Source organism: Spermophilus citellus, assembly GCF_964194105.1.
Source record: "Spermophilus citellus genome assembly, chromosome: 19".
Classification (NCBI taxonomy): domain Eukaryota; kingdom Metazoa; phylum Chordata; class Mammalia; order Rodentia; family Sciuridae; genus Spermophilus; species Spermophilus citellus.
Genome location: NC_138201.1, coordinates 4,553,165 through 4,669,768, shown reverse-complemented (window position 1 = coordinate 4,669,768; position 116,604 = coordinate 4,553,165). Strand labels below are relative to the sequence as shown.

The 116,604-nt window shown below is 51.5% G+C and overlaps 1 protein-coding gene and 1 long non-coding RNA gene across 5 annotated transcripts; one reads left to right on the top strand and one right to left on the bottom strand.

Moving 5' to 3' along the window:
• Positions 1-8,338: 8,338 nt before the first annotated feature.
• Positions 8,339-15,274, bottom strand: LOC308638631. Its single transcript, XR_014019893.1, has 3 exons — positions 15,125-15,274; positions 13,769-13,846; positions 8,339-8,756 (listed from the first exon to the last, which is right to left on the bottom strand). It is a non-coding gene; the product is annotated as an uncharacterized lncRNA (long non-coding RNA).
• A 9-nt stretch (positions 15,275-15,283) lies between these two features.
• On the top strand, positions 15,284-83,001 carry SHQ1 (SHQ1, H/ACA ribonucleoprotein assembly factor). Of its 4 annotated transcripts, none has more exons than XM_081276247.1 (11): positions 15,284-15,523; positions 20,730-20,794; positions 22,207-22,302; positions 22,985-23,136; positions 29,596-29,708; positions 34,902-35,029; positions 43,927-44,081; positions 44,790-44,843; positions 46,767-46,890; positions 61,122-61,242; positions 82,355-83,001. In XM_081276247.1, exons 1-11 carry the CDS (start codon positions 15,381-15,383, stop codon positions 82,866-82,868), a joined length of 1,665 nt encoding a protein of 554 aa, XP_081132373.1. In that variant the 5' UTR covers positions 15,284-15,380; the 3' UTR covers positions 82,869-83,001. The 4 variants fall into 4 exon arrangements, with proteins under 4 accessions (XP_081132373.1, XP_081132372.1, XP_081132375.1 ...); XM_081276246.1 differs by having other exon boundaries at positions 22,180-22,302; positions 82,355-83,000; XM_081276249.1 differs by lacking the exon at positions 20,730-20,794 and having other exon boundaries at positions 15,385-15,523.
• Positions 83,002-116,604: the final 33,603 nt, after the last annotated feature.

Sequence of the window (116,604 nt, the reverse complement as noted above, 5' to 3'; positions counted from 1 at the left end):
CTATACCAATAATCACTTTATACATCAATGATCTAAACATATCAATTACAAGACAGAGATTGTCACCATGGATCTAAAAACAAAAACCAACTATACGTTTTCTATAAGAAACCCATGTTAAATGCAAGGATATATATGTAGATTTAAAGTAAGGAATAGAGAAAACGTCAAGGGATGGATAAAGATAAGCCGTGCTATTACTAACAAAAAGAAAGAGTAGTTACGTTAATTTCAAACAGAAGATTTCAGAGGAAGAAAATTCAGAGACATCGAGAGGCATTAAATAACGATAAAGAGGTCTACAGTATGAGATGGCATAACCATCTGTATGTGTACATGTCCAAGAAAACAACGTAAGAATACCTGATGCAAAAAGTGATAGAAATGCAGGCTGGGGACGTGGCTCAGTGGGTAGAGTGCTTGCCTCGCATGCACAAGACCCTGGGTTCAATCCCCAGCACCACACACACACACACACACACACACACACACACACACACACAAAATCTAAAACAAACAAACAAAACCTGATAGACATTCAAGGAAAATAGACAATCAGTTCATTATTCTAGTTGGAGAGTTTAATACCATGCTATAAGAAATGGGAGGTCTAACAGGTAGAATCTTGGAGGGACATCAACGGCATGTGAATCCACTGGATATGACTGATGTGTATACACTGCTCCATCCAACACAATAACAGACGTTGTCAAGCTCCCATGGAACATTCACTAAGACACACCACATTCTTGGCCATCAAGCACCTCTTCTTCCATATTCAAACATTTTTTTAACATTTATTTTTTAGTTATATATAGTTGGACACAATACCTTTATTTTATTTTTATGTGAGGCTGAGGATTGAACCCAGTGCCTCATGGATGCTAGGCAAGCGCTCTACCACTGAGCCCCAGCCTCAGCCCCTTTTCCACATTTAAAAGAGCAGAAATCATACAATGTATGCTCTCAGGCCACAGTGGAATTCATCTAGAAGTCAATCACAGAAAGCTGAACCCTCTACACTGTCTTCACTGTTTTCTGTTGCTATAACAGAACACCATGGACTGAGCGACTTATAAAGAAGAGAAGTTTACATGGAATTGGAGGGTGAGCCTCAGGGTTATACACAATTACATATAAGAGGAAAGGAGGAGTAGGAGAGAAATTATATAGTGTAAGAAACGATTTACAGTAGAGGGGGTGGAGAGAGAGAAGGGGAGGGGAGGGGAGGGGAGGGGAGGGGGGATAGTGGAGAGTGGGATAGACAGCAGAATACATCAGTCACTGGAAGGGCAATTTGTAAATCAATGGAAATGTAACTGATGTGACACAGCAATCTGTATACGGGGTAAAGGTGGGAGTTCATAGCCCACTTGAATCATTCTGTGAAATATGGTATATTAAGAACTATGTAATGTTTTGAACAACCAACAATAAAATAATAAAAAAAAAAAAGAAGAGAAGTTTATTTGGCTGATGATTCCAGAAGCCAGAAGGCCAAGGGCATGGCCACAGAGTTTGACCCTGATACTTTGATTCTGGTCCAGAACACTTTGGGGCTTCATTACTTCATGGCAGGAAAGCAGAAGGACGAACAGGTGCAGGTGGAAGAGACAGGCCCCAGAGGCAGACCTGCCGGTGACAACGTGCTCTCGCAGCGCCTGGCCCGCTCCCCTGGTAACAGCACTGTGCGCTCCTGAGGCCTCCACCCGTGACCTGAACAGAACACCTCACCCCATGCCTCTCCTCTGGGAAGCAAGCCTCCAAAACATGAATCTGGGGGACACATTTGAGTCACAGCACCTCCAAGTCCTTAGATAATAAGCAACATGCTTCTAAGTAATACATGGGTCGAAGAAGACATATCCAGAGAAATTTAAAAATATTCCAAGTTAAATGAAAATGAAAATACAACTTACAAAATTTGTGGGATGCAACAAAAGCCCAGCAGAGAGGCAAATTTACAGCACTGATTGCATGTATTGGAAAAGAAGAAAGATTTACAATCCAGCACTACAGCTGCCACCTTAGGAAATCAAAAAAGAAGAACAAATTAAGTACAAATAAGCTGAAGAAAGGCAATGCTAAAAATTAATAGAGTTGAAAACAGAACATCAAGAAAACATCAACAGAAATAAAAGTTGGTTCTTGGGAAAGATCAATAGAGTCAATAAACCTCTACCCAGGCTAAGAAATAGAGGATGAAGGAGAAACGGCAAAATCACTGCCATCCAACAGGAAACAGGAGACATCACCACAGAACCCACGGTCATTAAAAGAATCATGAAGGAATACCATGAACTCTGTGACCCCAGGTTTGATATCCTAGATGAAATGGACTAAGTTTTAAGAGATTACAACCTGTCAAAACTCACACAAGAAGAAACAGACAATCTGAATAGGTCTGTACCTGTTAAATATATTGGATCAATAATTAATAATCTTCCAAAACAGCAAACATATGACCCAGATGGGTTCGCCGATGAATTCTACTTAACATTTAAGTTAGAATGTATGAGAATTCTCTACAATCACCCCAGAAGATACATTAGATGAAATACTTTCTAACTTGTTCTAGGATGCAAGGATTACTCTGATATCCAAACCAAAGACAGTACTAGAAAATGAATCTATGGATCAATATGTCTCATGAACACAGATGCAAAAGTCCTCAACAAAACATTAGGAGATCAAACCCGAGAATGTATAAGAAAAGTCATAAATCACAATCAACTGAGATCTAGTTTAGGTATGCAAGATGGTTCAACACTCAAGAATCAACTAATGTAATCCACCACGTCAGCAGACCAAAGAAGAAAACTCACATGATCTTATCCATGGATGTGAAAAGAACTCTTGCTACAATCCAACATCCATTCATAATAATAACTCTCAGTAAACTAGGAATAGAGGGAACTTCTTCTATTTGATAAAGAGCATCTACAATTACCCTACAGTTAAGCTAACTAACATCATACCTAATGGGAGAAACTCAAAGTCTTGTTGCTAAGATCAGAGACAAGGTAGGGAGGTCCTCTCAGTATTTTAGACCTCAAGTTCTAGCTAATGCCATAAAAAGGAAAAGGAAATAAGAGGTATTCAAATTGGGAAGGAAGAAATAAAACAGTCTTTGATGATAGATAACATGGTTATCTGTGTGGAAAATGCAAAAGAACACACACACACACACACGCGCGCAAACACACGCGCGCAAACACACACACACACACACACAATCCTGAGGCTCCTTTGTTTCCTGGCCACGGGGTGAGAGTTTGCTCCACCACGCACCCTGCCCTGGCCCTCTGGCGTGTGCACCAGAAGCACAAAGCAACCGATCTGTCCAGTCTTAAACTCTAAACTGTGAGCCAAACCCTTTTCTCCTTGTCAGTTAACTCTCGTGATAGTTCACGCTGGTGACAGAGAGCCGGCCCACACAGCACTCTCTTCTCCACGCCAACACCGCCCCGTCCGTCTCTGTCTCCCACATTGTTTGAGGTGGGATTGCTGTTCTGATCTGCCTGCCTCTCTCCCACGTGTGAGTGAATCTTGTGTACTTAGCATTCACAACGTTTTTAAATATGTAGTGGGGCAAGCCTCGGCATTCTAGAGCTTTATTTATTCTCCCATAGGAACTCAGAATCGGTTTGTCTCATTCCAAAATTTAAAAAGGTTTTATTGGTACTGAGGCTAATTGATGAATTAACTTATCAAGAGTCAACGTTCTCATGATGTGGAGTTTTCTACCCACATGATTACATGTCCCTGTTAGTTCAGCTCTAATTTGGTGTCCTTAACTGTGCATAAAGTCCTTTTGATATGCATGAATGAGCTGGTGGGAAATGAGGAAGATCATGGAGGCCAAGAAACCACAGAAGGCTGGAAACCAGAGAGGTTACTCAGCACTGAAGCCAAACAAGTCTCTGGACAGGAAATGCCCTAGATTCCAGGTAAGGTATGAGGTTAGGAAGCTTAAATAAGAGCAAGTCCCCCACAGAGTGGCACTGTGGTAGGAACATAGAAAACAAGCCACCTCAGGAAAGGTGGGAGAGAGACCGCCTGTGTCGCAAAAGGAAGCCGAGGATTTGAGGATTCGGAGTTCCTAATGGCCCTCACGTGGGCTTACCTTCGGTGGGGCCAAAAAATCCAAGAAGAAATTTTAGGTTAAAAAAGTAAACTGTAAATGGTTTGAAGAGGGCTCAGTGGAGTGGAGAGGGAGGGCAGGGGGGAAGTGCTGGGGCTGAACTGGAGCAAACTGTGTTCCACGCTTTTGTAAGAATGTCAGAGTGTATCCTGGTGTTGTATATAACTAAAGAGAGCAGACTAAATACATTAAAAAGTGGTACCAAGTTGGTAGTTCCTCTAATTCCAAAGAGCAAAGATCAATTTTCATTGGCCAATCACATTTTAATTCCAGGTGTAATGGACTGAATAGTGTCTGCCTAAAATTCATGTCTACTTAGAACCTCAGAAGTAAGCTCATCTGGAAATAGGGTCTTTGCAGATGTAAGTAGTGAGGGGTCTCAGGGTGAAATCACTCTGGTTGTAATGGGTCCTAAATCCAAGGACTGGTCTCTGTCAGCATCAGAAGAGGACATAGAGGGCACACGTGAGGGAAGGCCACGTGATGGTGGACCCGGAGACTGGATCCTGCTGGGCCAGGAGCTGGAGAGCAGGGAGGAGTCTCCCCTTGGTCCTCCAGAGGAGGCCTGGCCTGCTGGAACTACAGTTCAGACTTCTGGCTTCTGAACTGTGCGAGAGCAAGGTTCTGTGTCTAACCACCTGTGTGGTCACTCACTGTGGCAGACCTAGAAAACTGACACACTAGGTTCAAGGAAGCCACACAGGTAAGACTGCAAGAATCTTCATTTTATACTCCCAAGCCATAAAGCACACGAGAAAACAATCCATGCTAAGCAAGACTCAGAACAACCTTCAGACAGTACAGGCCCTGGGTGGCCGGAGTGGGACACAAATGAGTCCACTCAATAGTTCTAACAAAGTGAGAGAGGCTGAGGAGACTGTGGATATAAGAGACTATCAACAGGACCTGGGAAGATTAAAGACACACACACACACAGAGAGAGAGAGAGAGAGAGAGAGAGAGAGAGAGAGAGAGAGAGAGAGAGGGGGCAAGTGTAACATCTAAAAATTCAAAGTATGTAGTGATTAAAACTAAAAACCCAACCTGTGGGTTAAAGAGTCTGTTAAATCTAGCTGAGGAGAAAACTAAAAAACTGAAAGTTGGATCTAAAGAAATTACTCACATGTAGCACTAAGATAAAAAAAAGAAGGGTAAAAAATTAAAGGTTGGGAGTGTAGCTAAGTGGTAGAGAGCTTGCCCAGCATGTTTGTGACTTCAGGTTGATCCTTAGCACTGCAAAATAGAATGGAGGTGAAGGATGAGGCTAGAATGAGACTTAACGTAACTATAGCGTGTTCCAGAAGGCCGACTGCGGCAACAGACTTCACGAACATGGCTACACAGTCTACAGACGCAAAAGAGATGAACTCATGAGATAGTAAAAGCATAACAAGTTCCACATGGGATAGAGTAGGATTTATTTTACTTTATCCCATGTGGAACTTGTTACCTAGATATTTCAACAAAAATACAGAATATGAATAAAAAAGGAAAACCCTGAAGTTCACAGAGAGAAAATGTTGCACACCATCAAGCAAATATAAACCAGGTTTCTCACCAGCCACGGTAGAGACAAGAGACAAAGGAGTGCTATCCTCAGCGTGGAGGGGAGACGGATCCCACCACCAAGACCTCCTCACCAACGTCATTCAGCTTGGAGGGTGGGAGGGAACGAGTTCCTACAAGTGGGGAGTGGGTCTGAGGATCCATCGGGGACTGAGGTACACCTCAGAAGGGCCCAGTTTTCCAGGAAGGGCCACTGTTGGAAAATGGAGGTTGAAGAGGCTGCTGGAGAGGCTCAGAGGAATCAAGGAGTGTGCCTGAGAAAGCAAGGTTGGCTTAGGCAAGGACCTACATCACCTTAAACAGATGCTCCAAGAAGTCACCAAGGCCACAGAAAGGAGGGTCCAAGGGGGGAGAAGAGAAAAGATGTTGGAAGCAAGAGGTGGGTGTGATTTCAGGTACAAGTCCAGGAGGCAAAGAATGCTGCCAGCCTCCTACAGCTAGGACAGGGGAGGTCAGCCCCCTACAGGCCCAGAGGCGAAGCATTTGGAACCACAGGCTTTAGTTTGCTGAAACTAGCTTCATACCTGCTTCCAGAGCTGTCAGAGAACACACCTGCATTGTTCTGAGCCATTAACCTGGGGCAGCTTGTTATAGCAGACACAGGGCACTCATACAGAGGGTAAGACATGATCTGAAGATATACCATCTAAAAGTTGTCTCATTGACTCTGCGAATGAATAAAAATATACTTCAACAAGAAGCAAACTGAATGCAAGGGGTGCTATGCAAGAAGCAGAGGCAAGTGAAGAAATAGGTGGAACACATTGACAGATGTAGAATCATGAATAGGAATCACCCTGGCGGAGGCTTATAATCAAGGTGTGATTAACATCCATAAACCAAAACAGGGCAACTGGGGGACAGTTCAAGGAAAGATGAAAGGTTATGATCCTCATTTTGTTTAGGAGAATAGAAATACTGGTTATAATTTTTTTAAAAAAAATCTAAAGTTAGAGGTCTTTTTGTTTATTTTTAACAAAATACAAAGCTAATGTTAAACAGAATTTTGAAGAATTTTTTAGGTGAAATACAGTATTCTCAGGATCTGGTGCAAGAACATAAACAAAGGCCCACCTGCGATTCGTTTAAATATTCAGGAGTTCAAAGTCAAACCAACCACTGCTAATAGTGTATGTTCCATAGTCCTGACAGGTGAGCGGTGTGATGACCTCGAGGACCAGGCAGACTTGAAGAGCCCCACAGGTGAACTTGGAGGGTGTGCAGAGACCGTCTCTAGTCTCTGGCCCATCCTCTTTCCCGCCCACCCCTGCCCACATGTCCACCTTTCGTCAGGGCCATTCCAACTGCTGCCCTTGGCCACCTTTCAGGCCTGAATTGGAGACACCAGAGGCATAGTTTGCCTCTAGGAGGGCCCCTTCACAAAGTGGCCTGCACCAGCGGAGGCAATAGATTCGTGAAATTCAGGGGCCTTGCTCTCTGGGGAGTGTTCTAGAAGATGGGGGCTTGGGCAGTGTCTGAAGAGGGCCAGACCAGGAGTTCTGTAAAGTGTGGGGCCAGTAGGGGCCCCTCTAGCTAGGTGTAAGGGCAGCACAGGTCCTGGGGCCAGTCCGGGGATGTCTCAGTGGAAACTGGAACAGGCTGAGGAGCTATTTAGGACTCTGGGTACTTAGTGGAGCCCAGGATGGAAAGAGGACTGTGCCTGAGGACCACACAGGACTGGACGTTCCTGCATGTGTCTGTCTAAAAAGGCACCTGCAATCTAACCCTGGGGACGTGACTGAGGGGCTCAGGGGTACAGCTCTTGTCAGGCAGGCACAAGGCCCTGGTTTTGATCCCCAGCATGCAGAACTAAATAAAAATAGAATCCAGGATGGCATAAAAGGTTGACTGTAAATAAAAAACATAAAGGAAGTGAAATAGAATAACCAGCTTCATGGTTTTTGTTTGTAAATAACCTTCGTAAGCATGGCAATAGTCATTGTTGTTTATAATAACAAATTACCTAAACTGAATTGTCTAATAGTTGGGATTAGATAAGCAAATTATGGTACATTAATTCAATAAAATGTTCCTGGCATAGGCAGATTTTTCATGACGACATTAATTTTAAAATCAACTATCAAAAAGTATGTGCAGTTTCATCTTATAGAAAGCACAGACGCTTACAGTAGAATGGTAACCTTGTGATCATAGCTGAGCGGGACATTTACATTCTTCTTCAAGTTTTCCTGTATTTTTTTATTTTAATAAGCAATCTCCTCAGAAAACTCAAAATTTCTGGGACTCTGCTTACTTAGCAATCCTTACTACTTTTAAAACTTTGTGGAAAAAGCCTTATTCATAAGAGCCAAAAAGTGAAAACGAGCCAAATGTGCTTTAACTGGTAAATGGAGAAACCAAGCACAGCAATCCATATAATGGAGGGCTGTTCATCCAAAAAAAGGTGTGGGCGGGGCAGGGGGTGAACCATTGGTGGACCCCAAACCACGGGGCCACATGGAAGAAGCCAGACGCAAAACCCCGTGCATCGTATGAGAATTTATACAAAATGTGCAGAAAAGACAAATCCAGAGACAGAAAGTAGAAGGGCAGCCTGTGCTTGGGTGGGAGCAGGGTTAAGTGTAAATGGGCCGAGATCTGATCGGGGTAATGGAAATGGGCTGGATTTTGTGGCTGGCTGCGTAACTTGATACTAAAAATCACTTGAGTAGTGCACTTAAAACAGAGGGAATATTATGAAATGCAAATTAAACCTCAGAAAAGTTGCTTTAAAACACTTACTGGAGCACTTGGTGAGAGTTCAGAGGCTGGAAGGTTTCAGGCCTTGGCTTTGCTTTCTCTTTAACATGAGGGGGGAGGATGAAGAGAGATGGAGAGACTTGCGCTCCACAGAAGCAGAGAACTTGGCTTTAAACACGCCCACCCGTGCCTGCACAATACAGGGTGGCACACCAGAGTGTCTCCAACGCCAGGGGAGAAGGCACCGCGCAGAGACCCTGCTGGCCCAGCAGCTGCGGCTCTGGGAGGGAGGAGGCTTCGAGTAACTTGCCAAGTGATCTCATTGTCTGGCTTCCAGTTTCCGAATCTGTAAGAAGAAAACCATTGGGTGCTGCTAGTTGGTTTTTACGGTCCTGTTCCGTTGTGAGACTATTTTCCTTGGCGTTCCCCATCCTCGGTGATTTTGCACTAGACGCCTTTTCCTTCCAATCCTGGGCTTCCGTTCTTGTACCCTGCACATCAGATAAGGTGACCTGGGTCTGCCCCACGGATCTGCCCTTTTTCTCCCCAAGCCCTGGGTCCAGCTCCAGACTTCCTTATCAGAAAGGAGATTTTTCTAATTGTTCCAACCCCGAAGCATTTCTCCATCTCTGGATCTCTCTGATATTAGTTTGTACATTCTTGGGTGAGTGTTTTTTCAAGAACTGCTATTTCATTTATCAGTTGCTGCATTACAAACCTCCTAACTTTAAACAATCACCACTTTGTTGTGCTCACAGCTTTGTGAATTACCCAATAGGAAAGGCGCACTGGGGATGGCCTGCCTCTCCTGGCATAACTGGGACCACTGGCGGCTCAGAGCCTGTAGCCCTTTTCTTTCAGCTGGACTCTGCTGTTCTCCACTTGGCGATTGCTGGGGCTTGAAGGTCCAAGATGTCCTCTTTACTCATGGGAATGGCGGCTGGGCTGGGCCGGCTGAGATGGCTTAGGGTGGCCACTGCCCTTCTGCTTGGTGAGGTGGGCTCCCGCAGCATGGCGGTCTTGGGGGGGGGTTGGATTCCTTACATGCTGGCCGGCTTCCCTCAGAGCCCACGTTCCAGGAGTCCAGGGTGTCAGCAAGACCTCTTGCCACCTGGCTTCAGAGGTCACCTGGCATGGCTTCTGCTGCATTCCACTGGTCAAACAGGGCCAGCCCAGAGCACTGTGGAGGTACCACAGCAGGTGTGATCCCTGGGAGTGCTAGCTCATGGTGGGAGAGAGACTCCTTGGAAATAGTCTTCTGTGTTTTATTTTTGTGACTAATATCTAAATTACGTGACTTTAGGAATCATTTCTTTCATCTTTTATTATCTTCACTCTCTTCTCCCTTTCTCTTCCCAGACCATCAAAAATAGAAACACATATTTTAATGGACAATGGACTGGAAGCAATGGGGTCCCTAGCCTGGCTGTGTCACATACTAGTCATGTGACATGGGACAGATGATACAACAGCACTTTACTTGTAGAACTGATGTGGCATGAAACCGTGATCACTTACCAATCACTTAGAAAAATGGCTTGTACACAATACACATCCAGAAATACCAGCCATTGTTGCTCATTTAATTTATATCATAATTTTCCATGATTTGGGGCTGTATTGCTGAGAGAAAAAGAAGAGACCCTTAACATTATTTTCTGAACTGGAAAAAAAATCCACTCCATAAATGATAGTAATGGAAGCAACTGGCTCTATAAATGTCTCTTCAGGCACTGTCCATTGGCTGGAAACTTCCTGAAGGCGGGAAGACTTAAGTTTAAATTGTCTGGTTTCTTCATGTCTCACCCAGAGAGAAAATATACCTCATTGGCTATGAATCATGATTGAACAAAAAAAAAAAAAAAAAATGACAACTAAAAAGCTATTAAATACTGAAAGAACCATGAAAACCAGTGTAAATAAACCAAACCCATATGGCCAAAACAATCATCAAAACATTGATGTGAAACAAAGAAAATGTCATGCAGGGTGTGGAGTGTGAGGAAATGAAGGACAGATGTGATTCGCAGAGGATATGCAAGCACAGAGTGCAGAGCGTGGCACAGAGACGAGAGGCCGGGAAGGGCCGAAGCTGCGTTTTGATTGTGTACAGTTGACAATAACATAATTACTACCTGCATTTTAAACACTAGTGCAGCTGTTGAAAGGATCTGTCCTTATTCAGGGAAAAGTGACTAATGTGAACTCTTCTGGGGACACAATGCACAACAGCCAGTTATGCTAGCTCCACTTGAGAGAAGTGCCTGCCATGAGTTTATGATATGTGTAATCAACAGAGATGGTTTTGAATTGCAGGAGGGCCTGTATTTCCCCTGCACAGAGCTCCCAGTTTTGTGGCTGCTGTTCTTTTCCATGAGATTGGTTTCTTTTGGGTGGCTGCTGCAATCACAGAGGCATTCAGGAAGATAGTGAACCGTGGCCATGGGTTTTTGAGAGACAAGCCAACTCATGGCTTTAATTCCAGGAAAATCAAGGAGAACAGAGTGAATTTTGGGAATTTCAGCGTGGAGAGGAAAGTCAGCATTCTGGTCTATTTGGAGGGATTCTAGTGTATGGGGCAGATCTGTTTGTTTTTAGGGTGCTGGGCATTGAACCTGGGTCCTCATGCATACTAAGCATGTGCTTTACCACTGAGCTACATCTTCATCCCCAGAGGTTATTAGATAGGACACCTGAAAACAGACCCTACGGAGGGTGGAGAGCAGATGGTATTGAAGGGAGTGTTCTTTGAGAAACACCTGTAAGGTGAAGGTAGGACTGGATGATACAGCTGTAACCAAGACCTCAGCCAAGTCCATGGAGCTCTGACGGCTCCCCCTGCCCCCAATATTTAGCAGTTTCCTCAGAGCTGTCATTGAAACCAGGAGTCAGGCCTTTGTGTACAGTGGCCCACCCAGGGTATAACACTGGACAGGGCTGTGCTCTGCAGCCACAGGCACTGCCCTGTGCAAAACACAGACACGAGGCAGCAGCAGCCTGCCTCTCCAGCACCCAGTCTTGAGAGTCGACCAAACACCCACATTCTTTTTCATTGAGATACACAGTAAAGCACATGAACCTTAAATCCATGGTGTTGTGGATTGTCACCTGGGGATAGACCCACATCACTCCATCCACATCAAGAAAGGGGCTACCTTCTCAGCACCCCAGCAGGCGGTCTCCTGCCATAGAGTCAACTTCCTCTTTGAGAGGCTTTAGTTCCCCACATCAGCCCCACCGTTGGGAGCCTGGGCTGGTGGTGGAGTCACTTCCTGGTGGCTCCCATCAATCTAGAGTAGTTGTTCTCAACCATGGGCAATTTGTCCCCTAGGGACTATTTGACAGTCTGGAGGTATTGTGCTTGTCACATCACGGGGACTGGGACTAGAATGGAGGGATGAGTGGGCAGGGATACTGCTAACCATCCTGCCAATGCACAGGACGGCCTCCAGTGGCAGCATGACCTGCCCACCATACTGAGGTGAGAAACCCTGGGCTTGGGCAATTGGCGCACAAGGGGTCAGTGGTGAGCCACTAGCACCCTTCGTTGCTAATAGTGACGGATGGGTTCCGGGCACCACAAAGAGCATCTGGACAGGACATCAAAACAGTGTCTTCTGGAGATGTCTTTCAGAAATACGACGTCAAACAACAAAGGAAGCTCAAGATGCTGTCTGGTTATTCTCCTAGGACACCTCACATTTTGTCTGCGGGGCTTGGGCTAGCATCTCCACATGTGTGCTGTTCAGCCCTCAGTTCCACTGTGCAGACTAATGTCAACAGATGCAGCGGGGTCAGGGGCTGCCATTCTGCATATTCTTCAGGGCTTTATTGAGCTTTATTGAGCAAGAGCCTGAAAAGTTGTCTATCAAAATGATGACAGTGCATGAGCTGTCACCTGCCAGTTCTGTGTGAGTCACCTCCTCCTAGAAACACCTTAGAGAAGAACTGGAGTGAGACGGTTTTTCAGAAACCACTCTCCAGGTTAAAACTGTTGTTGGAGATCACATTGTCTTAATCACCCTCACAGATGCCACCTTCTGGAAACCAAGGGTACTTCAACATTAAAGGACTTCAAGGAACAGAAGCTGAAATTAAAATTGTTTATAAAATTTATTTTATTTAAATTTGAACCTTATGGACCTCAATCAGTACACCAGGAAAGGACCAGTTTAAAGTAATTGAGGGTGACAGGCTACCTAATTGACCTCAATAAGCTGGCTACAGAAAAAAAAATAAAACAAAAAAGCACAACTATTTTTAAAGTAATGAATGTCTACCCAAAAGTAAGACTCAAGGATATGGAAACATAAAAAATTAATACTGCAAGCTTTGGTTAAGAAATGACAAGATATTTCATTCCTGTTTTCCACCTCTAAATCAGAGTTAATATGAAATGTTTGTCAATAATGTCTTTAGTTTTAAGCATTATGTTTTCACAAAAAGGATTTCAATTTTGATCTATATAGCAATACAGTTATGTCTCAAAAATGTAGGAAAGTAAAAAAACTGCAGCGTTACATTTATAGTGTGATAATGCACCCACATAAAAGAGTCTAAGCACGAAGTCACAAGGGTACAAAGAGATGTCCTGAGAAAAATAAAAGGGTCTGAAGGGTGGCTAGAAAAGTCATCTTTGGGGGAGAGAGAAAAAGCTACATGCAGTCAAAGGGAATTTTGTCTTTTTAAAATGAATTTTAAACTGTGTGTAATTTACCACAATTAGAAATGCAAAATACAGTTAGAACTGTTGCTTTCTAAAACAAAAACCAAAACAGCCAAATCTCCCCCAAACCATAGAACCCCACCAGATGGTTATAACTGTCAGTGTTTTGTGATGAGGCAGCTGTAATTTATATTTCTCATAAATCATAGCAGCACGACCATGTAGTCTGCTGTCATCACTCTGTGTGTGTGAGTGTGTATAGTGAGTGCATTAACCACATAACCAAGCGCCCAGGAAATACACAGCTCTGGTGTGTAAACTGCTTTTAATTAGAGTTTGCTCATAGACAGCATAGCTTGTTCCAGTGAATTTTCTGGCATTAATAATTTAAAAATATGAATGCTGTGACCTACAGGAAGGAGGTCCCATGGTGGATGTAAAGATTTTTTTCCAGAGAAGCTAATTTGGAATGATTTAGCCAAAGGCCTTTCTCAAGAGACCTTTTAAGGGCGGTACTAATTCCAGGTCAGCATCAATTCATTGTTGTATTGAGTGTCTATGATTTGTAGATCTCACTGTGGTCTAAAGCAGGCCGGCTTGGCCTCAGATTGTGAAACAGGGAGGTAAGAGGTCATATGAGAGGGAGTCAACTCAGCAGAAGTTCAGAGCCTGGACCTGGGAGTCATACTTACCTAGGCTTCAATTCCCATGGAACCACTTATGAGCATCCCAAGCAGGCCGAGAGAAAATGGAACGCCTTCTTCACAGAGCTGTTAGGAGGGAAAATGAGATCATATATAGGGTCTGCTGCAGTGCCGGTACATAATAAGTATTCAACTAACACTAATAACTCCTGCTATTATTTTTTCTGAATCCTAATAAGTTTCAAGACTTTCTTTACAAGCATAGAAAACCAGTTGTTGAAAAGACTCTTTTTAAAATTTTTTTTAGATGTTGATGGATCTTTATTTCACTCATTTATTTATATGTGGTGCTGAGAATCGAACCCAGTGCCTCACACAGGCTAGGCAAGCACTCTACCACTGAGCCACAACCCCAGCCCCTGAAAAGACTCTTGAAGTTGTCTTGTTAAGATAATTTTCATCCCTTTCCCACTGACATCTGAAACCTGGGAATGATCACTGGGTTATGCTAGTTACTGGAGAAATAACAGGAAAAAAGTTGAATGAGAGGGAAAGGAGTCCAAGGGAATATATAGAAGAGGGAGACTAGTGGGAGGGGCGATGGGAGACCCAGAGGAACACAGACTAACAGGAGTACATGCAGGGAAGGGAAAAAGACAAAAGCCAGCCAGACAAGTGGGAGGGGAAGAGTTACAAGAAGGAAACGGGGTAAAAATCCAGAGGGACCACGATTCCTCAGCGCAGACATGGGCATGGTTTAAGAGCCAGACGTTCTGGTTTCTCATCATTGCAAAGACTATAAGTCATATTTCGTAACCTCTCTGCGCCCAGTTTTCTTTGGAGTTCATAGCGTGGGCCAGATGTCACAGTGGAGACTCTGCTAATGACAAAATCCTATTCAAATAATAGATTAAATAAAAAGTGGAGAGAAAGGAGAGCCGGGAAGGAAGGGAGGGAGAGTGTGCATGGGGGTTGAAAGACACGTGAGAACTAAGGGAAACCTCAGCTTCTGCGGCACCTGCTGCACCACACTGAGCGCTGACAGCAGGAGCTGGGACGCTGGAGCTCAGCACGCGCCCTGTCACCTTACCCTCACAGCGTTTCCGCGAGGCTAGCTCGTTTTATGATTATTAATACTACTACTGTCACCACTACTAGGTACTGGGGGGTTAACCAGGGGTGCTTAGCCTCTGAGCCACACTCCCAGCCCTTTTCATATTTTATTTTGCGACAGGGCCTCGCTCTGTTGCTGAGCTGGCTTCGGACTTGCATCCTCCAGCCTGGGCCTCCGGAGCCGCGGGGACAGCAGGCGGCACCACCGCGCCCGGCCTAGCCTCGTTTCACAGCAGAGGTTTCCGAGGCACAGCGCCTCCCTGAGGTTTCACACCAGAAACGTCTGTCTACCTGCAACGTCACCAGGACGCCCGGAGAAGTCACGGCGGACCACTCCTCAGGGTCCTCCCAACCCTTCAGCGCTCCGGAGACAGCGCCGCCGCTCCTTTTAAAGGGGCGCGTTTCCAGGGAGCCCGACGAGGGGCGGGACTTCCGGCACCGCGGTGCACACTTCCGCCTCGCGCCGGAAGCGGCGCGGTGCCCGGAGCGCGGGACTTGTCTGAAAGTCCGGCATCCCGATCGCGGCGGCCCGGCGTGCGGCGCGGCCATGCTGACCCCCGCGTTCGAGCTCAGCCAGGACCCCGACTTCCTGACGGTGGCCATCCGCGTGCCCTACGCCCGGGCCTCGGAGTTCGACGTGTACTTCGAGGGGGCGGACTTCAAGTTCTACGCCAAGCCCTACTTCCTGAGGCGAGTGCGCGTGCCGGGCCCGGGAGCGCCCCCCGGCCCCGCCGCCTCCGGGTCCTCCGCCCCGCCCACCTGCCTGCCCTCCCGGGGTGGTGCCCGCATACGCCCGACTCCGAGTCGGCCCGGCGCTCCCGCCTCCGCGGCGCCCGCTCTTGCCCTGTGCGCTGCCCGCGCTGCTAGATGGTGCCCCGGGTCCGGCGCCCGCTCTTGCCCTGTGCGCTGCTGCGCTGCTTGGTGGTGACAGCAGGAGCTGCGATGATGGAGCTCAGCACGCGCGGCGTCACATTACCTTCACAGCGTTTCCGCGAGGCTAGCTCGTTTTATTATTATTAATACCACTACTTCGCTGCTCGGCCCGCTCTCGCTCTTGCCCTGTGCGCCCCGGGCCCAGCGTCCGCTCTTGCCCTGTGCGCTGCTGCGCTGCTTGGTGGTGCTCCGGGACCGGCGCCCGCTCTTGTCCTGTGCGCTGCTGCCCTGCTTGGAGGTGTCCCAGGCCCGGCGCCCGCTCTTGCCCTGTGCTCTGCTGCGCTGCTTGGTGGTGCTCCGGGACCGGCGCCCGCTCTTGTCCTGTGCGCTGCTGCCCTGCTTGGAGGTGTCCCAGGCCCGGCGCCCGCTCTTGCCCTGTGCTCTGCTGCGCTGCTTGGTGGTGACCCGGGCCGGGCGCCCGCTCTTGCCCTGTGCGCTGCTGCCCTGCTTGGTGGTGCCCCGGTCCCGGCGCCCGCTCTTGCCCTGTGCGCTGCTGCCCTGCTTGGAGGTGCCCGGTCCCGGCGCCCGCTCTTGCCCTGTGCGCTGCTGCCCTGCTTGGAGGTGCCCGGGACCGGCACCCGCTCTTGCCCTGCGCGCTGCTGCGCTGCTTGGTGGTGCCCTGGGCCAGGCGCCCGCTCTTGCCCTGTGCGCTGCTGCGCTGCTTGGTGGTGCCCCGGGCCGGCGTCCGCTCTTGCCCTGTGGGCTACTGCGCTTTTTGGTGGTGACAGCAGGAGCTGCGACGCTGGAGCTCAGCACGCATGACGTCACATTACCCTCACAGCGTTTCCGGGAGGCTAGCTCCTTTTATTATTATTAATACTGCTACTTCGCTGCTCAGCTCGCTCTTGCCCTGTGCGACCCGGGCCCAGCGTCCGCTCTTGCCCTGTGTGTTGCTGTGTTGCTTGGTGGTGCCCCGGGCCGGCTTCCTGACGGTGTGGCCATCCGCGTGCCCTACGGAGTTCGATGTGTCCTGTGCGCTGCTGCGCTGCTTGATGGTGCCCGGGGCCAGGCGCTCACTCTTGCCCCGTGTTCCCCTCACTGCTCGGCCGCGTCCCGGGCCAGGCGCTCTATCTTGCCCTGTGCGTTGCTGCGCTGCTTGGTGGTGCCGTTTGGCCAGGCGCTGCCGCCTCTTCGTGCGACCCTCGCTGTTCGGCCGTGCCCCGACCAGGCGCTCCCTCTTGCCCGGTGCCCCCTTCGCTGCTCGGCCTGTGCTCGCTCTTGCCCTGTGCGGCCCTCCCTGCTCGACCGCGTCCGGGGCCAGGCGCTCCTTCTTGCCCTGTGCGCTCCCTCTTGCCCTGTGCGTGGCTGCGCTGCTTGGTGGTGCACCTTGTCCAGGCGCTGCCGCTTCTCCGTGAGCCCCTCGCTGTTCTGCTGTGCCCGGGCCAGGCGCTCACTCTTGCCTTTTGTGCTGCTGCTCTGCTTGGTGGTGTCCCCGGGCCAGGTGCTTCTGCTTCCCCTTCAGCCCCTCTGCTTGGCCTCGCTGCTTGGCGTCACCCTGGACTAAGCGCTCGCTCTAGCCCCCTGTGCCCCTCGCTGCTTGGCCGTTCCTCGGCCAGGCGCTCACTGTTGCCCTGTGTGCCACTCTTGCCCAGTGCCCTGGGCCAGGTGCTAGCGCTTGCCCTGTGTGCTGCTGGGCTGTTTGGTGGTGCCCTTGGGCCAGGTGCTTCCACCTCCCCGTGTGCCCCTCTCTACTCTGGGCCAGGCGCTGGCTCTTTCCCTGTGTGCTGCTCCACTGCTTGGTTGTACCTATGGGCCAGGTCTTCTGTCTCCCCCATCTCCCCATGTTCCACTCGATGCTGGGCTGTGCCCCTTGGCCAGGTGCTTGCTCTCACCCCGGGTACCGTTCCTGCTCAGTCGTGCCCCTTACCAGGCCCCCTGCCTCCCCGTGTGCCCTTTCATTAATTGGTTGTGCCCCTTAATTGTGGTTGTTTGGTGTCTCAGTGAGGATTGCCAGAACTTGCCTGTTAGGGTTGTTCTCCTAGGTTAACATCACTGTCTTGATCTCTTCTGTGTAGCTCCTTGCAGAACTGTGGCAATAGCATCTGCGGTTTGCTCTGCTCATCCTCAGAGAGGTGGTCCAGTAGCACCTGTAGGTGTGATTTGTGCCTCATCTTATTTAACTTTGACAGAAATCCTTGCAGATTAGGCACTGCTATTAGCCCCATGCTACTGGGGACACTGCTGGATTATTCTTCAAAGGGCACTGCCAGTTCCTTGTCCTCCCCCCTTCTAACTAGGTTAACATCATTGTCCTGATCTCTCTTCTGTGTGGCTCCAGCCTGTGTTTCTTGGTCAAGTACTTGTGTAGTACATACCTTCCCCTCCATTCAAGCCAATTCCTTCACAGTGCCTCAAACGCTCTACCTGGATTTCAGTTAGACCCTAACTTATCTACCTGTTGGAATATACAGTCCTCTCCTTGTTGGTGGGTGATGTGTTTCAAAACCCAGTGGATGCCTGCAACCAACCCTGTATATGCTGTATTTTTTCCTGTACCTATATACCTAAAATAAAGTTTAATTTATAGAAATGAACAATAATAATAAAATTGAGATATTATAACAATATACTGTGATAAAAGTTATGTCAATGTGTTCTCTTTCTCAGACTCTCATTTGTACTGTACTGTCATATGTACTGTACTGTATTTTTGGAGCTGGGGTGGGTAATTGAAATCACAGAAAATTAAAGTAGATAAGGAGGACCACCATACTATTACTTATTGAGAGCTCATAGTGCCAGCTATCTGTTGCTAGATAACCAGTCAAACTTCATGGTGTAAAACAGCAGTGGTTATTTTATTATCTACCCTACTTTTGTGGACAAGGAATTTGGTAAGGGTTTGGCTGGGCTGTTCTGGCTTTAAAGGTTTGTTTGTTTGTTTGTTTATTTATTTATTTAATTAGTTAGTTATTGGTACTGGAGATTGAACCCAGAGGCCCTTAACCACTCTGCCACATCCCCAGCTCTTTCTGGTTTTCATTTTGAGACAGGGTCTTGCTAAGTTGCTCAGGGCTTTGTTAAGTTGCCATGGCTGGCCTCAGACTCGTAATCCTCCTGCCTCAGCATTCCAAGTTGCTGGGATTATAAGCATGCCCCAGCGTACCTGGCCTGGCTTTAAAGATTTTAATGCCATTGTGTTTAAATTGTGGCTTGACTTGGAATATAGGTTAGTAAGGGATGTAACAGCTGGAGGCTAGTGGAGTGTCTTTTCTTCAAGTAGTCTCCTAGGACCTCCCCACGTGGTCTCTTTACATGTCTATTTGGTGTTTCCTTGGGAGATTTGGATCTATAACAAGCATCTGAAGTTTTCAAGAACAGTTCCAGCAAGCAGAGCAGAATCTGTATCAACTTTTAAGACCACAGCACTTCAGAAAGGGCAGAGTGTCATGTCACCTCTGCTTTATGGTATTGATCAAAACAGCCCCAGAAGCCTGCTGAATTTTAAGGGGAAAGGATGTTGACCCTGTGGTTGGGAGTAGTGATGTAAGATGGCAGTCTTTGAAAATACAGCTTGCTACAGTGTATCAGAGGTGAATAAAAGTTGTCATTCTCCTTAAGGAATTTCAGGTCTAGCTGGGAAGGCACACCTGCAAACACATGATTTTTATTACTATGAAGTAAGAATATAAGTGTACCTATAAAGGGATTGGGAGAAGGGGTTTAGCAGCAGTGCTTATGTTTTCTGAAAGCTCACCTGCTGTGCCGGCCACTAAGCTCTTTGCATTGTTGCTTCATTCTCATGGTAACCTGCAGATAGGTGCTGTTATGAGGTCTTAGGATTCTGGAACTTAACTAGCTTGTCCAGCCAGGTTCCATAGCTGAAGAGTGGCAGAGCTGAGACTTGAGTCAGCCTCTGCCTCTGTAGAGTTTGTAACCACTATGGCTGATTCATAAACTGATTATTCTGGGCTTTGAAGGGACCTTGGCTCTGAACATGCATAACAATGCATGTAGCTGGAGGAAACCTTGGTGGCAGCTAAGTTGTGAGGTCTGGGCCATTTGGGATCTGTCATGTTGTGTTTTGTTTTTAACTTGAATAAGAGAGTGAGGCATAGAAGGAGAAGAGGCTCCAGCTTCACATTGGGGTGCCAGGAAGGTGTCCCATAGTTTCACTGATGAGATGTAGTTATGGAATCAACATCAGGCAGCCATAAGAGCTTTTTCAAATAGAAGAGACAGTGAGCTTTCTGTTCTAGAAAAATTGTTTTGAGGCTTCAGTAGAAGACTTGTTTGAAGCAGGGAAATCAGTTCATTTCCTCTGATATGAAAGAGGAGGACATCTCCATACAGTAATAATGAGATTTGACAGAAACACTTGTGCTTTCTCTTTTTTTTAAAAAAGTAGTATTTTGCATGATATACACAATTGGTTTTGATGGTTTTTTTATTATTTGTCATTTTTCCATCTTTTTTTCCCCTCTACCCACTCCCTCTAGAACTCAGTATACCTTTATTAAGCTCCTGCTATGTCGGTACCAGATATATAAATAATTCTCATTAAGAAGAGAAGTGCCATTACAGTGGTGATAGCTAATACTTTGGATTTTTTTTTTCAGTGTCTATTTTTTTGGTGACTGGGGACATTCAAAGAGAAAGATGAGTCATCTGTAATTTTACTTTCTTTGTTGGGGAGGAACTAAGTTATTTGGCTTATAAATGTGAAAGAAATGCTTTTACATTTCTTTCAATAGGTCAATAAGGTTTATTTGTTTATTTATTTGTTTTTTGAGATTGAACCCAGGGACATTTTACCACTGAGCTATGTCCCCACTCCTTTTAATTTTGAGACAGGGTCTCCCTAAGTTGCTGGGAGACTCACTAAGTTGCCAAAGGTGGCCTCTCACTTGAGATCCCCCTGCCTCAGCCTCTTGAGTTGCTTTGGTTGATGGGTTTTGGTGGACTGGTGATCTCTGGGTTGTGTTGTACTAAAGGACTTCATGACCCCCGTGTTCCTCTGCAGACTAACCCTTCCTGGAAGAGTTGTGGAGAATGGAAGTGAGCAGGGATCCTACGACGCAGATAAAGGTACCCCTCTGGAATGCGCGAGTTCCTTCCCTTGGTTCTTCCTGTTAGCTTGTCTGTAGGTAGTCTTTCCAGAGTACACCCGGGGACCTAGGTGTCTCGCAGTCGCAGTGGGCTCCTGACACTCTGTACCGCCTGCTGCCTTTATTCGTGATTTTTTGACAGTTAGAATTTTCTCAGTCCTTTAAAGTATTTCACAGTATTTCTTCAAAGCAAAGATGAGTTAAATACTCTGACCCCATTTTCTAGAAGTACTTCTTCTACATTAAGTAGGTGTTTAAAAGTAAAATGAGATGATTGATTATAAAAGGTGTGGATGATTCATAAGCTTTTGAATGGAATCTTTCTTGTACAATTTTCAAAGTTGAATTTTAATAACGGGTAGATGAGAAACTATCCATGGGTGGCATTTAAAGCCTGATTGAATTTCTTCTCATGATTGATAAGTAGCTCATTTTAGCTAACCGTGGAACCATTTATTTTCCTTTTCTAAAAGCCACTGGATCTGTAGTAAGAGTGTCTTGTGTACGCCGTATAATTATGCACCAGGGTAGAGAGAGGAGAGGCAGGAAGTTGTTAAAGCAGAGTTCTCACAGTGCAGCATGAGAACAGTGACCCTGCTGTCCTAGAAGGAAGTCTACCTTTAGTTACAGATCGGTTGCATGTAGAAATGAAGTCACTAAATTGTGAAAGTTCACGGGCGTTTAATAAGGTCAGACACGCGGAAATGTTTGGGTTGAGTTGTATCTGATATGTTGGGATGTAGTTGATGCATTGAAAGAGCTGAGATGTTTGAAATGCAGAGTAGTGACTACAGGATTGTAGGGGCTGGACGAGGTTGATGGACCAGTCAGGAAGGGGGTGTGCATACACTGGAATGTGCTGGCAGAAGACTTCAGGGGTGGAGTCCTGAGATATCAGAGACACTCCTGTGAGCCACAGTTACTTTATTTAGAATATTTTGTATTTTTTAAACTGCTGTTCTCCTTGGATTAGATACCTGATTTTCCCCCAGCCCAGAAATATATTTTACATTTATATATTTTATAAGTAACTCTTAGTTAATTCTAAGCTGTTACCTCCTCAGGCCATTGATGTTCAGAAGTTTTGATTTGGAACTTTAATAGTCTCAGTAGGTTGAGGTGAAACTGGGTGGGATTAAAGCACTCAGGCCCTTGAGCAGTTTGACCTGGAGAAGTAACAGCTCCTGAAAAGCCCTGTCTGAGCCTCTTGCTGTTTTGAGTTGTGTTCGCTAAATCGGTATCAAGGACATATTTTGGAGCCTAGTGAGGTAAAATTGTTTTACCAAGATATATATTTCATAGGTATATTTGCGAAACCTTTGAAAGTTTTAATTTGTCTAAGCATAAAACAAATTTATATTTAAGGAATTTTTACCATTCGATTACCCAAAGAAACTCCTGGCGAGCATTTTGAGGGGCTGAACATGTTGACTGCTCTTCTGGCACCCAGAAAACCCAGGACAGCCAGACCACTTGTGGAAGAAATAGGTAAGTGCTTTGCAGTTGGGGAGAAATGGAGATAATTACAAATATTTAGATTGCTGTGTGTTTCTGGGGGAGAAACGATTTAGTGAGTAGCAAATGGGAGAGAATATCTTAGGTGACAACATAAGCTCATTTTGGTGTTCTGATTAAGAGATGTAAAGAACTCACTGGACCAGCAGATGCTCCACATTTTTGGACCAACTAAAACATTGTCTTGTCTCAGTCAGGATATTAGCGTTTTGTGCTAAGATCAGAGGTGTACGGTGGAAGGAGTTCCCCAGTGTAGACACCAGCAGGGTCTAGAACTGACCCCCACCTGTGTGGCTGCCCTGGCTCCTCTCCAAGGCCCCACTGCCCTCGTTTAGCCTGTGCTTGAGTGGCATGTGTCGTTCTTACGGGCTGTGTGCTCTTTCACTCAACGTACTCTGTCAGCCTCGTCCCTCCTGCAGCCGTGGCCCTCTGCTCTCATTGCTCTGTGGTGTCCACGTTTCTTTATTTGTCCTGCCGCTGATGAGCACTTGGGCTGGCCCCAGTTGCTTGGCTGTTGTGAATAATGGAGCTGTGGCTGTCCTTGTGCACGTCTTTCAGTGCATATCTGCAGGCAGGTTTTTTTACACTTTTTCTTCCTCTAGTTTTACCTAGGAAATCCAATACTTTAAAAATTATTACCTTTTAATACACACAGGTGCTTCTGAAGAAGTAATAGAAGACGACGATGGAGAGTTTGATTGGGAAATTGAGCAGACCCCCTATGAAGAGGTACCAGAAAGCCCACTGAGTCCGCAGTGCAGCTACGGGTTCGGGAACTCCCGGGCAGGAGTGGTTAGGCGGTTGCAGGTACGTGGCCTCTGTGGCAGAGTGGGGACGCAGGGTTCCTCTGTGGGCATTCTATTTCAGTTCTGCTTGTGCTGGGCAGTTTGGATCAAGACGGTGTGTTGAGAGCCCCTGGCACAACTTCTTGCCCATAACTGTCCCCCAGGTGTTTCCCCCCTGTTGGCTGTCTGCCCGCCTCACTGCTGTTGCAGACATCCTTGTGCTGTCTGCCCCTTAATTCAGAGAGGAACTTTCCAAATGCCTCCTGGAAAGCTTTGATTAGTACTTCTGGAAAATGGAGACATACTTCTGATGTGAAATGTTCTTCTGTGCACACGAGATGCTTTCCTAGTGTTTGGATCGGTGGCTCCGTCCTGGTGTAGGATAGGTGCTCTTCGTTTCCTCCGTGTGGAGCTCACGTGGAGACTCTCCTTTGAGTGCTGCTCAGGAGATGTTGGATTTGGGGATTCTAGCTACTGTTGCTCAGTCTGTACTAAGCTGTATTTGGGTTTACCAAGGAAAGGTGAAGGACTTAGCTTGTGCTTCCACATGTGCCTCTGTTTAAATTTGGGATGCTGTGCCAACTACTTGACCACAAATGTTTTGTCTTCTCTTGTAAAATGGGGGGTCTGTGTGCTGTTTAGAAAATTTAAGGAGATGCTGCATTTGAAATCTCTGAAAAGTGTAGAAAGCTCTGACAGTTCCTGTCTTTAGGACACAAAGTACTCTCAAGACTCCTAAAGGAAACAGAACTGGGATTTGTATAGGAGTCATGCTGGTGAGACATCTCCTAAAAGCCTGGGTGTTTTTCTGGTGCATCGTGAATTGCATACTCCTCAGCCTGCTCATGTTCCCTGCTGGGCTCGAAGATAGTCAGACCTGAGCCACTTTGTCAGCTGCAGGAACGGCAGTGAGGGACCTCACCTATTTGCTCAAGAGCTAGCTGGTGGTCAGTCTAGGGGCTGTCCAGTCCAAAGTCATAAAGGGTAGTAAATGTCACACAGTCTAAGTACATATTGTACATCCCTGTTAAAAGTATCTCCCCAGCCAGGGACCTTGGCGCTGGGATTGTTGCTGCTGTGAAGGGAGGAGCCCTGGGGGCTTTCTGACGGGTTCTGAAGGACACAGGCATGCCCCAGCTCAGGCCCTGCGACAGGCATGCCCTAGCTCAGGCCCTGCGAGAGTGCTGGTGTCTATTGAAAATGTTCTCTACGGTTATTAGAATGATTTTAAACACAAGTAATTGTGAAATGTTCTTGATACCCTGATGCCTTCACTCAGGTGTTAAGAGTCTATCACCTGCTTGAAAAGGAAACATTCTCAGTGTCATTGAAGTTTTCCTAACTGCTCTTATTATGTTTCCCCCTCAGAAATGAACCATTGAATTTAACGTTTATAGTTCCCAATCGTTTAGCTCTGTTGTCTAAAATCATCAAACTCTTCTTCAAGTTTTAACTGAAAGAACATTGCTTTTATAAACAATTTGTGTATTTCCTCAGAGTTGGAGGGAGCATGAGCGTTTGTCCTAGGAGCTCAGCTGTGAACCTGCTGTACCGCTGGTGGCACAGGGTTTCACCCCACGTGTGCAATACTGGGACCCCCAAAAGTCCTGAAAACCAAAACATTTAAAAAATATTTAATTTGGTGGCAACACCTTATCTGAAGTAATATAGGTTTTTAAATATATTTTCATATTTTTATTGGTGAGTTACAAATATACATAATAGTGGGATTCATTGTTACATATTTATAACACAATTAATAGTTGTCTTTTAAATATGCAAGTAGTGTGCATATTCTGAATCTTTACTGTAGAAATTAGAGTGATCTATTTGGATGCCAGGGGGTGCATCTGACTTCTTGGAGGAAGTTAAATAAAGTGTGGTGTCTGCACCATATCACCTTCTCCACTCTGATGGGGGCTGCAGCCTGCATCCCACCCGCTTCAGAGGACCTGGAGGGCACGGCCCCGGGCACTCTGCACCGGCCCACATTGCTGCTGGGTCACGGCTCCTTCCTGTGATGGGTGCGCATTTTACCCTGGGACCAACCAGGGGATGTTAGTCTTTACAGAGACTCTTATTTTCTTATTAAATTTGAGGAATATGGTGTTGTTGACAGCTAGGAAACACAGACCAAGGCTGTGCATGAAGGCTGGTCTCTGCAGGGGGCTGGTGTCCCACGGGCTGTTGGCACAGAGCCCTACGTGAGTGGCAGTACTGGAGATTTTCTGTCTTCACAGCTGCCTGTGTGTGACAGTTGAAAACTGAGAGACTACGTAGATGATCAGTGTGGCCCTTTCTACCAGTAAAGCAGGTGGGAAATGCTGAAAACAACTATTGCACAAGGAAGAGATCTTAGAACTTCTCTTCTAAGTTAAAAGAATTCTTAAAACTTCACTGTCTTCTAAAATACAGTGTTTCCTCACAAGTTCAGCCTCTCCAGTTCTGCCTTTGGATGAGAAGGTATCTGTCATTTGTTCATTGCTCAGGTTTTACCTGTATTCTGACAGCTTCTTTTTTCCCCCTTCTAAAATTAAAAATGACTATTTTTTTTTCTATGATGATAAAAGTGATATAGATTCATTATAAAGATATAATACAAGAAGAAATTAAATCTTCTGTAATTCCAACACCTAAGCATCTTGTCTTCATGGAGTAACTTAACCCTTTACAAGTGGTGTAGTCTCTCCTGTTTTTTCCTGCCAGCCTGTTAAGTAGCTCGTGAATGTCTGTGTTTTACACTGATAAATGAGAAGAAAAAGTTTTTGCTGAAACATAATCTCTTCTTCCCCCCCACATCCTTACACACACACACACACCCTTCTTTCTTTCCGTTCTGAAATTACTGCCAGCCACCAGGGCGCCTTTGGAAAATGTCCCTGGCTACTCAGAGTCAGGGTTGTACAACAAGCTTCTGGCACTGGAGGCTGCCAGCAACCACAGTCCCAGAGAGTCTGGGCACCAACCCAGCAGCCCTGGGGGCCCTGCTGCCAGCAGCTGTGGAACACTGAGCTTGCTGGCTCTTTGCTGCCCTTGGCTGCACTGGGGACCTGGCCTTTGTCTCCAGGGGACGGAGTGGCCAGATGTGTGCGCAGGGCTTCGTTCTTGCTCTGGGCTGCTCTGCCTTCCCCGACTGAAACCCTCTCTGAGCTTTCCTTGGCAGTGCTTGTCTTAAATGCTCAGACGGCTGGGGACCAGGGCAGAGGAGGGGAATGCTTACCCTCGTTTCCTTCTGTTGAGTGTGTCTTACATTTTTATATTCCAAGCCAACTTGGCTTTTGCTTTTTAGTTTATTTCAGTTTTTCCTTAGGGTCTGATTTGAGTTTCCCACCATGTCTGTGTGCAGAGCAGGTCTGGGCAGGACCCGTACTGCCGTGAACTCCACGCTGACCATGTGCGTGTCCTGTGACTGCATTTGAAGGCCCTGAGACAGGAGCCTGTGAGAGGAGGGAGAAGGAAAAGAGCCGCCTGCTTATGGGTCAGTCCTCACCCCCAAGAGAGCAGGAAGCTTATCTGTGTGTGTAGTGCTGGGTCTCCAGGCCAGCACCCAGCACGGCACCCGCCCACAGCAGCCCCGTGCCCTCTGCTCATTCATGGTTTTATACCAAACCAGGCACAGTTCCTGGGGCGCAGTGCAGAAGATAGAGCAGGCCCTGCCCTGTGGAACATTCTAGTGGGTGGCACAGTAAGCAGGTAGACAGCAAATAAGTGAGGTCATGACAGGTTGTGCTGGTGAGAGACGGGGCCACTACTTCAGTACAGAGAAGGCCCCTTGAGGACCGTGCTGTGTGGTGCGCTCTGGAGGGTGAGCGGGCACGGTCAGTGCAGAGCCTGGGGTGGGGTTGGTGTGCTGCAGCAGTGGGCTCTGGTTGGCTGGGGCGCGGGAGCCTGGCTGACGGCAAACTGTCGAGCTGCCGTTGGCGTGCGGTGTGCCTGTGGGTGCCTGCGGGGGTCCTCCGCAGCGCAGCAGTGTGTACCGCCATGATCACGTGAAGGATCTTGAGATGGCGAGAGCGCCCTGCGTTATCTAGGTGGGCCCAGTCTGAGCACAGGGTCCTTAAAGACACCAGGGTCAGTCAAAGAGAGAGGGCCTCGTGATGACAGAAGCCTCAGAGGGAGGGTCTCAGGATGTGGGCTGCAGACCAAGGAATGAGGACACCTCTCAGATGGAGAAGGCGAAGAAATGATTCTCCTGTGACCCTGCAGAGCGGCATGCAGCCCAGCCAGTGACTTCAGCCCAATGAGACTCATTTTGAGTTCTGACCGAGAACTGTAGGAGAGTGAATTGGTGGTAATCGCCACAGCAGAGGCAGCAAGGGAACCCAATCCCAGTCCCATGACGGAGGTGCCTCGAGACTCATCTCACACAGCAGGCTGGGGTTCACAGTGGGTGGCACAACTGGAGCTGGGCTGCAGAGCTGGACAGGCCTCACTCCAGGGCTGCCCTTCCCCTTCATCAGACTGTCTTCAGAAGTATCTGGGGAGAGTGGAGTGAGGGTTGGGACCAGGGCACTCCTTGGGGCTGGAAGAAGGGAGGAAAAGGGGTGGCCCTTGGGTGACGGGGAGGGACTTGGCATCCAGGGGTGGGAAGTGGCTCTAGTGTTCTCCAGCCAGTGAGCCCAGATGCACTCTAACACCTCCTCTCCCCAGCCTTCGCCAGCACCCCACCCAGTCTGACTACACATGCTGGTTTCAGGTAGTGAGGAAGTACAGGGAGACAGGAAGGACCCAGATTGCGCTACCCTGGGAGATTTTTCTGGTGGATTCTCTCTCTGCACGTACTTCCCAGGCAGACACTGCTACATGCTCGTTGGGCTGTCCCTGTCGGGGTCCTCTATGTAAGGGTTATTGCACAGGGCACAAACTTGTGGCTTGCCCTGAGAATCTAGCTACTGTTTACTAGTATTTCTTTCTTTTTTCTTTTTTTTTTTTAAGAGAGAGAGAGAGAGAGAATTTTTAATATTTATTTTTTAGTTCTCGGCAGACACAACATCTTTGTTGGTATGTGGCGCTGAGGATCAAACCCAGGCTGCGCGCATGCCAGGCGAGCGCACTACCGCTTGAGCCACATCCCCAGCCCGTTTACTAGTATTTCAATAGAAAAATATATGTTAAGGGCTGGGGCTGGGGCTCAGTGGTAGAGCACTTGCCTAGCCTGGGTGAGGTACTGGGTTCGAGTCTCAGCACCACATATAAACACATAAATAAATAAAAGTATCAACAACTAGTAAAATATTAAACTAAAAGACATGTTAGGTTTCCAAAAAGAAAATTGCAAGGAAACTTTTGGAATGCAAATTTTTTATAAATTTGGGATCGGTCAGAAATCTGGTTTTGCCCAAAATGTTTGTACTCGGAAATATTAAGGTATTCTAGATGTTCCAGTGACTTCCAAAAATGTCTCTGGTCCCTTTGATTGTATTAGAATGTGTTAAGATTAGATATTATTGCTATTATTTGACCAGCTAGGTGTTTCCTTTGGTTTCTTTTCAAGTAATGTCCTTTAGGCTTCTTTCACCTTCTCTACTTCTCAGCGTGGTGGTGGAGATGGGGCGGTTGAAGAAAGGAGAAGCACAGTCATGGGATATTTTACATTGTATAGGTTTCTTTGCTTCACAGTTGTGACCAAAAGAATAAAGACAATATGGTATGCTAGGCAGTTTTCTAATATACATATTTTCAGTAGGATTCCTCTTGGAAAACATGCCATGTATTAACATGTACTCATTTCTGTAATGACGGTTATGGTAGAGTTGATTCTTAGATTCTTAGATTTTTCAGTGGAAAGTCATATACGTCAAAGTAGCCCACAAAAGTTCTTTGATCACTTGGGCATGGTGGTGCGTTCCTTTCATCCCAGTTACTCGGATCACAGGTTCCAGGCCAGCCCTGGCAACTCATAGTGACATCTTGTCTCAAAACAGAAGAGGGCTGGGGATGTAACTCAGTGGTAAAATGACCCTGGGTTCAGTCCCCAGTACTGAAAAACAAAACAAAACAAACTAGTCAAGTCCACCTCCGGAGTAGCACGTGTCGTTTTGTGTGTGCGGCCTCCTGTGAGGACTCTTCTGTGAGACCCACCGAGCTAGACTTAGGAAGCAGCAGGTGGCTGTCTGTACTCAGCCTTCAGACCTGAGGGGCATCTCCATCATTTGGGAGATGATGGAGAACCAAGTGTCCTGTTTGCTTCAGGGGTTGTATTCCACTGTGGCTTCCTGTCAAGCTGTTGGAGCTGTAGTAATGTTGACCGGTTTGCTTGCTGTAAGGATTAGATGGATCACCTCCAGCAGGGCCTAGGGAGTGCTGCACACTTCACAGTCATTTGCCTGATCTGAATCTCTGGGTCATGGGCACCATCATAGTTTACTGATCCATTAAGAATCTTTCTGTGTTTTGCAATTTCTTTTCCTTGAAAAAGTTGAGTTTTTAAATGCTAAAAATAGGAGATAGCAAATTATCTTTCTTTTTCTGCATGCTTTAGGATGAGCTAAGTGACGTCATTGACGTTAAGGATCCAGATTCTACCCCTGCGGATGTGCGAAGGCAGAAGCGCCTGGCTGCTGAGCTGGCTAAATTCGACCCTGATCATTATCTGTGAGTACTGAGCTTTCTGAGGACTAAAGAGTTTATTGACATCCATTTAGGAGTGTCTGACTCTACAGATTGGACACATTTTGGATGCTGGAAATTAGTGGTGGCTGAAAACTTAATTGACCTTGGGGTTAGCTGCAGCTGCCCCCAAGGTGGTGATCTTTGTAAGCTCTCATGTCTTGTCGCTCACCCTAGCAAGAGAGGACTCCCTAACATCCTTTTTTGAGGTTTTTCTCACTACGAGTAAGAAAAGAGTGAATCCATGAGAATCTTACCCTCCTTTTAAGTAGACGTTTGCTGCGTTCGGTGGTATAGGGTGATGAAGGAATGTCTCCGTTTCCTGACGAGGCTGAACCTTAGGTCCTGCATTTCTCGCTGGCTCAGGGTCTTCCCTGTAATGAGCAGTCTGTTCAGGTAACGAGCGTGTGTCCCTGTGGTGGAGCACGAGGTGGCCGCGCTTCTCCCCTGCCTTAGTGGTGTCTGGCCAGAGCGCCATCCTCTCAGGCTCCATTTACACAGCATGCTTACGTGACTCGCCATCACTGGAGAGGTTGTGATGACAGCAGCCCTGTGCGATCCTCGTGGCCCCTTTATGGAGGATGGGCCTGTGAGTCGACTTGGGCCTCCCTCACCTTCCCCGAGGCCGACGGCTCCAACAGCTACACTGCGACTTAATCATCACGGCCCCGCATGTCCATACTGGGCTTTCACTTATCAAGTGCTCTCGTGGGATTATTTAATTTAGTTTTCACAGCAGACGAGGAAAGGAAGTCCAGAGACTTGACCAAGGTCATGCTGCTGCCAAGTGGCCTGGCCAGGACTTGGAGAGAGTCTCTGCCCTGGTCACTGGTATTTCCTTTCTGTGTACACTATTCTGGTTGAACTGCGGTTGCTCTGTGATTAACGTGCTGTCTCCTGTGACACGAGGATGCTGATTGGACTGGCAGAGATCTGTTTGTGATGTGTGACGATGGTGGGTGGACCTCCTCACCACCCTAAGGCAGCCGAGGGAGAGCGGGCTGTGTTGCGTTTTGGAGGGCGTCTGAGAGGTTGAGCTCCACTTAGGTTGCCATTTCTAATTACCTTTGTCTCTCCAGTTCTGGTTTTAAAGGTCCACTGAAGAGTCATCTGAGGAAACCCATTTAAAATCATGCTGGATATTCAAGGTGGCAATTTCATTGTGAGCAGATTTCTCCGGCTAGCATGAAAACAGAATGAGCTTTACAAGACTGAAATTTCAGCTGGCGGGGGGGGGGGGCTTAATTAGAACTGCCTGTCTATTCTGAAGCTGGAAGAACGAGAGTGTGGCCTGAGAGAACTGGGAGATTGAGACCGAGAGTTGGCGGGGTGGTGCCAGAAGCAGCCCTTGTTCTGCACCTCTGTTTCTTGTCTGGAAGCTCACCTTCTTCAGTAACATGTGGGAAGGGTCCTCTCCCTTGCTCACCAAGGACTTCTTACAGGAGGGGCCTCCCCTCCGTGTAGTCCTGGGCTGGGGAGGAAGAGTAGAGTCACAGGGTCCAGGTTCCTGGTGACTTCTGAAGCAGTAGGACTTTGGCTAGTTGTGATTTGTGGGGTCCTTTACTCATTATTCATATTATCTGGCTGACTTGCCCAAATATCATTTATATTTCATGAAACACAAAGTTCTTGTGAATTTTCAATTAAAAAATTTTAGTTCAGTGCTTTTTTTGTTAGTGGTTAATACAATTTAGAAAACCTGTCCCTTTGTGTCCTGTGACCCCGAGGTGGTACACCGCTCTCATGCTCTTACCCCTACCTGCTGCATTGTGCAGAAAGTCCCTGTTTTTAGTCATCTAACCTGTCCTTAGAGGTCATGAGGTCTCAGGATGTCAGGTTTTGGGGGGCATATGATGAAAGCTGATTTCAGCCTAAGCAGAACATAGTGAGGTCCACTGATTATAGAAAGGAATTTATAAATTTCAAAGGCAAAAATAATTGACTTTGGGTTATTATTTCTAAAACCCTATGCTGTACTCTCTGGGTGCTTCTGTGCTGGGAATTCTCTCCTGGTGGGTTTTGTGGCCGCACAGTGCTGGGCATATGACACACTTAAGTTGTCGTCTAATTGTTGACATAGTGTTTGCCTTAACCAATTCATGAGACCGTGCCTCTTTCTTTGGGAGAAAACAGTAGAATTTAATAAAAATCATGAACATCTCTGAGATAAAAATAGGACAAAGTGACCATCCACCATTTGGGACCCTTTACAATTCACGTTATTCAGCGTTTGTTAAGGATGGCAGGCGTTTGTTTGAGTGAGCCACGTGCCAGGCAGTGCCGCGGGCACAAGGGGACCACTGTGGTGGCGAGGATGGTGGTCTGGCTCACGGGGGCCTGTTGCCGTGAGGGCAGTAGGGGACACTTCCGTGGTGATGAGGGCTGTGAAGAAGCCACCTAGGGCTTGGAGCACGACCACACCAGGCACGGACTCCTCTGCTTCAGCTCGTCCCACAGGGGACTCTTCCCGTCCCCTCTGAAGCCTTCGTCCTGCCCCATTTCCCAGCCCAGCCGCCTAGGTTCCCAAGCCAGGACTCCTCTTGGCTGTTCCTTTGTCCCACATCCATCAGTCCCACAGCTGTGCCATTCCTCTCCCTTGTCCTCACCCCCTCTTCTCGCCTTCCATGATTGACCAACGTGTTGCCCGGCTCCCCAGGCCCTTCAGCCCTGTCCACCGAAGGGCTGGGCGGATCCTGTGCTGAGTGAGGTCTCCCGCCTGCACCTGGTGCTCCTGGCTGATAAGGCGAACCCGAGCCTCAAATCTTCTTAGGAAACTCATAATTCACGGACCTAGTGGACAGGGCACCACCCCGTTGGATTACTGGAGTAGGAGTAGTGGATCTTATTCACAGTCACCAGTTAGAGAGTTGGCAGAGGCAGGTAAACAGGGGGTAGGAGAGCCGTCCACCATGCCAGGTGATGGCTTTCCCCAGTAGACTGCCCTGGGGGGCGGGGGGGCGGGCAGCTGGAGGCCCTCGTCCTTGCCTTATACATCCCCAGTACTTCAGGGTCCAAGGCCCTTGTCTCTCACTGTGCCCTTCTTCCTGGGTGGGTCTGTCCTCTTCCTTGCTCCAAATACTCGTAACTCCCATGCCTTCCTCAAGTACCCAACTTACGTGTCTAGCTGCTGTTGGACAGGTCTGTTTTATGTCACATAAGGGCACCGGAACTCAGCCTGTCCCAAGCCTGTGCCCCGTCTCAGTGATATGGTGGGTGTCCACTGGGTTGTTGACTCTTCTAGTTCCTTAACCCCTTGCCCCTCACCCCAGGGTTCTGGGGGTGGTTTCGCTCATGTCCACTGCCACGCTATTCCTGTGGCCACTACTGTTCCTGCTCCTCCTGTTGGCCCCTTCAACATGTCATTCCCATATGTGGGAGTTCAAGTTTTCAGTTCTTACAGATAAACCCCTATATTTTTAAGCATGAATTACAAGGTTGTTGTCACCACAGCATATTATTTTCATCTCCTCTCAGCACTTTTTTCTTCAACGTGTGGCATTATTACCTGGATTTTGACAACTATTCTTCGGCCCAGAATATTCTGTCCAGCCCTCTTAATAATGTAAACTAGTGGCCATTCAGTCTTGCGTTAGCTCTTGCTCCTCCTGGCCCTTGCCTGTCACCTGGGTGCGTTTTGCCCTAGGGCCGTTGCTGTTAAGTGGCAGCAGCGTGTGCTGCTGTGATCGCTTCATTCTCCCTCAGGGCCAGGGCAGTGGCGCCCGGTGCCCCACATGTAGCTTGGAACGTGGCACAGAGTTTTGTGGAATGAACGAGTTCTTGAAGCATTTTAGCCATTTACTCTCTTGTTCATCATTTTTGAAAGTCATTTCTTAGAAAAAGCTCACTTTCTGATTTGAGAATGAGTCTATAGTAGAACTTCAAGTCAAAAGAATTTTTGTTCACTTTAAGGAAAAAGAAATAGCTAATAAGAAAAGAGGATTCGTTTGTAAAGCCACTGTTTTACCCTAGTGCCATATGCTTTGTGCGCCTGGTGAAAATGGATTTGGGAATTCCTGTTTAAGATACTAGCTATTCAGTCTTCACCCATATTTTTTTATTTCCTCATTAAAAAAACAAAAACAGGAAGTTTGTGTTTGTAGGAGCTTGGATTCTGGAGCAAGGCTCAAGTGGGCCCACATCCTGGCCACACTTCCTACCAGCTCACTGTTCTCCAGGCCTCACTTTCCTCCTGTAAAATGGGCGTTTTAACAGCCCCTCCCACACACCCATGGTGATGGTGGGAGGAGGGAAGGTGCCCAGCACTTAGAGCAATGGCTGGAACCAAGGATGGACTCACTTCTTACCTGGTCTTTTTGATTTTCAAAAGATCTCAGTATCTCAGATGAAAGAAAAAAGTGTCTAAAGTCATAAAAATATCACCTAGCAAATTTGATTTATCAAAGCAAGCATTTCCTTGAATTTCTCATTGTCTGAAACATAGACAGAATTTTTCATGAGCTATGCTTTCTCACTCTTTTCCCAAGAATCCCAGTTTCCAACCTTGAATGCAAGATAGCATATTTTCTGAGTAAGTGTCCTCGAGACTGAGACGTATATTTTAAATATAGCTGTGGTTTTTCTAGTTAAAACTGAGGAAGTGGAGTTCAGAAAAATTAGTTTTCTGTTCTTTACAAAGCTGACTTATTTTATCTTTCTCAGTAATTTAAAATCAGGGAACTGTTAGCAAACCCAATAAAATAGCTTGCGTTGTCGTAGAAAGTATCCATGCACATGATAAAAAGTGTGTGTGTGTGTCTGCGCCTCTCTGTGAAGTTGTCCTGAATTTCCTGCTCTGTTTTCCTTTGCTGGTGGTTTGAAAGGTCTTTTCCTTTATTGACACCTTTCCAAAATCTGTGGTGCGTGAAATCCTAGCCCGAGTGCTGGGTCTCAGTGAGTGTGTTCAGATTCACTTCTCCCACGACATTGAAGGGATGTGCCTTGAGGTCAGGATGACCGTCCAGTACTTCTATTGAAAGAGATCACAAATGTCACAAATGTCGGCTTGCACACAGTCTCGTGGGGGGTAGTGAAAGGAGTAAATAAGGGCTCCATCTTTCCTCGAAACAACTCTGGATTAACAGTCCATGTTTGTAGTGGAAATGTGATGAATGAAGATAAAACTGGAGAGATGGAAGCCAGCCAGTCCTGCCTAACGAGCCATTCACTGTTCCTCCTTAGAGCTGACTTCTTTGAAGACGAGGCAGTCGAACAGATTTTGAAATATAATCCTTGGTGGAATGATCCATATTCAGAAATGATGGCCTGTTTGGGGAAGAGTCGGCAGCCAGAAAGTCATGCTGCGTTAGGTAAGAAACTCACAATGAGACTCGTTTGTTAAAACTTTTAAAATCTCATGGTGGAAAGCAGGGTGAGAAATATTCTGGAATTGTCTTCTATTTTTGCAACTATATTCCTGTAAATCTAAAATCAGTTTAAAATAAAAAGTTTTTTTTTTTTTAAAGAGAGAGTGAGAGAGGGAGAGAGAGAATTTTTTAATATTTATTTTTTAGTTATCGGCGGACAAACATCTTTGTTTGTATGTGGTGCTGAGGATCGAACCCGGGCCACAGGCATGCCAGGCGAGCGCGATACGCTTCAGCCACATCCCCAGCCCGAAATAAAAAGTTTTTAAAATAAAAAAAAAATCTCTGCGTACCCAGTTTGCTGCCTTCCCTATTCTTAAGCACATGGTTTTAATTATCTCACAATGTGAAGATATGATCTTGTATTGTTGATTCTAGAAAAGAGATCCTCCTCCTTGAAAATGCCGCTAAATTTACATTTCACTTCTTTGTGTTGGAAAATGCTTTTGAAGTTCAGTTTCCTTTAGAACCATTGGAGTCCTTTTAAATTTTTTTTTTTTTTTTTATTAATTTGTAGTAAACTCGGGAGTATTAACATTCAGGACATTTGTGGTTTTAAAAAAAACTGCTTGAGAGGTACACAGTCCCGTGGGGAGGCATTTAAGTGTTGGTAATGGTGGGAACAGACCCAGTTCTCTGTCTCTCTCTGTTCAATGAATTTGATATGCCCTCCTTGTTTTTTCACACCCAGTTGTATGAGGAGGCCAGTATGGCTGTGCTCATGCCCACCACTTCCAGGGGACGGGTGGGCCAGCATGTCCCCATGGAAGCTGAGCTGGGGTTTTCTGAGCCAGAGGGACGGCTGTGCCATATTTAACACGCAGCCAAACGTGGCCCACAAAGAGTCCTTTCTTAGGAGCGCATGTTATTGCCTGAGTTAAAATAAGAAGTTCCTTCTCTAAGTTCAAGGTTGCATATTAAGTCTGCATGCTCGAGTTGTAACCGTTTCTGATAGATCAAGAACAAGAGTCTGTTTTGGCCAACATACTGATTTGGCTTTGACTTATATATTAAAACTAAAATTTCATTGGGTAAATGAAAGGTTCTCTTTCTCTCTCTCAAGAATATTTAATGAAATATAGACCTTTCCTACCCCAGCTTCCTCTTCCTAAAGTAGTTGCTGGTAATCATTTTATGTATTTTTAAATTCTCTCCCATTGCATTCCCATTCCACCTGCGGTCGCTGCGGGGTCTGTGTGGTGTCTTTTTTTATTCTTGGCCTAGCAGTGCAGTAGTATCTAGTTAAGTGCCTGTTATGCAACAGGTACAAAATAAGTATTTATGGGAAAATAGTTATTATTTTTGTAGTTAAGTTTTGTTAGAGTTTAGGTGATTTCTCGTAGATGAAACAATTGTTGCTTTTACAAAATAGATAATTGGTTCTATTGCATGAGAAAAACTCATTTATAATAACCCTTGATACATTTATTGTCTTCAACAAATCCTGGGTTTATATATAATTTAAGAAGCTTTCAGAGAGTTCCCCCATGTCACCGGCAGATTTTCAGGTGTAGAGTTGCTGACATGATTGGGCAGTTAGCTCTGTGCCTGTGTGTCTTCTCAGAAGGTAGCGCAGGCTGAAATGGCGCAGGATGTCTGCTGGCGGACAGGTGTAGCCCAGCACTTCAGGGAGGTGGGGTGGGAAACCCTGGCAGCCACGTAGTTGAGCTCTCTGTCCACCAGGGAGAGCTAGTTGCCCTTGGATCTAAGGAAGGCTTTACCTAGGGAGGCCTTACCCTTGACTCACATTCTCACTCTTGGGGAAGAGCTCCTTCTCAGTCCAGTGTTGCGTTTGAATCACTGCTCTCTGTGTGACTTAACGGTGGTTAACCCAGAGTCTGTCCTCCCAACCACGGGCTCTCCTGATCCCCCTTTGTCTCCTGACTTGCACTGGGGGTGGGGCTTCAGGCACAGCCAGGGCTGTGATCTAAGGTAGGGGAGCCTGGGCTCTCCTGAGCAGGGGGCATCTCTTCCAGTCTGTCCAGGGAGGTGCCGGGCGAGCTAAACGTGGCTTGAGCTCAGATGTCTAGCGGTGTGGTCTGCTGACTTCTGGTTGCTATGGAAATCCTACACCTGTCTCTGAGTTGTCACGAGGACTGAATGAGGTGTTGTGCATTGTGAACGTTAGAAGTCATCATCAGAGAGTACATCAGTGGTAGGAGAGCCAGCCAGGAATCGAATGGCCCACCTGTGAAATTGCCATTTTTGTGTACTTTATAAAGCTTTAAGGGGAAGTATTTTGTTAATGAGATATCTCCTCCCCCTTTTCTTATTCACATGTTTGATTTTTTTTCCTTTTTTGAGAGGGTGTCTTACAGGGTAGCCCAGGCTGGCCTTGAAATCCTAGGTTTAAGTAGTCCTTCCTCCTCTGCTCCCAGGAAGCTGGGACGACAGTGTGTGCCACTGGGCCTGGCTTCCTACCCAAGTGCTCGGGATACTCAGAATTGGAGGAATAAATTAAAGTGTGCTGAAGCAGAATAAAACGAGGGGGAAAGAAGTAGACCAAGAAGCGACCTTTAAATCTCTGTTTACCCAAGGCACGTGGGCCTGCTCTGCCCCCACTCACCTGTGTCCCTTCTGCCTCTCTGGTCTCTCCCCTGGGTCGTGGCAGTAGGCGCTGCCTCCTGAACACTTCCTCGTGGGGCGTGGTGTTGTGCTAGGGCGCTCCTTTGGTCCATTCTTCACATTGAGAGTTACTCACCTGCTTTGAACTCCATGTGGACCTCGGTGGGAACCTTAGCTGCTGGCCTGGCCGACCTGTGGTTCTTTCCCCATCTTCCTAACACTAAGTTCTGCAGGGGACTTCAGTGCCATCTTCAGTCTCACGATGGCTGGCCTGGCCTGGGCTGTGGTTCTTGACTTAGTGTTCTTGGCTCAGAGTTCCCGCGGGGCCTTTGTACCATCTGCAGTTTCACGATGGCTGGCCTGGCCTGGGCTGTGACTCTTGTCCTGGTCTTCCTGACTCTGTGGTTGGACTCAGTTCCATCCTCAGGCTGCCTCTCTGAGGCCATAGAGGCTGTGGTGAGCACTGTGCCCCTGGAGCTCTGGTTCCTTTTTGTTAATATTTATTTTTTAGTTGTAGTTGGACACAATACCTTTATTTCACTTATTTATTTTTTTGTGGTGCTGAGGATGGAACCCAGGGTCTCGCACGTGCGAGGTGAGCCTCTACCCCTGAGCCCCAGCCCCGGATGCTGGATTCTTGAAGATGGCCCTGCCACATCTCTCCTGGTGCCTTTCAGTGGTCACTCTCAGCCCAAGCATCTTGGCACATACTGGCTCATTGCGACGTTCACGATCAGTGGACTTCCTGGCAGGGACACCCTATTGGCATAAATACTCTAGGCGCCAGCTCTGACATCACAGCACTGAGGGCTGGCCGTCTAGCGGGAGGCCCAAGTGCAGGACGCTTCTCCTTCCCTTGACCTACCCCCAGGGGGCACAATGCTCTGCAGGACCAGGCCATGGTGACTGAGTTGCTGACCCAGACCAGAGATAGGGTGCCTGGGGAGTGTTTAGAGAGCAGGGGAGGACTGGAAACTAACAAAATTTTAAAAAGTCTGGGAGGAAGCTGGGCTCCACTGCGCCTTTCCCTGTTGGTGGGAGTGCCTTGGCAGACCTGCACATGTTGGTGGGCATCTTCTGAACACTGGGAGGTGACCCTGGGCCCTGTGCTTCCCAGACCTGCTGAGCTTTCAGCCGGCTTTGTTCACTGCCGACTATTTTACAAGTACAACTGACTGAAATGTTGTGGACCGTACCGCGGAGCCACTATGTAGTGTGTCTGAATCATACAAGTGCTTGGCAGATGTCACGTGTGGTGGCGATCATCCAAGCCTTGCTGGCTCGGGACTGCAGATATTTCCAGGATGCTGTGTGGTTAGATCTGGCCGTGTGCAAGCCTCCCCGAGTTCCCCCCAGGTGCTAGGATCTACAGTTGTAATAAGAAGGCCTCTGGGAGCCCAGACTCTTGATTTCTCTAGAGACTTCCTGGTTCCTTTAGGTTATTCATCCTCTCTGGTCTCTTGGCATGAATTTCAGTATGTGGGTGTGTTGTGTATCATCAGTGAACTAAGCAGGCTGAAATGGAACTTGAAAAATGTTCAGAAAAGTTGGTGTTTTCAGGAAAGCCTGGGGCACCTGACACCTGAGAACCAGGGGTGCAGTCGGGTCAGCTGTGCGTGTGCTGTGCAGTGGTTGAAAGTGACATGTAACATGGGCATGTCCCTGCAGGTGGGTAGTGTGACGTCTGGGTCAGCCTTTCCAGACAGCTGAAAGACGTGCAGGATGACGGGATAAGTGTAAAGGCAGAGCATGCAGAAGAGCCTGTCGCCACGTGGTTCTGGGCACACTCACTGTGTGATTCAGAGCTGTGAAAGCAGAGGTCTTCACTGGCCAACGAGGGTGTAAAGGCTTTTCTCGAGTGAGTGATAGTGCCCTGAACACCTGGCACTATCCTTTTAGCTAAATTAATGAGTCTAAAAAACTGTGCTTAAGGGAATGCTGTCTTGGGTCTTTTGCTAAATACCTGGGTCTTCAGATAGTCTGTCAGCATACCTTCTTCCTATGTCAGTGTACACCCCTTGGGGAGCTGCCTTAAATCAAATTGCTTAAAGAGAACTGAGTGCTCCTATTTAAGTTAAGGTGTTTTTATATGCGTCAACAGCTGGTTTATTTGTCTTACCAATTTAATTTTTGAACATTGGTCTTTAAAGAATGCTTGACTTGATACCTACCAGTATTTTAACTTGTATTTAGGACATTACTGGCCAGCAAATTAAATACATTTTTAAAATTATTGTTATTTATATAAGCAATGCTATACAAGTACCTGTCTTCCCTTTTTTTTTTAGCATAGGATTGCTAATAGGTTGAAAAATAATTACATAAATATATTTCAAAACCTGTTTCTTGCAGTAAGTATATTTTAGTAAAAGGAGTATTGCTTCCAGTATTTTAATTAAGAATATTTAAGTGTCACCCCCTCACACCCCAACACAAGAACAGGGCGCTAAACCACTGGAAGCATTTAAATAAAAAGAACCCATCTTAAACTTAAGGCTCCTAAGACAGACAGAAGTGAGTTTGGAAAATTATATGTGAAAAGGCTTTTGTTTGCTGGTTTCTATCACTATAACAAAATACCTGAGATAATTGGTTTAAAAGAGGAAAGGTTTTGTTTTGGCTTACACTTAGAGATTTCCATCCATGTTTGGACCTGTTGCTTTTGGCCAGTGATGGGACAGAATGTCAGGGCCAAAATGTCTGGAATACTGTCTCACAGCCGTGCTGCTGCAGACAGACAGGAAGAAGCTGGGCTCCATCCCTCCGTACAGGGCACCCCAGTGATGTAAAACTCCCAGGAAGCCCAGCCCTTACAAGACTGCACAACCAGCAGGCCACTGCATGGAGACCAAGCCTTGAACAGACATGGGCCTTTGGGGACAGTGCAGCCGGCCGGGGCCTGTCCTCTGTGTGTGGTCGTTCCCTTGCCCTGACCAGGCTGGGAAGGGCAGAAAGGCAGTCCAGCTGAGCTGGACTGTGTGGCCAGCTGGCCACCTAGAGCTTGGTTTGGGAATATCAAGAATAATAAGTTCTGGCCTCTGAAGAGGTGGCAAAGAGCCCAGGGGTCTTTTCATTGTCCTTCTCCCCTCTCTCAGCGGGAGGCCTTCTTGATTACAGCTCAGCTGTGACCTCTCACTGATGAGGGTTGTCCTCCTTCAGCTAATGGGGCGTGTGCCTGCTGGTAAGTGAGTGGAGGTGCTGGGTGCGCTTTACGGATGACGTTTCTTGCTTTCTGCTTTCTAGTTGGCCAGGAGATTACTAAAAGCCAGAGTAGTGCTGTCAGGCGGATGGGTGGGGGTTATGTGATAGGAAGCTGGTGTCCAGCCAGCCTGAGTCATGGGCCACAGTGGTAGAGACTTCTGTCTCGTCAGCCCCTGTCTTGGGGTCTCTGTCGGGGCATGTAGCCTGTCTTTACCTGAACTTCATGGACGACTCTAAACCTGGAGAAGAAGACTCGAAAGTCACTTTGACATCATGTTGATATGAAACCCCGGAAGTAGAAGCAGGATGCTCCTCTTGGGGTGAAACACTTAGAGAATTTGAAAGTGATTGAGGGGAACAGAAGGAAAATCACAAATAACTTTGCAAGATGAAAGAGTAGTAACTCTTTTACTTAGAAGGATATATATATATATGCTTAGATTTCTTTTAAAATTGCTCTGAGACAAGCCTGGTATGGGACTCAGCAGTAGAATGCTGGCCTAGCCTGCACAAGGCCCTGGTTCAGTCCCTGACCCTGGGAGGAAGAAAGACAAGGCTGTACTTAGAATACCTAGGACTGAGCCTTTAGTTCCCATTTCCAGCTGTTACTCTTTCTGTGCATCTTGCTCTAGGCAAGGTATTTTGCTTCATTTGTAAAATAATGAACTAATACTTATATTTCATTAATGTGAGAACATATGTGATTGGAAAGGAAAGCGTCTTGTGCATCGTTTTGTGTAAGCACAGGAAGACATGGTGTTTAGAGGCTGCTGTACGATAATTGGGCAGAGATCACCAGTCTCATGCTTGCTAGCCTTTACGTAAGCTTAAGGTATTTTGTGATCCGCACTAAGTATTTCAAGTTTGTTGTCTTGTACAGGGTACCAATATTAGCCAAATGTCTGATATATTAAATAAGATACTTTTTTTCTCTTATCAAGAAGTACTTAATTATGAAAATGGGGAGAAATACTGTATTCACAATAGTGACAACAAACAAGAATACTTTGATGTAATTTTTAGCAAGAAAAGTAACAGATCTGTTTGACAAAGTTGGTGGTTCAATATACTGGGAAAAAAATGGATTACTAAACAAATTTTGCTGGCACAATTAACTGTTCATCTGGAATAAACTGAAATCTTAAAATGTGAAAAAATAGCTCCCAGATGGATTAAAGCATAAATGTAGAAAGCAAAATAATAAATCTTAGACTTCATGTGCAATTCAGAGGTTGGGAAAACATTAACTGAGGTTATAAATCTAGAATGTTTTTTAAGAGATAGATTTATTTGGCTACATGAAAAATAAACACTTCAATGGCAAACGGAACCATAAACAAAGTCATCGAGATACAGTGGATTTGGAGAGGTGGTTAGGATTTATGTCTAATACACAAAGAGCCCTTCAACTTGATAAGACAAGGCATCTGGCAGAAAAAAAATGGGTGGAGCACATTTAGATGGGTAATTCACAGGAGAGCAAATCAGATTTCCAATAAACTTACGAAATGCTCGAAGTTTAGCATTAAGGTGCTAATGAGATAACCATGGTGTGTGACAGTTTTATTTTTATCTTGCAGTATAAAAAATTAACAAAACACACATTCATGTCCTCATGGTTTCCACGTGCAGAAGTCAGGCTGCTTCTGCTGGGTCCTCTGCTGGGTCCTCTGCACAGGGTCTCAGGAGGCTCTGAACTTCTTCAGACAGGTGCTGGCTCCTCTCTGGAGCTTGGGGTCCTCTTCTAGGCTCACACAGTTGCTGACAGAATTCTGTCCCCTGCCGTGGTAGCACAGAAGCCTCCCTCTGCTGCTGGCTATCTGCTGGGGCCACCAGAGGCACTTGCTGTAAAGTGCCCCCTCAGGCCTCCTCACCACACGTCCTCTCACTTCTTCAAGATGGGCAGGAAAAGCCCGGCTCAGGTCTGCGTATATAGAGGGCTTTACTGTGGGAGTGACTGCCCCACCTTTGCCATATTCTTAGAGGCAAGGCACCAGCCCCATCCTGCATGGTTATAGGACCCCTTGGAGAGGTCGTGTCATCTTAGGATTTTGCCTCCCATAATTATTGTCAGTCCATTACCCTGGAAATGACTGGGGAGAAATCAGTTATGTTTCCTGCCAGGTGAGACGGGAGGTCTGTGTAAGAAAGGGACCTTGTATCCATGTCTGGAAACAAAGGAGGGAGAATTACTGTAGCCTTTAAAGTGTTTGCTTTCAGCCAGATAAACTTTTGGATTCAATAAATGTACTCTTGGGAACCTTATGGAAATAAAGCCTCCAATACGCAAGGACATGTGGCAAGGACATTTTTTGCATTATTATTGAGTAGCAGGAAGGCAGGAGGAGGTGACTGGCCATCAGTAGGGGGCGTGGTTGGATAAAGCGTAGTCCATCACGGAATCTTCTACTCCACTGCAAAAATGAGCTGTTCCAGGTGACTTAGCAGGTTACCAGCCGTGTTGTGGAGTGGTACCTGTCTGTTGGTGTGTCTGTATGTTGTCACCTGGTGTGGAGGGAACCGTGCAGGGATGTGTATTAGATTTTTAATATAAAGCTTTTCATGAAGCTGAAGGTGGGAAGGAAACTGTTGAAGAGAAGCACCCTCTTCCTGAGTCTGAGGTGTGTGATGGAGTCACATCTGTGTGTTTATGTGGTAAAAAATAAACCTGATTTGGATATGGGAATGCTTCTGTTTCTTTGTATTGAATTTTCAAAATGGATGATGAATATTGTCATAGTGATTTTTATGACTGTTACGTATTCTGTGGTCCAGATATATTGTCTTAATATTAAAGTTCATGACTGTGAGTTAAATGCCTGAAGCACAGAACAGTGGGGGCCTGAAAATAAATGAAGAGCGGACACTTAGCGTTTTCTCCTTCAGTACTACTAGGTCCGGAACAGAAGCTGTATAAAACCATGCCGTCTACTGTTGTTTAGCTGTGTAGACTTAAGTAGAAAGAACTCTTATTCCAGTTTCTATATTCAATGTTCTAATTTTGGCAAATCTTCCACATTGAGGATTTTATAAAACTGAATGAGACTATGATTTTTAAATGTTTTCTCTTCTAGTGTCTTTTTCTGAAGAAGATAAATATCAGCTACGAAAGTTTGTCAATAAATCTTTCCTGCTGGACAAGAGAGCTCGCCGACAGGTGTGCTACGGTTTAATTGACATTCTTCTGGCATATTGCTACGAGACGCGCGTCACCGAGGGCGAGAGGAATGTAAGTGTATGTGGGCGCACGCCCCTGCACCTGCTACACCGGGGACACACATGGGCGCCTGAGCTCTGTTGGCGAGGGTCCGACCTATCCTGAGGGTCACTTAGGTGCCCGAGCATCTGAAAATAATTTGTTTTCACTCATCTTTTATAAAGACACTATGGTTGGATAAAATGGTTTCTTTGACCAGAAAGTACTTCGGATTATTGAATCTTGGTGAGTGAGAGCATTTGGTTATATTTGATAAAATTTACCTTTTTTTTTTTCTTCTGTTTACCTGTTTGAAATTGTGACACCTGACACCTTGGAGAACTTTTCTAGAACACCCTTAACCTCACAGGTATTCTCTGGAAGGGCCATTTCTTGATCACTAGGAAGTTGACACAGGTGGCACTAAGGGGCTTAGCTGAGAGGGACAGAAACGGAACAAGCGTTTTTTACCTTTAGCTTTTAAAGCCCCGGCTTATTTCCTTTTGTGTTTTGGTATTCTTATTAGTAAGATATTTTTATTTTATAAGATTTTAAGCAAATTAAGCAGAAACGTCTAATAGCCTCTGTATTAGTAAAGCAGTCATTTTGAACACTCATACACACTTCTCAGTTCTTGTATTTGTCAGTTCTACTCAGGTACAAGTTTGAGTAGAGAGATTTGTTTTATTTTCAAATGACTTTGCTTCTAAAACAGATGTTACTCTTTTCTCCAAAACAAAGGTGGAGTCCTCTTGGAATCTCAGGAAACTGAGTGCCACGCTGTGCTGGTTTGAGGTATGGTTCTGGCTGCAGGTTTTAGACTTTTGTTGTTCAGAAAGTTATTTTTCGGTTGTCTTTACTTCACTCTGCGTAATTCAAGCTACTCTGTCTCAGCACGGAAGCTCTGTTTGCAAGTTTGTTTCTCATTTTTCGTGGACATGGAGCCGACTAGGTATTGTGGAAATTGGGGAAGGAAATGTAGCTTGGAGGAAGGAGAGGGACGTGGTCAGGGGAGAACGTGGGTGGACTGCAAGCTGGTGTGCAGAGTGGCCGGTCCTGGAGCTCAGCACTCGGGAGGTGGACCCCAGGGCCTGCGGCAGGCCTTCGTGTCTGTGACTTTAGCTCCTCCTCTGAGCGAGTCTGTGAGCTGAGTGTCGCTGTGGCACTCACTCGTGGGGACCAAGATCGTACAGCTTAGACGACGCACCCCACGTCCCTCAGTCAGGGTGGCTCGGATGAGTCCTAGCGCAGTAATGATTTTTCTCATGTCTGGTTTCTAGAAAATAGATGTGCAGGTCTCACCTGAAATACCAAAGGGTGATATCTTTACAGTTACTAATTTTTAAACAAACTGTTTTACATGAATTCAGTAATTAAAAGTAGAAGCTTTAAAAAAAAAACCAAAGTATCAGTTTAGACAATTGGTCACAGTGATATCAGGTAAGACCCTCATACTTTGGGATGCCAAGTCAAGGCTGTGTGTGGTGTCACTTTGTTCCCTGAGGAGACAGGACTCTAAGGCATTTCATCAGAGACCCTGATGAGCACGGAAGCTTTGTTTGGCTGTGGACCCGCAGCCTCCAAGGGAGATAGTTAGAAAGATCTCCTCCGTGGCCACCACCGTCAGCACGCAGTAGGGGGGCTGGGCTTTGTAATAGTTCTGCCAACGGGTATTTTGAAAGTAGGTGACTAGTCATTTCCTCATGAGGGAATTAAAATCTGCATGAAAATCCACACATTTGTGAGTTTTTTTAGGAGTTTTTATTCTGAGATAATTCTGAATTGAGATAATTTTAATTCCCGTGTATTAACAGCTATGTTAAATGCCTAAGTGTTTAGGTTATTGCTAGAGTTTTTTAAAGTTCAGAATTCCTTTTAGATAAAAATGTTCTTTGTTAAATATTCAGCATATTTGATCAGAGCTTTCATGGCTGTGAGAGTTAAGATACGTAGAGATTATCTCACTCCCTTAGTCTTAATTTTATTTTTCAAGTTTTACATGTGATTTCCTTTTTTATACTTACCCAAACCAATTTAAAAATGATTTTGTAGAAAATTTCCTTCAATTTTTGTTTTTTTACAAGGATTCTGGGGATTGAACTTGGGACCTCAACACTCTAGCGCCTGTATCTAGAGTTTTCAGTGGGTTTTGAGTTGCTAATGGTATCAGTTTGTTACCTTTTAAGATAAAACGTTTTTTCAGAAATCACCAGTCCAGTCTTTTTTATCAGTGAAAGCAGATTACTGAGGTAAATCACAGGTGCCACTCATGCCCCAAGGAGAAATAAAGACACACAAGAGGCCATGCTTCACTCAAGTGCTCCTCATCCTGGATCTTTGCCATCTTAGAACAAGACAAAGGACGCAGCGCATACCAGTTAAAAATATCCTTCATGTGCACCTGCATTTTGTTAGTGCCACGTGTTTTAGATTTTTATTTGTAATTCTGGAGACTCTTTAAAACTTTCCTGCTACAAAAGTGATTTTTAAGGAGCATTTGTGATATGTTGATATAGCATGAGAGATTCCAAAGACTGCAGTAAAATATTGTGAACTGTTCAAAAAGAATCTCATTTCCTGGCTCTCTGTTTCTCTTGTACTTTACTTCATGATGACCAGGTTCACAGTGTTTGATTGAGAATGGTTTCCTGTTTCATTGCATGCTTTTGTTGGTAACACTTTATGGAAATGACTGCTGATTAAAATGGCATTTCACAGACTTGGAACAATATTCATGAAATCCTGGTGTCTTTTGGAAGGAGAGTTTTGTGCTACCCACTTTATCGTCATTTCAAGCTGGTGACAAAGGCCTACAGAGATGTAATAAAGATCTTGCAGCTAGGTAAGATATCGGGCTTGCAAATTTGGGAGTGGGAGAGTCATTAGTTTTTAGGATGTGAAGACTTAATCATGTTTTTTGCTTTTGCCTGTATGTAAGTGATAATAGTTAAAATAGTCAGAGTGACGCCTTCCCTGGGGGTATAAAGTAGTTGTCCCTCTGCGTAGACACACACTCACCCGGAGGCCTAGTGTTCTTCTCCAAGAGTAGAGGGTAGGAAAGAGCATGCCTTGTTGCAAACCAGCTCGCCCTGCAGTGGGTAATGGGTTCAGTATTCCTTGGAGGCCTGTGGTGGACTGTGGGCCTGACAATAACTACCTGCCCAGTGAGAGCTGGCGCTGTGTCAGATGATTCGCGAGTGGCTCGAGGCAGTGAGAAGAGCTCGTTGGGCAAGTGCAGGGACCATTTGGGAGCACTTGTCACCTAGACTTGGGAGGTCAGGAGGGACTTCCAAAGAAAAGTACAGCTACTGGGACGACTTTGCTGCTAAATTCAGCCTGAGAAGACAGATACTCACTAGCTCGAAGAATATGCAAACTTCCAGGCTCCGAAACAAATTCCAAAGCACGTTAAGGGTCTAGTTGCCAAGATAATGACTTTGGGGGGTGGCATCTGTGTGTGTGTGATCAGCAGTATGTCCATGCAGAAGTCACTGTAAGGGCGTCATAGTCCTTCTCAGATGTCCCTCTGCGGAGTCTTGTTCTTCTTCTGCTCTTAGACACAAGTGTTTCTGGGAGCCTCGTTCTCAGACTTGAGGATAGAGGGCAAGAAGGGAGTCCCTGCTTGGGGATCCAGGTGCTGGCTTGGCTCAGTGGGCAGACTCTTGTCGCCAGTGGTTATGATTCTCCTGTGAGGTTCTCTGTCCTCTGTGTGACCTGGAGTTGTCTTGCCCTGGGGGAGAAAGGCGTGTCTGAAGAAGATCCTCTTAAAGTAGATAATAATTGTAAAAATGAATCATAGTTAAATGAAAGAAGCCTTTTGAGTCATCTAGTTAGATTAGACGATTTCGAAAGATTGTTGATTATAGGATAAAAGAGCTAATATAATTGAGAAATCAATCTTCTTTACCAGTGGGAGGAAAATCTGCTTCTTTTTATATATATATATATTTATTTATATTATTTCTTCTTGCCTTTTGTCCAAGATAGTTCTTATATTTCTAAAATCACCTTGAAAATCAATCTACTATAAAGAATGATTGTAGGGCTTGAGCCGCACATCACAATTAATTGTTTTGTAAGTCATGCTAGATTATCTGGGCATGATTCATAGATTTAAACCACAAGAACTCCTAGATTTAAGCAGTATGTGATTATCCTGTTACATCACGGCTTCCGGAGCAGAGCCAGCGAGACCTGTGTGTGGCTGCACCCACACTCATGCTCACTCGCTTGCTCTCCTACATAGAAACTGTTACTTGTTTCTTTTTATTATGGGAAATAATCCAGTTCTCTGTTGTTTTTTTTATTTGAGAAGTAATCAGTTCTTTGATTGCATAACTGAAAAAATAAACTTGATTGCCTTGACTTATACTCTAATCAAACAGTTTTAGTAGATCAGAATTGAAATTGAGACTTATCTTTCCGTCATTGTCACTCTGATAAGCAGTAGTTTTATTGGCAGTATTGTGATAGCAGCAGGAAACTTGAAATAACACGCATGGGCCTTGCTCCTGGGACTGCGTCAGAGCCCCCTGTGGACAGGCGCGGGGTGCTGTGGCTCATTTGGGCTGTGGTTGGTTGGTGCCAGACACAGGACTGGACTGTCCCGAGTTCACACCGTGAGACTCGAGGGTGCTAGGGTCCTGGTGATGGTTGTGATCCTGGGGCAGCACAGGGACACCAGTGTTGTCACTCTAGACTCGTTTCCACGGACACCCATAAGTAAGTGAAGGTGGCTCTGCTGTGGCATTTAGTGTCACCCTGGAATGCGTTGGTGCCTGCGGGTGGTTCGCAGCGCAGCCCCAGCATTCCACTTCTTCACACACGCCAGCGTGGTGCTTCCACAGTGGGGACGAGAACGTGGATAACTTGCCCCCCAAGAGATGTCCATCTCGGGTGAGCTTCCCAAACCCCCACAAGGCTTCGGCATCTGCAGAACCTTCACTGTAACTGAGGGGCTGCAGTCGCAGTCTGCCCAGAGCCCAGCCTTGGCTCCACCTGACTCACACGCCGTTATGTGGACCCTTTCCTACACCTCTGGCCTGTTAGGGTAGTCTGTGCACCTGCCTCTTCCAGAAGGCGGTGCTTATCCCTTGAAGTTTCCCAATGTTGATCCTGATTCTTTGGGGCAGGAAATCCGGCTTTGCCCCCTAAGTACTACTTAGTGCTTACACTGGACCTTGCCCACGGCGCTACGCTCCCTCCAGCTGTCAGCTTGTGGCCCATTAGTCACCTGGGAATAACAGGAGAAGGGATGGGAAGAGCTCTCTGGTGACTTCAGAAGTCCTGCTCGACCTTAGAGGGACGAGCCTCACCTTCACGCTTGGCCACAGGTCACATGTGCAGGTCACTGAGTGCTCGTGTGTGCCTCACGGCCCAGAATCGGCTTCCTCTGGCTCGGCAGATCAAGCTGACTTCACTCTGCGAAGACCCTTCCTGGACATTTGGCTGCCCTGGGTTTACGAAGGGGTCCTCACCTGCTTCTGTGAGGCGGCCGAGGGTGATGAGGGGGGAAGCTCTTCAGGCTCGGTCTTCCTCCCGTTCCCCTGGGAGCCCCTTTGTCGTCCTGCCCCCGTGGGTGGAAGAGTTGTGACACCGGGTCTCCTATAATACACGCCCGGTGACTCTTTTCTGTCGCTTTAGATAGCAAACAAGTTTTCTCATCCCTTCTAGTTGCAAGAGGAGTCTAACTTCAGGACTTAGAATGCTCACTTTGAACTTACTTAAAAAGCCCCCCTGGCTTCCACCGCCTGGGTCCGGCTGCTGGGAAGCCACAGGGAGGAGGTGGCCCCACTGCTGCTCCTGTCACAGGAGGACCCCTGGCTCCCAGAGCAGCCCCTCCCGGAGCCACCCTGGCTGCTCTTTGCTGCTGTACCCGTCCTCGTCCCTGACAGTTACAGCTTCCAGGGCATGGGGTTGCCCCTTCCCCGAGCTTCTTTCAGATACGTGTTTGGTACCCGTCTTGACTTCAGGGCAAATGAACGGGAAAGTGCCTCTTAACAAGCTGGCACAGCGAGCAGTGACAGCCTGGGGCAGGCTTCCTCTGTGTGCCACCACTAGGTCCAGCCTCCTCATCACGTTTCCCGTGCACCGTGACCCTGAGGGGCAGGGAGAAAAGAGTGTCCGGAAGCCACGTCAGTAGCCCAGGGCCACCGTCTGTGCTCTAGATGGTGCAGCCTGGGTTTGACCCGGCTCCAACCCAAGTCTGGGCCGCATCTCCATGGAAATTGTTATAAACGAAACTACATCGAGTCTGAGGTTGGCCTCTGCAGTTCCTGGTGGATGGTGGGAAGTGGTGGGTGTGGCTGAAGCACGTTGGTCACAGGTGATCATTGCTGGCCGGCACTGAGGGCTTAGTATTCACGACACTGGCCTGTTTTGTACATGTCGAGAGTTTCCTTTATAAATAACGTTGCTTTGTTTTGTTTCCTGCAAGTCTGGGTTCTTCACCACTTTATGTTTCAAACTTAAATTTATCCCTTGTTGTGTGGAAAACAAAATGTGCGTTTGGGCAGTGGTATGAGAATGTTGGGGTAATAAAAACCTGTAGTTTTCTGTCTGTCCTCTCTGTTGTCCAGGCTGGTGGGAACCTGACTTCCGCAGACACTTGGAGTCTGGCCACTAGCAGCCCAGGTAGGGAAGCCACCCTAGGCGTCTGGCTTGACTTCAGACAGCCAGTAGCCCTCCGGTCAGCCGATCCCCGAGCTCAGTAATAGCCAGCTTCTCAGCAGTGACTGCTTCCTAACCCTTCCACAGCTAGAACTTGACTAGTGTGAAAGAAAGAAGGGGTCAGGGCACCAAGCACAGGGCTTGGGGTTGATCTTCTTTACGAAAAACGGATGGGCAGGAAATTGAGGTCTGGTAAGTTCCTTGCAGGAGCTCCAGATGCTGATGAGGGCGTGACGGGGATTTCTGTTTAATGTTTACACTCTATTTATTCCAGTCAGCTTAGCAAACACTCAAGAAAATGGAACTGTAGAGGGGATAAGATACAACTAGACTAGCAAGGCTGAAGTCGAAGACTGTCTGATATTGATATTCATCTTTATTTAATTTTCATGCATTCCTGGCTTGGAACATTCTGAGGAATTGTTACGCCTTTCAACTTTTCCTCTGTAGACCACCTGTGGCGCTGTCCTCGGTTCACCCAGCAGGCCCCCGCTGGGTTGCCGTACTGAACTGGGTCCTGGACCAGCAGTAGTTCTAATGGGGGGGGGGGCACAGAATCATGCTGCAGGTTTAAAGAATGATTTCTTGTTTTACTTGTAGTAAGAAACTCAGAGGAGAAGTATGGGGAGTGAAAGGGTAAGCCAGGGAACCTGATGGGCTTAAAGCATTGGGACACGTAGCCACCTACAAGGGGACCCTCTGCTTTATCTGACTTCCTCTGGAGTGCGTGTTGCCTGGCTGACGAGCTCATCTGTTAACTGGCTCACCCCACTGTGTGTGGGATGATCACCTACTCAGCAGCCGTTCTGTGCAGGGCGCCCAGGGAAGTTAGAGCAGTAGCAAGGAATTGACCAGGTGGATGGTGTTGGATGCGCGGAGCCTGAGCACTAGCAGTGACACTTGAGATGGCAGTCACTTGCCAATACCTCGCAGACCAGGGGGGTGTCGTAAAGAAAGGATGACTGAGTGGCTCACAGAGGGGGAGGTGGGTTTCCCTGGGGGGCAGGGAGTGCTCTGCAGGGTAAGGGATTGGAATTGGGTTTGGGGAAGCATGGTGCTGGGTCACGGAAGATGCAGGGCAGTGTGGTCATTGTCATGAAGAGCGTGAGGAAGCCCAGAGCAGCACGGTGTTTTTCAACAAAATTTATCTTTTGGAACCAGATGATGGAAAGCCATATGCCTTCCGATCTGAGCCTTTGCCCTGCATCCTCTACATTCGTTGGTAGTCCCTAGTCGTTTAGAATTATGACTGTTTCTTTAATGTTATCACTGAACTCCCAGCTCCCCGGCAGGAAACGGTCCTCGTTCCTGTTCCTTCCTCCTGTTCTAAGTTGGTTTGAGCTTTCTGTTTCCTAATGAATCCCCTATAGCAGTTACTTTTCTACGGCTGGAACAGTCGTGGCATTTCAGTAAATTCAAAATGGGTGAGATAAAGTCACGCAGTGAAGCAGGGCTTCTCTTAGTGTAGCCGACCGTCACACGCAGACAGCCCCAGGGAGGAGCTGCTGCAGGTGGTGGGATGGGGACTGCCACCGGCCACCGGGTCTCGGGGTTCTGTCCTCGGGCAGAGCATGTTCCTTTCAGTCTTGTCCCTTCCTTAGGGTGCAGGTCTGTGTTCTGAATGTCTTCAGTGGCACATTTTTCCCCCTTAGAAGCCACATACCCTCAGTGCGGGTGGGTTTGCCCTTGTCCCAGCGCAGGAGGGTGTTGCATGTGAGCGAGAGGGGAGAGCCAGGTCCTAGTCACCCACAGACCTCCAGGAGGCCTGCCAGTTGGGGACGTCGTCAGCCACAGACGTCCAGGGTGCTCTCCTGGCAGGTTTGGGGCTACATTTATATACATATAATTCTTTTTTTGTTGCACAAATGCACTATAGGCTGCAGCATTTTCTGCATGGCTTATATATAATAAATTACCTTTTAATTTCCACAAATGATTAACGTTATTCGACTACAAAAAAAAATTTCTTAGAATATTTTTAATGTTAGTATTCTTTGAAAATTTCAGTTAAATAGTGTTACCTTCAGGGGTGGTGATGGCACAAAATAAGCTGATTTCTTATGCTTTTATAACGTTTGCATTCTACTTCTGTACTATTTAGGGTAGGTTTTATTTCTGCAGTTTGTGAGCTGAGCAGTGCAGGAATTTTAGGAGGTTAGTTTTTTAAGTCAGGTGGGTTTTGTTGTTGTTGTTGTTGTTGTTGTTTTAATTTGATCTTTTGGTAATGGTGATTCAACCCAGGGGTACTTTACTACTGAGCTATATCCCCAGCCCTTTTTATTTTTTTATTTTGAAACAGGGTCTCTCTACATTGCAGAGGCTGGCCTTTAATTTGTGATCCTCCTGCCTCAGCCTCCTGAGTTGCTGGGATGACAGGCATGCTTCACTGTTCCTGGGTTAAAGTCAGTTTTGAGATCTTTCTTTTTAGGAAATAATTTTCTGCCTACTTTTTAAAGTAAAAAGGTAAAGCCATGAAATTGTATATGTTTAAGACAAATTTGGGGGAATAAAGAAAGAAATCTTTTATTTATTTGACATTAGTGGATCAAAGTTCTGTTGTGTATTAATATTGGGAATTGAGGAATATTTTTTGTGTTATCTGGAGAACATGTAAGAATTAATATACAATCTGGAGTTTCTTTAAGAAATTAATACTGAAAATGTGGCAAGTAACAGACATGTATTTATTCAGCAGACACGAACGGGTCTGTTCTCTGCGAGGCATTATAATAGAATCAGTGAAGAGTTCATAAGGGTGTGCATGTCTTGGTCTCGGCTCATGGAGTCTGTTGTGGAACAGGAATGAAAGGACGAAAGATAAGATACAAAACACTATTATAAGACACAAAGCAGACAGTCGCTTAAGAAAGCACTGTACTTGCCCCCACTAGTCCAAATCCACCTCCGTGGCCCTTGGACTAAGAATTCAGTGGTTAAAAGGGAAAGAGTGTTTGTAACCCATGAAGTTATGTGTGGTTCGTATACTAGCGCCCATGAATAAAGCTTTATTGGAACACAGTCATGCTCGTTCACGTGCGTACTGTCTGTGGCTGCTTTGTGGTTTCACAGCAGGGTTCCAACAAGTACTACCTGGCCTTCAAAGCTAAAGTCCTCCCCTTCCAGCTCTTCACAGAGTAGCCGCCGCCCCGTCTCAAGTGGATGCGCAGGTCAGAGCAGCAGTTTCCGTTGTCCACCCCATCGTGAGCCATGGCTGACCCTGTTGCTCACAGTTAGGAGGCGCATGCTCAGGAGCCCAGCTGAACTGGGGAGGCGCGGCCCAAGTGGGCCTGTGGAGCCAGTTCAGTTTTGTTTTTTTTTCCCTTGGAGGTGGGGGTGTGGTTAAAGAAGCAGAAGTAGTGGTCGTTGGTGTGGACGTCTGATAAAGGAAGAGGCTGTAAATGGCCAATAAGAGCCCTAGCCCAGCTGAGCCTGCGTCAGGGGTGGGCGGCCTACTCTGTGTCTGCTCTGGAGCCTCTGCTCTCACACCCTTGTGGACCTGCCGGTTTCCAGCCGCACAAGGGCTGCACTAGGGCTCTGTTCCTCCAGGCCCAGCGTGCGCCCATGTCTCAGCCCTGGGCAGGACCCGGGATGAGGTCAGGGGACGACGAGGTACCTTCCCGCGTCTCAGGTAGCTCATGCAGGAAAGCCGTGGGAAAGCCCAGGAGGGTGGAGAGGGTGGGCCGTGGAGCTCGGGACCACTCCTCGCTCTGCTCCAGGAGGTGCTGTGTGTGCAGGGAGTGCCAAGAGGAAGCCGACGGCACAGGCTGCTGAGTGAGGTGCCAGTGGCACCTGGCACCTTCCCAGTGTTTGGGAAAGTGGGGGAGTGGTACTGCCACAGGAGGCACTAGGTAGAGAGACGTAACCGGTTCTGTGTCCAGGACGCAGCACCTCTGCCCATCTGTCTGGGGGCCTCGCTGAGAGAAGAGAGGTGGGAAAGATGGCCCTGAGCCCCTAGGCGCTCGCCAAGGAGATGGGGCGTTAGGGGAGGTCCGCCAGCGTGTGTCACCTGTTGATGGACCCGTGGAACCCAGTCCATCTGGCAGCGGCACTTAGCATGGAGGTGAGGCTGGTGGCACGTTGAAGGGAGCAGACACTCCTGTCGGGACCTGAGGTAGCCGGGGACAGGCAGTGTGGCCTGGAGGAGGAAGGACATAGCCCAGCAGGTAGCAGGCTGGAGGCAGGATGGAGTGCCAGGATCCTGGGTCCCATGAGACCTCTGTCCTCGTCCCCCTTGCCACATGTGTGAACACCTGCGTGCTCACTGTCTCATTTTAAGTCCCAGTGAGTTCTGAACAACTGTGTCTCCGTTTGCCCTGTGGGAACAGACTCAGATTAAGTCCAGACAGGCGCCTGCAGGCTCCGGCTACATAGCTGGATTTTAAAGACCGTCTTAGATTGTCAACTTCTGAGCCTTCTACGTACTGTGTAAATGGGGATTTTTTTGCGTGTTCCGCCATGACCTTGGATGCCTCCCTCCTAAATTAGACATGCTACCATTCGGTAATTTTCTTTTTCTTTTTCTTTTTCTTTTTTTTTTTTTTTTTTTTTTTTGGTGCTGAGGATTGAACCACTTAATTGCTGAACCCCATCCCCATCCTATTTTATGTTTTATCTGGAGACAGGGTCTCACTTAGCCTCGCTAAGTTGCTGAGGTTAGCTTTGAACCCGCAGTCCTCCTGCTGCAGCCCCTGAGAAGCTGGGATCACAGGCGTGGGCCACTACGCCTGGCACAAGCACTGCTTTGACAGGTGGCCCAGGAGGAGGCTGGAGTTGGTGTCAGGGCTGTCCTTCCAGACCAGCGGATCCTACAGGGACTGCTACTGCAGAAAAGGCAAAAAGCAGCCTTGGGTTCCGTTTCTTTTATTTTGGTGGGGGTGGGATGGGTACCAGGGATTGAATTCAGACACTTGACTGCTGAGCCACATCCCAGCCCATTTTTAAATTCTATTTAGAGACAGGGTCTCGCTGAGTTGCTTAGGGCCTCATTTTTTGCAGAGGCTACTTTGAACTCGTCATCCTCCTGTCTCGGCCTCCTGAGTATTACATTTCTTATGTGAACTTTCATGATGCAGAGATGTGAGAAAGTCGGATAGCCACGTTCTTTCGGGGGTAAGTATCATAAGGGAAGGAGTCATGGAACTTCTGCTCTGCCTGTGTCACAATGCAGTAACCGATAGCAAGTCCTCAGAGCACAAGTGACATGACCAGCAGTTTGGCCAGGTACATTCGGAGTGAGGCATGTCCTCGGGGGTAGATTGACCCACACTTTATTGAATAAGGTCACACAATTGCAGGACAATGTTCTGGACCAGGGAGGAAGGATGAACTGTCATGTCCCTTCAGCTCAGAAGGTGGCGGATGCTGACCCTGTGTGTATGGCACAGCGGCTGCAGGTCACACGTTCCTGGTTTCCACTCCTGGCTGTGATCTGGGCCAGCTCCTTCAAAGTCTCCACACTCATCGTCCTCTGATGAGACAAGGAAGAAAGTACCCACCTCCCAGGCCTGATGACGTAACGGACGTGAAGTGCCCTCTGCAGGACACTGGGTTGCTTCTGCCTGCTGTCACAGGGACCCCACGGCAGCCTGGGAGAATTGGAACTCTGTTCCCAGAAGTAGTGGCCGATTGAGACCTGGGTGGTAGCTTGGGATTGGTTGAGATTTGTTGATTCTAAGCAAAGGGAGCATCTACACAGGCTGTTTGCTTCATGTTAATTTTGTCTGTGAATATAGGAATAATAAATATAATCTAATAACACGGGAGTACTTTTCAGTTGCTGTAAGACTCAACTAGTCCTTAAAATAGTAGCTCATTGCTTCAAGTATGTGTTTCTTCTTACAACTCAGAAATGTAAAAACTTGAACAGCATCTGAGAAATTTGAGAATTTAAAAATCACACAGATGGAGAAGCTTTTTTTTTCCCTTTCCTTTTTTGGGTACTGGGCCACACCCCTAGCCCTGAGAAGCTTTTTTTTTTTTTTTTTTAATGCTGACTTTATCATGTATATCTGTGTTACTCACTGGGGACTTGATTTTACTCTCTGACCTAATGCAGCCTGATGCTAAAGTGGGCTACCCTGCTTTGATTCTCTTAATTTTAATTAATTTGACACAATGTTTCTAGCTTATGAAAATTAATGTTAAATAGTCCTTAGGATCCGTTTTGGTCATAAGTTCTCATCAGAACCCAGGAGTCCAGCGAGGTGTCTAAGTTACATATGTGAAGATGATGGGGAGGTCGGCCTTCATTCTGAGGTGATTTATAAATAAGGACCACGCTGTGTTTTCCTTGAGGTCTTTAGAATAACCACCTGCCTTTCCTCGGCCTCCTGGGCCTCTCCTCTCGTGCAGTTCCGAGCTGCCAGGGCGGAACGTGGTCCCGGGGCCTGGTGCCGGCTGCCGTGGGTGCCAGCAGTTGCAGAGAGATGTGGAGCTGGTGGCCGGCAGGCCTGTACCTGAGTTGGCTTTCAGCCAGCTGAAACATCCAGTGCCCTGATCTCTTGTGGGGATGGGAGCCATTTCTTAAGTGCCTCCAACCAGGAGCCGGTCTGTCGGGAGGTGACTGCCAAACCTGGTCTGCCGAGAGGGCTTTGGGTAGCCAAAGGATGGCCGTTGACCGCAGCTGCGGCTCGTCTTCATGTTGAGGCATGTGACCCTGCGGTGCCGCGTCTGCCCAGGCAGCAAAGCACGCTGCATTGACCTCACCTTCCTGTGACAGCAGAGCCAGAGGCTGTGTGCACCCCCGTGAACCGCCCCCGGCTTTTAGGGACGCAGTGTCTCCTTGTGTCGTCATTACGTTTCCACGTGTTATTGTTAGGTCCTTTCCCTGAAGTCAGCCATCTGTGCCTCTTGTCACTTACAACACAGGGTGCTAGTGTTAAGTGCCCTCCTAAGGGAGTCCGGGGGAGCCACTCCTGGGAGCTGGAGGCCAGCTGGCTGGGCTGGGGACCTGTAGTGAGAGGACCTGCCATCTCCGCAGATGCCTCCTTTTTTTCTGCCTTGGACCAGGCAGTGACCTGCCTGAAAATGTCACTTTCATGCAGTGCCTTTGAGCAGAAATAACTGTCTTAGATTTGGGCCTTAGCAGTTTCTTATGCTCCCAGGACGTGTGACAAGCTCGTCACTAGATAAAGCCCCCTGGGATCCAGGGACTGGGGCATCCCCGGAGGCTTCTGGCACTGGTCAGGGGACAGCCCCGAAGAGGGCCAGCTCTTCCTTGGCCAATAGCTGCTGGATGAGTGGAGAAGGCCTGGGGACCTGCTGGGGCAGTCAGTGCAGAGGTCAGAACCCCCTCCCCCACCCTCCTCTCCCCACCCCCACAACCGTGGCACACCCTGGCCGTGATGCCGCAGGTCCCTGTGGAGATGGAGTCGGATCACAGAGCAAGGCAAGTGCAGGGCGGGTGGTTTAGAGTCTTGCTCTAGGTTGTCAGCTGCCAGTCGCCTGGTTATCTCTTACCGTGTCTGTTACCAAGATTCTGAGAGCATGGTTCACCAGCTGCTCAGGAGGCAGAGGCAGGAGGGGTGCATGAGCCCAGGAGTTCTGGACCAACCCCTCTCAAAAATACATACATACATACATAAATGAAGTGATTTTAAATGCAGATCAAAGTTTGTAACGATTACTATTATTATCAGTGTTTCAGTGTCGGCTTCGTAGTGGAGCATGTCCTGAGTTTTCCAAACTCTTTCTTGAGGATGATTGCGCAAATAATGGGGAACGTTGAAGGATGGCCAGCTGCCCTCCCCTCGCAGGAGGGAGGGGCAGTGCCCGGCTTTCGAGCTTGCTCAGTGACCCTTGAGGCCGGTGCTGTTGATCCCTATCGTCTGGGCACGTGCACGTTTAGGATTTCTAATGTCTATTTTTCATTTTTGAAGAAATAGGGGTCAGAACATGCACATACAATGCAATTTTTTTACTTTAAAAAACTTTTTAAAAATATTTTCTTCCTTTTTTTTTTTTTTTTTTTTGCTGTGCTGGGGATTGAACCCAGAGGTGCTCTACCACTAGGCCCCATCCCCAGCCTGTTTTTATTTTTTATTTTGAGACAGGGCCTTGCTAAGTTGGTGAGGCTAGCCTTAACTTGGGATCCTCCTGCCTCAGCCTCCCGAGTTGCTGGGATTACAGGAGTGCGCTACCACATCTAGTTTATTTCTTGTTTTTTGTTATTTGATATTTCCCTTTATCTTGACGTTTCTTTTCACTGTTAGTACTTCACTCTTAGGGGGGAGAGTTGAACTTGTGCGAGGCTCTTAGCAGGAGTGAATCTGCTGAGTGCAGGTCTGTAATTCGCTGGGCCGTGGGTCCTATGAATGAGTGACGTTAGCACCACACTGCTCTCCATGAAACTCTCCCTGCGGTAGGGTCTGTCCTCAGTGCCCACGCCCAAGCTGAGGCCTCTCCCCACGCTCTGCCAGCTGCATCGCCCCCCCCCACCCGTTGCGATCAAGGGACAGGGTCAAGGGAGGAGGTTATCATGAAGCTAAGCTTCGCTCTGCACCTCTCCTCCCAAAAGGAGAGAGGGAGGAAGCTGGCCAGAGGGAAAGCAGTGACACGGGCCTGCTGTGCTGGGATCCTCTCTGAGCCGCCCACTGTGTGTCTGAATGGGACAGGGGCAAGAAGGATCACCATGGCCAATGGGGACGCGCCTGGAGGGTGTGGCTGGGTGGCCTGTGACCCCATCCCTCTCATGGCGCTTGATGGCAGGGCCTGGGCCGCTGCAGGCTTCCCTCGGCCCTGGTCAGCGCTTCTTCAGCAGAGTGGCAGCTCTTTCAAGCTGGCTTGCTAGTGTGGATTGTACTAAAGTGCTGTGTCGTCATCTCCTCATGGTTCTTGTGAAATCTAAAAGTCAGATGGAAATGCAGTGGACACAAGGCGAGGGGTTCCCTGAAATCCGCACAGGCATGTTCACGCTTCGGGGCAGGGGGACCTGGGGACGCTGTGAGCTGGAGTCGCTGTTCTGCAGACAGAGGAAGTGGCTCTTACCTCAAGGGTAGTAATTTGCCCTGTGGTTAATAAATTTCAGGGGACGCCATGGAGTTTGGAACACCTAGGGAACTGTGGGGTTGTAAGAGGCTCCCTTTGTACCCGTTGGTTGGATTAAAATAAGGCTCATTTAACAACCTGGAGGAAGTAATTAGGGTGAACAAGACTTTAATAATTGATGGCTCTTTTTCAAGTGATGTTCGTCAGCTCATTTCTCAACTAGTGCTATGATGTTTTAGTTTCAATCTAAGTTTTCTTCAATTTTTTAAGGTGAAAACTTTTAATAGTTCTAGGTAATTCCTTGATGAAAAATGTTGCCATAAGAGTAAAGAAGTTTGAAAGCTGAATTTAATTCTCTGTTATTTTGAAAGCTTGGGTTGAAAAATACTATCTAGTTAAAAGTATGATGCGGAGCTGGGGTTATAGCTCAGCAGTAGAGCACTTGCCTCACACTTGTGAGGCCCTGGGTTCGATCCTCAGCACCACATAAAAATAAGTAAATAAATAGAGATATTCTGTCCATCTTAAAAAAAAAAAAGTATGATGCTCTGGCCAGAGCAAACGCTTATAATCCCAGCGGCTCAAGAAGTTGAGGCAGGAGGATCACAGTTCAAAGCCAGCCTCAGAGCCAATCCCAAAAAAGCAAATGCCGAATGTTTTCTCTGATATAAGGAGGCTGACTCATAGTGGGGTAGGGAGGGGGAGCATGGGAGGAATAGTCAGACTCTAGATAGGGCAGAGGGTGGGAGGGGAAGGGAGGGGACAGGGGGTTATTAATGATGGTGGAATGTGATGGACATTATTATCCAAAGTACAGATATGAAGACATGAATTGGTGTGAATATACTTTGTATACAACCAGAGATATGAAAAACTGTGCTCTATATATGTAATAAGAATTGTAATGCATTCCACTGTCATATATTTTAAAAGAAAAAAAAGCCAGCCTCAGCAGTTTAGAGAGGCCCTAAGCATCTAAAAAAAATTTTTAAAAGGGCTAGGATGTGCCTTAGTGGTTTAGCACCCCTAGTTCAATCCCTGGTACCAAAAATAAATAAATAAATAAATGTGATGCTCTTAAATAGCCATTTAGTTTGGAAAACTCTCCTTTTGTTTAATTGACAGTTATATTCCGTAGAATTTTTATGATTTTTATGATAGCTATGATTAATCAACTGTAACAATAGAGTGTATTCATAATCCTTAAGGAAAGAAAGGGTTTGGACCTAATATGACTGGTATTTTTTCATATACTAAAGGAATATTAAAAATATTGTTTAGAAAAAAATGTTCTTAAGAAATGATTAAAAGTCTAAGTATTATTCCTTGGTGTCTGAATTTCTCAGTTAAAAATATCAGGTGTTTTTTCTTTAGGATGATTTGATTTTCTTCTTTTTGTCTTTCTTCACTTGCCTTCAGGGAAAAGTGCAGTTCTCAAGTGTCTACTGGATATTCACAAAATATTTCAAGAAAATGACCCTGCTTACATTCTGAACGACCTCTACATCTCAGACTACTGTGTGTGGATTCAGAAAGCCAAGTGAGTTCTGTCCACTGGACTTTTAGATGCTCTCATTTAGAGTAAGTTGGAACGAGGGAGAGTCGCAGGTAGCACTTCAGAAGTGGCTGATCAGCAGGGACCTTGGTGCGTGTGCTGGGACAGGAGGGAGTGCCGATGCCCAGGAGTCGGTTTTATCAGAAGAAGCTGGCCCTGGCGTGACCTGGAAGGTGGGGATTAAAATGAGCTGTGGAGCCGTGGCTTCGAACTGCGCTCCTGGCTGCCCAGCAGGATGGCTCCCGACAGCATCCGACCTCCGTCCCTGGTGTAAACAGTGGGTGTGAGCATATGTGTGCTGTGCCCACTCACTGGCGTGTGTAGACAGTGGGGATGCACACCAATCAGATCTGATCTCAGTGGGAAACGCATCACCAACTGACCACCCGACTCCCGCTGGTTTTCAGAGTCCACATTTCAAAGTACAAAAAATATTCAGAGCCTAAGAGCAGGGCTCCTGATGGCCTATACATCCAAGAGTCTGAGCCCGCAGACGGGTTCCAGCGCTTGGGAGGCAGCATTTTCAAAAAGTGTTTACCATTTCTTCAATTGAGGGAGCGTGGTAAATAAAATTAAATTTAAAATGCAGTGAAATTCACTTAGTGGGGCATTCTCAAACATAGCCAAGTATCTTTTTCACACCAAGAGGCTGTTAGCTGAGCTCTTGATTGGAATGGTTCCTGCGTGCCATAGAAATCGATGGCACGACTTCAGTCATGAATTTTTATTATTACTGTGATTGGTCAATGAATACTTTAGTATGGTTTTGGTTTTTTGGTACCAGGGATTGAACCCAGAGGCACTCGACCACCGAGCCACATCCCCAGCCCTGTTTTGCATTTTATTTAGAGACAGGTCTCACTGAGTTGCTTAGCGCCTTGCTGTTGCTGAGGCTGGTTTGGTTTTTAATGTCCGCTTTGACTGTTGGTAAGTGATCATATCACAGAGTGAAAGATGGAAAACCTTGGCACTGTGTCTGTTGTGTGAAAAGTGCTGCGTAGGGATCCTCACACCTGAGCAGGCAGGCGGGAAGTCTAGGTTTCACCAGAGGGAAGGTCAGATCTTCAACCACTGAGGTTATGATGGCCTGTTGTGGACTCTCCTGCTGATGGAACGCATCAGACACCTGCTGCTGCCATTTCCTGTTGCTTCTCTCATTTTCATAATAAAATGAAATTGAAATAGTCTATCTGTGGGGCGCGGGTAGTTCTTTTTAAGGGTAGGTATTTTACAAACTAATTGGTATCAAGTTTGTACCAAGATCCCATTTCTGAGAATGTGCGGTTCTCTATTTGTGACATTCCTTCTTAACTACAGTGACAATCACATTTCATTAAAGTGCAGGAGACAGCACCTCGGGTCAGTGTGGGGATTGTCAGAATTATTTCTCTTAAAATTTTTTTTTTCTCTTGATTTTAAGTTGCAGGGAATGAAGTGAAACTCGTAGGTTCTAGTATTTAGTCTATCAACGGTGATTTTTTTTTTTTTTTTTTGAAAATGGATAATGTATTGGGGAGAGGCGGAGAGGGGGAGACCAGCAGGAGCTCTTCACACCACTTTGTAAAAGTGTTTCTTCCGTTTCACCACTTTGGACAGAGTGTGTCTCTAAATAGACTGTGTTGTTTTTACTTTGCATGTCAAATTCGATGATGATCCAGCTGTTTTTTCTTCTTTTGAAGTAAAATATTTCTGTTTATCTAATTTTTATTAAATTTTCTAATTTCATCCTTGAGTCTGAAGCTCGGGTGTTGCGCTTTGCTGTGAGCCTGCTGGGCTCCGAGGTGGGGGGGTGTGTCTCTGCTCCCCCACCTCCTGCCTCCTGGTTTGCTGCTGCTTCAGGTAGTGCACCCATGAAATCTGGCCTTGTATTTTTCTGTGTGTAAAATAGTTGTGAATTTTCCTTAGTCTATATATTTGATGGTTTTGATTATAATCATGAAAACTGTATAAAATTTTATTTGAATACCAGGCAAGTATGAAATCCTGACTGGCACAAAGAACACAGCATTCTGTTTTTACCTTCAGACCTTTATTTTGGCAAACACTCTTTGGAATGCGGGTGTTGAGGGCCTTCTGTCGTGGGGTGGGGTGGGTGTGGTAGAGAGGGAGGACAGTCCTCTGGGTTCTGCTTCTGTCTGGGTGGCTATCCTGTGTGAGCCTGGAATGAACTCTCCTGATGCTTCTGAATTACAGATTCTGCCAGTTATTTTGCTGGAAAAGAGCGCTTTCCACCACCCTTCGCTAAGTGCCCTCCTGAAGCGTCCTGTGAGCGGCTCCCTACAGCATTCCCTGGGTGGCAGCTGAGGCGGTGACCTGCTTGAGGTCAGGGTTTGTGAGCAGGCCTGCCATGCTGTCACGGTTGGTTCTGGACATTTTCCAGACAGACCTCCTGCACAGCCAGTTGGGTTCATTCAGGGGGTATGGAAGAGAAGCCAAAGAAAGCAGCCCTCCCTGCAGAGGTCTTGTCCTGCAGGAAAAGGAATCCATGACGCATTTGTCTTCCCCGGGGTGGAGAGATCACCGGGCACAGCTCCTGCCAGCCCCTGGTTGCAGAATCAAGTGCATGTTTCTTTCTCCTTCTGGAGCTTTAAGGGCCAAGCAAGAGAGCACCCGTCTTAGTCCCTCACAGTTCCTTGGGAGCACAGTAAATTTTAGTTGAATTAAATAGTACCTTTTAGAGCCAATTCAAAGAGCATTTTTTTTTTAATGTGTAGCACTTTCAAAAATGTGAACCAGCTCTCATTTATTTTTATTGAGATTTTCAACCACATTCAATATCAAATTTCTTCTTCCCTCTTTTGTTTGGGGATGCCATGCTAGGCAGGCCCCGCTTGGCCCCTGAGCCACGTCTCCTAGGCAGGCCTTCTCTTTCACTTTCCATCAGGGTCTCGCTGAGCTGCCCAGGCTGACCTCAGACATGCAGTCCTCTCTCCTGAGCCTCTTAAGCAGCCGGATTACCTGTGTGGCCGCTGTGCCTGGCCTTCCTCTGCTTCTCTCAGGGGGGCTGCCCTGGGAGGAGCAGTGATCGTTCTGACCTAGTGAAGGTTTAGCAGTTTATACCCTCTAAGTCAGCCGGGATGAGAAAGTGAAATGCGATACGTTCAGCTCTACACCCCTTTAGCCATGCGACCTTAGTAAGTGACTTGTCATTTCATCTAATGCAACCGGTATTAGTATTGTGACATTTCCTCCAGTTATCTGCCAGTGCATTCTTAAACAACTGAAAGGAATATCACATGTATCATTTCATGACCTGTTTTTTAATTATGAGAGTATTCAAGTAAGTTCCCCTTACAATGTACAGCCAATACATATGTTTTTTTAAATTCATTGTAAAAGGAACATACGCCCATTAAAGAAAAGTTGGCATTAAGGTAGCTTAGGGATTAAAACATAGTCATAATTCATGGTATATTTTTATTTTATCTTTCTACATAGGAAAGTTTGGTTTTCTTTTCATAACACTGAAATCTAAAATGCCTGCTTTCTTCAGTATAAATCTGAGCTTGTCACCAAAGTGTTAGATCACTGTTTCTCTCTGATCGAGTTTTGTGTTACTGTTTATGTGGTGCTGGGGACTGACCCCATGGTGTGTGCATCCAGGCAGGTGTTCAGCCTGTGAGCTCGACCCCCACCCCATCTAGTGAGGCGCCTTTTAGAGGTCAGCCATTGTGGGGGAGGGGGAGAGTGTATGAAATGCGAGTCTCTTTCCTGTGCGCTTTTTACTTCACTCTAATATTCTTGAGGCACTTAATTCTCCATTGCTTTTTTTTTTAGTTAGATAGACTTTTATTATATTTATTGATATGCGGTGCTGAGAATCAAACCCAGTGCCTCACACGTGCCAGGCAAGTGTGCCACCGCTGAGCCCCGGCCCCAGCCCCTCTCCATGGCTTTTTGACATCTTTCCCCCTAAATGAAGTCTCACTTCATGACCCTTCAGGCACTGGAGTGAAGTCTGTAGAGGGAAATGTTTCCTCAGTTTTAAGGGAAACTCTTGGCATGCTCTCTGCCACCTGGGTTGCTTCCTCTGCCTGAGCTCTGTGGGTCGGATGCCCCTCAGAACCACACAGATGCTTACACCTCTTTCTCTGGGCTCCTGCTGGTTCCTGATGTGTCTGCAGAGGTCCAACATGGTGCTGGGTGTGCAAGCAGAGTGGTGTGTGTTCTCCACACCTGTGAGCCTTGCTGTGGCAGGCACCGATGTCGGTGTAGGGGATGCTCTGAGCATGGGAGACCCATCGCGGGGGACTGCAGGATTCAGCAGGATATCAGGCTGTCCTGACACAGCTGCAGGGGAGTGCAGACACTGGAGCACCCGGCAGCTGGTCCGAATCACAGCAGACCATGCAGACGCCCTGCTGGCCGGGTACTGTTGCCCACAGGAACAAATAGCTGGAGAGGTGGCGGGGTTCTGGTCTGGGAATAGTCCCTGGCGAGTGGGAAGATGTGGAAACCCTGTGTGTCACACAGCTGTATTGTGGCGTGTGTCGTCCTCAGAGTATCCCTGTACAGCAGAAGAGGAGCCCTCGGGGCTTCATATAGAATTGCTGTCTTTCCAGTGTGTGTGCTGCGGAGGGTGCAGAATTCTTAAGTCAGCTGGTCACATAGTAATCTCCTCTGGATTTGGTATCAGCGGGCCTTATTGGAAGGCTGATGCTTCCCTTGGTGCCCATGTGCTGGAGCAGAGCAGGGCCTCAGGAGCTGATGTCTTGCTAGAGTGCGGCCTGCTCCGAACAGGTCTCATGCGCCCTCTTCTGCAGTCTCTGCCATTCTTTCTCCCTACGCGTGGAAGATAGCGGCCACTCACAGTTGCAAGGTGGTCTTACTTTCATTAGAGATGAGCTAGAGCCCCAGGGGAGGGAGACAGTGATTGGCCCATGTGGGTCAGTGCCTTCTCCTGTCCAGCTGCCTGGTTTACAGTGGGTACAAGGGTACCCCCTAAAGCAGTCCTACAGCTCCAGGACCCACTTTTTACAATAATAAGTTGCACTCTTCCTCAGAGAACAGTGCCACCTCATGAGGACCCGTCACCTGAGTCGGCACTGAGAGGATCGGTGGTACCTACCCTCCCTGCAGTACCCAAGGCAGTTGGCGGGATCTTGTGCTCAGGCATGCAGGTGCTCCTCAGCCACCTGAGTGGCTTTGCTTTTGAGTAGCAAGTTACTCCTCTGACAAATAGTGAAGCATTAAGTGTTACATTAGCAGCTAATTATCAGCATGTAGAAATTCCAAGAAACAATTGTGCACAATTTCAAGCAAGTTAAACCTCCCTTGAATTGAAATCATTCCTGGTAAGGTGCCTATTCTGGCATGTTAAGTTGCTCTTTAGTTTTACTGTTTACTTTTAATTAAGCCCACAAATTCATCCTGGATGGAAGTGGGTTTTATCTCCACAAGACAAGATTAGCACACGCCAGTCGCTTGCCTCTGCTCGGCGCGGTTCCGTGTGGAAAGGATTTACTCAGGGGTTCCTTACCTTATCACCAGCGGTTCAGCGGTGCCGCTGGGGACTGTTGCTCTTCATTAGACCTCTCTTACAAGGAATGTGCCAATAAATCAGAGGATTACAAATGTTCCTGCAGACCTAAGACTAAAATAACCCTAGGTAAACACGCGAATGTTCCCTGTAACTAAGTGCATTCAGAAAGCTAACAAGAGAATTATATGTCGGAATGTTGAAGTTTTGTTGGGGTTTTTATGGTTGTTTTTTCCTTGTTTCACTTTTTTCATTTGTAATTTTATCCTACTTGGGCTTTTTCAGATAAACTTTTTTTCAGAGTAGTTTTAGAGTTACATAAAAATTACAGACAGGGCACAGAGAGTTCCCAGATGCCCCCTCCAGATTCCCTTGGAAAATGGACTTGTATTGAAACGTGGTTGATTTAGACTCCTCTAGTTTTGACCTGCTGTCCTTTTTCCAGCTGGGTCGGCCATGTTTGGTAGGATCTAGAGCTCCCGTCAGTCACGCCAGCTTCTTGGTTGTTTTGGCGTCTAACAGGTGAGACACCCTTGGGGGGTAACGTAGTACTCCAGGTGTCCTGTTGCCAGGGAGTTTAACCCCGAGACAATCACGTCTTCATGAATCCAGGCCTTGAAAAAATAGATTTGACATATTTGAGACTTTTTAGGAATTTACAAACAGAATTCATTTTTCATTCTTAATTATATGGATCCTGTGGGCATTATGATTTTGGTTTATTGATAAAGCAGAGATGACTTACAAAAATAATCTGAGCGTTTACATTTTTGTGTTAATTTTTTAAGATGGAGGAGGTTGGGGAGAGGATCTACATGGGAGTTCTTGTAAAATGATCACTGTTTTCAAGTGGGTGGGTGTGGAGCGCCAGTCCCTCACCCCTGGGGTCCTGCGGGACAGGGCCCCTCTGTGTCTGCCTCTGGGCTGCCTGTCCAGCCCCTGTTGCACGGCTCTGGCTTCTCGGGCCCTGGGTCTGGGCTGGCTGGAGCCATGTTTGCAGAGTGAGCAAGGGCACTTTCCCTGCCTCCTCCTCCTCCTGCTCGTAGGTTCCTGCACCTCGAAGCTCAAGCTCGGGGGAAGAGGCCCACAGGATCAAGGGGGTGTGGGCAGTGATTGATTCAGTCAGGTTTTATAACCAGAACCTCCTCCTGTCTTATTTGGAGAAGAGGCTTACGTTGATTAATGTGGCCTGGATGTGGTTATCTCACTTAGAAAGGGCCCTGTGTAGGGGGGGCTTTGTCAAGAGGCCTTTCAATGGAGTCACAAGGAAGCTTTTTTAAAAAACTTGACAACCTCAAGTACAATTTGGTTTTCTTCTGCCTATTATGATTGAAACCCAATCCTTGTTATAGCATCATTATCTCAACTGAAGCCAGCAGGGAGCTGCTGCCCTGATGTAAGGGTGTGAAGTCCCCTAAACAAACAGAGGATTAATTACAGTCACAGTGTGTTGTGAAGGTGACGAGATTGATTGTGATCATTTGACTTGTCCCATTTCCTGCTCTGACTACTTTCTTGAATAAATAGAAGCTGGGAAAATAATAAATGGAGCTCTGGAGCATATTGTGGGCCACCAGAGTTGGAAAGGAACCTCCGTGAGGCGTGTTTCCAGATCTTAGTGACTTATAGGAGCCTTATTTTAGATGATTTTTATCATTGATTATTATTTTATTGATTTCAATTTAAGCAGCTCTCCAAGAAATAATTTCAGAAATATAAATTTTGAGTGTTAGAAGAGTTTGACAGATTGAATTTTAATATCAGCAAATTTCTGGTCCATGTTCAGGTGTTTTTGTTTAATGTGACCTTTTAGATGGTTTAAAGAAAATATTAGCCCTTATATATTCCCGTGTCTTTTTGTAGGAGCTGTGTGCTTTTTATTGAGGTTAAAATGGTAGTTAGTTCTTTCACAAACTGACGTGTTTTCTGTTTTGTGCTTGCTTTACCTCCTTTGCCTGGAGAGTTTCCTAATATCCTGACCTGTGATGTCGAGGTCCACTTTTATCTTCCAGACTTTCTATCATCGTTTTCTGAGGAGGTGCACTTAACCACAGGAGGCACATGTGACAGTCATTTTGGGGTGCCCTGCCAATCAGCTACATTCCTACCGTCTCTTTTATTTTGAGGCAGGATCTCACCAAGTGGCTGAGCCGGCCTTGAACTAGTGACCCTCCTGCCTCAGTCTGTCCAGTCACAGGGATCACAGGTGTGCCCTCCACACCAGCTATAGACCTTCTGTTTAAGTTTATTTTTAGGAATGAAATTAAGCTTCACTGATATTTATATAAGACAAAAAGCTTCTTTAGGAGGTAGGTACCTTATATTTTTTAGTGATGAAATACTTGATCAGGAGAAGCTTCAAGGCCACTGCTTCATGGACCAACCATCCATCTCCAAAGAGAAGCATCTATGTTTTTCTCAAAGCCAGAAATAGGACAAGGGGTGGGGTGGCTTCTCCTAGGACATTAGGGTTGGCTTCCGGGACTCCCAGCGTCTCTGACAGTTGCTTAAAGTTGAAGACAGTCTCAGCTGCTGGAGCATGAGACTCTGTGGCCAGGGACCCAGTTCCTTCGCTGCTCTCTGGTGGAAGTTCCCGTGGCCTGGGATAGAAAGGGTGGCCTGGCTGCTGAAGGCCGGGCTTTGGCCTCCGTGCCAGTGTGCACAGCTGGGCACACACGCCTGGCTTCCCTCATCTTTGCTTTGGGGATTCTTATGTTTTTTCCTTTTTAAGTTAATTTAAAAGATTAAAGAACAAAAGCTATCATTTTGTGGGAAAAAAAAAGAATTGAACTTGAAATGGACAGTCATGTAGGGTAGGGTATGATAGAGGTTTGACCCATAAGAGATGATTTTCTGATTTCATTGTTAATTACTGATGCAAGGAAGAAGGGCCCAAAGAAATCAGGACTCTGGGTGTCCTAGAGGTCAGAGTTCTGCCACCTCGTGCCCAGCACCTGCTCCGAAGCCTGGCTCTTCCTGAGAAGCTTCTTTTCAGCTCAGTTAGAAGGTCCAGAGGGGGCCTTGCCTGGGTTTGTGGCTGGCATAGCTGAAGGAATGGTGAAAACTGGTTTTGGGAAAAGAAACCTCAGCGTGTTGGCTCCTGTCTGCAGAGCTTGGGCCCTTTGGGGCCATTTGTACTTCATTTCATGATTCTAAGTAGTGACTGATTTTCTTTGCCTCTGATTATTTAAAAGAACTTTTGGACTTCGTTTTCTGTTCAAGGTTTGCCTTTGGTAGGCCATTTTTGTATGTTTACAGAGTGTCCCTATTTTCTTATAAACAAGAATAAAATACACCTACTTACGTGTGTGTGTGTGTGTGTGTGTTCGTGCAAATTAAGGAATATTAAACTGAACATGCACATTCCTATCATTGATCCTAAGAAAAAAAATATTATGTTTCCCAGAGGTTCCTGCAAGACCATTTCTCCTCCTCGTACCCTCCCCAACTACAACTGAGCATTGTGCTAGTCAGTACCCTGCTTTTCCTATTATTCAGCCACTCCCAGATTTACCTTCCCATTTCACTTGCTTTTGAATATTGTACAAATGAAATCATATTGTATCTGTTCTATTAACTTGCTTCTTGCCCTTAATTTTTAAACATGTATTCGAGATCATGCACAGAGTTGTCCTTGGTTCTTTTATCTTCCTGCCGTGGGCTGTCCTGTTGTGTGAGGGAGGGCGTTGCAGTGTTCCTTGTTATGAGAGCTGACCTGTTCCTGCTGGTTTACAGTTTGCTCTAGAGCTGGCAGCGGGCTGCTCTGCGCATCTCTGTGCGTGTTCATGGTGCACTGAGACAGCTTTCGGGGGTGAGCCCTGTACCTGTCAATGGAGTTGCTGGGATTTGGAGAGAATTGTGAAGTGGACTCCCTGGGTAACAGCCAGTGGTTTTTTAAAGTGGTTGCACCAATTTATTTCAGCTCAGCTCCCCACAAGCAGTGCAGGAGAACTTCCCTGATTGTGCTTTTATGCCAACACATAGTCATATTTTAAGATCTGATGATCCAAAGGGATATGAAATACTTTCTCTTATTTTAACTTGTATTTTCCTGATTTTAATGATGCTGAATATCTTTTCATGTATTTTTGAGCCATTGACATTTCTTCTGTGAGCTGAACCATATTCCCCATTTTTCAGTAAAGCTGTCTTTCTTCTTGATTTATAGGATTCTTCCAATACTCTGGATATTTGTCCTTTATTGGTTAAATATGTTGCACACATTTTCTCCCAGTTTGAACCTTATCTTTCAGTCTTATTATAGTGTCTTCTAAACAGAAGTTTTTAATTTTAGCGCTATAGGATTTATCGCTGTGTTCTGTTATGGCTCTGCTTTTGTTTCTTGTTAAAATTCTGTATGCTTTGGAAGTCATAAAGATATTCTGCTCTAGTATCTTCTAAAATTTTCGTTCTCTTGCAATTAGCATGTAAGTTCTTAGTCCACCTGGAATGGATTTTTCCTATGTTAGGAGATAGGGGGTCTGGTTTCCTTGTTTCCCCATGTGGATAACGTGTCCCCGCTTCAGGGGTTAAACAGTCTGGCCTTCCCTGGGACACTGTCTTACACCAGGATTACATGGGGGGTCTGCTTCTCGGTGTCTGTGGGTCCCACGCCTTGCTGGTCTGTCATGTGCCAGTCCCGTCTGCCCTCATTCCTGTGGCTTTCTACCTCAGAGTCGGCCTGTCAAGTGCCATGGGAAGCATCTTGGTTAGAATCTGTTCATGAGTTTGGGGACACTACAGTGTTTAGTCTCCTAAACTTCATATTTCTCAATAAAATTTCAAGATTTTTCCACAAAAGGCTTACACGTTTCGTTAGGTTTATTGTCATATTTTGATTGCTCCTGTAAACGGGAACTTCTTTTTTAAAAAACAGTGACTTTCAGAGAGCCCATTTAAGGTGCCTAGAGATGCCTTCCCCTTCCACACTGGATTCCGTGCCCACTGCCGTGCCCCTCTACTTTGATTCTTACCTGTGTTTTCTGGTGGGCAGTAGTGGTCAAGGGAGGGCACTTCCAGCTTCTCCTTGTCCAGCCCTCGTGTCCTTTTGTTTTTCCCTTTCCTTCTTGACCTCACTGCCCTGGCCAGGCCGTCTGGTACGGTTCCGGGTGGGTATGTGGAAATGCATCTCCCACCTGGGTCTTTCAGGAGACACTTGGACAGTTAGTAAGTAGGATGACTACTTCAAGCGTTACAGGATAGTCTTCATCAAGTTAGATTTTAAAAGGTTCTTTTTTTTTTTTTTTTAAGAGAGAGAGAGAGAATTTTAATATTTATTTTCTAGTTCTCGGCAGACACAACATCTTTGTTTGTATGTGGTGCTGAGGATCGAACCCAGGCCGCACGCACGCCAGGCGAGCACGCTACCGCTTGAGCCACATCCCCAGCCCTTAAAAGGTTCTTGTTATTTTTAGTTTGCAGAGTTTTGTTCCCAAATGGTGATTGGATTTTATTGTGTTTTCTCATTTTTGAGCTGATCTTTAGACATTCTCCACTTTAATCTGTTAATGTGATGAACGGCCTGGATAAAGGTCCAGCTGGAGGGGCCTGGCTTTCCTGGGACGCTCCACCTCTTGTACAAATGGTGACTCTGGGCCGGGCTTGCGGTGCGCATGCCCCTTGCGGGAGGGAGGGGGCGGCTGGCCTGGAGCGCTGCCTCCTCCTCCTTTTCCTGGATTGTTATCGAGGCTATACCAGCCTGATACCGGGATCTCAGAGCATTGCTTTTCCTGGATTTGTAAGTAGTTTATGGAAGATGAAAATTATTTGCTCCTTGAGTTTTTGATAGGATCAAAAATGAAAGTACTTTGTGAGAGATTTTTAAAGATTGGTTGATGTTTTCTACTTGTTATAGAAACACTGTTTCCTTCTGTCTCTTGCAGTCCGTTTTGATAGGTTCTCCTTTTCTAAACATGTGTCCATTTCTTCTGAATGTCCCGGCTGTGTGCCAGCAGAGGTCTGTACTAACCCTGACCTGCCTGTCCTCCACAGTGCCTGTGACCGTGTCACCCACACCTCTGCTGTACTGCCCGCTGCCCTCTGACCTGCAGACGCAGTGTGCTGGCTGCCCGTTGGTACTCTGGCTCCCTTCTGCTTGCCGTCCATCACTCCTTTGCTTTTGTCCGTGTCACTAGAGTCTCTCTGTGTCCGGGGCCCGTTGGCCTTTCTCCCCCGACATGGAGAAGCCTGCCCCGTCGGCCTTGATCCTTCCCTCCCCTGAAGACCCTCTGGATCTGTGTGTTGGGTCTCTGGACTGCGCGCTGACTCGCCCTCCCTGTTCCGTTCCAGATGCTTGCTCGCACATGGATGTGATAACTGTGTTTCTTTCTCCTTTCCCAGTAGGTGGATTTTATACTCATGTATTTGTTACTGATTTCTAGCTCATTTCTGTCAAAGAATTGTACTGTTTTAGGATTGAGGTTGGTTTTATTTTTAGCACACAGTCAGTTTTCACAGAGGTTTCATTTCATCTTGAGGAGGGTATCATCTTCAGTCTGTCTGACTGAGGTCAGCATGGCCAGCCCAGCTTCCTCTGGATCAGTATTTGCCTGGGGTGTCGTCGTCTTTGTCCTGGGAAGATTGAGTCTTTGTGAACATTGCTTTAGTAAACTTCTGGTGGCTGGTATCCAGCAAATTCACTTACAATTACGATTGTTTTGTATGTGAAAGATATGTTTGAAGCGTCTAATGTAAATAAATCAGCAGTTTGGAAACCACTGGGACTTGGGCTATTTGGGATTTGGTCTGTTGTGACACAGGTATCATATTGGGTCCCTGGAGTCTTGCCCTCTGTCTGTGGTTAGACCACAGGGGTCGATGGCCGAGTCCTTGCCCATGGCCTGTCTCCTGTAGACATACACCCGGCCTGGGGTCCCCCTGCCCTCCTTTTCCTCAGGCTGTTCCTCTGCTCCGCCCCCAAGGCTGCCCACTCCCCTGCCTAGTTTCCCACACTAGTGCCCATCGACCAGATGCCGTTGGATCATGACGGATTGGTGGAGAAGTTCCCGGGGTTCTCTTGTCCATGGGATGAAGCCTGACCGCCGGGACCCTCTGCATCCTCCTCCCCATCCTGTAAGCTCTGTCCCTCGCCTCGAGTGCTGGCTTCAACCTGGAGGGTACCTTTAAAAGCCCTCAACCACGGCAGGAGTTTGCTGCGTGAGACCAAGATGGGCGAATGGCTGGAAATACTGGGCTGGCCTGGGAGACTCAGGAGGGAGGAGCTCTCGAGGCCTGGCTGAAGTCGGGGGAGCAGTTGCTGTGTTTAGGGGCATTCCTTGGTCTAGGAGCTCGTCTCCTCACCACTGGGCCTGGACATGCTGCTTAAACTCGCCCAGGACCCGACGTCCCTGCCTCAGGCGTCCTTCTGCTCTGTGCCACCCTTTGCGGGCCTTTGCCTCTGCCCATGCTTGGGTCCCCTGTGGGTTGGGGTGCCTGGTCCACTGGTCGTGATCTTTTGGGTGTGGGTTACTCCTGGTCTTTTACCTTTGTGTGGTGCTCTTTGAAAACTTGACCCCAGAACCCCTCAGTAATCGTTTTGAGACACTTGCTGTGAGCCAGGCACCAGGCCAGACACTGGGGAACTGAAGAAATAGACTTGGCGCCTGGCCTCAAGGAATTAGAAGAGGGTTTTGTGTTTCATTAAGAAAGCAACAGAATGTGAGTGAGCCAGGCTGAGAGGGGACCCTTGCACCCTGCCACCGGGCACCTTCCTCAGGTTGAGTTGCATCTCGCCTGCGCCCGGTCAGCTTCGTCATCAGTACCCCTGCACCTTGTGTTTTGCCCATCAGGAGCACAGGAGACTGCCCTGGGCCTTGTTAAAACCCAGACGCAGTCCCGAGAACCACGGCAGCTCCGTGGCGCGCCACTTCACCTCTCTCTGCCCACACCCCAGAGAGTCTTAGTTCAGGACTGCAGGCCCGTCACGTCCCTCTGCCTGTCTGCAAGTGAGCAGGCACGCTCGCTGCTTTCCTCTCTGCTCGGGGTCGGAGGATGGTACATTGATTCCTTACCAGCAGATGCCTTTGCCACCGGAATTACCATGTGCCGGAGATTTGTCTTCCGCACAGTGGCTGTGGTCTTGCGGGACTTCCTGGGTCTGCTGTTCCTTCTTCATCTTAGTTCATTGAATAAACTGAGAGCCCTTGGTCAAAATGACAGAGAAGCAGACTCCGTCCTGGACTTCTGAGAGGCAGCCTGGCCCAAGCCAGCCCCTGGCTGCTCTCCCATCCTCCCCTGAGGTCCGTGAAGCCAGCTCTGCTCTCTGGGGGAAGCCTAAGGTCAGGAAGTTGTGTGCAGCAAGGCCGTAGATGGCCGGGTGTGCTCTGCAGCACTCAGCAGCTTCACCCCTCCCACCTCAGTGTCCCTGGACAAGCCCTTTGAACTCTGGCTTCAGCTCTCCATAAATGTGGTAGAATCCGAGACATGGGGTGACCTAACACACTCAGTCTGTTTAGAACGTGTTCGCGTGTAGCAGTCGTCAGTGATGCTCATTGAGAAAAGGCCCCGAGGACGAGATGCTGAGCCAGGCATTGGTCCACGTCGCAAGAGCTCACTGCACACCGGGCTTCGTGCTGGGACCTGTGTACACTCCCACTCCGTCTTATAGGCTGCATGTGAATTTGGGTTGTGAACCCCGTTTATCACAACCCCAGGTAACCCAGATGGAAACTGAGGCTGAGAGATTGGTTAATCCTGGCCTGTTTGACTTCAGAACCTGAATTCCTAACCACCTGCTGTGTCAGTCCTCTGGCATCTTCTAGAGTCTTCTAGAACACATGGCCCCTGCAGAACACTACATGTTTTGTTGGCAAATAATCCAACATGGTGTCTCCTATTGAGCATTCATCGTGGCGGGGCAGACGACGATGCGTGCAGAAGGCAGTCAGAGGACCTCGAGGAACCCTGCCCCACACCAGTGACTGGGAGGAGGGCCTCAGGCTGGTGTGCGAGGCTTGGTGGATTTGGGGTCTTGAGCGGGCATCTGGAGACAGGCAGGGCCTGAGTGGACATAGGAAGCAGCAATGGACATGGGGTAGGCAAGGACACGGCCTGGGGCAATCCCCGGAGTCCAGACACTCGTGCTGGAAGGCTGGGGCTGGAGCTCGTGGTACCCTGTTCCCGCCCAGCTCCAGGTCGGGGTCAGTCCTCAGTCCTGCAGAGCCAAAGGAAAGGCGGTTGTGCTGGGCTGGGAGCAGGAGCACAGTGCCTGGTCAGGTGCGGGTTGAGTGTGTGTCAGGGAATTAGGAAGATGGGACTGAGTCTGTGAGTGTCACGGTTGCCACGTTTTCTCCTGGTTTCTAAGGACTTTGGACTGGCTGACAACACTTACAGATTGGGGGAGTTTTATTTAAGTGGAATTTACAGCTGCCCTGGTACCAAGGGAGGAGGTTCTGGCAGTTGCCGGCCCCTCCCCACGTGGTGGCACTCGGCAGAGCTGGGGCCAGCCGTCTCCCTTAGGCAGGATGTGTGCTCTCCTTCTGTTCAGACCCACCTGCTCACCAGACTCCATCTGCCTGGCCTACGGGCTGTAGTTGGTGGCCTTGGGCTAATGGCTGGGAGCCTGGTGCCGTACGAGGCCCTGTGCTTTCCTCCCTCCACGCTGCAGCCCCGTGCGAGCGGGAGCTTGTTTCTGTCCTGCACTGCTGGCCGGTGAGGGCTTACAGCGTGCCCAGCAGACGGGGCACTCTGAATGTGGCACCTGTGTGGCCGCAGGCCGCATCCTGTGCCACAGTCTGGCTGGGCACAAATCAGGAGCCATTCAAGCAGGAACAAACTTTATTTCCGAACTCCCACGAACATCACCCACGCTGCTTTCTCTGGGATACAGCACACACCCACCGGAACTCCCTCCACCGGAACTTCACCCACCAACACAGCTCTCCAGGAATCCCCACGAGAGCTTAACCGGAACTCAACGGGAACTCCGAGAGAACTCAAAAGTACTGGCAAAATGCTAGGCACCATCCCAACTAGGCTGTGGCTCTCAACAATCCCGTAGCAGTTCCAGGACACACCACGATGCACAGGGCCGCTGGCGGCCACCCTGAGCCTTTCTCAAGGCCCACTGCAGCTGGTCCCACGGCAGTGAATAGGCGGCCCCCACGCTCCAACTGTGTGTGAGAGGAAGGAACTGCTGCTCCAGGCTTGCCCTGTCCCCACCTCCATGGTGGGCTGGTGGCCGCCCTGGCACGGCTCTTGTCTTCTCTGGACACAGGCTGAACAGTGGAGCAGCAAGTGTGTAAGGAAGGCTGGGTGCATGCCTCTGCACCTCCCGCACCCGGCAGAGACCACCGCCAGCGCTCCGGGCCTGAGTGTCAGCAAGACCCCTGAGTCCACACTGCCTCTACAGGGCATGTGCTCCTCTCATGGAGCCCTGGCAGCGCTCCCCCAGCCTGTGCTCTCGTCTTGTCATTTATCTATCCCCTTTCTTCTGCACTTGGTATCCTCCAGGCTCCATCTGCCTGTGCCTCGCCGTCGGGGGAAGAAAGTCAGGCTGCCCGGCCCGTCCCTTGGGCGTGGTGGGAACACCAGAGCCGAGCTGAGCAGCCCTCCTGGCAGGGCGGCCGCGTGCGTCGCGTTCCCCGCCAGCCCGTCTCTGCTGATCTCTTGTGTTGCGAGCAGGGCAGCGAGGGGCTCTGTGGCTGCTGCTGCTGCTTATTTTCAGCAGTGGGGTCTGCAGCTGTGATCAGAGCCGAGCTCTCTGCCCCTCCTGCAGCATCCTGCACCTGGGGGGCCAGATTTGTCTCTGGACTGAGGAGGCCCCAAGAAAACACACCCAGACTCCCTTCTCAAGGGTTGAAAGAAGCAGAGCACTTCCGTCCCGTCCCGTGCAGAAAACGTTTTCCACCATCGTTTGAGTCACACCGTAGTTGGGCCTTGGCATCCAGTTCCTGCAGGAGCACGAGAGGCTCAGCACCCAACAGGTTTGCTTCTGACGACCATCTGACAGCAGAGCCTCAAGTCTCATGGGTATTCCTATATTTAGCAAAATAATATCTCTGAGCCACTTTTTCCTTCTTATTTTTAGTAGCTGGTAATTTTTGTAGATAGTAATTTGGGTCTGATTGGGACATGATGGCAGCTCTTCAGTTCCAATTATAGAAGAGCTTTTGCCTAAGTCTTGAGGATGGAGTGAATATGGGTTTAAAGAGATGCCCAACCAACTAGTAGAGGCCTGATCCTGAGGGTCACGATCACCATGATAAAATTTGGAAAGGACAAGTCGAAGCTCCCAGCCTGATGAAACTGTCCTGGGGTCTTTGAGTAAAGAGTTTGTCAGAGACTGGGACAGAGTCTCCACGGGCTGTGCTGGCCAGCGTTCATTTGGTCGAGTTTCTTGTGGTGAGTGAGCGTTTTACTCACCCAGGTGGTGTCACTCCTGAGTGTGAGTGGCATGGCATGGGGACTGTGCTCATGCAAGCTGGGACTCGCCAGGCAAGAGTGGGAGCGTCTTGGAATATGGAGAGCTGCTCTTGCTGACGTGAGAGAATCCCACAGGCCCGGGCCTGTGGAAGCACTCGGGAAGACGGACAAGCCCCGACGCAGCTCTCTGCAGGGGACTGTCCTGAGTGCCCCCACGAGCCTGGGTGTGCAGAGTCTTTTCTCCTTGACCTTGTGGTGGCAGGATGTGGGTCCTGCCTGTGGCATCTCTGGAATGACGCAGCGTGAGCCTTCGAGTCGTCTTATAGTTTATGATATAAAATCACGTAAACTTCGGGCAGGGTCTTTCCTATCTTCGGCTAGCCCTCCGGATCTTCCTCTAAGGAGCGAGAGGACCCGTGGCCACTTGCCATGTGTGAGGCAGTGCTGGCTGAAGGTCAGGCTCAGGCACTGGTGGTGGACTTGGGCAGATGGGGCCTGGAGTTGGCCGCAGCACTGGACAGGGTCCACAGTGACCTGGAGACAAGAGGCAGCCAGGTGGGAAGGGCCGAGCAGGGGTGACACGTCTGCTGCACTCAGGCCTGAGGAAGCAGAGCGGCCAGAAGCAGGGCTGGGCTGGGTCCTAGCGTGGAGGCCACCCGGGTGGTGCTCCTGTCACCATTCAACGAGGCCTTCCTGAACGAAGCACCCCTCTCCCGGCACCCCGACCCCTGCTCAGCCCTTTCCTCCGAGGCACTTGCACCGTGTAGCTCGCTCCATCTTACCTGGTGTTTATCGTCAGGTTGACACAAGGGTGTGAGGTCCCTGCACACGGGATCCTTGTCTGGGTTGCCCAACCCCTGAGCAGACAGGTCTGCTGCCCTTTCCCACGGGGTCTGGAGGCCAGCAGTGTAGGGGAGGTGAGGAGGTGATGGGAGACACGCTGCTGGTGGCATCTGAGTGGCCTCTGGATTCTGCCCCAGGAGTGTCTCTGTGGAAGCTGGAGAGTTTGCAGGAGAATGTGCAGAAACCCCAGCTTTGCAGCGTCCGGATGGTGAGATGGTGGCTGAGCCTGGGCCTTGGGATCGGTGTGGTGGGCCCAGGAGCCCAGAGTGGGCGCCTTGTGGTGTAGTTTGCCTGTCAACCTGGAGCCTCAATCAGCGAGAGAGACCTTCGGTAATGACCGCTGTTGCCGAGTGCCAGCACGTGCCCGCCTGTTGCCATTCCTGTCACCCAGTGGAGGGTGCAAGGTGGGAACCTGCTGGCCGCCTCCTCCAGGAGCCAGAGCAGTCCTCCTGGTCTGGCCGTGAAGTGCCTGGGCCGAGGGCATGGGGTTGGAACAGGAGAAGGAGTGCTGACCTCAGGCCACCATCACCAGTGCCCTTCACAAGGAGTCCCTGGCCCCGATGGAATCTGAGATTGCGTTTGTCAGGTTAACCCACAGAAGGGGTGGTATCCTGGCCCAGCAGCCCGGGAGCCCTGTCGTCCACTGTGCCGGTGCCTAGACTGCTCCCTGGAGCGCCGTCCTGCCTGGTCAGCCCCTGGCTGAGTCTCAGGTATCAGCCTGGCCGGCTACTCGGTTAGGGCAGAGGAAGTGAGACCCACAGGAGGCCCGCTCCAACAGGCAGTGGAGAGAAGCCGGTGGTGGTTTAGACAGATTCTGCAGCAGGAGGCACCGCACGCTCCCTCCAGGCCCTGTGGCTGACTGTCTCACAGACGGGGACCTATCCCTGCACTCAGCTGCCAGGCCAGCCCTGCCGGGGCTGTGAGCTCTCCGCTGTCACCACCGCTCCTTCACAGTAGTTCACTTACTGCGACCTGTCAGCCATCTCTGATTTAAAAAGAAACCAACATTAAATAGGGTATCTCACCTCCACGAAATGAATAAAAGTTTTCTTATCATTAATTACAGGGTGGGATTACATTCTAGTAACTTTCTAAGAAAAAAACTGTTTTAGGTATAACTTTTAAAATCTTAACACTGGTGTGGCCTGATTGTCAGATCTCTTTTAAACACATTCTTAACAGGTGAAATGTTCTTAGGTGTAAGGTGCTTACTGTAACTACAACCGCTCCCTCAACCTGAGTCCTTGAGCATGTCAGAAGGTCCCTGCATTGTAAGAACCCGGAGTCTGATGAGGCTGATTGACGAAGCTTTTTAATGTGAATTAGTCGTGTCCCTTTTGAATATGACAGGGAAAAGCACTGACCACCTTCGAGGAGCTGTTTTATGTGAATGTGACCCCTCCTGAGGGGGACTCGTGGGTCAGAGCTCACGGTGGTGCCTGGTTGAAGGAGCAAGGTGGCCGCTCTGTCCCAGCCTAACTTCCCCCACGGGGACAGTTGGCTTTTTTGCTGAGTCACCTGTGTGGGATATTGAGCAGCAACATGTCCAGCTCTGTCCCTCCGCCTCCTGGGCCCCTTCTGCACCAGCGCTGTGTCGAGGTGCCAGCTGCTTCTACCCTGGCATTCTGTAGGGAGAGTTCGGAGCCCTGCGTCTGTGAACCAAGTTCCCATCAGAGCTTCGGGGTCACGCGGAAGCCAGCCAGCCAGAGCTGGTGACGGAGCACAAATGGACGTGCAGTGTTTTTAAGCATTTCTTGGGTAAAGAGGTCACTTTTTAAAAGTCGTATTGTACGGCTAAGTGAGGGCAAGCTTTCCCTGGTGTGAAGTTTCATATGGCTGGCTCCAGGCGAGGCTGTGACGTGGTCCCGTGGCCTGGCCTCGCCCTTTCCTACCTGCTGCATTCCCACTTGAACCCCAGTATCTGTGGGGTGTGCCCCGTGAAGAGAGCCGGGCTGCAGGCGAGGAGCTTTGACAGTGTTTATACCCTGCAGCCTCTGGGTGTTCGAGGATGAGAAAGCTGAACCGGTTCCCACTGGAGAGCTGGTGAAGCTAGTGTGTCCAGTGGTATTCATGAGAAAGTCTTTTGGTGGTGTTTGGCTTTTCCTTTTTTCTTGCTGGTGCCGGGATCTGAGTCCTCACAGTGCTTTACTACGCAGGCTCTTCCGCCGACTGCGCCCAGGTGCTCAGAGCAGTTCAGTTCCCTGCTCTCCTAAGTCTGAGTAGTTAAAGCTGGAGGGGACCCAGCCGGTGGTGCTGAGCTGAGGCTGGAGCCGCACCTTCTCCAGACAGCGAGGGCCTGGGGAGGTCACAGCCTGCCTCTCGACAGCATGAGGGGAGCCCAGCTGGGAAGAAGCCAGGAAACAGCTCCCCGAGCCAGAAGCCAGGGGGAGAGCTGGCCTTTCCTCTGGCTGGGAGCTGTGGGCCCTGGGCCCCCAGCTGTCCCCGGGGTCTGGGGAATGATGCAGTGGTGCAGCAGGTGACCAGGAGCCAGCGTGGTGACACTTGTGGAACACTGTCAGCCAGCTCTCCGTCACAGTGACAGAGAACCTGACGCGGTCAGCTTAGCAGGAGGAAGGGGCATTTCTGCTCATGGTCCAGGGCTGCTCTGTTGTGCTATCACCCCAGGGCGCACGGTACCTCATGGAGGAAGTGTGTCCGAGGAGGCACAGTGTCCTTGTGGCCACAGGGAAGCAGAGGCCTGTACCTGAGGTCCAGACCTGGTCAAGGGCTCATACATTTTCAATTCTGGAAGCAGTGGCCACGTTCTCCTTCAAGGGGTAACGGTCTTCATCTCCCTGCGTGGAGCCTTTACCCCAGCCTCGTAACGGTGTCATCGCATGTCTGCCCGTTGGCTAGTCTGATGAATGACACAGCTCACATGACTTTAAACTGTGTTTCTTTATTTAACGGAAGTTGAACATCGTACATGTGAGTCGTCATGTTTCCTTTTCTGATGATCACCTGCTGGTGTTCTTGGCTGTTTCTGTTGGCCCGTCACATCCCTGTTCAGGAACTCGCAGCAGATTAGGCCTTGGCCTGGGGTGTGCATTGTAAACGGTCTCTATTTCTCTATTAGCCTTTCGACTGGCTCATGACGATTTTTCTTGCCCGTGCAGACAGAGCTGTCGGGTTTTATCTAGTTGGGTTTATCGTTCTTGTGTAGATTCCGTATTTTGAGACGTAGCTGGGCCTCCTCGTTCTGAGGTCATAAGGAAGGTCTGTTTCCTCCTGATGCTTTAATAGCTTCCTGTTTTACACTGATGGCTTTGAGGCGTTTTCCTGCGGTGTCATGTAGAAGTATGGGATCAAGTGTTGTTTTATTTACTTATTTATTTACTGAAGCCCTATCGCCCGGTTGTCCTCAGCCAATTAACGATTCTCCTAACTAATCTTTCCTCTTAATGAATTTTCAAGGTCCAAGAAGTTGTCTGCTCTTGCGGAAGCCCTGAGAGAAGTCCCCCTCACCAAGGGGCAGCTGGGGCTGGAGCTGGAGGAGCTGGAAGCTGCGGCCCTTCTCGTCCAGGAGGAAGAAGCTGCCAGAAGCGCAGCCGGCTCGCCCAGCAATTCAGGGGGGTCGGGATCTTCCGACTCTGAAGACTCGGCCTCAGAGCAGGAGGAGCAGGCAGAGCAGCAGCGTGCGCCTGGGGCTTCTCTGCGGGGCCCCTTTCTGGAGAGCGGTGCCCCGCTTCCTGCTGGTGGCGAGGCCGGCCTGGGGTCCGCCATGGGTCAGGGGGCGCTGCTGGCCGCTCCCCAGGAGCCTGCAGGGCGCAGGCCTCTGATAGAGGAGCTCGGCGACCATCTGAGGACGACCCTGCAGATTTCCCCGTCTCAGGGAGCTGATGCAAGGAGCCACCGCAGGACGCAGGATGGAGACGGGCAGGTGACGCCGGGGACTGACTCGGGCCGGGCGTTGTTTGCAGGGAGTTAGGTCGGGGTGGGCGCCTCTCCTGAGCTAGAACTCTCCGTGGGCTGCGTGGGCTTGGCACTTTTTCTTTGTACATACAACATTGTTCTTAAGTGAGCTGATTTTTATACATATTGGTCTCTTTGTTGCTTCTTGAAAATTAAAGTTCTGAAGTGTTGTAACTGAAGTTCAGCTGATGCCTAAGGGGGAACAGGGGTCCTGCCGCTGCCTCTCGGGAACATCAGTGCCCTCCGCTCCGTCGAGGACCTCGTGTTCCTGTTGCGCAGCGTGCTGAGTACCAGCAGAAGCCGTCACCACAGACGGGGCTTCCCGTCACCTCTCGTGTCCTCCAGCCTGTGTTGTCCTGGCCTCCCCCGCGGCCAGCACCAACACCCGCGTCCCCCAGCGACCACTAATGTGCCCCTCCCGCAGCACTGTGTTCCCTGGGCTGTTCTCGTGCAGCACGGCTGGCTCTCGGCCAGGCCTCCCCTCGTAGCTGCCTTGACGCTGACCCCCGTGGCAGCAGGGCCAGGAGCTTCCGGGGGCTTTTCCTCCATTGCTGACGACTGTGTCGGTGAACAGCTTGCTCTTCTCACCTCCTGGTGAGTGTCCGAGTCGTTCCCAGTTTGGGGCTGTTAGAAACACAGCTGCTGTGACGGTTGTGCTCAGGCGAGGTGTGGACAGAGCTCTCGTTTCTCAGGTAATCATCTGGAAGTGCAGCGGCTGAGCCGTCAGGAGGTTGTGCCCCATGACATTTCCAGGGCCCGTGAGCAGCTTTGCTCACAGCTGGCCATCTGCTGTCCTGGCAGCAGGACCGGAGTCCAGCTCCTCCCCGGGCTTGCCCTCACTGGGTGCGGTCCACTTGAACCACATCCCATTTCTTTTTCTTTTTTCTTTTGAGACGTCTTGCAGACTTTCCAAGGCCAGCCTTGAACCTGCGGCCCTCCTGCCTTGGCCTCTGATTGCTGGGACCACAGGCTGCACCCCCACACCCTGCTCCTGTGGCATCGGCTCTTCTCCTGACACCTAGGAGGTGGCATCGTTTTGAAGTGTCCGTGGATCTTCCGCCGGTTTTCTTTTGAAGACGGGTAGTTTTCTCGTCTCTCTGTCTTGGGGGTCTCCGTTAGTGGGTCGAGCGTACTGCCACTTCGGGTGCCTGGGTTTGGTCCTATCTTGTGGGTGCTGGGCCTGGACTCCTGCAGCTGTTCCTCACCTTGTTTTGGATGCCCCTGGGCGGCTTGCTGTGGTGTCCCCCGGGGACCTGTCCTTGGTGGTTTGCTGTGGTGTCCCAGGGGACCTGTCCTTGGTGGTTTGCTGTGGTGTCCCCCGGGGGACCTGTCCTTGGTGGCTTGCTGTGGTGTCCCCGGGGGACCTGTCCTTGGTGGCTTGCTGTGGTGTCCCCGGGGACCTGTCCTTGGTGGCTTGCTGTGGTGTCCCCGGGGGATCTGTCCTTGGTGGTTTGCTGTGGTGTCCCCCAGGGGACCTGTCCTTGGTGGCTTGCTGTGGTGTCCCCGGGGGACCTGTCCTTGGTGGCTTGCTGTGGTGTCCCCCGGGGGACCTGTCCTTGGTGGCTTGCTGTGGTGTCCCCCGGGGACCTGTCCTTGGTGGCTTGCTGTGGTGTCCCCGGGGGACCTGTCCTTGGTGGTTTGCTGTGGTGTCCCCCGGGGACCTGTCCTTGGTGGTTTGCTGTGGTGTCCCCGGGGGACCTGTCCTTGGTGGTTTGCTGTGGTGTCCCCCGGGGACCTGTCCTTGGTGGTTTGCTGTGGTGTCCCCGGGGGACCTGTCCTTGGTGGCTTGCTGTGGTGTCCCGGGGGACCTGTCCTTTGTGGCTTGCTGTGGTGTCCCCGGGGGACCTGTCCTTGGTGGCTTGCTGTGGTGTCCCCCGGGGGACCTGTCCTTGGTGGCTTGCTGTGGTGTCCCCCGGGGACCTGTCCTTGGTGGCTTGCTGTGGTGTCCCCGGGGGACCTGTCCTTGGTGGTTTGCTGTGGTGTCCCCCGGGGACCTGTCCTTGGTGGTTTGCTGTGGTGTCCCCCGGGGACCTGTCCTTGGTGGTTTGCTGTGGTGTCCCCCGGGGACCTGTCCTTGGTGGTTTGCTGTGGTGTCCCCGGGGGACCTGTCCTTGGTGGTTTGCTGTGGTGTCCCCGGGGACCTGTCCTTGGTAGTTTGCTGTGGTGTCCCCCGGGGACCTGTCCTTGGTGGTTTGCTGTGGTGTCCCCGGGGGACCTGTCCTTGGTGGCTTGCTGGGTGGGTCTAAGGCGTGGTGCCAAGGGTGTTTTTCCTGGAGGCTGCCTCTCCTGAGTGTCCTCCCTGGGCCCTTCCCCTCTGCCTGTTGTCTCAGGTGCTCTCGCCCCGCCTGGTCTCTCACTGCGCTCTTGAGGGCTGCGGGGCCCTCCTGTCCCCTGCCCAGCCCTGCCTCCTCTCCCTCCAGCTACCCGTGGTTGTCCAGGCCGCCCTCTCCTCCCTGGGCCCTGTTCTGGTCCCTGCGGGCCCTCAGCTGTGTCATGAACTCCAGGGTCCACCGGGTTCTGCCTGGACTGTCCCTCCTGCCTAGGCTGGGGTCCTTCAGCGCAGTGCGTGGGGCCTTCCCAGGGGCCCTCGGTTCCCTCCCCTGTCCCTCGTGTCAGTCCTGCGGATCTTCAGTGTGGTGCCCACCACTGTCCCGTGCGTTCCCTGTTTCTTTTTTGGCTGTGCCTGTCCAGGGAGCCGATCTGGCCTCCGTCACTCCACCTGGACTGGGAGCAGCGTCTGCAGCCGTGTCACACCTGTGTGTTCTCCTCCAACCTCTGGCTCTTGGGGAAGAAAGGACCTGAAATCTGATACGCGTTGATCTCAGCTGCATTTTTATTCCAAGAAAGGGTTGGATTTAGGGGGACTGCAAGGGTCTGTGTTTCTGGTATAATCCCAGCTGGCGTTAACCTGGTAGTGGGCGACGGTGCCACTTGACGTGGGTGTTAGCACCTGGACCCACCAACAGCATAGCAGGATGTGTTCCAGACGCGGCCTCCCTGGAGAGCGGCAGGTTGCTGTGGCCATCGAGATGGCGTCTCTCCTCTGTAGCACCCTCCCTGGGGACAGTCTGGAAGGCGCCATCTGTCACTGCAGTCATTTGCTCCTACTAAAGCCCCGCAGGTTGGGCCGATCCCGCCTTGCCTCAGAGTTTCAAGCGGTGGAAATTGTCTTCCTTCCTCAGTTTCTGTCCTTAGGAACCTCGACAGGACCTGGTTCAGTGAGGGTCGTCCTCAAATTCCTTCCCAAACCATGAGCAGGTGTGATCCCTGCCTGGCTTCCCACAGCCACGGGCTCCGCAGGCCACTTGTGGTGATTGGGACAACGCCCGAGCTCCCAAACTGGGCCTCCGTGTCCATGGCAGTCCCGTTTGCTGCCTCCCACTCCCCGTCTGTCTGAGCCTCTGCGCTCACTGCGGCTTCATTCCGTGACCCAGAGCACGCTAACAGCTAAAGTAGGCAACCCGCCAGGCAGCCCTGGGCACCTCCTATACCCACCTGAGTCTCCCAGGTCCCTGCTGACGGGGGCGAGCAGGGGACGTTAGCTGAAGAGCAGGGAGGCGAGCTGTGACACCTGTGTGCAGCTGGGCAGGGAGAACCAAGGCTTGAGGTGGGCAGGACAGCACTGAGTCCAGGTATGACGGCCAGGAGGGCGGGTGGACACCAGGCCCCAGGCCTTGCCCTCCGTCTGGAAAATGGGAGTGGGCCTACAGTCATGGGTCACCGACGAGGGGGCTCCACTCTGAGAAGTGCGCCCACGGGTGATGTGTCATGGCCTTTGGGACCACGGTGGTGCATATAGTCCACTGTCAGCCAAGACGCCGTAGGACAGGGCATGAGTGAATTTTGCTGCTTCTCTTGCTGGCCCGTGAGACTGTGTTCAAATGCACGTGGTGAAGCAGCAGCATGGGGGGGGGGGGGGCATCGGTGTCCACAGCCCCAGAGCAGAACAGGGCACTGCTGCTCCCTCACAGAGGCACCAGCCGCAGGCAGGCAGGCCGGTGGTAGAAGTCCACGGGGCTCAGCAATTAGCTAGAAATGTGAACCCTCGTCACGGTTTGCTCATCGCCCACCTCTTCCAGGTCCTCTCGAGTCTCCCGGGGTCCCTGAAGACGAATGGGCCACGCTGTGGGCGTTGCAGGAGCCCTAACTCAGCCGGTGTCATCTGTCACTGGCACAAGAAGATTTACGAGTCAGACAGGCTGCTCCTTCCACATGGCTGACAGCTGGGGGCGGTTTGCACACCTGCTGGTGAGAAATCCACTGTGGTCATGTGGATCAAATTCTGTTACCAAGAACTGAGGGAGAGAGAGAAAGTCAGCTTTCTTAGGCCTGAGACTATGGAGTCAGTACTTTATAACAGGGACTTCCACAGAGTTGTCCTGCAGAGAGGGATTTTTAATTTTAGATATTACCACTAGACATGGTCTTGCATAGTCACGGTGACAAAACAGACACCTCTAAAGGACATAGAAATGAGATGATGACTTAATACAGGAGTAAAAGTCCACCTAAAAATACACCGGTCCTCGGAATATATTATAAAATGTTGAAAGACACAGGAATCTCCCCGAATAACCATCTGCCACAGAAGTCCCCGCACGCCAGGTAAACGGAAGGTGCGCTTCATAAACACAGATCTCTGATCGTTTGGCCAGGGTCCCAGTGAAAGCCCATCAGAGATGGCAGGTGTTGCCCAGGTGGAAGTTTGCCGTGGGATCCCCTCCGCCCCACCCGCCTTCCCGTGGGTGATCTACGGCCCCAGCCTACAGCGAGAGGAGGAGGCGTCGATGAGGCTTGATTTAAGGCAGCCAGTGATAAACACAGCGGGGAGGCTGATGGACGTCTCCAGTGACAGGGGGGCACGGCGGTGGACGCCGACAGCTCGTCTCCAGGCTGGAGAACACAACAGGGAAACACGTGTCGGCCAGATAAATGGCTTTGCCATTTCCGACTCTCGCGGAGGCCATTCGTTTCTGAGATAAGGAAGGCTGCTCTCCAAAGTCACGGGAAGATAAGCTGCAGAGGGATGGCTGTGGCGGGCACCAGGCACGGGGGACGCAGCAGGAAGGATCCGCTCCTGGGAAGGGGCCCGCGGGGGCCACACTGCTGCCACCTGGTACTGAAAGTGTCCTCAGTGGCGGCTCTTGTCTTGGAAACTATTTCTAGGGCGACCATTAGGACTGGTTCTGTGGGAGTGACATCAGGGATGGCTGGGGACTGCCACCTGGCTTCCCGTCTCCTGGGCTGGGTGGCTAGCTGGAGCCTGTGCCCCCTGAACTGGTCCCAGTTGTTGCTGATCTTCGAGGTTTGCTACTCCAAGCAGCGAGGAGAAGTTACTAGATCAAGCGCTCAGCGCCGGGCAGCAGGTGGCTCTCAGGAGGGGCTTGCCTGCCACTCAACGGTGTGCCCACAGCCGCTGCTTCCTGGGCTCTGCCTGTGCTGCCGTGATCCACGTCGACTTCGTCCTGCTGGACGGACATCATTCCACCCTGCAGCCGCTTACTCTCTCACACACCCAGGCTCACTCGGGGCCAGTGGAGGGGCTTGCCGGTCGTCCATGCTGGACCGCTGTGGCCTGGTGTGCTGGCTGGCTGTCGCAGTCACTGACCACCCCTGGAGTGGGGTCAGAGTCGGGAGACTTGGGAGATGAGGCTGGAGGACTAACTCAGGGAGGTGGCCGCTCCCCTGTCCCCAGCCCCAGCGCAGCCTGAGACTAAGAAGCATCCTCAGAGTGAGTCCATCTGCCGCAGCACCCCACCTGGACTTGCAGATGCAGACTCTGGGCCCTGTCCCGGAGTTGCTGGATCAGGGGCTCCAGGGGCACCTGTCTTCTGCCTGGAAACAGCAGGGGTGTGCTGCCTCCTAGGAGCTCACAGTCCACAGGAGACCACCTCCAGTGTGGGTGTGTCCCTGTCCCTCCCCGAAGCCCCAGCCTCCTCCGTGCACAGTGGGCTCTCTGAAGAGAACCTCGGGGGCTGGGCGTGCGGCTCAGTGGCACAGTGGCTCAGTGGCACAGTAGCTCAGTGGTGCTGCCCACCTGCACCAAGCCCCAGGTTCCTAGAACAGCAGTGAAGCCCGCAGCTCGGCTTCCTGGCTGCAGGCCCTGCTCCCTCCCACAGAGGCCCCTCCTGGGCAGGGTGACAGCTGGGCCGCTACTACAGGCGCGTGCCCCAGCCTGGCAGGGGCCACCAGGACACCCTTGTCCCCCGGCCCATTGATGCCTGCTCAGGCCCAATCTTCCCTCCTCCCGCCGCTTCCTGGCCCGTCACCTCCATCCTTGGGGACGCTGCACGGGCAGCCGCGTCTCCTGCTTCCCGAGGACTAAGCTGACCTCTGGTTCCTGAGCTGCCTGGAGAGATCCCTGGGTTTCCACGAGGCGCTTTGCCCAGTGCCCGGGTGGAGACCGTCACCTCGCAGGAGCAGAAAGCTGGGCTGGGGTTTGGGTGAGGTGACTTGCCCTCCGTCACTCTGGGCCTGAAGCTCCACCTCTGCAGCTGCGCTTCGTGGACACTAGGTGCTGCTCCTTGTCACTCACAGCCACACCTGGCTCATGCTGGGAGAGGCCGGATCACAGCTCTCACCTGGGGCAGGGCAGGGTGGTAGGCAGGCTGCCATGCCACCACCTGTCCTCTGTGCAGACAAGAGGCCTTGCCACGTGGTACCTGGGGACTTGACAGATGACAGGCCAACATGAGTGGCTTAATTCGTACATAACTCATTCTGGCAATGCTTAAAGGCAAAGCCAGGCACCTCTTGGGAGGGTCAGGAAACCCACACTGCACTGGCAGGCGCTGGCCCAGCCTCTGGCCCTGGGAAGAGGGGCCTAAGCCGTGGTCCCCACATACTCAAGGTGACAGTGCCCATCCTGCGCAGTGAGGCCACCCCCTAACCTGCGCCATAGGCCACTGACTGACTAGTGTCTCGCGCCCCTCCCCCAGGAGGGGCCTCTGGCCAAAGGCGGCAGTGATCACCCATCTACTCTTGGTGCTGCGGGGCCGGGGTGGGGCGCCGAGCAGGTGTGGCAGGAAGGGGACGTGGCCGGGGCAGGGGTGGGGGGCTGTGGTGTGTAAGAGTCAGAGGTTGTGAGCGGAGCTGGAGTCAGGCGGCCTGGGTTTTCCAAGATGGGAGACTGGTCTTGGGGTGTGTCGGGGGCTTGGGGAGAAGCTCGGGGCCTGGCCCACCCCACCCCAGCTGCGCGAGGTGTCACCCGGCTTGGAGCAGAATGCTCACTGCAGGTGCCCCTCACCCCTCTGTGACAGTCCTCTGTCTGTGTGGAAACCGGGCTCAGCCAAGTTCCCCCTGAAGAGGGTGGCATGGACAGGGCGAGTGACACTGGGCCCTTCTTGGAACCACATGCCAGGTGCCTGGCCCTCCTCTCCTGCCTGACTTCGTTTTCAACAGGCTGGAAGGGGGTCTGTGGGTTTGGGCGGGGGCGGAGATGGAAGCCCCCTGCAATGTCATTTAGAGAGGACCCACGGGTCGGCAGGAGCTGGCAGCGTTTGGGTCCTGGCGGGAGCCATGGAGGTCCTCCCACAGGCAGGAGAGGACAGGAAGACAGTCCAGAGGAAGGGGAGGGCGAGTGGCTGGGCAGAGGGGACTGCACCCTGCAGGTGAGGGACACAGACTGTCGGGTGGCTGGGACAGAAGGGGCAGCAGCAGGGCTGGTAGACAGGCAACCCCAGAAAGGCGCAGGGTCAGCGTGTTGCAGAGAGAACAGGAAGGTTGATGTGCCCAGCGTCCAACCTGTGGAGAAGCAGTGGCCGTTTACTGTGGTCCCCGTGTGTGTCACGTGTAAGGCCAGGCAGCACAGTGGAATCTTCCCGTCTGTGTCTTTGAGTCACTCCCTCTGTGCTGCCTGTCACACTCTGACCACTGCTGGCCCCAAAGACGCGCCCTTCCCCTGCGGACTTGGGATCTGCTAGGTGTCACTCACCGTTGCCCACCCAAGGTTGCTGCTAACGACACCCCGCATTGATAGAGCAGTCACTTAGCACCGGCCTCGAATCCCCACCAGGGACGCGGAGACTGTCCCTTTTTACAGATGGGAAAGCTGTGCGGGAAGCTCTTCAGTGTTGGTTTCAGCAGCTGAGTTTGCTTTTACTTGAAAGGGGGACGAGTGGTGTGGGCCAGGAACATGGGAGGCTGGTCAGGGACGCACGCCGCCTGCTTGGAAGGTGGACTGGGATCTGCTGCCGGCGGGCTCCGTGACCTTGGCATTTTACCAAACTTTCTTCCTCTGTGACGCGGGAAGTGGGCCCTCCTTGGGGGCTCTGGGAGGCCCAGCACTGGGCCCAGAGCACAGCTCCGTTCTGCTCTGTTGGTCCCCAGCGATTCCACAAAAGGGAACGCACCGCTGAGACCTGGGGCTCGCCTTCCTACCTTGACCCTGTGTCTCCTGGTGACGTCGGGAGGAAGAGATGAGGCTGGAGGTGGGAGGGGACCCTGGGCGACTTCCTGGACAGCCGAGACAGACAGCACCTGCAGATACGTGCTGAGAACTTAGAAGAAGGCTACTCTTAAGTCAGGACCTGCCTGAGTGGGGTCCAGCCTCGCCAGAGACGGCAGGTGCCTGATGGGCCTTCTGGTTGGACTGCATGATCACCTGGTGGCGCTGAGTGCCCTCTGCAGGACTGGGTGGCGCTGACTTCTGTGAACCTCTGGATCTGTGAACCCTAGACCAGGGCCCTCCGGCTGTCCCTCTCTGGGGACCTTCTTTGGGAGCTCTGCTTTCTTCTCTGTAACTTGGCTCTCGGCCTGTGTCCAGTGGACTTTTCCCTTTAAATTCACAAGACAAAGAAGCCAGCCCCTCACTCCTGGGGACACTGGCAGGCACTCTGTGTACCTTTCCTGAATGGAGCCCTGATTTCTGAGCCGGTGGCTGCGTGGGATCTGCCTCTCAGTGGCTCTTAGAGGAGGGTGCATACCCTAGTAAAGAGTTCATCAAGAACTAACAGTGGTGACTCCCTCCCTGCACAGGGGTGTTTTAACACCTCCGTGGACCCGGCCACCTGACTGTAGAAGCCTCATCTTATGTTGTATCCAACATGATAATGCACCGTATCTGACGGATGCTCCTGTACACATTTGAAAAGAACTTTTAAATCTTTGCTTTTGAACTTCCCTGGCTATGAATAGTAACTCATTTAATTGACGGTTGGCTCTGCTTTCTCAGCAACCATCCTGCCGACGCGGGAGTTCTTAGAAAGTGCGGCCCTAGACTGTTTTTAGATCAGTAACAACTTCGTGAGCTTTAGATATAGTAACAAGGCAGTGAATAAAGCGGACCCTCCACTCGGGTCTCTTTCTCCCAACAATTGGAGTTAACAGCTTCTCTTTTCCTGGGCTTCAGTGAGCTTGCGAGGCCTGACCTCGAGGCCGGGCCTCCTGGGGGAGACAGGCTGGCCGGGCCTCTCTGGGGGCCTGGAGGCAGCGTGCAGGGCCTCAGGCCCCCAGACTCTTCTCACAGGTCGCCTGGACGCTTCCCTGGGTTGACTCCTGAGCCTGGCAGGGTCTGTTCCAAGGTCAGGAGGCTTGGGAGTCACCTTCGGATCCGCACAACAGGGACCCCGAGAATCAGTGACGGCCATGCCTGTTACCCTGGGGACCCTGAGTCCAGACGCCAGCAGAGAAGGGCCCTGCCCCTGACCTGGGAGTCTGTGGTCCTCCATGCACCAGTTTACCCAGCACAGAGTGGTCAGGGAGCCAAGGAAGGGGAACAGGGACCTGTGCTTCCTCAGGGTCCCCTGAGCTGCCTCTTCACATTAGCATGTGATTTCCTGTCACTTTACAGTAGCCCAGGGGCTGGCCTGGCTGGGAGCAGCAGGAGCCTCCAGCCCTGGGCCCCGTAGGTCAGGCCATGCAGGGGCCACCCATCAGGGGCCTGGGAAGAGCACCTGAGGTCCCCAGGGCCACCCCCTTCCTGCCCAGGCAGCTCTGCTCCAGGGAGCCAAGACAGTCACCAAGGCTGCGCAGAGGAAGGGGCAGGGAGCATGGGAAGAGAGCTGTCCCCACACCCTGCCGCACCCTCACCCTGCTCCCTCCTGGGATGCCCAGGAAGGTCCGGACCCTCCAGAGGCTTCGCTGGAGTTTCTAGATGCCCCCAGTGGTCATGCCTCCCCCCACAGTGATGGTGCCTTCCCCGAATCTGTGACAGGAGAGGGGTGGTGGCCTCAGGGCCCCTGTGTAAGGCACAGATGCTCACTAGAGGAGCCAGATGGGGCCAAAGTCCAGTGGGTGGGTCCTGTGCCCGCCCTCCTGGCTGCCAGGCTTGTCAGGCTGGGCTGTGGCTTGCTCCCCGGGACCCAGGAGTCCCCTCTGTGTGGCTGTCTAAGGAGCTGCCCGAGGCTGGGTGCTCTACGTAGAAAGCCGGGAGGTCAGGTGGTCTGCTGCTGGCCTCTGCTGGGCTCTGGTGATGCCTCTGGCCATACCATGACGTGGTGGGGGGCACCGTGGTGGAGCCTGAGCGAGGTGACACGGGAAGCTGCCAGGCGCCCTGACAGCGCCTGCTCACAGGACTTCCTGCCAGAGACAAGAGGAGGCTCTCAGCATCGCCATGCCGGGGACCCAGGTCCAGCACACAAAGTAGGTCCCCAAGGTGTGGCTCTCAAGGGACTGCACCTGGCACTGCCTTGGCTGGGGCTCCCTGGATGCAGAGCCCAGGTGGCCTGGGTACAGTCACATCTGGGAGGTCCTGGGAAGCCCTGCCCGAGGGGCAGCAGGACGGGAGGGAGCCAGCACAGGAGCCCTGGTGAGCCCCCCCACCCTGCCCCAGCGGCCATGGCGAGGGCTGCCCTGGGGCCTCCGAGGGCGGGAGGGTGCCCTCCCGCCAGGCCCAGGGTGTCCCGGATGGGCTGCCTGAGATCCTGGGAGGGGGTCCACAGCACCCAGCCTGAGTACCCTCGGGGCCCTCCTGATGCCATAGCAGGACTCTGTCGCCTGTGTCCTCGTCCCCTTCAGTGACCGGCTGTGAGTGCACAGCATCCCTGACTGTGGGGAGCCATTCTGACACGTGATTGGGTGACTCCCGTTAAGGGCCTGAGGCGCTCTGGCTGTGTGGGAGCTTTCCCGACCCTTTCCTGATGAGAGAGCCCATCGTGTGGGGGTGTGCGTGACCACTGACCCCGGAGACCCAATCACTGACCCTGACCTTGGAGTGCAGCCCCCCCTCAACCTTCATTGGATGGAATTCTCCCCTGAATCTCTTGTTCCCCAATAAAAGGCTACTCCCAGGCGTGTTCGCTCTCTCTCTCTCCTGCCAGCCCAGAGTAATCCTCGCTGCCCTGCTGGGCGGCTGGAGGCGGGAACCAGGGAGGCGAGCCGTCTCGGACCTAGCAATATAAATAAGGTACTGGTTTGTGTGTTTTATTTCGATCTCTTCTAACTAACTTTATGCCTAGAACCTCATTAATGAAACCACTGCACAGGCCGCGTGGTAGACCTGACGCTGTCCCAGGGCAGGCTCGGGGCTGCTGCTCTCACCACCCGGTGCCCAGGGCCCCATGGTCAAGCCAGGCCTGTCCCCAGCTCTGAGGTCCTCTCCTCCCCTCTTTGGAAGCCAGGGAGGAAGTTCTGCTCTTGGCGGGGCCTCTCCTGGTCTCCTCCTGGGGACTCTGCAGGAGCCCCTGGCCGTGTCTTGTTTACTGACCAGAGCCTGAAGCCACCCTTGGCGTAGCGCCCAGCCAGGCCGCGTCCCCAGGATTGCTGGGTGTCCAGCCTGCAGCACAGCCCTCCTCCGCCCCTTCCTGGGCTGCCTGGCCCTGTGCTTCCCCTGGCGCACTGTGGCCACCGCCACCAGGAGGAGCCCAACAGGGTGCGGAGTTCTCCCCGCTGCCACTCCCTGAGGCTGGGACCCACTTTCGGGTACCTGCAGTGGACAGCCCTGTGAGCAGGGGACACTGCAGAACGGGCTGCTTCATTAGGCACCAATGTGTCCTGCAGGGGATGGACCCCACAGTTCCTCCTTTGTTATCCCCAGTGTGAAGTGAGTGGCTCTGGTCCCCACCATGACATTCTGGCCCCCCACAAGCCCCAGAGCCACAAGGCCAACCAGCCATGAACCTCCAGAGCTCTGAGCCACATGAACCTTTTTTTTCTCTATAGCTTGACTTATCTCAGTGTTTGTTACAGTAGTGGAAACCTGGCTCACGAGCACAGAGGCAACCCCGCAGATCTAAACCAGGGGGACCCTGGGTACGTCAGGGATCACTGATGCATCCTCTCCCTCCCTGCAGCCTTCCAAGGGTGCCGCTGTCATCCTGCCTCTCGTGGGAAACGAGGCTCTGGAGGGGGAGATTGCTGCCAGAGGTCATGTGGCCAGTGCGAGGCTGAGAGGGTTTTGAGCCCAGGTGTTTGGGATGCAGCATGCCAGGGCGGCTCCGGGGGACTTGCAGACACTCCCCCCTGTCACGTTCACGCTCCAGTGAGCTGTTCATACCCCTGTCGCAGAAGGAGAGCCCCTGCAGAGCTCACCCCAGCTCCAGGCACCAAGCGACTGCCCTCCTACCCCCTGCCGGCCTCCCCTCTCTGTCCCTGTGGAGAGCGCCTCCAGTCTTCCCTGGATGTCACCCATCAGCAGACCGCCCAGCACCTGCAGGAGCCCCAAGCCCTCCCCCTGGCCCCGCTGCTCTACCCGCGTTTCCTAATGCGCTTGTCATCTAGCGGGCCATGGAGTCTGCTTGCTAGCTGTCTGTGCCATTCATTATGGTCCCCTGACAGCACAGTCACCCGCAGCCAACATCTGCGTCTCTCGCGTGCCTGGAGCTGCACCTGGCACACAGCGCGGGCTTGGGACCATCCCAGAGAGTGAGCCACCCCTATGGCAAGGCCTGATCTTTTAATGAAAAGCAACAGGAAATGGGAGGCAGACCCACATCACACGCACAGCCCCCCTGGGGCCTTGGTGACACAGCCGCCGCATGTCATCTTGCAGAGGCCCAGGAGGGTAGAACGGCTCTCCCAAGGTGGCACAGCTCCCTAGCTTCTGTGGAGGCATGAACTTCACACAGGAAGACACACCGTGTTCCCTGCACAGCTTTGGCCCCTGAGCACACCCCTGGGACTGTCACTGGCTCAACAGGGTAGCCGCTCCATCACCCACAGCGCCCTCCCCTCCCACCCAGGGCTGTCCGTCCCAACAGCCCCTGACAGCCCCCCGACTGTCCGCCTCTCCTGGACTGTCGGGGGAGGAACCAGGGGCTGGGTCCGGGGCTCAGGGGTGGAGCGGGTGGCTGGCATGCACGAGGCCTGGTCCAGCTCCCAGCACCGAAAAGGGAAAGGAACGCGGAGTCCTAACAGCACGTCCACCTGGTGCCCGGTCTCCTGCTCAGCGTGGTTGTTGGTAATCCATTGTGTGTAGCACATTCATCTAGGGAGACGGGTCACGGCCCGCGGAGGGTCACACCAGCAGAGCCAGCAGGACGGGGAGAGTCTCTGGGGTCCGCTCTTTGCACTGGTTCTAATACCTCTCATGAAGGTCACCCCAACGTAGCCTCAGACCTGTTGCACTCTTGGGCACTCATCCAAGAGAACTCAAAACACACGTCCACCTGGGGGACACTCAGCAGCCGAGGACAGGGAACAGCGAATGTCCACCAGTGGGTCACTGGATAGCCAGGCTGAAGTCCAGCTTGTAACAGAGTGTCGTCAGCCAGGAAAGTGGGTTCAGCTCCCGGGGCACGTGCTCAGCTCCTGAGTGAGCCTCAGGGTGCAGTCCAGCCCCACCTCCGAGAGAGAGAGAGAGAGAGAGAGAGAGAGAGAGAGAGAGAGAGCTCTCCCTCCCTGTGCAGGCTGAGAGAGAGAGAGAGAGAGAGCGCTCTCCCTCCCTGTGCAGGCTGGGTCAGGCCCACATGGCCACAGGCTGGGTCCTCCTCCTGCTGCTGTGTCCTCCTCCTCCCTCCCTCCTCCTCCCTCCCTCCTCCCCCTCCCTCCTCCTCCCTCCTCCTCCCTCTTCCTCCTCCCTCCCCCCTCCTCCTCTGCCCTCCTCCTCCCTCCCCCTCCTCCCTCCCTTCTCTCTCCCTCCTCCCTCCCTCCTCCTCCCTCCTCCTCACTCCCTCCTCCTCCTCCCTCCCTCCTCCCTCCTCCTCCCTCCCTCCTCCTCCCTCCTCCTCACTCCCTCCTCCTCCTCCCTCCCTCCTCACTCCCTCCTCCTCACTCCCTCCCTCCTCCCTCCCTTCTCTCTCCCTCCTCCTCCCTCCTCCTCACTCCCTCCTCCTCCCTCCCTCCTCACTCCCTCCTCCTCCTCCCTCCCTCCTCCCTCCCTTCTCTCTCCCTCCTCCTCCCTCCCTCCTCCCTCCCTTCTCTCTCCCTCCTCCTCACTCCCTCCTCCTCCTCCCTCCCTCCTCACTCCCTCCTCCTCCCTCCCTCCTCCCTCCCTTCTCTCTCCCTCCTCCTCCCTCCCTCCTCCCTCCCTTCTCTCTCCCTCCTCCTCCCTCCCTCCTCCCTCCTCCTCCCTCCTCCCTCCCTTCTCTCTCCCTCCTCCTCCCTCTCTCCTCCCTCCCTTCTCTCTCCCTCCTCCTCCCTCCCTCCTCCCTCCCTCCTCCTCCCTCCCTCCTCCCTCCTCCTCCCTCCTCCCTCCCTTCTCTCTCCCTCCTCCTCCCTCTCTCCTCCCTCCCCTCCTCCTCCCTCCCTCCTCCCTCCTCCTCCCTCCTCCCTCCCTCCTCCTCCCTCCCTCCTCCTCCCTGGGCTGCACTGCTGAGCTGCAGTGGCCTCCCCGCCTCCTTGGCAAGCACAGCGCTCTCTGGCCCCCTTGTCTCTTGGCAGCGGCTCCGGCCACATCTGCGCTGGGCCAGGGTTCCAGCATGTGCAGCTGGGGGGACGCACTTCTGCTCAGCGAGTGGAGCGTGCTCCTGCTTTGCCGCCGGGGACCAGGCGGGGTGCTTCTGTGGGGTCTGGAGTGTGGTCGGGCTCAGGGCGAGGTGGGGAGGAGCCAGAGCAGGAGCACAAGTTGCTCAAGGGGAGACGAGAGAGTGCCCTCAGCTCACCCCCTGCTGTGGCCAGGGCCCGGGGCTTGGGAGCAGGTCACCCTGAGTGGGCAGCAAGCTCAGGAAGCCCAGTCAACACCTTGGACCCCAGAGTCAGGTTTTCTGAGCTCAGGTCTCAGCACACCATATACTAGCTGTGTGATGTGAAGCAAGTTAGGGACCCTCTCTGTGCATCCATGTTTCAAAAAAAGGAGAACGAATGCTAGGGTCTGCCTGCAGTGTCACTAGGGAGGTGCAGCGAAGTCCCCTACGTAGCTGCACACACACACTTACGCTTGGAACAGAGGTGGTTCTTGGTGCGCCTGGCACTTGGTAGGTGACAATTCCCGTGCATGCAGTTCACCCACAGGGTGCTCAAGCCGAGGGACCCTAGGGCGTCCAGAGTTGTGGACTGCCGTCCAGCTCCATCGGTCTGGGGACCTCATCCCCTGAAGAGGGTCCTTCCCTCATCCGTCCTCCCCTCCATCCTCCCCTCTGGCCCCGCGGCCACTCCTCTGCGTCTGTCTCTAGGTCGTCTCCTACAGAGTGGCATCGTCTGGTGTGTTTGGTGCTGGCTTCTGTCCCTCTGCCCGGTGTTTCCCGGTCCCCAACCTTCAGCAGCAAAACCAGAGAAGCTCCCAGGACCAGCTTTGGTCTGGAGCATGTGCCCAGCTGCACGTGCCCTTCGTCTGCCGCGGGGAAGCCACGCTGCTCTGTGTCCACGCACAGGCCGCCACTCGGTAGCATGAAGGAACAAGGGACTGCCCCCTGCAGCAACCCCGCGGATGAACTTTCCGCCAGCCAGGTGCTCAGAGCGCACGGTGGCTGCTGTGGCACCGGCTGCAGGCACCGGCTGCAGGGGCAGCCCCTGCAGCTGGGGGAGCTCTGCTGCTGGTCCTGGCCTGGCCTCTGCAGATCTGCATCAGGCTCATTCACTGTGCTGGGCCCCGGGTGGTCACTTGCCAGCTGGACAGTGCGTGGTCACCAGGGGCCATCCAGGGGCCGTCCAGGAGGATGGAGGCTGCTGGGCTGTGGGTTCTTCTACCGAGCCTCACCACTGTCCTCCTCTTCCCTGTCCTCCTCTCCGTGTGCCCGGATCTGTGCAGACACGTGGCCTGTTCTTGCCTTGACCCACCGGCCTCCGCCCAAAGGGAGATGAGCCCCCTTCTTGCAGCCACCTGCAGGAACGTGGCCTGGCGGGTGGACGCAGCGAGTTCCTTCTGGGTCTCTTCCTGGGATCCACATTTAGCGGGGTCCTCGTCCTTCCACCGCAGGGTGGGAGTTAAAAAGAAACCTGCTGGGCCTGGCTCACCCTAGGAGCGGACCTTCTGGGGCTCGCTGCCACCGGGAGCAGACTGGGGAAGTGGACAACAGAGGCCGTGACCCTGACATGGTCAGGCCCGGCCTCCCTGGGGAGGGAGGTTCTCTCCAGGCGCTGTGGAACCTGGAAGGCCTTCAGAGAAGTGTTCAAGGTCAGCCCTCCCCGGGAGAGACGGCCACGGGCATCGGGGCGCTGGGAGGCACTGGGTGGTGGATCCTGGGAGTCAGGCCCGGGAGGCCCTGCAGGCCCGCACAGATCCCAGAGGCCGCGCCAGCCCACGGGGAGTGGTGGGACATCCCAGGAAATGCCACTTGCTGACGTCCACTCTGTCCCTGAACTCATGGGACACTCACAGCCCCTTCTCGCATGAGGCAAAGTGACCAGCTGCAGCTGCCACCGTGGGCGGGTGGCAGAGCTGGGATTTTAACCCAGGCCGATGCAGCTCCGGGTCCCTGTCACGAGATTCGCTGACACCGTGGAGCAGAAACGTGCAGCGAGGGGCACACACGGGACGTGGCGGGCTTGCCCTCTGACCCCATGGCGGAGATGCTCTGTTTGACCTGAACGGCCTCCAAAAATGCTTGAATTGACTGTCAGCTTCTAAAAATAGGATTTTTTTTTTTTTTCACAGAATGCAGACTTCTGGCTTCTCTTAGGAAACCGGAGGGTCTGGGGAGAGCGAGCTAGAGCCAAGAGCGGCAGCCCCCTTAGCAGAGACATGAGACCCCCGAGGGCCACAGTTCAGGCATCCAGGACGAATGTCCAGCAGAGGCCCATCCGAGGCCAGCAGGGGGCTTCCTCAGGGGCTTGCTGCCGGCTGCTCCCTGTGTCCTGTTTCCTGTCCCTCTGTGTCTTGTATCCGATTCTCTTCTTACAAGGACAGCACTCAGATTGGATTAGGGCCCACCCTAATGACCTCATTTTCCCCTAATGACCTCCGCAAGGGCTCTCTTCCGATGACCTCATCTAACCGTCTAATTACCCTTTAAAGACCCGTCTCCAGATGCCGTCACGCTCTAGGTGCTGAGTAGGGACTTCAGTGTGCTCTGGAGGGCCACACGGGGCAGCCCGTGACAATCCGCAGGCCGGGTTTTGTGGGGCCAGAGGAAGTTTCTGCGGCCTTCTTTACAGAAAGGAATATGGCTGTACATCAGGCACAGGGCGTGCACTTCTGGGCCCGGCCATTCCACACGGGGGCCCTGGGCCCAGAGGCTTGGTGCCGGCATCTGAGCTGTCCCCTGCTCCAGCCTTCTGCTCCCCCCAGGTGCCAGGACAGACCCCCGCCACCCCGGAAGCCCTCAGCCAGTGACCGCCTGCCCCTGGGCTGGTACCGGTGGGTGGGTGTGCTGGCCGGTCTCTTGCCGTCTGTATTTCTGATGCCCCTCGTCCAGCCTGGTTGGCACTGCAGGTGACCCCGCCAGGGTTGCCTCTTTCTCTGTGGTCGGGGTGGGGGACACGTTTAGATGCAGACGCCCCATCCAGAACCCCCTCCTGCAGGCTGTCTGAGCTCTGACCCCCAGGGTCACTCTCCACCTGCCCTGTAGTCCCCAGGGCCGGGTATCAGACAGTAGGGACAGCCGGATGTCCCAGAGGCCACGAGCTATCCCACCTGACCAGCCTGCCCTGCCTGCCCCTGCACACCTGCTCCTTCCCGCAGAACCCGGGCAGCTCCATCCGGGCTGTCCTCTGACCCACCGGGCATCCCCCACCTGGCCCTGCGTGACGTGGCGCCCCCTCCTCTTGGGGCTGAGTCAGCTCTGCTGGCCCTGACGTCCCCAGGTCATAATGAAGCTGCCTTTGACAACACCTCGTCCCCCCAGGGCCCCTGGGCTTCAGCCCCAGTGGCCACCGGCTGTGACATGACTCTGGCCTGCCTGCCCTCCACGCCTTTGTGTCCCCTGCAGCCCCACACAAGCCAGCGCTGGTCCCATCCCTGTCCCAGGGGTGGCTCTTCCAAGGGAACAAGATTCAGTAGGCACAAAGCTGAGCCTTTACTTCACGCAGGAGAGGGAGTGACCGTGGAGACGGTGGCTGGCTGACGCTGTTGGGCTGTCTTCCCCTGGCATGGGGGACGCAGCCGCGTGACCAGGGAGCCCTCGGCTAGGCCCTGAGGCCCAGCGACTCCGCCTCGTCTCCCTGACCGGGGCACTGGTCTCACAGTGCAGGACCGTGCCTGGCCTCATGCTGGACACACAGTAGGTGCTGCCTGAATGAGCCGAGCAGACCCCGCTTAGGTGGCCGCCCCCCCCAAGTTCCTTTTCCGGGCTTTGTCTGATAGCTGTGCCCTCCGCAGAGGGACGCAGGGACTTTCTTTCAATGTGTCTTCCTTCTTATGGCCACTGAGCCTGGTGTCTCTTCAGAACCACCAGCAACTTGCTGCCCCGAACCACTGTCCCCTAGCTGTACGGTCACTCTCAGAGCCCTCTGCTGTCCCTTTAATGCCACCTTCTTTGCTGGGCAGTCAGCTGGTGGCATGTCACGGTGCCCACAGAAGGAGCAGCCTGCTGTACTGCTGACGTAGGATGTGGACCTCCCCAGACCTGGCTGGCGGCTTCTCACCCCCTGCAGGGGACCCCTTGGGCCTCAGTTTCCTCGTCTGTAATATGGGGACCAAATGCCAGATTCCTGGGAACAGGGGAGGAGAGGATTGGGCAAGCCCTGAGCCCAGTGTCCGGTCCACAGTGGTGTTCACTCCTGGGGCTGTCCCATGGGAAAGGCAACATGTCCCCGAAGACGGCTCCCCTCCCGGGGCCGTTTCCCAGTACTGCCCGCGGGCCTGGCCAGGGTGGCGCTGACTCTCAGTGACATTTTGCCAGTTTCTGGAATTTTGTGAGGTTCAGACAGGAGAGGCCTCAACATGAATAAGGATTGTTCTCAAGGGGTGGCTCCCTGGTCACCCAGTGAGCCGGGCCCCCTGGTGACCAGCAGACCCCACCAGCTGTTGGAGGAGGCCCATGCAGGGCTCAAGGCCGACGGGCTCCCCAGAACCAGGCTCTCACCCTCCTTTGCCTGCAGCAAAGGAAACTAACAGAAATGTCTGGAATTCTGAGACTGAACCAGGAGGGGTGAAGTAATCAAGTTAGCGGAGATTTCAGGAGCCCCAATCAAACTCACATTCTGGTGCATGTGTGTGAGGTTCTTGTAGGAAATGGGGGGGGGGGGAATGAGGGAATTGAAAGGTCTTGGGAAGATCCCTTTTTATAATTAAGCCTTCCAAGCCTGCTTTCTGAACCCCACCAGGGGCAGCCCCAGTACTGGGTCAGCGCCTGAAGCATCGTGGTCCCCACAAAGCGCCCTGCTCGGTCCTCTGGTTTCCAGCCTGCGAGCGGGTCGTCGAAGCTGCCCCCTGCTCTGGGGAGCCACCGGGATGGACGTGTGTGTTCCTGAAGGACATCTGTGGGCAGATGGGGACCCCCTGCACCAAGGCAGCGGAGCCCGGAACTGCTACTGCCCGTTTGAACCAACCAGCGCTGCCCCCCGGAGAAGAGGCGTCTCCAGCACCCTGCTCAGGGAGCCCTGTCTGGAAGCTGGGATCTCTGTAAGCCATGGAGCAGGGCTGCAGGTGGGAGCTGGGAGGTCAGGGCTCAGGGACCCAGAAGGAAGCAGACGCACAGCCCAAGTCCTGGATGACCCTTGCTCACCACTGACCTTGAACAGACAGCTTCAGTTCTCTAAGTCTCTGCTCCTCCCTCTGTGAAATAGGACAGGCGCCTCCTCCCCCTCCCTCCCTTTCTTTTAGGAGTAAATGAGACGGGAGCTGTCACTGTGGGACGTGCCTGGCACAGTGGCCGGTACGCCTTCATAGTGCCGAGGGTGCACAGTTGGCGAGCCCCCCTGAGTCTGGCTGTGCCCACCGCCCCCCACAAAGCCCAAGGTGGCCTCCTCTTGCCCTCTGGGAACCCACACGCATTGGCAAGACCCAGACCCTGCAGGCCACAGGGCCAGCTGAGCCTCTGCCCGCCCTGCCAAGGCAGTGGACACAAGAGAGGCCATGCCGGACCCTTAGTGACCCCAGTCAATGCTGCGTGGAGCTGACCCCTTCCCTGGCGGCCGTCCTGAGCCACTGAGTCTTGAGGGCGTTGCTGGCTCAGCTGGATCTGCAGGGCCCAGTCCTGCCCTCACCTCTTGCTAACCTGCTGTTTGGTCTTCTGATAGTTTCCCAGGATCTTCCCCAGGCTTCAGTTCCCTCACTGCTAAGTGGGCGAGGACGATCCCTGCCCGGGAGGATATTGGTGAAGATCAAAGGAGAAGACGCAGCGCAGTGCTGGGGCAGGGCCTGGCACACAGGAAGCACTGGGAGGTGGCCCTGCTGGCCTTGCTCCTCCCCTAGCCTGGCCGGCACTGTCATGAAGCAGGGGCGGGGAGCTGGGGGCACGGCTCAGTGGTAGAGCGCTTGCCTCCCACGCACAGGCCCTGGGTTCCATCCCAGCCCACCAACACAGGGGGTGAGGGTTGGGGAAATTCCGCCCAGGCACGCTGGAGGGCCGGGAGCCCGGCAGCGCTCTGAGTATCCCCAGGAGGAGGGCCATCTCCACCGTGCTCAGGCCTGTCCTCAAGAGGGCATTTGAAGATCAGAACAGTCATCTGTTCGGCTTCCTCTGAAACGTCATCCAGCGAACTCGGTGGTTGGCCAGGGATCAAGAGTCTTGGAGTCTCAGCAGCTGCCTTCTGAGGGAGCTCAGGCACGTGTGGGCTTGTGCCCACAGTCACCTTGTGTTCCCTTTCTCCTCTTGCTCCAGGGACTTTACCCCAACCCGTGCTGGGGCAGCCATGCCTGCAACAAGAGGCACATTTGCTGCGGAGCTGCTGGCTGCAGGTGACGCTGGTGCAGAATTTGCCTTGGCCACAGCCTAGGACCCCAGCCCCCACATTGGTGCCTGATTTGCACAGGGCATGGGTCCTCAATCAGCTCGTGGCTGGCCGTGGCTTCCTTTTTACCATTGATTATCAATCTTAAGAGACCAAAGGAATTTCATCAGCCTGTTTTGCTGTGTGGCTTTGAGAGGGGGAAGCTGGGACTTGGGCTGGGGTGGGGTCTGGGACTGAGGAGGAGGAGGCCTCCTGAGCTGTGGGGTCACTGATTAATACTTCAACAAAGAGCCCTTAAGCACCCACTGAGTCCTGAGCTACAATCAGTAGCAGGTTGGGTACTGAGCTAGAATCATGTGGGTCTGATGCCCAGTTCTCCCACCTAAAAGTTATCCAGCATCCACCCAAGAGAATGGCCAGAATAATAAAAAGAGTCCTGTTTTAAGGAAATGCTTCCTCCAAGAGCTCATGTGTGAGATAATCTAAGAATGATGAGAGGTGAAGTCGATTCGATCGTAGAGCTGTAACCTAATAAGTGGATTAATCCACCTGAATGGATTAACTGGGTAGTACCTGGAGGCAGGTAGGGGATGGCTGGAGGAGGTGGGTCACTGGGAGTTTGCTCTAGAGAGCAGAGTTCTCTCTCTCTCTGCTTCCTGAGCTGCTGGTCCCAGCCAGGCCCTTCCGCCATGATGTTCTCCTTCACCTGGGGCCCAGAGATACGGAGTCAGCTGTCTAGAGGCTCAGACCTCTGAAACCCTACGCCAAAATATCCTCCAAGGACGGTTCTTGTCAAGTCTTCTGGTCCCGGCGATGAAAAGCTCACCAGAGCAGAAGGTAATGATGATAGCAAGAGGAACTCTCACCCTGCGGGCAGGACTGTGAGATGGCTCAACCCCTTTGGAAAACAGAGTCCCCTAAAGCTGAAGATTTCCCTCCTAAATGCTCCAGAAGAAATGCCCAGGGATGTTTGTGGCTGTACCATTGGCAGGAGTCACCAACTGGCACCAGCCCAAATGCCCATCAGCTACAGAGTGGATATCCACACCATCACCCCGCCACACTCCCCTGGCTGTGCCATGGTGAGGTTGAACAGACTACTGCTCCACGTGGAGACGTGGGGGACCCACGGTGTGGTGCCAGGCACGAGAGCCAGGCTGTGCTATGAGTTGGACCTGGTTTGAGGATACCCTCCCCAAATTTTCTGTGCTGGAAACCTGGCCTCCCGTGCGGTGACACTGGGAGGAAATGGAACCCGTCAGAGAGGGGGCCTCGTGGAGGATGGTCAGGTCACTGGGGGTGCTGCCCTCAAAAGGGACAGGTAGCCAGCGCAATTCGACAAGAGAAGGAAAGGACAGGGGTAAAAATAGGAAAGGAAGACGTCACGTTGTCACTGTTTGCAGATGCCGTGACCCTATACCTAGAAGACCCCCAAAACACTCCAGACTGCTGGAGCCGATAGACACAGAGTGGGTTATAAATCAACATACAAAAGCGATCGGATTTCCTAGGCGCTCACAATGAATCCGCTGAGAGAGAAATCAGAAAAACAACTCCATTCAAGATACCCCCCCCCAGAAACAAAAACAAACAAAAAATAAATCTAACCAAGGAGGTGAAAGAGCCCTAAACTAAGCGCTATAGAACATGAAGAAGACCTCGGACGATGGAGAGGATGTCCATGTTCGTGGACAGGCAGGATGAACATTGTCAAGATGGCCGTACCGCCAAAAGCCATGTACAGACTCAAGGCAATGCTCATCAAAATACACTCTTCACAGAACCAGGAAAAGCCGTCCTAAAATTCAGTGGGAAGAGTAAAAGACTCAGAATAGACAAAGCAATACTACGCCAAAAAAGCCAGGCTGTGGGCATCACCAGGCTGGGTCCAACTGATCCTGCAGAGTGACCGGACCGGCCTGGCCGAGGCTCGGTGGTGACTGTCACTCAGCAGTGTGTTGGTGGCTTAAAAACAGACCCCCAGACCACAGTGGAATGTAAAACAACAAACCCACATAGACACAGGCACCTTGTCTTTGACAAAGATGCCCACCACATACATTGGAGAGAAGATGGCCTTTTTAGTAATCGGTGCTAGGAAAACGGGTGATGCACGTAGAACAATTAGACTCCTCTCTCACACCCTGCACAACAATCCACTCAACACGGACCAGAGAGCTCAGAACTGGACCAGAAACGGTACAACTCCTAGAAGAAATTTAAATGGCCAACGAATAAATGAGAAAATGTCCAACATCATTGGCAGTTAGGGAAACTCAGATTAACACCACACTGAGATTTCATCTCACCCCTCTCTGAATGACGGCCATCAAGCCAAAACTTTGGGCAGAGAGTGTTACACCCTCTGGGAAAAAAAAAAAAAAAAAGGCCCCGTCCTTTCTCTACGGTTAGAAAACGTGACCGAGGACGGACTTTCCAATTCCTCGGATTGTCAACCCTGGATACGGTTTCCCCCTCTTGGCCACGAGTCCCCTCCTTTCCCAGGGCCCCTCCCCACGTGTGGTGAAAGGGCTTGGCTGGTCAGACGGTGCCCTGCGTCGGCCTGAGTGCCATCTGGGGTCCCAGCTGGCTGCAAGGCCCAAGCGTTCACACTGTGGGTATCACATTACGGCAATTTAGGAAGTGTAATCCTGGATTTGGCCACCGGTGGCTGGAAACCAGACACAGCCAGGCACAGCTGGAGAGGAGGAGGGACCCCAGTCTCCTGGGAAGGGCCTGTGAGGCGTGCTTCGACGCCCCTGGACAGGCCCGCAGCAGACGGGCAGGGGTTCTGCTGGTCCAAGCTGCAGATGCAGACTATTACATGGACACGGGTGGGCAGACGTGACACCAGTGTCCAGGCAGGGTCACCTGCTGCAGCCCCGGGGCACAGGAGGGTGGATGCTCCTCTGCCCACAGATGCCACGCGTCACTCTTCCCTTGGAGGGACCTGGCGCAAGCTCACCTCACCTGGATGACTTCAAGCCAGAGCTGTGCTGGCCCCAGGCCTTCCTCCCGTCAAACGGAGGGACCAAGCAGTCCAGAGAGCCCTGCTGTGCTGCAGAGGGAAACCTGGCATTCTGATAATCTGTGGGTGGCATGGTGTTTCTGGGGGACAGTTTGATACTGTGACAGCAAATCTCTTAGGAGCTGTTGCTCCTCTGACGTTAGCCGTTGGTCCCAAGGCGTCTTGGCTGAACTGTGAACCCACCTCTGGCATTGTAGCTTCCTGAGCCCCTGCTACCTACAGTGTGAGAGACCAAGGCATGTAGGCACTGGCATCGTGCGGAGACATCAGGTGACAGGCTGCTTAGGGTGGCCCCACGAGATGCCACCCTCACCAGCCCCGTCTTACAGAGAGGAAACTGAAGGCCCAGAGAGGTTAAGTAGCTGCCCAAAGCCAAAGAGCGGACTGGAGGTGGAACGGGGTGTGCCCACTGCCTGGAATCTCACCTCAGGGCGGCAACTCCTGCCAGCTCCTGGGCAGCCCGGGAGGGAACTGGAGCCCTCGCATCTCCCCACGCTCTAGGGCAACCCGCACAGAGCCAAGTGCACACAAGTCACTGTCACTGAGAGAGGCACACAGGGCATCCCCAGAAGCTTCGATCATCAGCCCCTCAAGAAAGAAAGCGCCCATGTCTGTACGAGCCTTTGGTTCAATAAATCACATTACGGCCACACTGTGATTAAAAACAGTTCTTTTTTCCTGTTTGTGCGTGTGTGTGTGCACAGAAACAACACATTTACTAGCTGTTTTTTCTACTTTGGGGTTATTTATAGTTATTCCTTCTTTCCACCTCTCTGACCTTTCTAATTTGGGGGATAATTGGCATGTATTCCACGTCTAATTGGAAAAACAAGCTACTTCCATTTGGAAAAATAGCTGCTGCCGTCTCAGGTCCAGATGGCCCTGTGGTACAGAAGGGCCCTGCTCCTGGCCCCTTGTAAATGGGACGGGGGGTCGTCGCACGCATTTTCTGCATGGAATCCCTCAGGCTGCTTGTTAAAGGGTGACTTCTGCCTCCCCGGGTGTGACAGATGACTCCCTGCTGGCCACTGTCCCAGAGTGTCCTGCTCACTAACTCAAGCCGTCCTCACAACCCTGAGGGCGGGAACGCACGCCCATTCCACTGGTGAGAAGTAGAGGCACAGAGAGGGGAGGGGCGCTCTGCTGGGTGGGGAGGGGACTCGGCTCCAGGCCTGCACCCACAGCCCTGCACACGGAGCATGGGACTCGGCAGCCTGGACTTTTAACATAACATTCCCAGGTGACCGAGGCGCTAAGGCGAAGCACCGCTGCCTTAGACAGTCTTTTATCTCAGAACCACTTGCATGATTCTGTATTAGGAAACAGCAGATCTATCTGCTCCACTTGAGCCGTGAAAGGACTTGGACTCTTCAAACTCAGCAGAGCAAAGATGCAGCTGAGATTTTTGGCTGGTAACAAGTCATCAAATGTAACCCTGGATGAGCTTGACAACCCAGCCGCCCAGGTGGCTCTCCCCCTCCTCCCTCCGGAAACCTGCTCTCAAGAAAATTCTCAAACGTTAAGGAAGGAGCTGGGCTTCTCTATCTTAAGTGAGGACACCAGGAAGGCCCCTTCTCTCCTTTGGGTCTGCGGGGGAGGCGGGGCCTGTGGGAGGCGGGGCCTGTGGGAGGCGGGGCCTGTGGGAGGCGGGGTCTGATGGGAGTCAGGCCTAGTGGGAGGTGGGGCCTGGTGATAGGCGGAGCCTGGAGGGGCGGGGCCTGATAGGAGGCGGGGCCTGGTGATAGGTGGGGTCTGTGGGAGGCGGGGTCTGTGGGAGTCAGGCCTAGTGGGAGGCGGGGCCTGGTGGGAGACGGGGGCCTTGTGATAGCTGGGCCGGGTGATAGGTGGGGTCTGGTGGGAGACGGGCCTAGTGGGAGGTGGGGCCTGGTGATAGGCGGGGCCTGGTGGAGTTGGGGACTGGTGATAGGCGGGGCCTGGTGGGAGGCGGGGCCTGGTGATAGTGGGGCCTGGTGATAGTGGGGCCTGGTGATAGGTGGGGTCTGGTGGGAGGCGGGCCTAGTGGGAGGTGGGGCCTGGTGGTAGGCGGGGCCTGGAGGGGGCGGGGCCTGATAGGAGGCGGGGCCTGGTGGAGGTGTTTGGATTGTGGGGCAGGGCCCTGTTGAATGGCTCAATGCCTTTCTTCTGCGAATTGGTTTCAGGTTGCAGGAGTCCAGCTCCCTTGCCGGGTTTTGCACACACCTGCTGACTTTTCCTCTTTCCCGCCGCGCAGCGCACGTAGCAGCACAAGGCCTCGCCAGAAGCCCACAGAAGCAGGTGTCATAAATCTCTGTCTTTATCAATTACCCAGTCGCTCGTACTCTATTGTAGTAGCAGAAAATGAGCTGAGACAGGCCCCAAAGGGGCGGATTAGTCAGCCTGGAGCAGGGAAGCGATCCCTGAGCATAAGGGCGGAGGGTGGTGAATCACAGCAGTGACCCTCGGCCGCACACTGGCCGTGCCTTCCGGTGATACCTGCTGCCCAACCTCTGTGGGGGACACCAGCTTGAGAGGAGGGCGGTTCCGATGGCAAAGGAAGAGAACTCAGCCATCGGGGCCTCTGCTTGGGGCGGGAGGGCAGGGCCGGTGTGCACCGCGGATCACAGAGGGCGGACCGCTGCTGCTCATCATCGTGCACAGGAGGCACATAAGTGTCAGGCTTCGTTATTTCCGTTTCTCAGATTAGGAAACCGAGGCTTAGACACTTGCCAGAGACCACGTAGCTAGGGGCAGGGGCAGGCACTGGGACCTCTGCACAGCATTCCTCCCTGCGAGTCAGTGAACAGGGCATGAGAAGAACCGTGCCCAGAGGAGGCAGGTGCAGGGCTCCTGCAGACTCCTCAGCGCACACCCTTCTCTGCACACCCTTCTCTGCTGCCGCACGCCCGTTCTTTACACCCCTGTCCTACCTCAAGACCCGATTGCACTTCTCCAGTTTGCACAGGGAGGAAAAGAATTAGGAAAACAGTCCTGAACAGAGAAGAAATCAGTCTGTCTCCAGAGCTGAGGCTTTTGCAGCAGGAAAACCTGATCAGCCTTGGCAGCTTTTGAACAAGGAGGACAGAGGCAAGATGGAGGTCAGCCTGGGAGAGAAGGCAGCCTGCAGGAGGGGGAGGCCTGGACTCCAGCCAGCCCCCAGCAAGGCTGCCTCCCTGTTTCCCCTGGGAAGGTCAGAAGCCTGGGGACTCCTCCCAAGCTCCCCTCGATCCACACCTCCACTAGGGAGCCTGCAAGTGCCCGGCCCTTGACCCAGATCACCCTTGTAATTCCTGGTCTGGGACCTGCCTCCCCATTCCACTGTGAACTCAGAGGCTGAGTCGGCCTTATTACCACTTGTATTACTCATGAGTCTTTTAATTGTGGGCAGCAGAAAGGCCTAGCCAAGCTGGTTAAATTAAAACCTGGATTTTTTTTTTTTTTTTTTTTTTGCCAAGTTTGGAGTTGGCTTCAGACAAGGCTAAATTCAGGGGTTCTGAATAAGTCATCCAGATTTGATATCTCTCTCTCTCGATCCCTCTCTCTCCCTCTCTCTCTCTCTCTCCACTTCATTTTTGCTGCCTTCTCTGGCTCCTCAAGGTGTGAGGATGGCTGCCACAGCTCCTGTTTCTGGTAAGCCCCTCCTCTCAGAAAGCAAAGTTGAATTCTTAGGATTAACTTTGATTGGCTGAGCTTGAGTCATGTGCCCATCCCCGAACCAATCACTGTGAATCAGAGAGCATGGCGGGTGCTGATTGGCCAGTGTAGTAGATGTGGATGCTGTGTAGCTAAAAGCCTTGTCTTCCTTCTTCCTTGCTAACAAGAACCCATTAGGGATCAAATGGTTGGGGAGGATCATTCCTATCCTATTTTCTTTGGGTGGTGATTGCTTTAAAAATATACACTGCACACTTCTGACAAAGAGGACATTAAGCAAAGTACCCGGGAGGAGTCTGGGAGGAATGTTCTTGGCTGAGGAACAGCCAAGGGGAAGGGGGAGGCGCTAGCCCCTGCTCATTCCTTCTTGCCCTGGAATATTGTGGAAGGAGCTGTAGCAGCCATCTTGCAACCATGAGGTGAGAATGTACCAAAGTATCAGGGATGGCAGTGGAAAATTTCCTGCCTCTGGCTTCTAGTGGCTTGCACCCATGGCTTCCTTTGACGTGCTCTCCACGGGTTCCTGGAGTCACTTTGCCTGAAGTCCGCCCCCCTGCCCGGTCCGGCGCTCCAGCCGCATACTGAAGTGCCTCCTTAACCCATGGTGGCACACAGATTGGCCCCTTCTGGGGAACGTGTGGCCCCACCAGCTCCTGCACACCTGGCTGCCCTGTGGGTATTGGAGCCTGGGTGAGTGCATACACGAGTGGACAGGCCAGCTGGGGACGCGGGCAGGTGAGATCCGAGCAGGTCACTGCCATCATCCGGGGCCCCAGTGAGACAGGTTGTCCTGGGGAATGTCCCCAGGCGGTGGAGCTGGGCAGGGCGTCTTCCAGTTGCTTCTTCTCTGGGCAGGCATGAAGGGTGAGGTCATCTCCCCAGGGCAGGAGGGAGGCCTTGCCACTGGGCTCTGGAATGGGACAAAACTGCCCGGACATCTGCCATCCTGCTGTCACTGACTGGCCGAGGGCGTGACCACGGGGGAGTGAATCAGCTGACCTTTGGCCTCGACTCATTTAATTCATGCTTCTCCCTCCATTAGCTTGTGGGGTGGGGGCTGAAGGGAGAGGAGGACATATTTAATTTTCATGGCATTTTTATTCCAACTGACCCGCTGGGTCAAGCCCACTCTCCTCTCGTGAATTATGCATGAGAGGAGCCTTTTGGCTTTCGTAATGGCTTTAGTCGAGTTCATCTCCTAGAAAGACTGAAAAGGAAAAAAAGAAAAAATGAAGCATTTCAATTAAGAAGCTCACCTCCTGCCACCGCGGTCGACGTGATTCTGATTGGGCGACTCGGTCCATAAACAGCCCTGGCAGCGTGCTCGGGATGCTCGGGGTCACCAACCCATCGCCACTTCCCCTTGCTCAAAAGCCCATACGTGGGAACGCGACATGTCCAAGTTCGCAGGGCTGGCGCGAGCTGGTGGCTTTTGGGGGACAGTCGCAAGGGGACTGCATTGTGCTTGCTGGCTCTCTGCTGCAGGGAGACCCCGTGGGAAGGGTTGCCATGGCTGCAGAGCAGATTGCTCCCCAATGTAGAGGCAGAACCTCACCCGCCAGGTGCCGTCTGCGATTCCTGTGGGCTGGGAGCTGGGCACAGTGGGGTGGCTTCTCTCTGCTCCGAGGAAGCCGAGGGCATGGGGCTGGCCTTCTCCGGGGGCTTCTCTGTTCCCAGGAGCAGGTGGGCTGAGGGCTGGAGCACCTGGTGCCGGCCTCCCTGTGCGCACAGGGCTCCCTCTGCACATGGTGGCTGCGGGCCTAAGGGGTTCCTGAGGGGAGGGAGATGGACGGAGGGGAAGAAGGTGGAAGGAAATGTCTCTACTCAAGGACCGCTCCCTGACCCTTCCCAGACAGGCTGCTTGGAGAGGCCTGGAGATGGAGAGAGGGGCAGGAGAGCCAGAGCCCAGCCAGGAGGTGGGCAGCATTTCCCTAAGGGTGGCCCCCGGGGTGCTGCAGCACGGTGACCCTGGGGTGGGGGCCCTGGCTGCTGTGAGAACAGAGAACTCTCAGGAGGCAACAGGAGCCTGGGCCCACTCAGGGCCAGCGCCAGGGCGTGTGGTCACACACGCTGAGTACCATGCCTCGTGAGAGCTGCCGTGGGAGCCCCTGTTGCTGTTTCTCTGTCCGGGAGTGAGGTCAAGGGATGGTGGGAGGGGCCTGGTGTCCCCACTCACACAGCCCCCGGCCGCCTCCCTGAACGGGTTTGCAGCTGCATGGTCCCCTCCCACTGGCGCCCCTGGCCCCCCTGTCTCCCCCAACCAGAGCCAGACCACCAGGGCATCCAGCCCACGGTGCCCAGGACAGGGACAGGTTCTCGCTGGCAAGAGGTGGCTCCGCTGTGCTGTCCTCCTCTGCCTCCCCTGGGCCTGTGTGCTGGGGAGGAGAGAATGGACGTGGAGTGCCCCTCCGGTGGTGTCTCAGGGCAGGGCCCGGTGACCGTATCCCAAGGCCAGGCTGGCAGTGCCAGGACGTGATTGGCAGGCAGCCCAGCAGGGGCCTGTCACCCGCCTCCGACCCAGGTACCGAGAAGTACAACCCCTCGGGGTCCTTGTCGGCCATGGGCTGGAGCGCCCGTGGGAGGAGGCGGGCCATACGTCTCCTCCTCCCCACCAGCCAGGGCTGGCAGCTCCACTTTTAATGGGTGCCACAAATCAAGTGGCCCACCGGCCTGCAGGACTGGCCAGGTCCTTTAACGTGGAAGGCAAGGTCCGGACTGGGCTGTCTTTGGCCAATTCCCTGAGCTTCCTGTGCCTCCTCCTCAGCTCTAAGATAGCCGCCTGCAGCTCTCGTCCCCACAGGTTGGGGTGGCCCTGCAGTGACGCGGTGCCCGGGAACGCAGGCCCAAGTCCGTCACTGAGGCCGCTGTTCCTCAGGAGATGTCACTGTCCCGGGCCTGGGAGGTGCTCTGCCCGCTCCCTGCTGCGGTCCTGGTCCCTGTGCCAGGTGTGGAGGAGACGGGCTCAGTGAGCACCCGTGTGACAGTGACTCTCCAGAGCCGCTTCCTCCTGGTCCTGCTCGCTTCCCACAGAACCCCACAGACGGGGCAGGGGAAGCCAGGGGCAGGTGGCAGGTTACGAGCGGCCTCAGTGTCCTCTGGGACAGGAGCCTCACCCTGCGGTGAGCGGCTCCTCCAGACCCCCACGGCTGAGCCGGGCCATACGTCCCCCTCCCCAGCGCCCCCGGCCTTAATTGGGCCAATCTGTCCACTTGACACCCGGCGCCTAGGCTCCGTTCTTCACAAAGCCTCTCCTGGCACTTGACGGATGCTCAGCCACCGAGGGCACATTTTTCAACCTGGGCTCCTCCGGGGACTTCTCGGCCAGGTTTCTGCTCCTCTCAACCCGCTGCGTTTCATAATTCCCCAATGATCGTCCCCACGGCCCTCATTTCTCTCCACACCCGCCCCCGCCCCTCCCAAGGGCTCCCAGTCTGCCACGAGCCACGTGCGTTTTCAGCCCACGTTAGGAAACCTAAGGCAGGCGGTGCATGGGGACCGGGGGGGTGGCTGCAGGTCCCCAGCCAGAGCTGTATTTGGGAGGGGATCCAGGCCACGGGTGTGCAGGAAGGGGAAGGTGAGGCGGAGAAGCCTAACATGGCCTGCACTGCCCACAGGTGACCAGAGGCCCAGCCTGGGGGAGCAGGCTGGAGCTTCTTCCCCATGTTGGAGGGCTGGCCCCAGGAAGCGGCTTCCCCCACGTCCAGCCCAGTCTGCACAGCCCCCTGAGTCCCCACAAGCTGCCCTCCTAGAGGGCTCCCCTTTTCCAGAAGGCTCAGCCCAGCTCCATTCCCATGTCTCCTCCTGAAGGTTGGAGAGAAGGAAGGAAGGGTCTTGGTCAGCTTTCCATGACTGTAACAAATACCAGAGGCAAATCAATTTACAGAGAAAAAAAGGCTTGTTTTGGCTTGCAGTTTTGGAGGTTTCCGTCCACGGCTGGGTAGACCCATTTCTTTGGGGCCTGAGCTAAGGCAGCACAACATGGCAACGCTGTTCCCCTCGTGGCTGGAAGGACAGAGAGGGAAAAACCAGGGTCCCACGTCCCCTCAAGAGCACACTTTAATGACCTACCACCCCCCAGGAGGCCCTGCCTCTTAAAGGTCTCCCCACTTGGTAAAGGTCCCCCTACCTCCTAATAGTGCCATGGCTGGGGACCACCCTTTAACACACAGGCCACTTGCAATCCAGGTCCCCACCATGCCAGCCGGCCTCTGTGGGTCCTTTTAGCCCACCTGGACACACATGGCCTCTTAGTGGGTCCCCTTTGGAAAGGGGTTCACCTGCCTATCCTTGCACAGGAGGGTTGTTTTCTTAAGGTACTGGGGGTGGGGCTGGAGGGCGCCCCGCCACACGGTGGCCTCGGCCACCTCCGGTCATCTTGCGCAGGGTGCCCCAGGTCCCGCTTTCCAGAGAAGAACTCGGAGCCAGAGATGCAGGGTGGACATCCACGCTCCTCCTCGCCAGCTAGCTAGCTCTCCCTTCTCCCCCCCCCACCACGTTCCTGCCTTTCTCTGTGAGACAGGGTGTGAGGTGTCCCCCAAAAGTTCACGTGGGAGACAGTCAAGAAAGTTCACGGGGCCGTGAGAGCTGCAGCCTAATCAGTGCCACTCACAGGGACCAACTGGGTGGTGACCATGGACAGCTGGGGTGTGGCAAGAGGGTCCTGGGGGCGGGCCTTTGGGGCATGTATTTTGTCTCTGATGAGGGACACTTGCTCTGCCATGTCAACAGGTGATTCAAACAGTTACAAGGGCTGGCCTCAAACTGGTGGGCTCCAGGGACCCTCCTGCTCAGCTCCCTGAGTGTCCAGGACTATATATATATATTTTTTGGTAGTCCTAGATATTGAATCCGCAGTGCTCTGCCTCTGAGCTGCATCTCAGCACCCCGGCCTTTTAAAAAAAAAAAAAAAATTATATCGGGGCAGGGCCTTGCTAAGCTCCTGAGGCTGGCCAGTAACTTGCGATCCTCCTGCCTCAGCCTCCCGAGCAGCTGGGGATTACAGGGGTGTCCCGCCACGCCTGACCGTCTGGGTTCTTTTTTTTTTTTTTTTTTTTTTTTAAGAGAGAGAGAGAGAGAATTTTTAATATTTATTTTTTAGTTCTCGGCGGACACAACATCTTTGTTGGTATGTGGTGCTGAGGATCGAACCCGGGCCGCACGCATGCCAGGCGAGCGCACTACCGCTTGAGCCACATCCCCAGCCGCGTCTGGGTTCTTTAATTGGGGTTAAGGCCTTGGTCCTGACCTATCAGAGCACCACACAGGTTTGTCCCCTCAGAGACCCCAAGGGCCTTGGCCAGGATCTGAAGGCAGCCCACGTGACGGCAGAGGCCACGGTCTTTCCACCGCGATCCAATCTCCCTACACCAGTGGCTTCCCCAGAGACGGTGACGGCCACCTGCCAGGTCGCTGAGAAGGTAAACAAACGTGATGGGTGGGCCGCCTGTCCTGGTGTGAGCGCCTTATTGTCGTCATTCCTCACGCGGTGACAGCCTCCGCGCTCGCCTCTCAGTGCGGACTCACGGAGGTCGGAGCTCGCAGCCTTCACCAGAGCCACATGGGGACCTGCGCCAACCCAGGGGCTCGGCTGCGCCTTCACCTGGGCCCCCCGCCACGGCCCCAGAAGCACCCACCTGAGGGTGCCCCGCCACGCTGTGACCACGGAGCGCCGTGGGAAAGACGAACGAGAGAGAATTATTTAATCAAACCCAAGGGCTGCCGTTTTACCAACAGAATGTCTGCGGAGCTGCTTTGGAAATAACTGAGATGGTGATTCTAGAAAAACAGGAGGAAAGAGATGACCGTTCCCCGCGGGCCGCCCGGGAGTGTCCTTGGATACACTGGACTTCAGGAACGCGGTCCTGGTGCGGCCCGGCGAGCTCCTGCAGCCTGCGTTGGGCTGGGGGTCGTTGGTGAGGGACATATGGGGGGTGTGGCCGAGTCCCCGTCCCTCCACTGAGAGTCCGGTCACTCACAGCCTGCTGGACCGACAGGGGGAGCAAGCAGC

What these genes read in the sequence shown, in the direction of transcription:
- SHQ1 (XM_081276246.1), top strand. Translation starts at nt 15,381, where the DNA reads ATGCTGACCCCCGCGTTCGAGCTCAGCCAGGACCCCGACTTCCTGACG. An exon ending in ACCACTTGTGGAAGAAATAG is followed by an intron (nt 22,303 to 22,984) that starts GTAAGTGCTTTG and finishes TAATACACACAG; the next exon opens with GTGCTTCTGAAGAAGTAATA. An exon ending in TTCGACCCTGATCATTATCT is followed by an intron (nt 29,709 to 34,901) that starts GTGAGTACTGAG and finishes GTTCCTCCTTAG; the next exon opens with AGCTGACTTCTTTGAAGACG.